At 39.5% G+C, this 144,179-nt stretch overlaps 8 protein-coding genes, 2 long non-coding RNA genes and 1 pseudogene across 13 annotated transcripts; 5 read left to right on the top strand and 6 right to left on the bottom strand.

The window, feature by feature from the left end:
• Positions 1 to 15,275: 15,275 nt before the first annotated feature.
• On the top strand, positions 15,276 to 21,325 carry LOC133720352 (NADH dehydrogenase [ubiquinone] iron-sulfur protein 1, mitochondrial). Its single transcript, XM_062146610.1, has 5 exons — positions 15,276 to 15,844; positions 15,988 to 16,234; positions 18,084 to 18,378; positions 19,516 to 19,890; positions 20,197 to 21,325. The coding sequence occupies exons 1-5, from the start codon at positions 15,403 to 15,405 to the stop codon at positions 21,094 to 21,096; spliced, it is 2,259 nt and encodes a 752-aa protein (XP_062002594.1). The 5' UTR covers positions 15,276 to 15,402; the 3' UTR covers positions 21,097 to 21,325.
• Positions 21,326 to 37,773: 16,448 nt separating this feature from the next.
• LOC133722246 (aldehyde dehydrogenase family 2 member C4-like) lies at positions 37,774 to 56,703 on the top strand. Its single transcript, XM_062149069.1, has 9 exons — positions 37,774 to 37,907; positions 38,165 to 38,307; positions 51,291 to 51,674; positions 51,924 to 52,013; positions 52,125 to 52,298; positions 52,401 to 52,538; positions 53,145 to 53,282; positions 56,112 to 56,173; positions 56,272 to 56,703. Exons 1-9 carry the CDS (start codon positions 37,793 to 37,795, stop codon positions 56,543 to 56,545), a joined length of 1,518 nt encoding a protein of 505 aa, XP_062005053.1. The 5' UTR covers positions 37,774 to 37,792; the 3' UTR covers positions 56,546 to 56,703.
• A 4,772-nt stretch (positions 56,704 to 61,475) lies between these two features.
• Positions 61,476 to 63,421, bottom strand: LOC133721100 (uncharacterized). Its single transcript, XR_009852063.1, has 2 exons — positions 63,283 to 63,421; positions 61,476 to 61,636 (listed from the first exon to the last, which is right to left on the bottom strand). It is a non-coding gene; the product is annotated as an uncharacterized LOC133721100 (long non-coding RNA).
• A 10,398-nt stretch (positions 63,422 to 73,819) lies between these two features.
• LOC133721090 (phosphoribosylaminoimidazole-succinocarboxamide synthase, chloroplastic-like) lies at positions 73,820 to 78,053 on the top strand (annotated as a pseudogene).
• A 374-nt stretch (positions 78,054 to 78,427) lies between these two features.
• LOC133721091 (uncharacterized) lies at positions 78,428 to 79,399 on the bottom strand. Its single transcript, XM_062147614.1, has 2 exons — positions 78,894 to 79,399; positions 78,428 to 78,711 (listed from the first exon to the last, which is right to left on the bottom strand). Exons 1-2 carry the CDS (start codon positions 79,262 to 79,264, stop codon positions 78,633 to 78,635), a joined length of 450 nt encoding a protein of 149 aa, XP_062003598.1. The 5' UTR covers positions 79,265 to 79,399; the 3' UTR covers positions 78,428 to 78,632.
• Positions 79,400 to 79,665: 266 nt separating this feature from the next.
• LOC133721092 (uncharacterized) lies at positions 79,666 to 85,088 on the bottom strand. Of its 3 annotated transcripts, none has more exons than XM_062147615.1 (2): positions 84,921 to 85,088; positions 79,666 to 80,482 (listed from the first exon to the last, which is right to left on the bottom strand). In XM_062147615.1, the coding sequence occupies exon 2, from the start codon at positions 80,423 to 80,425 to the stop codon at positions 80,006 to 80,008; it is 420 nt and encodes a 139-aa protein (XP_062003599.1). In that variant the 5' UTR covers positions 80,426 to 80,482; positions 84,921 to 85,088; the 3' UTR covers positions 79,666 to 80,005. The 3 variants fall into 3 exon arrangements, with proteins under 3 accessions (XP_062003599.1, XP_062003601.1, XP_062003600.1); XM_062147617.1 differs by having other exon boundaries at positions 84,819 to 84,936; XM_062147616.1 differs by lacking the exon at positions 84,921 to 85,088 and adding an exon at positions 81,588 to 81,854.
• Positions 85,089 to 98,692: 13,604 nt separating this feature from the next.
• LOC133721285 (sulfhydryl oxidase 2-like) lies at positions 98,693 to 101,374 on the top strand. Its single transcript, XM_062147855.1, has 5 exons — positions 98,693 to 99,131; positions 99,391 to 99,415; positions 99,497 to 99,589; positions 100,426 to 100,607; positions 101,075 to 101,374. Exons 1-5 carry the CDS (start codon positions 98,941 to 98,943, stop codon positions 101,136 to 101,138), a joined length of 555 nt encoding a protein of 184 aa, XP_062003839.1. The 5' UTR covers positions 98,693 to 98,940; the 3' UTR covers positions 101,139 to 101,374.
• Positions 101,375 to 101,963: 589 nt separating this feature from the next.
• LOC133722221 (uncharacterized) lies at positions 101,964 to 102,946 on the bottom strand. Its single transcript, XM_062149048.1, has 2 exons — positions 102,442 to 102,946; positions 101,964 to 102,259 (listed from the first exon to the last, which is right to left on the bottom strand). The coding sequence occupies exons 1-2, from the start codon at positions 102,810 to 102,812 to the stop codon at positions 102,181 to 102,183; spliced, it is 450 nt and encodes a 149-aa protein (XP_062005032.1). The 5' UTR covers positions 102,813 to 102,946; the 3' UTR covers positions 101,964 to 102,180.
• A 324-nt stretch (positions 102,947 to 103,270) lies between these two features.
• On the bottom strand, positions 103,271 to 105,342 carry LOC133722222 (uncharacterized). 2 transcript variants are annotated; one of them, XM_062149049.1, is made up of 2 exons: positions 105,185 to 105,342; positions 103,271 to 104,115 (listed from the first exon to the last, which is right to left on the bottom strand). In XM_062149049.1, exon 2 carries the CDS (start codon positions 104,056 to 104,058, stop codon positions 103,639 to 103,641), a length of 420 nt encoding a protein of 139 aa, XP_062005033.1. In that variant the 5' UTR covers positions 104,059 to 104,115; positions 105,185 to 105,342; the 3' UTR covers positions 103,271 to 103,638. The 2 variants fall into 2 exon arrangements, with proteins under 2 accessions (XP_062005033.1, XP_062005034.1); XM_062149050.1 differs by having other exon boundaries at positions 105,100 to 105,335.
• A 26,552-nt stretch (positions 105,343 to 131,894) lies between these two features.
• Positions 131,895 to 133,094, top strand: LOC133722291 (uncharacterized). Its single transcript, XR_009852609.1, has 2 exons — positions 131,895 to 132,478; positions 132,635 to 133,094. It is a non-coding gene; the product is annotated as an uncharacterized LOC133722291 (long non-coding RNA).
• A 6,956-nt stretch (positions 133,095 to 140,050) lies between these two features.
• On the bottom strand, positions 140,051 to 141,094 carry LOC133723183 (uncharacterized). The gene has a single exon (XM_062150003.1). It carries the CDS (start codon positions 141,092 to 141,094, stop codon positions 140,051 to 140,053), a length of 1,044 nt encoding a protein of 347 aa, XP_062005987.1.
• Positions 141,095 to 144,179: the final 3,085 nt, after the last annotated feature.

Below are 144,179 nucleotides of genomic sequence, written 5' to 3'. Positions count from 1 at the left end.
TGGAGTGCCATACCTTTGAAAAATGTTCTCCTTGAGGAACTTGAGAACAACATTGTGATCATTCTTGGCACTTGCAATTGCTTCTACCCACTTAGAAACATACTCAACTCCAACAAAGATGTATTGATTGCCATAAGAGCTTGGGAATGGTCCCATGAAGTCAATGCCCCAACAATCAAAAATTTTTACTTCCATGATGTTGGTGAGGGGCATTTGATTCCTTGAAGCAATGTTACCACTTCTTTGGCATCAATCACAAGTACTAACATAGGCATATGCATCTTTGAAAAGAGTAGGCCAATAAAAACCACAACTTAGTACCTTGAATGCCGTTTTCTTCCCTCGAAAATGACCTCCACAAGCAAGTGTATGACAGTGGTAAAGGATACTAGGAACCTCCTCTTGAGCTATGCATCTTCTCAACATTTGATCCTTGCCAAATTTGAACAAATATGGGTCATCCCACAAATAATGGCGTGCTTCCTTGAGGAACCGCTTCCTTCCTTGGTAATCAAGCTCACTTGTAATGTATTTCCCTTCACTTGCATGGTAGTTCACCAAATTATCAAACCATGGGAGCTCCTTGACATTGATGTTGAACAATTGCTCATCCGGAAAAGTGTCATTCAAAGGAATGGAAGAGTCGTCACCTCCTTTAACCAATCTTGACAAATGATCCGCCACTTGTTTGGGGATGGTAGGGAGTGCCAACTTTGTGCTTGATGTCATACTTCTTGCATAGAGCTTCAAAATGCTTGTTGAGAAAGTGGGATTCTCCATCACTTAAGATGGCTCTTGGAGTGCCATACCTTTGAAAAATGTTCTCCTTAAGGAACTTGAGAACAACATTGTGATCATTCTTGGCGCTTGCAATTGCTTCTACCCACTTAGAAACATACTCAACTCCAACAAAGATGTATTGATTGCCATAAGAGCTTAGGAATGGTCCCATGAAGTCAATGCCCCAACAATCAAAAATTTCTACTTCCATGATGTTGGTGAGGGGCATTTGATTCCTTGAAGCAATGTTACCACTTCTTTGGCATCGATCACAAGTACTAACATAGGCATATGCATCTTTGAAAAGAGTAGGCCAATAAAAACCACAACTTAGTACCTTGAATGCCGTTTTCTTCCCTCCAAAATGACCTCCACAAGCAAGTGTATGACAGTGGGAAAGGATACTAGGAGCCTCCTCTTGAGCTATGCATCTTCTCAACATTTGATCCTTGCCAAATTTGAACAAATATGGGTCATCCCACAAATAATGGCGTGCTTCCTTGAGGAACCGCTTCCTTCCTTGGTAATCAAGCTCACTTGTAATGTATTTCCCTTCACTTGCATGGTAGTTCACCAAATTATCAAACCATGGGAGCTCCTTGACATTGATGTTGAACAATTGCTCATCCGGAAAAGTGTCATTCAAAGGAATGGAAGAGTCGTCACCTCCTTTAACCAATCTTGACAAATGATCCGCCACTTGTTTGGGGATGGTAGGGAGTGCCAACCTTGTGCTTGATGTCACACTTCTTCCATAGAGCTTCAAAATGCTTGTTGAGAAAGTGAGATTCTCCATCACTTACGATGGCTCTTGGAGTGCCATACCTTTGAAAAATGTTCTCCTTGAGGAACTTGAGAACAACATTGTGATCATTCTTGGCGCTTGCAATTGCTTCTACCCACTTAGAAACATACTCAACTCCAACAAAGATGTATTGATTGCCATAAGAGCTTGGGAATGGTCCCATGAAGTCAATGCCCCAACAATCAAAAATTTCTACTCCATGATGTTGGTGAGGGGCATTTGATTCCTTGAAGCAATGTTACCACTTCTTTGGCATCGATCACAAGTACTAACATAGGCATATGCATCTTTGAAAAGAGTAGGCCAATAAAAACCACAACTTAGTACCTTGAATGCCGTTTTCTTCCCTCGAAAATGACCTCTACAAGCAAGTGTATGACAGTGGGAAAGGATACTAGGAACCTCCTCTTGAGCTATGCATCTTCTCAACATTTGATCCTTGCCAAATTTGAGCAAATATGGGTCATCCCACAAATAATGGCGTGCTTCCTTGAGGAACCGCTTCCTTCCTTGGTAATCAAGCTCACTTGGAATGTACTTCCCTTCACTTGCATGGTAGTTCACCAAATTATCAAACCATGGGAGCTCCTTGACATTGATGTTGAACAATTGCTCATCCGGAAAAGTGTCCTTCAAATGAATGGAAGAGTCGTCACCTCCTTTAACCAATCTTGACAAATGATCCGCCACTTGGTTTTCTTTCCCCGGTTTGTCTTTGATCTCAATATCAAACTCTTGCAACAACAAAATCCATCTTATCAATCTTGGCTTAGCCTCCTTCTTTGACAAAAGATATTTCAAGGTGTTAACGTTAGTGATCCGTGGGATCTCTAGTTAGCTTTAGAGAGAGAGAGAGAGTGACACAAGATGTATAGTGGTTCGCCTCCGCATGAGCGGGAGACTACGTCCACTTGAAAGCTATACTAGTGTGTCGAGCCTTGCGGCCTAACAAGATTACAAAGTATGTAATGGAATGTCTTGAGTTGTGGGAGGAGGGCATTCCTTTTATAGATGAAGGAATGCCCTTCCTCCACTTATTCTTCGATGTGGGACAAGTTTCCACATATTTCTAGTCTATTTAACATGTAGAAAGCCATGTTGTGGAGGCATCTTGGCAAGGGCGGGAATGTGGCTTCCCGGTGGCGGATTTGCGACTTCCGGATACCGCCGCGTAGCCTGAACATAGGGCTATACGATGGATGTCTCGGTTGAGCCTTTCCATGTCTCGTGGATGTCCCAAAGTAGGAGTTACTTATGCTTGGTGATGTAGTAAATACTCCATATTTATTGGAGGTATGTACAAGTCCCCGAAGTCCCCGAGTAAGAGTAGCTTCTTGGTTGGGGAGTTCAAATCATGAAGTCATCAAGCATAAGTAACCGGGCGGTACGGAGCCCCTACAAGTCCCCGAACTCCGTAAGCAAGAAGGGACTCGTTAACCTGCACAACAAAAACAAAAAGCAGGCATACGTAGAATGCCCGTTGCATGGAGCAACAAACGTGAATTGTATGGATATGCGTTGGCATATATAAACGTATGGGGTGCGTGATATATGTTGATGTATACACGCGAATGGCGTCGAGGACGATCGATTATGACGTACAAACGCGAGAGCGCGTATGGCCGTGTGAGCATATGGATTGCATATGAGAAATGGAAGTTGTATGAGCGCTGCGAAGGTAAGCGTTTGTTTGGTTGTCGCTTGTATTAATGGAACGCGAAAAGAATTCAATTTGTCGGAAGCGACAAATGGTAGAAGAATTCCATGTTCCATTAACGTGTGGTGTGTCGAGTAGAATGCCGGGAAGGCGTGAGTGGGAAGCTCAAGGGGGATGAGCGGAAGCTCAATGGGTTGCCGGGAAGGCATGAGCGGGAAGCTCGTGAGCGGAAGCTCAATGGGGCGCCGGGAAGGCATGAGCGGGAAGCTCGTGAGCGGAAGCTCAATGGGTTGCCGGGAAGGCATGAGCGTGAAGCTCAAGGGGGATGAGCGGAAGCTCAATGGGTTGCCGGGAAGGCATGAGCGGGAAGCTCGTGAGCGGAAGCTCAATGGGGCGGGCCCCTGGTAGGCCCCGCTAGAGAGTCCCCGACTCCCCAGCCATGGTTGTTGAGGGGGAGCTGCACGGAGCAGAGGGTGTTGGGAAGCGATCCTAATCTTTGGTACCCAAGCGTCGGGGTTAACTGCCGGATCAATGGCTGCCGTAGGCTGTGTTAACTAGTCCCTTGCTGCCGGATCAATGGCTATTATGAGGCGTTGCCTGACCGCTTGGCGGTTTTGGTCGTAGACCGTGGACTCGTACAGTGTATGTGCACGAAAAAATGACAAAACACACAGAGCAAGCATGTACAAGTAGTAAAGTGGCCAAGAACATGTCGGAGGCATGCTTAAGGGTCATGGAGACATGTATAGACATGGCAATAGCTCTAATTGCAAGAGCGTGAGAGATAAGATAAAGTGACTTATCTTATGCCGATTTGAAGCGAGTTGGAGTTGGGATTGATGTAAGTACCCCAAATCATGTTAGAGTTGTCCAAACATGACGCTCCATTGCTTTAGCGGATAAAGTGTTCCGGTAATTTACGTCAACTCGTAGTTGCGGTTGAATGCTTGGTAGAAATAGTTGAATTTCCTCGAAACAAAATAGGTGATTAGTACATGAGTATGTAAAATCAACACTAGTATTTTGCATATGTACTTTGATAAAATTGTAAACAAAGTGTATAAGCAAATTAATAATTGATGACAAATAACTTGCATATATACATATCTACTTTGAATGTCAAATGTGTGAGGAACGGGATTCCTTATGTGCGATGATGGAGCATAGCCGTGACGGCATCATTTATATGTAAATGCACTAGTCAAATGGCACAAATAATCACTTTAATTGACATATGCAAGTAGCAGCCTATACATGTGTGTACACGTTCCTGCCCATAAGATATATGTCTATAAGCATAGCTCAATTAATGGACCGATAAGTGTGTGACGTTGCACATATGTGGTACTATAGTAGAGCATGGCAGATCACTTAATTAGCAAAGCAGGCAGAGACTATTAAAGCATAGGAAATGATCTTGTAGGCCTTTTGACTATTATAAGCACGTAGTAGGCATATTACTCATGGAGAGTGACCGTGTAGCCGCTAACACGTAGGCCAAATGTATATAAAATGTACATGATTGCAGTTTTGACTTGTCACTATATGTGTGCTGTAGCAAGCAGAGTATGCCATGTGATGATTAATTGCAATTATGCATGCATCTCTGGAACGTGTAGATAAGAGCTAGCTAGCTTGGACAATTGATTAACTCATCAATTAAGAATGTGTGCTGTGGGTGCGCTATGGGCCATGCATATAGAAGACATAAATAGGCCATGCATTGGCAATACATAAATCAGTTATAATCATGCATGGTTATGCCATGGGTATAAATAATAATATGCCTCCATATATAGTATGGAGAACGTGCCTGTCATATGGCCTTAGAGATATGCATATATGCACAATGTGTCTGTCATATCACTCATATGGCATGCAGTGAGGTCAATTAAGTTAGCCATATAAGGAGTAATGCCATGCTGATAAGTTTGTGCGTGCATATCTTAGATATAACATGAGGGTACACATGTCAGTAGGCATCTGGATAATAGGAAAAGAAAAAATAACATGTGTATTGTGCTGTCCATGTATCAAGACTGACGAAAAGCATTGAGTAGGCACGTGGTGTCTACGCTTTCATGCATATTAATAAGATACGATGCAAGGGACAAGAGCTTAGCTTTTAGTGACTGCTGTCAGTGCTGTGGGTTGGCTCTCGAATAAAGAGCTCCAGAAGATGGTTTAAGAGGGAAAGAGGTGACCAAGTACCCATTTAGCACAGGCTCGTCAGGGAGTCTCGTCACCGCGGTGGGCAGCTCTCGGAACTGGACTTGCGTTGCTTGGTGGCAGGAAATCCGACAGGCAGATTCAGCAGGTTCCCAGGGATCGCCGATGCGATTGGATAAGGAGGGCCCAGCGGAGTACGGTTTGGTGGTGAGTGTTTGGCGGAAGTTTTTAGCGGAGCGGTGAAGTTGAGCGGATCTTTGGCCAGCGGAGGAGCTCGGCGGTGAGTTGGCCATAGTTGGCGGTGGAGAGTCGGAGTAACTGCAGGGAGCAGAGGTGCTCGACGGTGTTTCACTCAGCGGTGGAGGCTAGCGGTGCTCTTCTTGGGCGGATGTGTTTAAGAGTGAAGCATCATGTGGTGCACATGAAGGAAATGAGAACCGCTGCCGCTGACGTAGTTCGGCGGTGGAACCAAGTCCGGCGGAGGAAGTTCGTCGGCGGAGGAAAGTAACAGCAGAGTGCAGTGGGCGGTGAGTCCTCAGCGGTGGTAACGCAGCGGAGCGGTATGTGTGTTTCTGAGGCATGCCATGGCTGCTGGGTTGCAGCTGATGCTCGATGATAGTTCGGCGGTGCACAGTCCGGCGGAGGTGTGCCGCTGAAGGAGAGTTGGGCGGAGCAGTTCCCATCGGAGGAGCTGTGCCGAGCTGTTGTTGGCTCTTTTTACCGCGGAGCTGACGTTGGATTCCCAGAGCTGCAGCGGAGCCTTGCAGCGAGTGTGCAGCGGATCTCCGGAGCTGCCGAATGCAGGAGAGCTGCAGCCGATGGTGCGTCGTGGAAGAACACGTCGGTGTTGGCCGCTGATGAAGTTGGGCGGAGCGGTGTAGCTGACGGCGCTAGCTATCCTTGCTGCTGCCTGAAATTCGGTGGTGGTGCCTCAGCGGAAACAAGGAGCTCAGCGGTTGCCGGAGGAGTTTGCTGAATGAGCTCGGCGGAGGAATTGGTGGTCAGCGGTGAACGGAGCCCCGTGGGCAGCGTTGTGGCTGGGCAGCAGAAGTCCAGCTGAGAAGTCCGGCGGAGATGGAGGTTGCAGCTGATCGGAGCGACTGGGGGTCGGGCGGCGAAGTTGCAGCTGGCGGAGCAATTTGGCTGGCGGGAAATTTGAAAACTGGATGGGTGCCCAGAGAAGTTCTCTGGGTGTCCAGAGCAAATTTTGCCGCCCAAATTTTTTTTTTTTTTTTTTTTTGATGCCAGCGTTGACCTTCATGGGTTGGGCGTTGACCAACCTTGACTGGTGCTGACCGAAAGTGTGACCAAGCCTTGATGGGCGTTGACTGACCCCGCCGGGCGTTGACCAGCCCATACGTCGGTGTTTTGAGCAGTTTCTGCAAGTTTTGACAACTTCTTGGGCGTTGACTAACTCCGCTGGGCGTTGACCACGTGTTGACCAGCCCGCAAGGTGCAAATTTCTGCATACTCTGCTCTAGTTGCCGCCAAGAAACATTAATTCAAACATAAACTCAAAGAAGGAATTTCTTCAAGCTCCGCTAAGCAGACTTAGCTCACGGTAGGTGACGAAGCCAATTGTTGGCTTCCCACAGACGGCGCCAATGTTAACGTTAGTGATCCGTGGGATCTCTAGTTAGCTTTAGAGAGAGAGAGAGAGAGAGTGACACAAGATGTATAGTGGTTCGCCTCCGCATGAGCGGGAGACTACGTCCACTTGAAAGCTATACTAGTGTGTCGAGCCTTGCGGCCTAACAAGATTACAAAGTATGTAATGGAATGTCTTGAGTTGTGGGAGGAGGGCATTCCTTTTATAGATGAAGGAATGCCCTTCCTCCACTTATTCTTCGATGTGGGACAAGTTTCCACATATTTCTAGTCTATTTAACATGTAGAAAGCCATGTTGTGGAGGCATCTTGGCAAGGGCGGGAAGGTGGCTTCCCGGTGGCGGATTTGCGACTTCCGGATACCGCCGCGTAGCCTGAACATAGGGCTATACGATGGATGTCTCGGTTGAGCCTTGCCATGTCTCGTGGATGTCTCAAAGTAGGAGTTACTTATGCTTGGTGATGTAGTAAATACTCAATATTTATTGGAGGTATGTACACAAGGCACTATGATCCGTGTGCACAACAACTACTTTGGTACCAAGCAAATAGTTTCTAAACTTCTCAAGAGCAAAGAAAATTGTAAGAAGTTCTTTCTCCGTTGTGGTGTAATTAATTTGTGCATCATTCAAGGTACGACTAGCATAGTAAATAGCATGAAGTACCTTTTCCTTCTTTTGAGCCAAAACCGCTCCCGTAGCATAATCCGAAGCATCACACATTAATTCAAAAGGAGTATTATTGCTTTTACCATTGGCGTGCTCTCTGCTTTGATAATAGGCTCTGGTTCCTCTAAGGCTGCATCATACCACTGAAGTCCTAATGCAAAATCTACATATCCATTTTCGAGCTCTTGAAGTTGGTGCCAGTCAATTACTCAATCTGGGAAAGGCTAAAAGATGGGGCACCTACGGTACTAGTATTTATTTTTATTGCGTCTGGGCTTCTTTTGTCTTAGCATTAAAACTTTGCTACTCTACTTTCTTTCAGTTGGTGTTTTCAGTTGTATGCTCTTTGTCTCTGGGCTTTTAATGAATGATTTTCAGACTAAAAAAAAAAAAAGGACAAACTCCACCGCTGCTGCATGTTCCGGTGAAAGAAGTTGGGGTAAAATTTGCCCACAACCGGAATGAAACATTGATAGGAGCATTTTAATGTGATATTTTAGTAGTGAATTCCTCATATTTTGCTTAGTTAATTCCTTAACCGAATCGACTTTTAACTGAATTTCTATTTTTAGGTACATTGGAGTAGATGAAGAAGAAATGAGTGTTAGGTCCATAATTACCTAGAAATGATGGAGAAAAATGGAACTGTACTAAAAGGTCAATTTTACACATTTTCCTACTCCGGCTAGGGGAAACCGAGCTAAACAAGGAAGGAGGGGCGGCAGACTAACTAAACGAAATCCAAATGAGCTAAAACTCTCCAGATTAATTCTAGACATCCCAATGATCATTTTTTATGCAGAGTGCCAGAGCTAGTTTTGAGTGGAAAGCCTTCAAACAATCAGTCCAATTTTCTGCAGAAGCAAAACTGGAAAACTGGAACTGTAAGGAGTCCAGCAGTGTTTCTCGCCCAACCACATAGATTAAGCTCTGAAATTCCACCACAATGATCTACACTCATTATGGTTCATTTGATATGAAGAAGTCGAAGGCCCATTCTGATTTCTTGGTGGAGACATAACTGAAGGAATAAAGGAACAGAAAGTGACTCAAACCTAATTAACAAATTCCATTAGTGTTTAAGTGCTTAAACCTAACAATTCCATTAGTGTTTAAGTGCTCAAACCTAACCCATCATGATTTGTTTAAGGCCAACCACTATGGCTTGGTAGCCTATATATAGAGGCTACAACAAGTAACAGTTTACAACACAATTCTTCAATCAATCTCTATGACCACCAATTCCTAAATTCCACCCCATCTAGCTGCTTTCTCTCTTCATCTCCTTCACAAAACCTCCATATCCACCTCCCAAAATCCAAACCCACAATACCCAATCTACTCCATCATCACCACCACAATTGCCATCTTCCACCACCATAAACTTCATTACTACCACTCAAAGTTAGCCAAAGGAGCATCATATCTTCATCACCATTTCATTCATCATCACCATCAAGAAGTTCATTATCCATCCATTCCACCATCAAGGAGGATTCAAGGAGCATTGAAGGAGAAAAATGAAGGAGAAGCTACCCATTGATTTGTCAAGCTTCAACTAGTTCTTTCTTCCCTCAACTCTTTAATTTACCTTGATTTACTTTATAGATTTGATGCCAATTTGTATGACTATGAGTGAGTAGTTACTTTGTTGGGGTTAGGGTTGAAAGCCCTAGCCAAACTTGTATGAATTGATATTTTAATTTACATTTGAAGTTATTTGTTATTTTCATCTTCATATACTAATTCAAGAAGTGAGTGCATTCATTCAAACTTAACTACTTTGAATGTGTTGTGTTTGTCATCTCATGAAAAAAAGTGTAGGCAGTAGTTAACCTTGAGCATTGATAGCATGATAGCATCCTCTATGTGCATGTGAATGTTATGAGTTAAAATCACATAGATCTAGGATTGGTTTGCTTGCATGATTATCTAAACTCAAAGCTTTATGCATCTAGGAACAATGAATTGAGACTTAACCGGTAATAGGATTTGTTCTTAGGTAGTTAATTCTAGACTTATCCGGTTGGAATTGATAACATTAAAGGAGTTTAAGCCTTTGTAGTCTTATCCGGATGCAAAGAGGGTAATTGGAAAATTAGAATATCATCACTTGTATTTGAATTTCAATACTTGCAAGGGAGGTTAGTGGTAGACAATCCAACCGCTAACTTCATCCATTATATTACTAGTTTAGTTTAGAGTAATTTAGTTTACATTTGAGCATCTAGTTGTTTTCAATTCAAAACTATCTTCAAAAACCAAAATCAAATCACTACTCCATCTTGCACATACTCACCATGAACCTAGATTTCCTTGTGAATTTAGGTTTGTGATTGTATATTTGCATATTCTAGCTCTCCTTAGGTTCACACCCTAGCTAGTGAAAGGAATCCAATCCTCGTGGGTTCGACAACTTTTCTTAAATCCCTATACTATTACTTGTACCCCTTATACTTGAGGGTGACTATTTGGCTAACAAACATTCCAGAAGAGTCACAAACTAGAAAGCCCCAGCCATCCTGCTTTGAATTACCAAAAAAAACAATATATCTATTAATCTTGTACCAACCAACTGGAGGAACCTTCCATTTAGTTATATTAACTTGCCTAGAAGGACCAGATACCTTGGAGTTACTTTGGAATTATGGAAAAGAAAATCTTGAAGTCTGGTAGAAGTCCTAAGGACAACATCACAAGCAGAGATGATTTTGTTCTCCCAAACTCTAGTATTTCTTTCTTTCCAAATTCCCCAAATGAAACACAAAAGCTTTGCAAAAGAAATCTTTGAAAGCTTCAAAGTACACTAATTTAACCAACTTATTGTGTTAGCCTGAATGTGTTGTGTTTGTCATCTCATGAAAAAATGTTTAGGGAGTAGTTAACCTTGAGCATTGATAGCATGATAGTATCCTCTATGTGCATGTGAAGGTTGTGAGTTAAAATCACCTAGATCTAGGATTGGTTTGCTTGCATGATTATCTAAACTCAAAACTTTATGCATCTAGGAACAATGAATTGAGACTTAACCGGTAATAGGATTTGTTCTTAGGTAGTTAATTCTAGACTTATCCGGTTGGAATTGATAACATTAAAGGAGTTTAAACCTTTGTAGTCTTATCCGGTTGCAAAGAAGGTAATTGGAAAATTAGAATATCATCACTTGTATTTGAATTTCAATACTTGCAAGAGAGGTTAGTGGTAGACAATTCAACCCCTACATCCATTATATTACTAGTTTAGTTTAGAGTAGTTTAGTTTACATTTGAGCATTTAATTTAATTTGGTTCACCACTCTATCCAACAAACAATTTCACTACCACCACAATGCACATACTCACCATGAGCCTAGATTTCTTGTGAATTTAGGTTTGTGATTGTACATTTGCATATTCTAGCTCTCCTTAGGTTAACACCCTAGCTAGTGAAAGGAATCCAATCCTCGTGGGTTCGACAACCTTTCTTAAATCCCTATACTATTATTTGTACCCCTTATACTTGAGGGTGGCTATTTGGCTAACATGTATATATGATTCACCAAAGTCTAAAAAGAACCATGACAATAATATTAAGCCATACAGATTCTTGTAATGAGGGAAGAAGGATTGATGATAACTCGCCATTGTTGTTTAGCAAGCATAGAAAGATTAAACTCCAAGAGACTTCTGAAACCTAAACCTTCCATCTCCTTAGAATGACATAAATCATCTCATGCTTTCCAATGGATCTTGCACTGATCTTTAGTACTGCCCCACCAAAACCTAACACACATCTGCTCTAAATCATCACAAAAATTATGCATTGACTGAAACACACTCATTGCATAATTAGGAAGAGCCTGAGCAACCACTCGTATCAAAAATCATTCCTAGCTCCACTGAGAAGCTTACCTTGCCAACTCTCAATTTTTCAACTAGCTGTTCTTTAATATATTGAAAACTAGCAGTTTTCTTTCTTCCCACATAGGTTGGTATCCCCAAATATCGCTCATTGGATTCAACCATCTCCACACCAAGAGCAAAGGCAACAAAAGCCTGAACTTCTTCCTCTACATTTTAACTAAACACCACTGAGCACATATGGAAATTAATAACTTGACCATAAGCTTTTCCATAAACATCAATAACATCCTCAAGTTGTAAGAAAGCATTACTAGAAGCATTCGCATATGACATACTATCATCAACAAACAAAAGATGATTCACCGAAGAGGCATTACGACAAATAGCAATGCCTGGCAATAAACCCAAATTTTGCTTTTGTTGTAACAATGCAGAAAAACCCTCTGCTTCAATAAGAAAAAGATAAGGTGAAAGAGGGTTCATCTTGTCTTAATCCTCTTGTAGGGATCACGTACCCTCTAGGCTTGCCTCTGATAAAAAAAGAATATTTTACGTAACATACACACGGTATTGTTACATTGATCTAGCTCCTTGCAAATATGAACATCTCCATTAGTTTACGTAAAAATGACCACTACATCCAATCATAAGCTTTGAGAAAATCCAACTTTAATGCCATATAACCATTCTGACCCTCCCTTTTGTTATGAACAAAATAAGCGACTTCATTGGCAACTAAGATATTATATGTAAGTAATCTTCCTGGTTTGAATGCAGTCTAAAAAGGATAAATAATAATATGGGGAAGGATAACCTTCAACCGGTTAGCTATAACCTTACACTATGCAATGGGACGCAATTATTCACTTTCTGTATCAAACATACTTGAGTGAAATAAATCTGTTTCAATAAAATACCAGTATTTAGAAAGCTTTGCACTGCCAACATTACATCTGCTCCTATCTGATCTCAGTTAGAGGTGGCAAACGAGCCACTAAGCACGAGCACGAGCACGGCACGGGCCCGACACGCTTAAAAGAGGCCCGGCACGGCCCAAGCCCGTTAGTGGCCCGGCACGACCCGAGCACGTTAGAATAACGGGTCGGGCTGGGCCTAAGAATATTGGCCCATTGGCCCGGCCCGGCCCGAGCCCGTAATGGGCCCGGCACGGCCCGAGCACGACATATTATGGGCCAGCCCGTTACAAACACAAAATTTCATTTTGTTTTTAAAAATATTAAAAAACTACAATGATGAGATTTGAATATGAGACCTTTTTATTTAAAATCTCATGACAATTTCACCAATGCTTTCTTTTATATTGTCAAAATAATGAAACAAAACATTATATCCTTGTTTTGACATAAGTATTTTTTCTAAATATTAAATATATGTTTATTAATAAAGACTAATCTCATAATAATACAACTATAGAATGAAGGAAAAAATAATAGATACTAAATCTTCATTATATTAATAAAGATTAATCTCACAATAATATACTAAAAACAATATATTTTGAGTTTTTTTTTCTTTCTTTCTTTTCTTTCTTATCTTTCTTATAGTGGAATATAAAAAATTATTAGAAATCTAATTTTAAAAAGCTAAGATTAAGAAAAACGTTGTAGAACTTAATTTATTTTAATTTTTTAAATAGTTAAATAAAATTAATTTTTATTTTTCAAATTAAGATTTTAAAATCGTACTTTATAGTGGGTAGGCACGAGCACGGCCCGTTATTGACCCGGCACGAGCATGGCCCGGCATGATATGGGCTCGGACCATGGGCCGGGCCGGGCTTAATGTTTAAGTAAATGGGCCGGCACGAGCCCGGCACGATAATAAATGGGCCGGCCCAAGCACGGCACGAAGCACGACTAGGCCAACTTAAAATGGGCCGGGCCGGCCCGTTTGCCACCTCTAATCTCAGTAGTGTTGGAAAAACAGTGAGGACATCCCATTAGGTCCTGAGAACTTAGTAGGATACATTTGGAATAAAACAGTCCTAACTTTCCCTTCATTGTACTGAGTACATAGAGGCTGGTTCATCTCCTGCGTTATACAAGGCAGAATAGCAGCTAAAGTAGCATCAACACTTCGACATCAATAGCAGTAGCTGAAAATATTTTTGTAAAGTCAGATGTAACAACATACTCCATGCCATCATCATCATTACACCACTGCCCATTACTATCAAATAAACCCTAAATAGTATTATTTTGCTTTCGATTAGTAGCCTTCTTGTGAAAGATACCAGTGTTCTTGTCTCCCTCTTTGAGCAATGTTATTTTGGAATGTTGCTTCCAAAAAGCCTCATCCTGATACAGTAAAGCATGCAAGCCATCAATTAACAACTTCTTTTAAGCCTGAACAATCTCCGAGATAGGAACATGCATTAGAGCTTCCAACTTGCCTCTAACCTTCATCATCTCCTGTTGTCTAGCACAAAAAGTAGTTTTCTGCCACTTGTCTAAGGCCATACAAGTTTTTGTGATTTCTCTAGTTAGAGCATACATAGGAACACCAGCAAAATCAGCCTCCCAATTAGCAACAACTAGAGGATCACACTCCTGATGTTGCAGCCAAAATGATTCAAATTTGAATCGATGATTTCTGGGCCCTTTTGGGAATATCATCTGAGTCACTAGGAGGAAAGTGCTTCACCCGAGTAAATCCAAATATATCAGACCAAGAAGGAGTACCCACAGCCCTATCCAACTTCAATTGTGTATCATCATTCCACCACGTTGTTTTGGTTCCCTGAAACCCTCAGTCCAGTAAATCACCATAACCCAGAACTTCCCTAAACTCTCGCATCTGTTGCTCAGGCCGTAAATGACCATTGATCTTTTCACTATTGTTGAGAATGTCGTTGAAGTCTCCCACAATCACCCACGACAATGAATCCAGATCACTCAAATCATGCGCGTGACAATAAATAATTGAGAATCTTGTTGAAGTCTCCCACAATCACCCAAGGCAATGAATCCAGATCACTTAAATCACGTAACAATCAAAACGATGTATACTTAAAATAGGTATATGTATAATATGTAAGAGAACTTTAGATTAGTAGGGTGTTGTGCTAGAGTGCTTGCATTATTTTCTTCTCACGATATCCCTCATATGTATCTAACCATCTCGACATTCCATATCAAACTATAGGTGCATTCCAATCACACATGCCTTTTTATGATTTAAAATTAAAATATATTTTTTTTTATTTCTTTATTTATTGTGGGGGCTATTTTCAATATTATCTTCATTATCTTATTTATGATTTTAACTGTTTTCTATATTAATATGTAATTATTTGACCGTTAAATGGTTAATGAGGCAAAGGATGGTCATTAGTAAGTATGGCCTATATAAAGGAGGAATATATGCTAGAGTTGGAAGGCACATGGTTGGACATGTACTCAGATATGAAATGTCGAGATGGTCGGATACATATGAGGAATATCATGAAAAGAAAACAATCCACCATAGTGCAACCACTCTAGCAAAAAGACTTATAGAAAATTTAGCTGAAGAAAATGACTTTCACGGTGGGTTGGAGATGCTTTAACATGAGAGATCTCCAAACGGTCATAAAGAACATTAAAGAAGAAATTCCTATATTTCATCTTGGCCATTTTTATTTTGTACTCTAGCGCAAAAAAAAAAAAGAAAAAAAAAAAGGAAAAAGAACCGGGTCGGTACCATTTTGCGTTCCGAAGCCCTGTGACTTGTGCCCAATCGGGCCCATCCATCCATTTGTACCTGAAACGCAAGCACAGCTTGAGTCGGTAGCTCAGAGAGAGAGCAAAGGTCATAGATCTCCGCCACACTCCCTCATTTCACCTTCAAACACAGTGTGAGAGAGACACACCAATGGGGTTGGGATCGCTTGCTTCCAGGGCCCTCAGGCCCAGGGCCGCAAGGCGGCTCCTCCTCGGCTCCCAAAACCCTGGACCCTTCTTCTCCTTCCAGAGAACCATGGTCACATCCACCCCGGAGCTCAAGAATCCCGAGCAGTCCACGGCCGCCCAGCCCGAGCCCCCCGCCGCCGACCTCCCGCCCCGGACCCCGGTCGGTGGGGCCCGAATCCACTTCGCGAACCCGGACGATGCGATCGAGGTGTTCGTGGACGGATACCCTGTGAAAATCCCTAAGGGCATGTCCGTGTTGCAAGCCTGTGAGGTCGCCGGTGTTGACATCCCTAGGTTCTGCTATCACAGCAGATTGTCCATTGCCGGTAATTGCCGTATGTGCCTCGTCGAGGTTGAGAAGTCACCCAAGCCCGTCGCCTCTTGCGCCATGCCTGCTATGCCTGGTTTGTCTTTCCTCTTTTCACCTTTTATCTTCTTGCATTCTATTACTATTAGTTTTATGAGGCTCTATTTTTCGATTCTCTCGGCATTTGATGTTTACAATTTATCTTGTTTGAGTAAAGTTGTGATGAAATTTCGTTGTTAGGTATGAAAATTAAGACTGACACTCCAATAGCCAAGAAGGCTCGCGAAGGGGTGATGGAGTTTCTGTTGATGAATCATCCTTTGGATTGTCCAATTTGTGATCAGGGTGGAGAATGTGATCTCCAGGATCAGTCTATGGCATTCGGATCTGATCGTGGCCGATTCACTGAAATGAAGAGATCAGTTGTGGACAAGAATCTTGGTCCTTTGGTCAAGACTGTCATGACTCGCTGTATTCAATGTACAAGGTCAGAGTGGAATCTTACTTCTCATTCTCCCCTCATGTGTTTTTATGTATTCACTACAATTCTTGTGAGTTAGAAGACAAGGTGGATATGCTTTAATGCACATTTTATTATATCGTTTGGTTGGTTACAAATTGAGGGATTTACTTTCCTTCATGCCTTGTTTGAAACAGTGAAGAAATTGTTATTGGCTACTTAATTTGGACCTCTACATGCACGTGATCTCAAAAAGTTGTAAGCAAATCCTTGGTGTATTGCACTGAGTGCTGAGTTATGATTTGGCATGCCAAGTTCAGTTAGTTAATTACGCTTGCAAATTATACCTTGTACATCAAAGGTTTAATAAGGTTCATGTGGAGTTGAAAGAGAATGTAGAGTTTCTTGTGTCTTCTAGAGTTCTCTTGGGTTTCTGTTGTCTTATGTTATTTTTCCTAAGGCATTAGCTGCCATTCATTAACAACTGACTTTTAGGATTCTAGTGTTATCTGTACTGCTATTTATGGGCCACAATGAATTGCTTCAAATCATTGAATGAGATTGCTTAAGTTTTCTGTCAAACAATTTGCTTCTTTCGAGTGTTTCGTGAGATATCTTGGTGCCATTCCTAGAGCCTTTCTGGTGTAATTACATATTCTCTTCTTCCCCACTATCCAGTTATTTAACCACAACTTCTATTCCCCACAGAGCAGCAACCTAAATTCATCCTCTTAAGACCTTATACTACCTCGTTGTCCTACATCAGGAGTGAGCTGCGTCTATTACTTTTCTGCTTGCTTCTTGCATCAGAAATGAAATGAATGCATCGATGGGGTTATGCTATTCGGCTATTATTATTACTTGAAATATTATATGCTACTAATGTTGTCAGAACTAGTATATTATTTTATATGAGTTGGCTCCCAGAGTTCATATTTTTGAATCAATTGCTGGATCTATATGACAGATATCTCTTTGAACCGCTTTCACATCTTCTTTAAGTTAATTGTGTTACTAGGATAGATAGCAGATGCTTCATGTCGCATAATGCTAGATTGATGGGGATTGTGCAGGAAGATGATTCTGTTATTCCACTTCATCAATACGGCAATTTGTTAATATGTTGTCACTTTGTGATACTTAATTCTTTATATCCATCGTATTCTTGTCAATATGAGTGTTAAGGTTTTGTTTGATATGGCTCTTGCCCCTCTGCAGCATAATTACCATATGATCCTAGTTTAACATTTTTCTGTGAGTTTCTCTGAGAGGTGTCTGCTGTGTTTTAAGTAGCTTTTGAGAAGCACTCCTACCGGTGCTTCTTAGATTGATTGCTTTACAGGTCGAAGGAAACTTTCGCAATTTCTGATTTTCTGAAGACTGAAAAATGCATTCTTCCCAGCTACTCTACAGAAACTCTTTTATACAACATAAAAATCTAGTTGGCTTTGTGCATTCAAGTTCTCTTTTGTATTCTGTATTCTGTATGTGCTTAAGATGAGGTTATCTTTTAAACTTAGAACAGTGGAATCTCTTTAACTGGTGGGTTTTCATGTAGATGCTGTTTAGAAAGATTTGGACATGTCCATATTAAATTGCATTACCAACTCAACAAAAGCTTTAATACCTTTTTTGTTATCATGCCTCCTAAGTTATTCTAACTATTATGCAAGGGTTTGTTTTGAGTTGTTTTCTTTTGTTACTTTTTTAGAAAGGGGGTCACTGCTCCAAATATGCTTTTCTTGGCTTTTGAACACTTGTCAGTGGAATGTAAATATTAGTATGATATATCAGAAGACAGTTACCATTTCATCCTTTGACTTAGGCTGTGCTTATGTAAAAAGCTTCTGATGTAAAAACTTTTTTGGTTAAACAGGTGTGTTAGGTTTGCAACAGAGGTTGCTGGGGTTCAGGACCTTGGAATGTTAGGCCGTGGAAGTGGAGAGGAAATTGGGACTTACGTTGAAAAGCTTATGACAAGTGAACTTTCAGGAAATGTTATAGATATCTGTCCTGTAGGTGCGCTAACCTCAAAACCATTTGCATTTAAAGCTCGTAATTGGGAATTAAAGGGAACAGAAACCATTGATGTTACTGATGCTGTTGGATCCAACATTCGAATTGATAGCAGAGGTCCAGAAGTCATGCGCATTGTTCCACGCTTAAATGAGGTACGTGTATTAGCGTGTTTTGGTGTTCAACGCCTAGATGCTTGCTGTTGCATTTGTGGACACTGTCTGGGTCTATCATGATATAATATAACTTGTTAGACATGAGTTATTATTATTATGTGCCTTCAGCATGGTGTGATGGGTCTGTCATGATAAAAATCAACTTGTTCCATATGTGCTTTTCTTGTGTTGCATCTTCTATGTATGCTGCATTAAACGAAATGCTTATATGCCACAAAAAAAAAGTTCAACAACAAAATAAATTTACATGGTTTCGTAATTTTCCATCTTGTTCAAGCTGTATTTTTATGTTTTATAAGATGTTTAAAATCCCAAGGGAATCTTGTTTTATTTATATTATTTATTATAATAAAAGGGAGAAGATATTATGACTTCTCTTTAACTATCTTCTCCAGCTACCTTGCCACTTGATATCAAGACTATCATCCCAGTTTAGATAAATATTTGGCGTTTTGTTTTGTTTTGTTTTTTTTTTGTTGGTATCTTTTGCCTATATGTGGTTTATGTATGTGTGTTGCCTTTTCATTGAGAAATAAGATTAGCATACTATCTATGCTAAACAAAAATTATCGACCCCTTTGCTTAACGGAATCCAGTCTATCTTGCACATCCAGTTTTCTAACAAAATTACTTGAGGTGGATGTGGACACCTCAGCACTACTGCCTCTTTGATTTATTTATTTAATTTTTTTTTTTAATCTTTCCTTATTGGTCAGTCTGAAGCTAGTAATTTGCAGCATAAAACCTGATCATAAAAAAGTGAATGGTGATGTATATATGAGCTGCTGAAAACTCCTTCTAACTTTTGGGTTGAGGATGCTGACACAACATTGCGTTTGGATGCTTTAGAGTTCATATTAGGGTTTTGACTTGAGGATTTCTCCCCTTTTGGATGTCGCCTTTACTCTTTAGTTTTTTGTTGCTGTTTTAGTGATTTCTTCTTTGATGCACTAGTGGTATTCCAGTTTCAAATTCTGGATGTCATCATTTTTGCATGCAAGCCATGAAATCAATCAATCTAAATGAGTGTAAGAATAAGGTTTTCATTTTTTGGTTGTTCATACCATTTTTAAGTACTTTTCCTTTATTTACGTATTCGGTTACCACCTGTTGTAGGACATAAATGAGGAATGGATATCAGACAAGACTCGATTTTGTTATGACGGTTTGAAGAGGCAAAGGTTGAATGACCCTATGATTCGTGGTGCTGATGGACGCTTTAAGCCCGTGAGCTGGCGTGATGCCCTTGCTGTTGTTGCTGAGATGGCTCATAACGTTAAACCAGAAGAAATTGTTGGGGTTGCTGGTCAGCTGTCTGATGCTGAGTCCATGATGGCACTAAAAGACTTTTTAAATAAAATGGGGTCTAACAATGTGTGGTGTGAAGGAAATGGTTCCAATCGTGATGCTGATCTTCGATCTGGATATATAATGAACAGTAGCATTGCTGGACTTGAGAAGGCAGATGCTTTTCTATTGGTTGGCACCCAGGTATTATTCTGTGGTACAATAATTTTCCAGCTGCTATTTACATGCTTGTAAGTCATGCTGAAAATTTGAGGATGAATGGGTAATTGGGTAGTGGCCTAGTAGGTATTATTCTGCAATCTAACTTTAATGGTTTCTGTGGTACAATAATTTTCCACCTGCTATTTACATGCTTGTAAGTCATGCTGAAAATTTGAGGATGAATGGGTAATTGGGTAGTGGCCTAGTAGGTCTTATGTGGTGAGTGGATATATTGTGCTTTAAGTATGCTTCTGTTGCTGAACTCATGCTTTCATATTACATTACCAGCCAAGAGTAGAAGCTGCTATTGTAAATGCTAGAATCCGGAAGACAGTGTTATCTAACCAAGCCAAGGTTGGGTACGTTGGTCCTGAAGCTGATTTAAACTATGAACACCAGCATCTTGGAACAGGCCCCGATACACTTCTAGAACTTGCTGAGCGTCGCAACCCCTTTTCCTCAGTCCTCTTAAATGCCAAAAACCCTGCCATTATTGTTGGTGCTGGGCTGTTTGAGAGAAAAGACAAGGATGCAATTTTCTCAGCTCTTGAAACCATTGCCAAATATGCTGATGCTGTAAGGCCTGATTGGAATGGATTTAATGTACTGCTTCTCAAAGCCGCCCAGGCTGCAGCACTTGACCTTGGACTTGTGCCAGAATCTGAAAACAGCATTGAGTCTGCAAAATTTGTTTACCTGATGGGTGCTGATGATGTTAACTTAGACAAGGTTCCATCTGATGCATTTGTGGTTTATCAAGGGCATCATGGCGACCGGGGTGTGTATCGGGCTAATGTCATCCTCCCTGCAGCAGCGTTCAGTGAAAAGGAAGGAACATATGTAAATACTGAAGGGTGCTCTCAGCAAACATTGCCTGCAGTTCCAACCGTCGGTGATGCCAGGGACGACTGGAAGATACTCCGTGCTCTATCTGAGGTAGCAGGCGTGAAGCTGCCTTACGATACAGTTGGGACCCTCCGATCCCGGATAAAGACCGTGGCACCAAACATCTTAAACATAGACGAGAGAGAGCCAGCTACTTTTTCATTTTCGATTAAGCCTGAGACCACTCAGAAAATGGATTTGACTCCATTTGGTACTGCTGTTGATAATTTCTATATGACCGATTCCATCACCAGGGCATCAAAGATAATGGCACAATGCAGTGCGTTGCTATTGAAGAAGTGAGTGGCAACTTTTTGTTTTGTTTTTGTTGTAATAAAGTTATTCACTTGTTTCCTACTGTCAAAAGTTATTCACTGGGATTTTGTAAAGGCTCTGTTTGGCCAGAGCTTCTGGAACATTGGAAGTACTTCCAATAAAACTATTTTAGGTTTGGTCATTGTAATGCAATGTAAGAGCATTTTCTGTACAACTGGTTGTTGCAAATTGCAGTATAATCTTTGACATTATTCAATTGCTGTTGGATAAACATCTCTAAGTTCATGCTGCTCCTTGCCGTCTTAGTAACGGAGTATACGAAGTTGATGAAGAAATAGAAATAAAAAATCACGTCAAGTGGTATCTATGTCCCAGTGTCGTCTGTTTTTCACGCTAAATATGAGCCCTTCAAAGGTATGAAAGACGGGATCGGAAAACATAGACCGAAACCCACAACACCCCCAATACAACCGGTCCAATGCACCATTGATCCAAATACGTGTCATCTTCAGACCAATACTTGAGCACTCAGAAGGAATAACCAAAACAAAACTGCCTTTGCTTTGTAGAAAAAGTCGGAAAACTTGGTATAAAGACTAGAACCACGAGAGGTCCATCCATATCTTCACTTCAAACTCAATTTTCAGGTTTACAGATCTAAATGGCTTCTTCAGTTGTGACTTTAGAACTCTCTTGAAATGATGCCTTTGCTCTTTGTCTTCCTCCGTTGCCCTGGATTGCTCTACACCGTTTCTCGCTATTTCTATTTCTATTTCAAAGTTGGGCTCTGTTTGATGAGAAATTTTGCATGGGATTATGGGAACGTAAGTATATACAGTCGGTTTGAATTTGTGATAGGCTTCGATTAAATTACTTGCGCTGCAAGGCACTAACTAATTTGTTGTCTAATCGAAATTGGTCATTCAGTGCTTTAGGATCAGTCTTGATTGTGGCCGGGCTCCGTTCTGTTCTTTGGGGGAAGACCAAGGAGACTGCGAAGCTTGAGGGAATGAGGCCAAAGAAACAGACACAAGTACACAGCCAAATGCTTCTGCCACCAAAAACAGCAAGATTTTGTATGTGTCACTCTTAGGCTTCCGTCCTGCAACCATGCACTAACAGTGCTCTGTATCATATTCTGAACTGCTTCTTGCTCCTCAATCATTTCTCTTGTGCTCTTTCTTATTTTTTCCAACAAAATTTAGGTACAATATAGCCAACTTGGAAGTGATGCAGGCTGCAGCAAAGAGCAATCTAAAAGCAGTTTCACTTGAACTAGGGGGCAAGTCAACCCCTTTTAATTTTTAATGATGCTGATGTCGACAAGGCTGCTGACCTTGCTCTCTTGGGAATCCTCTACAACAAGGTCAGGTTATAACTTTGTTTCATCATTTTTTATAACAGAATTTCATTTATAACTTGGCTGGAATAGTAGCAGTAATTAACTGTTTTGTTATTCATATTTCCAGGGAGAAATTTGTGTGACCAGTTCTCGAGTCTTTGTTCAAGAAGGAATTTATGATGAACTTGTGAAGAAGTTGCAAGTGAAGGCAAAGGATTGGGTTGTTGGGGATCCTTTTGATCCTAATGTTCATCAAGGACCCCAGGTAACACAGGCGAAAAACTGATGATAGTATATGATCTTAATCAGTGTCCAGTGTCCTCTAGTATTTATAACCATCAACAACTGCAGTTTTATGATCGATGTATATATCAGAATAAGCTGTGAACTCCTAACGTTGTACAAAACATTCCCTATGTAAAAGTTCGCATTCATGACATTAACTTAAAATTTCAGGTCGATAAAAAGCAGTTTGAGAAAATTTTGACCTACATTGAGCATGGGAAAAGAGAAGGAGCAACTTTGTTAACAGGAGGAAAGCCTGTGGGGAAGAAGGGTTATTACATTGAGCCAACAGTATTCACTGATGTCAAGGTACACTTTCGAGTTCAACATAAAAATCTAACACAGTGAAGTGAATTCTGTTTTCTTTTATGTTCATCTCATAATTGCTATAACAACTAGCACAGGATGATATGCTTATTGCCAAGGATGACATATTCGGACCTGTAACAGCTAATGAAGTTCAAGTAAGCACAAGCCTGATTCCTTTTGTTTCATTTAGCCTATCTGATAAGCTAAAAATGGACATAAGTTTTGCTTATAACCCTGAGCAATTTTGCAGGACCATTGAGGAGGGAGTAGCGAGAGCCAACAACACCAAGTATGGCCTAGCTGCAGGCATTGTAACCAGGAACATCATGTGGCCAACACCGTCTCAAGATCAATCCGCGCAGGCATTATATGGATGAACAGCTACTTTGCCTTCGACCTCGACGTATAAGTCTCCTCGTAATGTCAGTCAATGATGTAGTCTTCCAATTGAAAGAGAGAGAGAGAGAGAGAGAGAGAGAGAGAGAGAATTTGCCATGTTATTGAAGATATAGCAATGCATGTGTCACCTTTGAGCTGCTGTAGAAATGATCATCCAGGTGATTAATGGTCTTCTCAAAGCCAACCAAAGCTTGAACCTAGTTGAACAACAAAGGTTTGGGAAATGAGCTCCACATCCAGTCAAGAACAAGAAACTCAGATTAAGGTCCTTATGCTAACAAAATCTTATTCCACAGAAAATAACAATACACAAGAACATTAACAAACCCAAAATCAAGTGGCATCCATGTCATACCACTGTGATGGTGAATTGGTGATAGTTGTGTGCAAGTCATTTTTGTTCCTTTCTGAACTGAGCATGAAGTGCTGTGCAGATACCAAGCTGCAGAAATGTGGAACATTATCAGGATGTGGTTCATGGATATTACAACTTACTAAACCAAGGCGGTAAGGTCAAAGAACTAACTTTTATTCACCTTCACATCGAAAAGCACCTCCTGCAATAAAGATAAGTAAATAGAGTTACAACTGAGAACAAACTCAACAAATGCATATATTTCAGAGAATATAGAATGATACGTTTAAGTTAGGCATTCAATGATTAAATCACCAACATGTAGAGAACTTAATGAGACAGAATAAAATACATGGAAACATAGGAAGATATGCCCATGCACAGGGAAGAAATATTGCTTGTTAACTAATATAACCAAATTCAAGGAAAGATCAATTCCAAATCTTGAAAACAAAGTATAAAAATGAAACCTTACTTTTCTATATTGCATCCCTTTCTCAATATCAACAGTGATGAATTATCCTTCTCTCTCATTCCCTCTGGGATTGTTACATTGTTTGCATACCTAAAGAGCATAATAGATCGTAGCATAAGTAAATGCTAACATGACAGACAAAACATTTGCTCCATGAGGAAGAGGTGACATTCTTATGAAAACATTTTTTTTTTTTGGACTAAATACTCGTTACTCCTCATACTTTTGCATGAAAAACAGTTTAGTCCAAAATTTTAAAATTAAACAGTTTAGTCCTTATTCTTTCTAATTTTCACACAACAGGTCCTAAAATGACTATTATACCCCTCACTTTTTATTTTTTTATTTTTTCTGCCTCTCTCTCTCTCTCTCTCTCTCTCTCTCTCTCTCTCTATATATATATATATATATATATATATACACACACACACACACATACACACACACACACACACACACACACACACACTATATATATATATATGTATGTGTGTGTGTGTGTGTGTGTGTGTATATAGAGAGAGAGAGAGAGGAGAGAGAAAAATAAAAAGTGAGGGGTATAATAGTCATTTTAGGACCTGTTGTGTGAGAATTAGAAAGAATAAGGACTAAACTGTTTAATTTTAAAATTTTGGACTAAACTGTTTTTCATGCAAAAGTATGAGGAGTAACGAGTATTTAATCCTTTTTTTTTTTTTTTCAAAGGCAACTTGCTGCCAAGAATGGAAAAACATATTTTCTAATATTGTCATCTCTCCAACCACTACCATGTGCTCCTATGATTTTAAGTAAAACATGTTCAGACAAGGCTGATGTGCATCGTCATTCACTGATTTAGAGGCTTAGCTCTTCCCTATCTATGCTTAACTTATGACCCATTATTTGGACACTTGAGATGCAGCAAGTAAATTTGCAGATATGATAACATGTGCACGTTGCAAGTGAGGAATCTCATGTTCAAATTGTGTAAAAGATTCTAAATATGGGATTCTGGAAGCCATCGGATTGAGAGACAGACAGCCAAAGATGACTCTTAGCTTCAATATAGAGGTCGTCCAATGTTATTGTTTGGCGCAAAAACCAGTTGGCTTGCAAACTGTCTCTTTTGAGCGTGTGCGCAGGCGTGCCAGCACCGTGGGGTGCAGTCGTCGGGGTAGTCCCTTGACCTGACTTCTTCTTCAAGCGTTTGTGGACGAGGAGAGCACCAACCTCGCCACAAGGTTCTTCTCTAGCCTTACGGATAAGGACTTTCTGCCTTACGGATAAGGACTTTGGGTGTGATCTCTTCGCGTCACCGAATCGATACTTAGTATTGCAGACTAAGCAGAGCAATCACTGGGAAGTTTGGAGAAAGCACGGGTTGCGCTAAAGCGTGACTTTAGCTTCGCTGGGTTGCGAGGGCGTTACCCTTGCTTCGCTGGTAGTAACAGTGGCGGTTGCGCTCGCAGTCGGCTCCTGGGGAGACTGGGACTGGAAGTACGGTCGCCGGGTTGATCTGGTGATGCTGACAGTCGGCTCTTGGAGAGACTAGGACTGGCGGGCGGTCACCGGGTTTCAACAAGGTTGAAGGTTTGCTCCGGGGAGGCTTTGTAATCGCTAGGATTGATTGATATGAGAGAGGTCTTTTCTTCGTCCTTGAAACCTGGTATATATACCTAGGGTTTCGACTGTTCCTTGTCATAGAAGGGATATTGATTGAAGTTTCCTATTCAATCCCCGCTACCCGACTCCAATAAGGTTTCGTTTTCCTCATGGATCACGGAATGGGTGAAGCTGTAACCCAAACCCGAGTAGGCTTATTTTTGGGCCGCAGGTATCGGCCCGCTATGCTAAATCCACTAAAGGATCTTGCCAAAATTACTTTTGGGCTCAAACATTGCCCCCCAGGCCCCGATATCAGGCCCATATTTGTAACTGATTGAAGGGGACTTAAAACGACATGTCTGATGATCGAAACGATGTAATTAATGAAGGTTGCGTCTATTCGCTTGGCAAAACGTCTTTTCGTCGCATCGTTTCCCTCACAAAATCTTTTATTTAAATACCGCAGCCACTCTAGGCCTGTCACATCAGAAACCCTTCCAGTCTCTTAAACCCAGAAAAACTCTTGCTCCATACCCACTTTGCAGAAACCCAGTAATGGCTCCGCCAAAGAAGGTGATCATCGATCAGGAAGAAGAACTCACTGATAACATCGCTCGCACCTGGGGAGTCAAAATCGGTGCCCGCTGTCGCGCTCATACTTCCGTCCAGAGACCTCTATGATGCCTGGAATTACAACACTTCTTGGCGCCGGATTGGTCCCTTAACTGGACCTCCGCCCGCACAAAGCATGCTTGCACTGGTCGATCTCCCTGACTGGGCGGATAATATCGTCCCCGTGGATGGGGCCGCTGAAGATTATGATCAATGGTGGAAAGAAGTCTCTGTTAACTGCTGGAGGCAAAGAGATGACGAACTCTTCGCGGCCATCTTCGAAGAACTGAGATATCCTTACGATGCTGATACTGAAGAACTTGCTCGCTTCCATGAAAATGAAGAAAGACCTCCACCACCTGAACCGGCTCCGCGACCCGCGCGAGCCCTACGCTTGGTTCAGGCTGGAATTGTAATTCGCGAGCATCCTCCAGAGGTAATTTTAGCATATTCGTTGTTTCCTTGATCGAATTCACCTTCAAACTCTTAACTCAAAGTTCATAGCAGGGGCGCGCATCGCCTTCAAGCAATCGCGCCGCAGATGTTCCTCCAGCCACTGGCCCGGCCGCTAAACAGAAAGCGAAAATGAGCGAACCTGAAGTAGAGGACTCTTCCTCTGATGATGATGACCCTCAAACTGTAAGGATTCTCTTCTTAGCACATGTATTTTGGTGACCCTCTCAAGTTCTAATTTGGCTTTGTTTAAATTCCGACAGATTGCTGTTGCTCTAGCACGCAAACGCAGCCGCACTGAATTCCGGACTGATCCTTGGGCAGCAGATGAACCAGTCGCTGATCGCCTGGTAATATTCCTTTTTAAAGTGAGCATTGACACTTTGCTTTGCTGTGTGCGATTTTATAACGTTTCTCCGCCTCAGGTTCATTGTAGATTTTCGAGGCAAGTTGGGGAAGGCTCCTCCGCTGCCGGCGAGGGTGTGTCTGGCACTCAAGCTCAAGAAACCAATGGTGATTCCCTTTCTGCTATCAATGCAGAAACCAATGCTGTAAACAACATGCAGTTGGTTGTGGTCCCGGCACAAGTCATAGATGACAGCTCGCCTGAGCTTGAAGAAAGTATGCCGCTTCTCGATACTTCCCGCGAGCAGCCAATTCTCCTTCTGGAATCAGCAGTGCCCGCCTCGGGTCCAACCTCTGGTGAGACTGCCCCAATACCAACAACAGATTCCCGCGAGCTACCGGTTGAAGAGGTACTTCTCTTAACAAAAGTTTTATCTTTACTCTTGACTTGGTCATTCTGAATATGTTCCTTTCTAGGGTCCAAATGTAGCGGATGAGGTTCCTGCTGAACCTGTTCCCAATGTGGTTGGTGAAGAACCTGCCCCTCATGCCCCCCAAGTCATCGAAGTCGAAGAAGTAGGAGCACTTCCTGAACCAGTGCCCGAAGCAATACCTGTCGCGGAGCCTCTTGAGGCCCTTATCGCTGAGCAACCTACTTCGTCCACCTTAGAACGGTTAGCTCGCGTACTCGAAGTGACCCCACCTGGGGTCGTAGATGATGCAAGGGAAGGCCTTCGTCGTCTCTTGGGCCCTGATATTCTAACCCCTGGCGCGCCCGCAAAAGTTTTGGAATATCTGAGAGTGCTTCTCCGCGAGGGCGCTGTCTCTGAAGATCAATTTTGCGAGGTTGACCAGCTGCTGCAGCAACTCCCGCAAGGGCTCAATGAGAGGGCGGTCGCGAGCGCTCAAGCCAGGCAGACCGAAGCACACTACCAGACCCTTACTCATCAAACAGACAATGCGCGCGATTTCTTGGGTGACCAAGCTGACCTCATCAGGGATCTGACGCTCGAGAGGAACCATTTGAGGTCCCAGATTCAGGCCCTTCAGGCCCGGTTGACTGATGTCACTGCTAGGCTCGCCCATGCGGAGCCCCAATTAGAACAACCCCTTGCTGCCTTCGAGATGTTGTCCCAAGAGCTGGCCCAAGCTCGCATAGCTGCCCAACAAGCCGCACAAGCCGCCGCTGATGCTAGTTTTCGCCTGGACGAGCTTTTTCTTCGCTTGACCCATGCAGGCCGAAGACTTTTGGGCCTCTGATATCTCAATATCAGGCCCATATTTGTACGAACAATATAATTATTAAATATTTAGCCCACATTGCTTGGCCCAAATATATGCTCAATTTATTTTTCAGGCAATTTAGCATTTAACTTGCTTTTATTGCTTTTGAAACTGTTTTGAAAAGATAATCTCGAAACAAAGCAGTTACCTCCTTGGAAACTGCCCCGCTTCCCACGCGCTTTCAATTATCTTCATTTCCGAGATCTTTGCATTCAATTCCAACGATACTCATATTGATGGCGTTGAACATATTCCAACTGCCCATCGCGCAGTTAAGACCACTGAGACTGGTTCTATAAATACCTGTGCTTCGAGAAGAAAAACTCAAGCAAATATGGTCTCGCTAGTAATAGTTTCACAAACCCTACTTCTCTTCCTTTTGTTTCTGAAATCTTCTCCTCACGTTCTCAGCCTCAACCTCAAATCCTTAGGTTTTATGGCTTAATCTCAATGCCTGGGTAGGTCTTATGGCCTAATCTCAGGTCCATCCGCATGTCTTTGGTCTCTGGAAATCCGGATGGGGTTCCCCGGTTTCCATTAGGCTGAAGAACACGCGGCGCTCCTAGCGCGGCAGAACCAGATTCTGAGGGATCCCTCTCCTCAGATTTCTCGCGTGGAGTAGGCGGAAGAAGGGAGGAAGGCCACTCGAGGCCGACTGTTCTTCTTTCGCAGCCTACCTCCGGGGACAGACTGTCAGACTTCTGTTTTTCCCCTAGAGGTAGATGTGGTTGTGAGTCGCGCTCTTCTGCAGACCATCTCCATCTCGGAGGGTAGTCCACTAGACGGGTTGGGATGGATTATTTCCTTCCCTCTATCTCCGGTACAAATGAGAGCAGCTGCGACTCAGATCAGATAAGGCATGTGGGTGAAGAGAGGGAGAGTATTCATGATCATACCTCAGCCACCCCCTTTGTCACCACAAGATCACAAGATCCAAGATCCAGAAATTTTCAGCAGACCTGCAACTCTTATGATTATTAAGCCACTTTTGGCCTTGTAAACCGCAAATGTAATTATTTCGGTTTGTATTGCTTCTGGCCGCAAAGCCACTTTATGAATGAAAGTGTCTGAGTATAATGAAAGTTTCTGAGTATTCTTCAAACAAACTGTTATAAAATAAGGCCTCATGCATAGGCCATTATATATATTCTTAACACATATTGTCAAGGATTCGAAAATGTAAACTGTTAGATAAGGCCTCATGCTTAGGCCATTACATGTAATTCTTAACACATGTTGTCAAGGAATTTGAAATAAATGTATAGAGTGTTGCCCCCCTAGTATTCGTAGGCGAAGCAAATCCATGAAACAAAGGCCACAGGAAAGGCCTGAATATGAAGGGATGATGGGAGCCGAGGAAGACTATGGTTGCCCCCTAGTCTGGGAAGAAGGAGGATCTGGAGGGTCCTCATATTCCCAAACACTAGGGTAATATTTCTTCAGGAAGCGCCCGTTGATGGAATTGCGATGGATGTCGTCGTCCAAATCTTTGAGGTGAAAAGCCCCGCGCTCCAGAATGCGGTGAACAACAAAGGGTCCTTCCCATCGTGGAGTCCATTTACCGTGACCGGTCAATTTCTCGCCAAAGGGCAGAACTGCTTTCCAAACAAGGTCACCTTCCTTGTAACTTCGGCCACGCGTCCTCTTATCATAGGCGCGAGCGATACGCTGTTTTTCCATCACTAAAGTATCCAAAGCCGCTAAGCGCTGCTCGCTCAAGTCCTCATGCTCTTTCCACATTGCTTGAACATAATCTTCGCCGATCAAGTGATGCTGATCCTGGACACGCAAGGATTGAACGTTGAGTTCTAAGGGTAAAACTGCGTCATGACCAAACATTAGTGCGTAGGGTGTTGTAGCAGTAGGGTTCCTCTTGGAGGTGCGATAAGCCCAAAGAGTCTCATACAACGTATTGTGCCACTGGCGAGGGTTTTCAGCAAGCATTTTTTTTATAATGGTGATAATAATCTTGTTACTGGCCTCTGCTTGACCGTTGGACTGAGCATAGTATGGTGTACTGTGGACAAACTGGATGCCCAAGTCATTGACAAGTTTCTCGACCTCTCCGCCCATGAATGCTGCCCCCCTGTCTGAGACAAGCACTTCAGGGATACCAAACCTGCAGATGATGTTCTGAAAAATAAATTGGCGAATAGTGGCACCGGAAGCCTCTTTTAAAGGCTCAGCTTCGACCCATTTGGTAAAGAAATCAGTGGCCACAATGATGAACTTGTGTTGGAGAGAAGAATGAGGGTGAATCATCCCAATTAAGTCCAATGCCCAGCCTCGTGCAGGCCAAGGCTTGATAATAGGCTGCATGGGAATGTTGGGAACGTGTTGCACTGGACCATGTGCCTGACACTCTTGGCATCCTTTCGCGAACGTGATACAGTCCTTCAAAATGCTGGGCCAATAATACCCATGTCTGCGGATAAGCCAGCGCATCTTAGGGCCCGCTTGATGAGCACCAAAGGAAACCAACCCTGGATTTGAATACAAAGGGGAAAGGAGAGCAATATGACAATGATAAGGCCCATACAAAGAAGAAGGCTGAACCAGCAGACCAAGCTTCATCCGTGGTCCTATGCTCGCGATGCAAAGAAGAGTGTGGTATCCAAGTGTCACACGAAGAGGTCGAGCAGACATTTCGTTTTGGCTCTCTCTCGCCCATCAAGTGGGCCTCGCCATCGCGAAACTATCAACCTGCTAGCCCAAGAGAAAAGGAGAAAGTGGAGTCACCGCCATCTCCAAAAGATTCTAACCTGTTCAAGAAGCTGAGAGCGGCCGCGGTTGATCGGACACAAGAGGAGAAGGCTAAGATCAAGCACCAAGACACTCTGACTAAGCCCTATATTCCACCTGCTTCAACCGCCACCATCAAAGAAGGTAAGTGGTACACACGGGAGAAGGGTAAGGCAGTAGAAATAAGTCCTTCCAGGAAGAGGAAACTGCAGCGCAGGTTTGGAGAAGCCAAGCGCGCGCTAGAGGCTCTAGACCAGGGCCTGATCAAACCTTCGCAGTTGGTCAAATCACCTGAGCAATATCAGAAAGAGATGGAGGCACTCGCTGCTAAGCCATTAATGACTCCCCGCAACTTCCAGAAGCAGGCAACAGGGGCATCTAGGCCTAGTGTCTTTTGCAGGATCACCGACGAAAGGAGACCTCCGCCAGCTTGAAAGGTGAGCTCGCCAACTAGACGACCACCTGTCAGACGCAAACTGTTTCGTGAAGACCCAGAGGCCAAAGCCTCAGTTTTTGAGAGACTGGGGGGCAAGGACAGGACTACCGATACTTTACAGTGGAAACCTAAACAGGTCCAGAGTGTAGTAGTCATCCCTTCTGAGGTAAATGTAGCCAGGGAACCAAAGTCAACCTCTCCTAAGCAGGTTACCGGAATGCAGGAACATGAGCAATGTGAGGTAAGAGGTCTCACTGAAGAATCATTGGTGGACCGGTTGGCTAAGCAGTTCAACACCGACACCCCTGTCAACGAACCCAAATTGAACCTGGATGAGGACATGGATGAGACAGTTATGACTGATACGTCCTGCAACATGGTCTACGTACTGCCCGCGAGGTATGCACTACCAGTCGCCGCGCAGGATTGTGTAGAAGTTGAGGAAAGTAATGCACAGCCCCTGCATATTACGTCAGCGGTCACAGCACCTGTGGAAGAGGCTGTCTTTCTCGAAACAGAGGATGCCAACAGCAGAGAATTCTTCATGAGTTTCACCAGGCCAACACCCGCTATGGTCCAACACATGCGACCTTTATACATCACAGCAGAAGTTGGCGGTACCAAGGTAAGCAAGATCATGGTTGATACCGGAGCTACCGTGAACGTCATCACTACCAGGACCATGCACTTGCTCGGGATCAAGAAAGAGAAAATCCAGTCTACGTCCCTTACACTCAAGAATTTCGCGGGGACTGTGACAAAGACTTTAGGGTTACTTTTCTTGCGCATCAAGGTTGGCCCTGCAGAGGGAGTTTATGCTTTCTTTGTGACAGATTGTTATGCAGCCTATAGCGCTATTCTGGGCAGAGATTGGATCCACCGGAGCTATTGTGTTCCGTCAACCCTCCATCAGGAACTCGTTATGTGGAACAGGGAAACAGATAAGGCTGAGGTGATCAAAGCGGACCCTCGTCCATTCCCAGTTTCCGCGAATTATGTAGATGCCAGGTATTACTTGGAGCCTATTACTCCATTGCAGGTAAGTGGCATCGATAACAAGGGCCGTCCCACAGGGGTGACGGCCTCTGATTTGGCACAGTGGGGGCTCACGCTCGCAAAAGAAGGCCTGGAAAGGCCTGGCCACGCTGTGCCCAAACCCTTGAACGATTAATGGATTACGACCTTCCGGAGGAAGGGATAGAGGCCCTCCACTCGTTGTATGAACGACTATCGTGATACTTAGTGGAAAGAGAGGCCTATGATCGAATCGCGACCTTAGAAACCGTCAATGAAGAACTCTCTGATCACGAACACGAAGATGAGGTCGAAATTCAGCTAGCTCCGGCAGCGCTGGACGATACACCCCCCAAGGTCAGAGACCCTACCGAGAAGGTCAATCTTGGAACAACAGCTGAGCCTATGGAAGTGGCTATCAGCGCTTACTTAGAGCCTAGCGAAAAGCAGAGGCTTATTGAGCTATTACTGGAGTTCAAAGACTGCTTTGCAGAGAAATATGCAGATATGCCCGTCCTGTCACAGGACTTGGTTTGCCATCAGCTGCAGATATTGGTGCTGCTTGGCCCAGTTCACGTCGACCATGTTGATCCCAGTGTCGGGAAAAGGGTTCAAGTCAACCAACACTGCGGCTATTACTGGAGTTTCCACCTACAAACTGCCATTATTAAGCCATACCTGAATCTGGTCTTTGAGCTTCACACAGTCGGCTGTATTATGATTCTACAAGTTGTGAAATTTGCAGTATTTCTTTCCTTTCAGCTGATCTGGTCGCGGAAAAGGTCCAAAGTCGGTCTTCACCATCTTCGCGGCGATCATCTCATCTAGAATCTCATGCGCTTTATTGGCATCATATGTATATGTCGCGAATTCAGGTTTAGTGAAGGCCATTGATTTGAGCTTGACAGGTTCCTTGGAGATTTTCAATTGTTTCAAGGCTGGATTCTTCCTCCCTGTCAGCTCATAAGCAGCGATGTCATTATCCTCTTCTTCATCTTCTTCCTGCAACAACTCTTCTTCATGATGATGGTAATAAAGGTCATAGGTAGCTGGCTGGTAGTGCAGGGCTGCAACTGTGCGATGCTTTCCTGGCACATATGTCCCTTTGGACGCATTCTTTCTTGCATCAGTTTCTCTAAGAAGATGTTCAAAGCTGCCCACTTCTGTGATAAGCTCTCCCATTGACTGGATCATGCTGCCATGTTGCTTCTTTAGCTGGCGAGGCTCCAGCCCCTTGATTGCCAACTTGATCAATTCTTTCTCAGGCAGGATCACGTTCAGTTTGGCCTTCTGAATCTAGAAGCGCTGAAGGTATGCGACGGCGGACTCAGTAGGTTGCTGGGCCATCTGAGTGAGAGAAGCCAAATCCACCTCAGGCTCAATGGCTCCAAAAGTTTCTCGAAAGAGCTTTTCCATTGCGGGCCAATCCGCCACTGTTCCTGGTCGGAGTTTGGAAAACCACCTAAAGGCAGCTCCCGAAAGAGAAGTGCCAAAGATCCTGCACTTGAGGATGTCATCATTCTGGTACTGGCCGCATTGCACCTTGAACCTGGCCAAGTGAGTTATTGCATTCTCGGTGTCTTCCCCTGAAAAAGTAGAAAATATGATATTTTTATAACCTCTAGGGAAAGGCGCGAGCATTATATGCGGCGGGAAAGGTCCCTCATAGACCCCATCCATCTGGGCCCTAGGGTTAGCCAGTCTGATCATCTCCTCTACCTCATCTCGTCTCACATATTCTGGACCCGGAGGAGGAGGAGGTGGTGCCGCCACCGTATGGCGAACAGCCTGCACAGGTATTGCTTGGTTTACAGCCGGTGTCCCTTCTCCTATCTGTACAACGCGGGTGGTAGCTGGTTGTTGAAGAGTCACTGCTGGCATAGGCATCTCTTTTGCCAAAGCTGTTATCTTGACCGGGTTACCAGCCTGGTCAATCCCATAATAGCTTCCTGGCAGCTCTTGATATACGTTCTCTGCCCCATCGCTGTCGTATTGAATGAACACGGCGGAGTCGGACGAAGTTTCAACACCTTTTGATGCCTGCTGCTTCTGCCTGGAGGTCTGTCCACCTGACAGCGTGCCCTTTTCTTTGCTGCTTCCAATAACCAGGGCCTGTTCTTTACCTCTCACTTGCGTGGCAGCAACAGTTGCGGAAGGCGTAGCGGTGTTGCTGCTAACCTTCTCTCGCTGATTTGGCGGCACATATTTGCCTGAACCAGATGGTTGGCCAAGGGAACCAAGGATAGCGTTAGGATCTCCTAATGTCTTATTCAACACTTCTCTGGTTTGGTTCAACTCAGCTCTTTGCATGGCCACCTCGGTTGCGAGAGTCGCTCCATCTTTGCGAAGACCTGCCATATCTGACGCTGTCTGCTTGGTATGGTTCGTAAGAGCCTCGATGATTCCTTTCTGCTGCCGACTCTGGGCATCTGCAATGCTTGTAGCATGATCCTTTAATGCACTTTCAGTTTGTGACACTAGTTGCTTAGTTTCCTCAGCTTGTCGGGAAATACGCTGGTTGATTTCGCGTATGATCTTATCTGTTTTCGCGTGTTCCCTTTTAAGATCAGCTGCCATCTTCTTGCGATGATTTTCAATATTTTCCAGGATGATCTCGCATGCGACCTCGACGGTCGCTCCCTCTGGAATAGGCTTCGCAACGAAAGCCTCTCCTTCTTCACTCCCCACTGTATTGGAGACCGCGGTAGTGACAGGCTCACTGGCCTAATTAGTAGTGACAGTTTGACCCTCAGCAGCGGTCTGGTGACTCTCTCCCTGTTCAGTTGACATATCGGAGAATTGGGGATGAAGAGAGAATCTTTGAGTCACTTGTTCTTCAGAAAGACCACGACAATCCGCGCGAGGATGCGGTTTGTAACTGGAGGTCTTATGCTTGGAGCAGTTAGCGTAGCCCTTTTGGTAAGGGTTTTCGCTTGACTTCCCAATGGCTAACGTTCACGAAGAGACACTTAGTTGGTCCCACTGGGCGTGCCAAAATGTTTGGCGCAAAAACCAGTTGGCTTGCAAACTGTCTCTTTTGAGCGTGTGCGCAGGCGTGCCAGCACCGTGGGGTGCAGTCGTCGGGGTAGTCCCTTGACCTGACTTCTTCTTCAAGCGTTTGTGGACGAGGAGAGCACCAACCTCGCCACAAGGTTCTTCTCTAGCCTTACGGATAAGGACTTTCTGCCTTACGGATAAGGACTTTGGGTGTGATCTCTTCGCGTCACCGAATCGATACTTAGTATTGCAGACTAAGCAGAGCAATCACTGGGAAGTTTGGAGAAAGCACGGGTTGCGCTAAAGCGTGACTTTAGCTTCGCTGGGTTGCGAGGGCGTTACCCTTGCTTCGCTGGTAGTAACAGTGGCGGTTGCGCTCGTAGTCGGCTCCTGGGGAGACTGGGACTGGAAGTACGGTCGCCAGGTTGATCTGGTGATGCTGACAGTCGGCTCTTGGAGAGACTAGGACTGGCGGGCGGTCATCGGGTTTCAACAAGGTTGAAGGTTTGCTCCGGGGAGGCTTTGTAATCGCTAGGATTGATTGATATGAGAGAGGTCTTTTCTTCGTCCTTGAAACCTGGTATATATACCTAGGGTTTCGACTGTTCCTTGTCATAGAAGGGATATTGATTGAAGTTTCCTATTCAATCCCCGCTACCCGACTCCAATAAGGTTTCGTTTTCCTCATGGATCACGGAATGGGTGAAGCTGTAACCCAAACCCGAGTAGGCTTATTTTTGGGCCGCAGGTATCGGCCCGCTATGCTAAATCCACTAAAGGATCTTGCCAAAATTACTTTTGGGCTCAAACAGTTATAACTACATCATCAACCTTGATGATTTTATCTTCCTATTCCGCAGAGCGTCTACAACCGAGAAAGCTAGAATATATAAAACCTGAAATTTTAGGTATCCAATCAAAATCAGAGAATCAGTAAGCTAGACTAGAGGCCTGCAACATCTTCAATTAAAAATGCAGATAGAGCCTAAATTAGAGACACCCAACACCAAAATCCTCCTAAATAAGAGATCACCAACGTATCACAATTCACACATAAAAATTTCACACAGCTTTAGCAATTTTTATTTCAATTGATCACCACTAGTGTAATTGTCTTCTCTCTTCCTATCATATACCAATTCTGTTGCAAGAGACAAGCTAGTGTACTGGTGGGTATGAGATATCCTCATTTACAACTATTTGAACAAAAATTTACAAGTATTTGAACCAAAATTACAACATTGAGAACAAAAGTTACCATATTCATTTACACTATTTACATATAGTTAAACAAAAATTACAACATTGACAACGAATTTGTTCAAAAGCTTGTAAAAATGTCGTAAGAGGTGTAATTACCATTATTAGAACTAAGATTACAACATTGACAAAGAATTTGTTCAAAAACTTGTAAAATGTCGTAAGAGGTGTAATTATCATTATTAGAACTAAGATTACACAAAGTAGGACTCAAATTACAATTTTGACAACAAAATTTGTTCTCACTTTTGTAAATGTGGGTATGAGATACCCACCAGTACACTAGAATTTCCCCTGTTGCAAACCATATTACAATTAGTTTGATTGGTTCGAGAATTGGTACAAAACTCAGGTGAAACAGATAAACTAATTAACATATATTCTCACATTTGCTTATCTATCTATATTCCTGAGAAGGGCCCTTAATGTTGAATTGCAAGTGAAATAAGTCCACGAGAATGTGAAACTAAAAGAGATTGCAGGGAATCAAAAATAAATTAAGAGGGGAAATTTTGAAGATGGCTTAGTTAACCATATACCAAAGCTTTCCATTCAATTTATATACGAAAGTTTTTGCTTCATTAATTCAGCGAGACGGAGGGTCAGCTCCTGGACCAGCGACTGCAAGATTTGTTTTGTTAGGTCATATTTCTGCTCATTTTGTTTCGTTTTGGTTCTGGTAAATTTTAGTTTTACTACATTTCACCTTTTTTGGTCTTGTTGACTAACCTCTCTAAGTTAACCTTTTGCCTTTTGCCTCTCTATATAAAGCTTCATGCTACACGAAACCAAGCAAGACCAAGTCTCTTGACAAAGAAACAGAGATCGATAATGGGTGGCCAAAGTAGTGGAAGCTCTGCATGTTCCGAGGAGTCTTTTGTGAAGATGGCAACGATAAAGTTCATCAAGCTCTTCATCAACGGAGAATTCATCGATTCCGTTTCAGGTACGGACGTTCTTCCTTGATTATTAACATGTCTCACAAGTCATCACAAGCTACTGCTAGCTAGCTTCTTGATGATGTTTAGTTTCTACATCGTTCAGAGATCCAAATTAACTTTCTCAAACATTTATTAATTTTAGCTACCAATTCTTGACTTATGCATGTCATTTTTCACGTATCATCATCTAAGATTTCCGAGAGGACAACATACACTTCATCTATGCATTCTGATTTATATATTGATGTTTTCCTTTTGCAAGGAAAAACATTCGAGACCATAGATCCAAGAACAGGGGAGGTGATAACCAGAGTGGCAGAAGGAGATAAGGAAGACGTGGATTTGGCCGTGAAAGCTGCACGCACCGCCTTTGACCATGGTCCCTGCCCTCGCTTACCCGGCGCTGTAAATGTATAGATTACTCCACTCTGTTCTTCGGTCTTACTGTTCAGTCCTTAATTTGACATGGTCCATGACTCCGATCCTCATCGATCGGCCATTTTTGTTTGGGGCATTTCATTTTACACCTAAATTTCATTACACCTATTAGATTAAATCCATTCTGTTGAAGGAAAATCGACTTAGTGTGCCTTATCAAACTAGGAGTAGTAATAGGAGAGACGGTTCTAGAATTCCTAATCATAGATGGATTAGTATTCCTTGTAACATTAGAATATGTACTTTGTAATCCCTATATATAGGGCTCCTATTCTCAATAATAGGTTGGACAATTCTCTCTACAATCTCTCTCAAAATCTCTTTTCCTTAAACACGTTATCAGCACGAGCTTTAACCACAAACCAAAAACCAAAAACCCAAAAATCTTCTTCATCACCGCAGCTCCTAGCCCACGCTAGCCTCACTTGTGCGCCTGCCCCTGCAGCACCTACGCGCCACTGCGCACGTATCCCTGATGCCCCTGCAGCACCACTGCACGTCTGCTGCCCCTGCATCACCAACGCACACCAACTGCATCCTTCTCCTTTCCTGTGCACGTCCGTCTGCTTGCAAGCCCCGAAACGTCTAGTTAGGAACCTCAGATCAAAATCCTTTATTTATAAAAGTTGTTCATCTATGTCTCTTCCATCTGACCTCCAAATTTCAGCCTTATCAGAGTTGTTTTGAGACTGGTACACCAATCGAAGTGCAAGCTGTTCAGAAGAGAATCTGTTCCGAATTTCATCAAGTAAGTTTTAAGTTAAAGTTGCCGCTTTTGAAATTTAATTTCCTCCTTCTTTTTCTTCGGGGACTTGCAACCTCCCTTCTTCTACATCCCACCTTTCTTATAACGTGGGTTCGATTCTTGAGAAAGCGGAATCGTGGGGATTCACGCAATTAACGAACTAAGAGCATTCGTAAGACTTCGGACTAAGAGCGTCCGTAAGCATCGATTTAACGAACTAAGAGCGTTCGTAAGCTACGGACTAAGAGCATTCGTGAGCATAGATTTTGACCATTTAAACATCATTGTTTCGGTCTAATCCAAATATTCTTGGAAATCGATTTCTTGGTAGCATTAAGGCTCAGAAATCTTATATTAGTTTTCGTGGAAGCATTGACTCCGAAACTAATACGTTCTTGCTTTCCTTTCAGGATGTAAGACTTGAACGAGCTCGATTTTACTCCATTGGATTCTACGGGCACGGGATATTTATTTGCCTACAATCCAAGAGCCCTGTTCTAAAGGAACCGCTCAAGACTCACAAACTGAGATAGAAAATTCCAGGGCATTTACCCTGATGAAGCGCCACATGAAGATGGCCCTCCAGTTTGAGTACATGAATGAGGATAACGCTAACAACCTTTGGGTTGCGCCTAGTGAACGTTTTAGTAACATTCACAACTTTCCGAACATAGAAGCACGATGGAATAATATCTGCTTCACTATAACTTTGAAAGAGTTATGAAATATTGTTCGGATGCTCTCTGCATCATATTATTTATGCATGCTTGTGGAAAAACACAAAATAACAAATTGATTGAGAAAACCCTAACATGACCATAGGAGTCATGACGTTGAGGGTATAGGGTTGGACACCATGGCACCATTTTTGGCCATGATTGCACTATTCCAACGCCATTGGTTCTAGGGACCATATGTATTGTGTCAATACACCTCAATCAAGAGAGCATCCTCTTCATGGTATTTTATGGAGTACCTGATCAATGGTAATATATCGAGCTATAAAAGACTTTAAATCTGGCGATGAAGATAGAATGCCGCAGATTTTTATTTAGAATAGTCTTTTAATTTCCAAGAATTATGTAATGGCAATTATGCCTTAATCAATAAAATGACTTATTGGATTATCTCTTTTCCTCTAGGCGTACTCAATTAAGTATGATGCCTAGGAAAGTAATTGAGATTAGTGGTACTTAAGAGAGCTTTGCTCCACCGACATCTCTCTCTACTTCCCTGGTCATATTTAATTGGAATTACCGAACGAATTGAGTGACTACAATTTGTCTAATGTTTGATTTTACTTTGGATTAGATTATGGTCACGAAACTTTGATGTAATCATTGGCTATTATTAATAAAGTATCGATTTATTTTATCTCATGTCATGGACATATTTTTCGAACTTTATTACTTCAAAGATATAAGAGCCAATGGTTTTCATGTGGAAACACATTGTGAGAATGGACAAGAGTTCCTTTGCATCACCTCTAATGACTATGGACATAAACGAGTATGAGAGAGACTTATGTGTCGATCTAGTGGGTTGTATGCAACCACTATTCGAGTAATTGAATCCAATCATGTTATATGATTTATGGGATTCTGACACATATAGGCTTTGGCATGACCGTCTGGGACACCCAGGTCGTGATATGATGATCCGTATATTAAAGACTTCACACGGACATCCATTCTTCAGAACGAAGAGAAGTAAAAACCAAAAATTGGTTCGAGGAGATGCACCTGCGCCTCACGGCGCCAAGACTGTGCAAGACCGGCCACTTAGGGCCGGCGCCGTCTACCCCCTACGGCAACAACATGGCATTGACGCCATGGATCATTGTTTGGCTCCTCCTTCTACTTCTAAAGTCAATTGTGACTTCATGGCTAAACCAAAATCCTCATTGGTTGTCTCTAAAGCCCATCATTCGTTCTGCAAAGCCTGCTCTTTAGCAAAATTAGGATCGATACCATCCTATGCAAAGGACACTAAAGAAAATATACCATTCTTGCAAAGAATTCAAGGTGATATTTGTGGACCTATTCAACCACCATGCGGACCATTTCGATATTTTATGGTGTTGGTTGATGCATCGACACGCTGGTCACATGTCATGCTATTGTCCACTAGGAACGCTGCATTTGCTAAACTCCTAGCACAGATTATTAAGTTAAGGGCTCACCACCCTGATCATCCTATTAAGTCTATAAGGTTAGACAATGCTAGGGAGTTTACATCAAAGACTTTTGATGATTATTGCATGTCCATTGGGATTGAAGTTGAACATCCAGTTCCTCATGTTCACACCCAAAATGGTCTCGCAGAAGCCGCCATTAAACGACTATAAATGGTCTCTAGGGCATTGGTAATGCGCACCAATCTCCCTATTTCTGCTTGGGGCTATGCAATATTGCATGCAGCTGTGCTTATTCGTCTGAGGCCTACTGCCACTCAACCCTTTTCTGCGTCCCAGATGGTGACTGGGTATGAGCCTAATGTCTCACACTTACACATATTTGGGTGTGCAGTTTATGTGCCAATTGCGCCGCCACAACGCACCAAAATGGGTCCTCAACGACGATTAGGCGTTTATGTTGGATATGACTCTCCAACTATTGTCCGCTACATAGAACCCTTGACAGGCGATCTCTTTACCGCAAGATTTGGGGATTGTCACTTCGATGAGACAGTCTTCCCGTCGTTAGGGGGAGATAAGAACATCAATGTTCAACAGGAACGACAGGAATTGTCGTGGTCTGTCCCCACTCTGTCTCATCTTGATCCCCGAACCGCACAGTCCGAAATTGAAGTGCGGAGAATTCTCGATCTTCAGAACGTAGCAGAATCGATGCCTGATGCGTTTTCTGATATCGCAAAAGTGACGAGATCACACATACCTGCTGCAAACGTGCCTGCAAGGATTGATGTCCCTAAAATCAGAGTGAGCATGGCGCCAACGTCCCCTCTCACAGTGATGGTGACGTTGTGGCTAGGCCCATGGCTCCTGCCAGGAAGCGCGGGAGGCCTATAGGTTCGATGGATTCTCGCCCAAGAAAGAAAACGAGTTTGGCACAAAATAATCCATTAATCATCGATGTGAATAATCCATCTCATGAGAATATTCCGGATTATGGTTATGTCTGAGAGACATCATTGGGGGACGCTCCAATGTCAGAACCAACTCCAGAGAATAGAGAGATCTCCATAAATTACACTAGTGTACATGAGATGATGGATAGAAATTCTATGGCAATTGATGATGCGTTTGCATATCATGTTGCAAAAGGAATCATAGAATATGATGATATCGAACCTCGCTCTGTTGAAGAATGTCAACGAAGAGCGGATTGGCCTAAATGGAAAGATGCGATTCAGGTTGAATTGGATTCACTAACAAAGAGACAGGTATTTGGGCCTATAACGCAGACACCCCCAGATGTAAAACCTGTTGGCCATAAATGGGTCTTTGTTAGAAAGCGTAATGAGAAAAATGAGGTGGTAAGATATAAAGCCCGCCTTGTGGCGCAATGTTTCTCACAACGCCCTGGAATCGACTACGAGGAGACATACTCTCCTGTAATGGACGTTATAACGTTCCGCTACCTTGTCAGTTTGGTAGTTTCCGAAAAACTTGACATGTAGCTTATGGATGTGGTTACAGCATATCTCTATGGGGATCTAGATTCAGAGATATATATGAAGGTTCCAGATGGACTTCAATTACCCAAATCAAGTGGCTCTAAACCACGGAGCGCGTTTTCAATAAGATTAAAACGCTCACTATATGGATTAAAACAATCCGGACGGATGTGGTATAACCGTCTAAGTGACTACTTGATTGGGAAGGGATATATTAACAATGAAATATGCCCATGCGTGTTCATTAAAAGAACAAGTTCCGGATTTGCAATCGTAGCAGTTTATGTCGATGACATGAACCTAATTGGAACTCTAGATGAGTTGAAGGAAACTGCTAAATAATTGAAATCCGAATTTGAGATGAAAGATCTTGGGAAAACACGGTTTTGTCTCGGTCTAGAACTCGAGCACCGTAGTGATGGGATTTTGATCCATCAGTCTGCATATACTCAGAAAATCCTAAGGCGCTTAAATGAAGATAAAGCAAAGCCTGTGAGTACTCCCATGATCGGTCGTCGTCTTGAGCCCGGAAAAGATCCGTTTCGTCCAAAGGATGAGGACGAAGAACCATTAGAGGCCGAAGTGCCCTATTTAAGTGCAATAGGCGCATTATTGTACTTAGCTCAATGCACAAAGACCAGACATCTCATTCGCAGTGAACTTGTTAGCTCGACATAGCTCTGCGCCAACACACCGCCATTGGATTGGTGTAAAGACAATCTTTCGATACCTAAGAGGTACGATTGATATCGGCCTATTTTATCCCTACAGAGAGAAGAGGAATGACGGAAGAATGGGATCGGACCCCATTAGGCATGGAGCCGCCGTCCACCATAACATTGTGACCGGCCATGTTGCCGCCAACGCCGCCACCACCATCAAGGCTGGCCGGCCTCACCCTATCCCCCTCCATCAAAACGACAATGATGTTTTGATGGGTTTTGCTGATGCAGGGTACCTCTCTGACCCTCACAAAGGTCGCTCCCAAACGGGTTATGTCTTTACCATGGGAAGCACTGCGATATCTTGGAGGTCTACAAAGCAGACCCTTGTTGCTACTTCCTCAAATCATGCAGAGATTATTGCTCTACATGAAGCCGTACGAGAATGTATATGGCTAAGGTCTATAATAAGACATATTCAAGGAAGTTGTGGTTTGAAGTCTACCACGGATGAACCTACATGTATTTATGAGGATAATGCAGCTTGTATTGAGAAAATGAAGTTAGGTTTCATCAAGGGCGACAACACCAAGCACATATCGCCTAAGTTCTTTTATAATCAGCAACAACAAACACTTCTAAAGATTGAAGTGAATCAAATCCGATCAGAGGATACTGTAGCAGACTTATTCACTAAGTCGTTACCTAAATCCACATTCGAGAAACATGTGAAGAGCATCGGATTGATAAAGTTATCTGAACTCCCACGATTGTAGCAATCAGGGGGAGATATCGACATCAGGGGGAGTTATGATGTCTACATGTTCGATCTCGAAGAGTGAAGGACGTGTTGTGCTCTTTTTGTCCTTCGACCAGGGTTATTTTTATCCCACAGGGTTTTTGTTACCTGGCAAGGTTTTTAACGAGGCAACGAATGAAGCGTCACCACCAAGTTTGAAGCGGCACAAGGGGGAGTGTTGAAGGAAAATCGACTTAGTGTGCCTTATCAAACTAGGAGTAGTAATAGGAGAGAAGGTTCTAGAATTCCTAATCATAGATGGATTAGTATTCCTTGTAACATTAGAATATGTACTTTGTAATCCCTATATATAGGGCTCCTATTCTCAATAATAGGTTGGACAATTCTCTCTACAATCTCTCTCAAAATCTCTTTTCCTTAAACACATTCATGATTTTTTTTTTAATATACACCAAAATCTGTTGATTAGGTTGATTACATAAATAAATTCTCATTAATTGACATAGAAAATAAAACATGTTTTTGTCAAAAATTACTAAATATGCCACAAGCTCTAAATAAATACACTTGATGAACTAGACCCTTGATTGAAGCTCTCGTAATCAATATCTAGTTCGAGGTTTATATCTGATTTTCTCTAGTGGTTTGTTTTTTCTATATAAAAGGTATGTTATCTGTTTCATATAAACACTTGGAATGGAAAGCAGACATAGGCTAATAACATATTATACAGTTGTTCTATTTGTAAGGTATGTATGCTATTTCCAATTTCAATCTCTAAAAAAGGTACCTGATCATTAGAATTTTTTTTTTCTAGATAATTTGATTTCAGATATGTATCTAACATATAGGAGGTTTACTTTTTATTTCTATATATTCGATTACAGCCTAAATGTTGATAGTTTTTGTATAACATCTCTGTATTAGATTTTTTTTTTTTTTTTTGTATCATACCTCTTTGTTAGGTTTTCTATTATATTATACCTATGATTGTATAAACAAAAGTATTATACCTATGATTGTGGTATACATCATTGCGTGTCGACCTCTATTAAGCTTGAACATTTCTTCTATTTAAGCCCTACCTACACATACATATTTAATAGGTACATTAGACATGTATTACTTGAGAGAATGTAAAAGGGCAAATTAGACATATATGAAAATAAGAAAAAATATTAATTATAGGCATACACTCTATATGGAAGGTTTATTAATGTGACTTGGGTGTAAATTAAAAGAAAAGTATGTATGAGTTTTTTCTAATAAAAGGTTAATTTTTTTGAGTTTTATATCTAATTTTCTCTTTTTGTCTTCTACCATGTTTTCTTGAATCTTGACTATCCTATAAAGAGATTACTGAGCTAGGTGGTCTATCTTGTTGGCGTGAGTCATACTTACCTTATTTATGTAGATATTCTGTAATATTATGTGATCTGTAATATTCTGTAATATATGTAGTATTATTAGATTTACTACTTGCCTTAGGAGTAGTACTTGTCTTATTAGGCACAATTGTAATTTGTATATAATTCCTTCTTGTAAGGTGAATGAAATATCAAAAAGTAATTCAGCCAAAATTGTCTCTAGCTTGTTTCTTGTTATATTTTGACTTGGTATCAAAGCAGAGATCTGATCCTGGACTCTGACTCATTGTCCTTTGATCCTTGACTCTTGTTCTTTGTGCTTGGATTTGTTTGTTGTCCTTTGATCCTTTCATCACCGTTGCCTTCTTATATTTCCAAGTACTTTGTTGTTTTTCCTTCCGCTGCATATTCACCATGGTGAAAGCTCCTTCTTCCCCCGTGTTCTCCTCAAGTCTGACTTGTAACTACTGCAAGAATCCAGGCCACATCAAAGCAAACTGTTACAGGTTGGTTGGTTTTCCAGCAGGCTACTTTGATAGGCCACGACCTCAGGACAACAAACCTAAGGGAAAGGCTGCTGGTCGTCTTGTTCAAGACCAAGATTACTATGCGGTGACAATATCAGATCACACCAACTTTGCTGGTAAGGATACCACATCCGTAAGTTGCGGTGGTAATGGTAAGATTGGAGTTGCTTTAAAAATTTCTGGCTTTACTGGTGGCAATACTTGGATAATTGATTCTGGAGCATCTGACCATATGACCTATGATCGTAGTTTCTTTCTTTTTCTCAATCCACCCTCTATTTCCTCTGTTGTCAATGCCAATGGTGATTCTTTTCCTGTTTTAGGAATAGGGTCTGTTCGTCTCACCCCTTCTTTGACACTACATGATGTTCTTTATGTCCCTGATCTCTCTCATCATCTTATATCTGTGCCTCAGCTTAATACTCAATCTCGGTGTTTTGTAACATTTTTTCCTTTGTATGTGATTTTTCAGGACCTCCTCACCAGGGAAATAATCGGCAGGGGTTATCTGAGGGGTCGACTATTCCATCTGGATTGCATGTTTGTCGGAATGAAGCCGGAGAAGGCAGTCCAAGCAGCTTTGATTTCGACTGGGGTTACTAATCAAGTTGAAGATTTATGGCTATGGCATCGGAGATTGGGACATCCTTCCTTTAGTGTCATGAAGAAATCTATGCCATCCTTGTTTCTGGGCATTGATGAGTCTAAGTTGCATTGTGAGTCATGTGTCTTAGCTAAAAGTCATCGTACTAGTTATCCTTTGAGTACTACTAGGAGTTCTTTTCCTTTTGAGCTTATTCATTCTGATGTCTGGGGACCTTCCCGTGAGTCAACCTTGTCTGGCAAACATTGGTTTGTTTTGTTTATTGATGATTATACCCGTCTTACTTGGGTCGCTTTGTTGAAACACAAATATGAAGTCTTCTCTGCTTTCCAAGAATTTTTTGCTCTTGTTCAAAATCAATTTGGAGCCAATATTAAAGTCTTTCGTTCTGATAATGGGGGGGAGTTTGTCAATTCTCAATTTCACCAATTCTTTCATTCTCATGGGATTATTCATCAAACTACTTGCCCTCAAACCCCTGAACAAAATGGGGTGTCAGAAAGAAAGAATCGTCATGTTCTTGACATAGCTCGGTCTCTTCTATTTAGTGCTCATATGCCTAAGTATCTTTGGGGAGATGCAATTCTTACTGCTTGTCATCTCATCAATAGGCTACCTTCCTCTGTTCTCAATGGTCAAACCCCCTATGCTGCCCTTTCAAATCATGTGTCTGTCCCTTCATTTTCTAATCTCCCTGCTCGTGTCTTTGGGTGTGTTGTGTTCGTCCATGTTCCTAAGAATCAACGGTCCAAACTCGATGCCAGGGCATTAAAGTGTGTATTTGTGGGCTATGGTGTTCATCAGAAGGGCTACAAGTGTTTTCATCCTCCTACACAGAAAGTTTTTGTTACCATGGATGTCACCTTTTATGAGGATGCATGTTATTTTTCTCCCATCAATCCTTCACTTCAAGGGGAGAAACACACTTTTTTGGAAGAGAAGTCTTGTGGGATTAAAATTCAGCCAATTGAAGCCAATGACACTCCTGCAGAAACAGAAAAGGCAATTACTGAATCGTCTACCCTTCATCATGCAACTGCCGAACAGAGCGTTGCAAGTTCCGAACCAAAAAATACAATTGTCGAATCGTCTACCCTTCAAGAAGAAAATATGTGCTTGATTTGTTGACAGATCACTCAGTCTCTCCCTCTCCATCAGTGGTCTCCCCTATTCAATCTTCATCTGAGAATGCCAGCGAACACGACGTCCAAAATTTAGCAGTTCAAGAAGGCCAAGCTCCTCCACCCCTCTTAGATACAGATAACCCTTGTCAACCAATCCCTGAGGAGCGTCCCAATCTTGAGGTTAGTGGTGTTTCTTCTAACTCTGATAATTGTGATAGTGTGTATGTTTTGCCTCCTAGGTCCACCCGTGGTAAACCACCTCGTCAATATGAGCCAAGTTTAGATGTTAAGTCTAAGTATGCCATAGCTAACTTTGTATCCACCCACCGGTTATCCAAATCCCATGCTTCTTTTGTGAATCAAATATCCTCTGTATGTGTTCCCAGTAAAGTGCAGGATGCTCTCAAGGATCCCAAATGGTCTCAAGCGATGAATGAAGAGATGGAGGCATTGGAGAAGAATAATACTTGGGAGTTGGTGCCACCTCCACAAGGAAAGAGAGTTGTTGGAAGTAGATGGGTGTTTACTATCAAACACAATGCAGATGGTTCAGTGAACAGGTATAAGGCAAGACTTGTTGCAAAGGGATATACTCAAACATATGGCGTGGATTATGAGGAGACCTTTGCTCCAGTAGCAAAGATTAATACTGTTCGAGTGTTGATGTCTCTAGCAACTAATCTAGATTGGCCTTTGCAACAGTTTGATGTAAAGAATGCCTTTCTTCATGGAGAGCTATCTGAAGAAGTCTATATGGATCTACCACCAGGATATGAGGCAAGCACAAGAGGTAGATTTGTGTGTAAGTTAAATAAGTCCTTGTATGGACTCAAACAATCACCACGAGCTTGGTTTGGAAGATTCTCTCAAGCTATGCGTCGGTTTGGGTACAAGCAGAGCAACTCTGACCATACATTGTTTCTGAAACGCAGTGAAGGTAAATTAACTGCCTTGATTATTTATGTTGATGATATGATAATTACTGGTGATAATTCAGAGGAGGTTGAAAGATTAAAAGATCTGCTTGCATCAGAGTTTGAGATGAAAGATCTTGGTTTTCTTAAATATTTTTTGGGGATTGAGGTCGCCAGGGGGAGTTCAGGAATTTTCTTGTGCCAGAGAAAATATGTGCTTGATTTGTTGACAGAGACAGGAATGCTAGGGTGTAGACCTGCTGATACTCCTATTGAGCAGAATCATAAACTGGCTGAGTACCCTAATCAAACTCTTACAGAGAAAGCTCGCTATCAAAGATTAGTTGGCAGATTAATTTATCTCTCACATACTCGGCCAGACATTGCATATGCAGTTAGTGTTGTGAGTCAATTCATGCATAATCCAAGTGAAACTCATATGGAAGCTGTGATCCGTATTCTGAGGTATTTAAAGTCTGCGCCTGGAAAAGGCTTGATGTTTTCAAAGCATAATCATCTGGATGTTAGTGGTTATACAGATGCAGATTGGGCAGGTTGTGTTACAGATAGAAAATCCACTTCTGGTTACTTCACTTTTGTAGGTGGTAATCTTGTTACTTGGAGAAGTAAGAAACAAAAGGTTGTGGCAAGGTCAAGTGCTGAAGCAGAGTATAGAGGTATGGCTCATGGAGTTTGTGAATTACTTTGGTTGAGAAATTTACTTCGTGATTTGGGATTTAAACCCAAACGAGCCATGGATTTGTATTGTGATAATAAGGCAGCGGTGGATATTGCTCACAACCCAGTTCAACATGACAGAACTAAGCATGTTGAGGTTGACAGACATTTCATTAAAGAGAAGCTTGATGCTAAGCTTATCTCTTTTCCGTTTGTCCACTCAGAAGAACAGTTAGCTGATGTTCTCACGAAAGCAGTATCGAGCAAGGCATTTCATGACTCACTTGGCAAGTTGGGCATTCGTGATCTGTATGCGCCAACTTGAGGGGGAGTGTTGACGTGAGTCATACTTACCTTATTTATGTAGATATTCTGTAATATTATGTGATCTGTAATATTCTGTAATATATGTAGTATTATTAGATTTACTACTTGCCTTAGGAGTAGTACTTGTCTTATTAGGCACAATTGTAATTTGTATATAATTCCTTCTTGTAAGGTGAATGAAATATCAAAAAGTAATTCAGCCAAAATTGTCTCTTGTTTCTTGTTATATTTTGACTTATCTTCTTCGTTTTCATCTTCATCGATCTTATTGATTGCTTCTCTTGGAGGAGATTATTTCGATTAGTCAACTAATTAGTCATCATATGACAGTGATATGACCATAGGCAGTCGGTCAAACCGATAGTGCTTTTAGCGGCCAGATTTAGTGGGAGACCTTGTGGCTAGCATTAGTGCCGGACGCAGCTGAGGCCCAGTGAGGGCCACTGCCCCCAGTCATTTTCTTGATTTTGTTTGATTTGCTTCAAAGTTTTTACATAATGGAACTGTTTCAGCAAGGCTGCCCCCATTGAAAAGCAATAGGCGAAGTCTCCACTTCTAGAGCAATATATACAAGATCTTTTATATGTATTATTAGTAAAAAACTGTGTCGCTAGCCCACAAACATAAAAGAAATGGGTAAAAAATTCTTATCTAGTTCTTATAGATGTATTGTTAATACATGTGCTTTGCGGGTTGTTAATTGGCATTCTTGCTAATTAACTAGAGTTGTATTAGTTGATAATTGTTATGTTTTGCTCAGAAATACATTTTTGTTTTCCTTCTTTCTTTCTCACAGAAAAATTTATGAATTAGAATTTTTTTTTTCCTTCACCGTGAAGTTGTGAAAGTATTATTAGCAAGTATTAACCTAGCTCCTTCGTTGAGGTTCATTCTATTTCTTTCAAAAAAATTTTGCCCCCATATAAATATAATCCTGCATCCGCCACTGGCTAGCATTATGATTCGTAAACATGGTATATATTAAACGCATAGCAGCCTCGGTTAATCGTGGCAAAAGCTATTACTGAAGTTTTTTTTTCGATGACAAGCTATTACTGAAGTTGGCTTATCAAGTTTGCTTCCATTTTTTCATTCTATATATCAATAGTGTTCCAATAATAAACGAGGTCCCAAATTATTTGAGGTCCATATATAGTGTGAAAATTTCAAAGTAAGACTTTCTATTTTTAATTAGTTGCTTGTGTCATACGTAGTATGTACAACTACGTACGTTCATTAGTTTAGAAAAGAAAACGTTCAATTTAAAGCTATATATGTATCTTATATTCCTATATTTAGCAGACCAAATAAAATCTTATCTGGTTTGTTTTATAATTTGGTACAGACCATTGTTCTTCTGGTCAACTATATGATTTTTTTTTTTTCATTTTACCATTTGACGAGTCCTTGATAATTTCTCTAGTCCTTTCCTGGACCACAACCAAATTAGTGAATGAAAATCATGCATGGTTATAATGACCGAGTACCATAGCGAAAAATTGTCATCTAATTATTAATTAAGTTAATTTAGCTTTTAATTACTTTACTTTAGCGTGAATAATTAAGAGTCTGAAATTGATGCAATGCCTTGAATTTTGTTCAGGAGAGGGGAGCGATTATGTTGAAGTTCGCAGACTTGATTGATGAACACACCGAAGAACTAGCCAAGTTGGATACAGTTGATGCTGGGAAGTTGTTCAGTTTTGGCAAAGCCGTAGACATACCTCAGGTAGCACAAACTCTACGTTACTATGCTGGTGCAGCTGATAAAATTCACGGAGAGGTGCTCAAAATGTCGCGCGAGCTTCAAGCTTATACATTACTTGAACCCGTTGGAGTTGTCGGACACATCATTCCATGGAATTTTCCCAGCACCCTGTTATTTGCTAAGATTGCTCCTTCCTTGGCAGCTGGTTGCACAATGGTTGTCAAACCTGCTGAGCAATCACCTCTTTCGGCTCTGTATTATGCTCATCTAGCTAAGTTGGTAAACTTGGAAAATCCTTTTCACAGTTGCTTAAAATGTTATATGTGTTGACCAGAAAGTTGATATATTATGTTATCCAGCCTATGGACAACAGCGTTGTCATTCTGACAATTTTGATCATTGAGTATGTGAAATCTCCATTTGAATGTACTGCATAGCACGCATATTTAAGAGGGGAATTAGCTTGTATGTATACGTACATTAGTATTGCTAGTGGTAACTTTGGCTAATTGTGAGTTATTTATGAAGGCTGGTGTTCCTGATGGAGTGCTCAATGTCATCACTGGGTATGGAGAGACTGCTGGTGCTGCCATCACCTATCATATGGACATTGACAAAGTACAATCTAGCCAGCTCTTTTCCTAGAAGCTTTGGTCATTAAACTTTCAGGATAGTTTAATAGCTTACTGTAATACATACTGATACTTGGTTAATTTCGTAACATTTTAGGTCAGTTTTACTGGTTCCTCTGAGGTTGGCCGTGAAGTAATGCAGGCTGCAGCAAAGAGTAATTTAAAAGAAGTTTCACTTGAACTAGGGGGCAAGTCACCCCTATTGATTTTTGATGATGATGATGTAGACATGGCTGCTGACCTTGCTCTCCTGGGGATTCTCTTCAACAAAGTCAGATTTTGTGATTTCTAGTTTTCATAATTTTTAGACTCAGGAGTTTCATTGATAGCTCTATATGTAGCAGGGCTAACTTTGGGTCATTCACATTTTCAGGGAGAAATTTGCGTGGCAAGTTCCCGTGTTTTTGTTCAAGAAGGGATTTATGATGAACTTGTCAAGAAGTTGACAGAGAAGGCAAAAGATTGGGTTGTTGGAGATCCTTTTGATCCTAATGTTCGTCAAGGACCCCAGGTAACACAGGCTTAATTGAAACTAGTAAATGATGATGATCATACTGCCTTGTAGATTTTTTTCTCAATATATATATATATATATATATATATATATATATATATATATATATATAGAGAGAGAGAGAGAGGCCCGATCACAGGCGGACGTCCGCACTATCGCTAAAGTGCGGACGTCGACGCTGCAACAGTTTTCAGGGCGGCAATGGCGGTGCGGGGCTTGCCGGATGGAGGCCTGAGGCATCCCAGACCGCTTATGGGCAGCAATCGAGGTCGGAGGAGATCGAGGTTGAAGGTTCTGGGCAGCGCTGCAACCTGGTCGCCGGCTACTCCACCCGATTGTAGACTGGTCCGTCCGACCCCTAGCCTCCTTCCGGCAAGCGGCGCGACGCCTTCGCGCCCTCAGCAGAGCAAAAGCATCGACGTCAGCACTATCGCTATAGTGCGGACGTCCGCTTCCGAACGGCTTCCTATATATATATAGCCATTGACAAGCCAGATTTTGATTTATCGACACTATGTACAATCATAGCAAATTCGTAAAGTTATACAGATGATATAATATAATCTATAATTTTGGATCCATGACATTCAATTAAAATTACAGGTAGATAAAACGCAGTATGAGAAAATCTTGACCTACATTGAGCATGGCAAAAGACAAGGAGCAACTTTGTTAACAGGGGGCAAGCCTGTGGGGAAGAAGGGTTATTTCATTGAGCCAACAATATTCACTGATGTCAAGGTATACTTTCATGTTTCGTCTTCAGATAAAAAATTTGATATGGTTAATGTTAATTTTGTAGAATCGCTGTAAATCTGTATGTAATTAGGATTTTATTTAATTAGGATATCCTGTAATTATGGAAAGATTGTTTCCTATTAGAGTTAGACTACTCATTTGTACTTGTATATATACCCTCATTGTGGGATGAATAGAATAATCGAATTAACCCTGAATTGAAGTATTCTTTTCTACTTGGTATCAAAGCAGGTTCAATCCTTTGAACTTGCGCTGCATCCTTTGAATCCTAAATCCTAAATCCCGAAGAACACCACAAACCGCTGCGTACCACCACCGTTGAAATCAAACCATCCTGAATTTCAAACCACCATCACCCTACCTTTTTTTTCGAAAAAAAAAAAAAAAAAAACTTTTTTTTCAAAAACATTCATATCCATCTTGAAACCCTTGAAAATCCAATCCTGCGAAAATCATGAATTCCTCAATGATGCAATCAGAGAAACAGGCTATGGAGCATTCGGTGACTACTAAATTTTCTGTTATGGCTCAACGCAAACAGGGTCCTCCAGGCTTCTCAGGACCTTCTCTACATCGTCCTCTAGGTAAACCAAATCCATATGCAAACAAAAGGTGCATTATCTGTGGGGAATTAGGTCATAGCAAGGAGCGGTGCTATGAAGTGATTGGTTACCCTGATTGGTGGGGCTTCACCAAGAAACCGCGAAAGAATCTGGGCAAGGCCGCTGTTGCTACTAAAGAGGAAGTTTACCTAGACAATGCCTCCGCTAATGTAGCGCAGTCAGGTATGAAGGGTAAGGTTACTTTTAATAGTACATGGATAATTGATACAGGTGCATCTGACCATATGACCAATGACCCAACTCTTCATAAAAGGAACAGGACTTTTATTAAGACTTGGGAATTCCTAAGAAACAATATGAACCAGATATCAAAGCCAAAGCTAAATACCCTATAGCTAATTTTATGTCTAACCATAGGATTTCTGGGTCACATGCACTTGTTGTTGATCAATTATCTACTGTATCTATTCCTAGTAACGTGCAGGATGCATTGACGGATCCAAAATGGACAAAGGCGATGAATGAAGAATTGGAAGCTCTTCAAAAGAATGCAACATGGGAGCTAGTACCTATGCCGGTTGGAAAGAAGACTGTAGGGTGTCGTTGGGTATTTACTGTGAAGCTTAATGCAGATGGAACTATTAATAGATACAAGGTGAGGTTGGTTGCCAAAGGATATACACAACGCTATGGGATTGATTATGAGGAGACTTTTGCACCTGTGGCAAAAATTAATACTGTCCGGATTCTAATCTCACTTGCAGCAAACAAAGATTGGCCCTTGCACCAGTTTGATGTGAAGAATACGTTTCTTAATGGGAATTTGGAGGAAGAAGTGTACATGGATGTGCCCCCAGGTGTTAAGAATTACCCAAGTGACGTTGGCAAGGTGTGTAAATTGAAGAAGTCTTTGTATGGCCTGAAGCAGTCTCCAAGAGCTTGGTTTGGAAGATTTTCAAAGTCCATGAAAGCCTTTGGGTACAAACAGAGCAATTCTGACCATACCTTGTTTATCAAACGCAAGAATGGTAAGATTACAGCTCTTATTGTGTATGTTGATGACATGATTGTTACAGGGGATGATCCGAAAGAGATGAATGAATTGCAAAAGTATTTATCAAAGGAGTTTGAAATGAAGGATCTGGGACAACTGAAGTATTTTTTGGGTATTGAAGTTGCAAGGTCTAAGAAGGGGATTTTGCTTTCACAAAGGAAGTATGTCCTTGATTTACTTGCTGAAACAGGGATGCTGGACTGCAGACCAATGGAGACACCCATTGAGATGAATCACAGACTTGCTATTTATCCTGACCAAGTTCCAACTGACAAAGGGAGGTATCAACGTCTTGTAGGAAGGTTGATTTATCTTTCACATACTAGACCTGATATTGCTTATGCTGTGAGTGTTGTTAGTCAATTTATGCATTGTCCTAGTGAAGAGCATATGGATGCAGTCTTTCGTATTTTGAAGTACTTGAAGATGGCGCCAGGTAAAGGGTTACTGTTTCAGAAAAAAGATGAATTGGAAGTTGTTGGGTACACAGATGCAGATTGGGCTGGTGATAAAACTGACGGACGTTCTACATCTGGGTACTTCACTTTTGTTGGAGGGAACCTTGTCACTTGGCGTAGCAAAAAGCAGAAAGTTGTTGCCAGATCAAGTGCAGAAGCTGAGTTCCGAGGTATGGCACACGGAGTCTGTGAAATGTTGTGGATTCGTAATGTCTTGAAAGACCTGGGTTACAAGCTTAAAAAGCCTATGGATTTGCATTGTGATAATACAGCTGCCATTGAGATTGCACATAATCCAGTTCAGCATGATAGAACAAAGCATGTGGAGGTTGACCGTCATTTTATTAAAGAAAATCTCAACAGAAAGGTTATTCGCTTTCCATTTGTAAACTCAGAGGAGCAATTAGCTGATGTTCTTACTAAAGGAGTGTCCAGGAAGGTATTTGACAGCTCAGTTGACAAGTTGGGCATGATAGACATCTATGCACCAACTTGAAGGGGAGTGTAGAATCGCTGTAAATCTGTATGTAATTAGGATTTTATTTAATTAGGATATCCTGTAATTATGGAAAGATTGTTTCCTATTAGAGTTAGACTACTCATTTGTACTTGTATATATACCCTCATTGTGGGATGAATAGAATAATCGAATTAACCCTGAATTGAAGTATTCTTTTCTACTAATTTTGTTGAATGTTGCATGTTCATTTCATTAATGTTATAACAACTTCCTCAGGATGACATGCTTATAGCCACGGATGAAATATTCGGACCTGTCATGTCGCTAATGAAGTTCAAGTAAGCACAACCGTGATTCCTATTCTTCCATTTAGCTCTTCTGATCGATAATCACAAAATAGATATAAGTTTGCTTACAACTACGAGCAATTTTGCAGGACAATTGAGGAGGGAATAGAGAGAGCCAACAAAACCAAATATGGCCTAGCAGCCGGCATTGTAACCAAGAACATCGATGTGGCCAACACCGTCTCAAGATCTATCCGCGCGGGCACTATATGGATCAACTGCTACTTTGCCTTCGGCAACGATGTCCCTTTTGGAGGATACAAGATGAGTGGCTTTGGAAAAGACTATGGTATGCAAGGCCTCCACAAGTATCTGCATACTAAATCTGTGGTCACTCCCATTTATAACTCTCCCTGGCTCTGAATCCAATACCAAAATAATGTTAGCAGCACTGCAAGTGCAGAATAAATTATTGAGTTGAAGTTCTCTATTTATGTGGGAAATGTCAAAAACATTGTATATGTATATCATCTATTTGCATGTGTTTCCTCTGTTGATGTTGCAATATACAAGAAGTCTCTGTTTGATTTAAAATCTGCAAATGAAACGCTACAACTGGTAATTTCTAATACAACGTACCACTATTCAGTTGAAGAGAATGACCAATGTTCACAACTGCATCTGCCACAAAATTTACTTCACGTAGAACATGTCGGAAACAAACTCGCACGAACTTGGACGCCATCCAATGAATATCATCTACCAGCACGGCAGCACCTTAAGGCGCCAAGGAATACTAATATTTCCTTTAATACTGTCAATTAAGACTTTTGCGTCACTCTCAACTTGGATATGAGAGTAAGACACCATGCTTGTCTAACACCTTCTCTAAGAGCAAGCGCCTCTGCCACTAAAACTGAAGTTCTGCCAACATTTTTGAGGAAGCCAGCAAGGGATTACCAAAGAAAAATATAAAGGATGTGTAAGGAAATTATACATCCACTTCGATCTTCATTGCTCAAGTGCTTCTGTACAATTTCTATTATTTGATCAGCATGTGAGCACAGCTCTTCCTGCACTTTGAATGTTTTCAATCAGACACCTCAACTCATTGAACTTTCTTCTTCAGCATGCTCTTGGAAAAAGGATACCTTTCCATCTACTGCAGGAAATATGACATTGTCCTCGGAAATACTGAAATAAGTAAATAAGTAACATTCAAATGAAAACTAAAGGAAATAAGAAATACACTACTCTACCATAACTATTGTTACAGTCAGTCCTATTTAGATGAAATTATTTCAAAACAAGAATTTTCTTTTGTTCTGAAACACTTCTCTCCTAGCCTTTCTCTACAAGCCTTGGTAGGTGGTTTAACAATTGAAGTCTCCATTTCTCATTCCCCTCCAGATCTCTCTCCCCCTCTTCAATATATACATCTCTCTGTTTCCCTTTCTGGCTTTCTCACTAATCTCTTGGATGTCTACAACATTCATGCTATATGCCTTATTGTTGCAAACCCCAGTCTAAATTCATTAAGGGTCAGACAGGTATTCATTTCACTAATTCGGTTTCACATGTTATATGAGGCCTATTGAACCAAGAGTTCCCAGATTACATGTAAATTCAAAGGTTGAATGATCAGGATCCCCTTCTTAATCAATGTATCATACAGTAGCACATTTGCAGGAACTCTGATAATTTGACCGAAAAATGAACACCAGATACTCGATCCATCCTAATCAACACTTCCTGCAGGGATCTCAGTAGAAGTTTTACTCACAATGAGAGCAGGTGGAATGCAAAAAGAGTGCGATGATTGAAATAGGCATACAAATCGGTACGTATGATATCAGTCTGCAAAAATCAATTAAAAAAGGGGTTATTAGCAATGCCTATTGTCCTATTCAAATGCTAACAAAAGTTTCAGTGAGGCTAAGCTCACCATGGCTTTCTTCAAAAACATACTCCTGTAGGTGAGGAGATATTTGAAATTATTGCACCAATTAAGCCCAGCCAGTTGAATGACAACTCAATCAGTGATGCCATTGACATAATGCATAATGTTCTGATGATTAACATATAGAGAAATTCTACGATACATGTATGTATGTGATACACTCATTTACAGATCTGACAACAATTTTGTTGTCGTTGTGGTAAATAGAGTTATTTTTTGGGTAATTTTAGTTTTATTACAAATAATTACTCCACCTACGATATTTTTACAAGTTTATGAATAAATTGTTGTCGATATAGTAACTTGGTTCAATTATATGTAAATGTGTAAAACAAATGTGATAACTTTGTTGTTAATGTTGTAAATTTGGTTCAACTAAATTGTAATTTTGGTTCAATTAGATGTAAATGAGTGTATGATAAACATCCAAGTACTCTAGACAACCCCTTAACATATATACCCAGATTAGAAAAAAGATAGTGTGAATAAATTTTGCACTATTCTAAAAGAAGATAATTTACAATTTTGGTTACTATAAAGTCAAAAAATTGAAGCATGTTTTAGAATGAGAGATTTGAGAGAGATTGATGAGAGAATTGTATATTCAATATTGAGAATAGGAGCCCTATATATAGAGATTACAAAGTACATGTTCTAATGTTGCAAGGAAAACTATTCCGATTAGGACTAGGAATTCTAGAACATTCTCTCCTATTACATTAATCATGGAACTAATCCTAGTTTGAATAGGCGCACATAAGTCGATTTCCTTCAACATTCCCCCTTGTGCCGCTCAAACTTGGTGGTGACGCTTCATCCGTTGCCTCGTTAAAAACCTTGCTCGAGTGAAAAACCCTGTGGGACAAAAACAAGCTCGAGGAGGAGAAAAAGAGTACAACACGTCCTTCACTCTTCGAGATCGAACATGTAGACATCATAACTCCCCATGATATCGATATCTCCCCCTGATTGCTACAATCGTGGAAGTTCGGATAACTTTCTCAATCCGATGCTCTTCACATGTTTCTCGAAGGTGGATTTAGGTAACGACTTAGTGAATAAGTCTGCTACATTATCCTCTGATCGGATTTGATTCACTTCAATCTTTAGAAGTGATTGTTGTTGCTGATTATAAAAGAATTTAGGCGATATATGCTTGGTGTTGTCACCCTTGATGAAACCTAGCTTCATTTGCTCAATACAAGCCGCATTATCTTCATAAATGCATGTAGGCTCATCCGTGGTAGACTTCAAACCACAACTTCCTCGAATATGTCTAATTACAGAACTTAGCCATATGCATTCACGCACAGCTTCATGTAGAGCAATAATCTCTACATGATTTGAGGAAGTAGTAACAAGGGTCTGCTTTGTAAACCTCCAAGATATCGTAGTGCTTCTCATGGTAAAGACATAACCCGTTTGGGAGCGACCTTTGTGAGGGTCAGAGAGGTACCCTGCATCAACAAAACCCATCAAAACATCATTGTCGTTTTGATGAAGGGAAGTAGGGGGATGCCGGCCACCATGGACGGTGGAGGCCCCGGCGGCGACAACATAGCCGGCGGCAAAGTCTTGGATGGCGGCGTTTTGCCTCTTGGGGTCCGATCCCAAATTTCCGTCATTCCTTTTCTCTCTGTAGGGATAAAATAGGCCCATATCAATCGTACCTCTTAAGTATCGAAAGATTGTCTTTACACCAATCCAATGGCGGCGTGTTGGCGCAGAGCTATGTCGAGCTAACAAGTTCACTGCGAATAAGATGTCCGGTCTTGTGCATTGAGTTAAGTACAATAATGCGCCTATTGCACTAAGATAGGGCACTTCGGCCTCTAATAATTCTTCGTCCTCATCCTTTGGACAAAACGGATCTTTTCCGAGCTCAAGACTACGACCAATCATGGGAGTACTCACAGGCTTTGCTTTATCTTCATTAAAGCGCCTTAGAATTTTATGAGTATATGCAGACTGATAGATCAAAATCCCATCACTACGGTGCTCGAGTTCTAAACCGAGACAAAACCATGTTTTCCCAAGATCTTTCATCTCAAATTCGGATTTCAAGTATTTAGCAGTTTCCTTTAACTCATCTAGAGTTCCAATTAGGTTCATGTCATCGACATAAAATGCTACGATTGCAAATCCGGAACTTGTTATTTTAATGAACACGCATAAGCATATTTCATTGTTAATATATCCCTTCCCAATTAAGTAGTCACTTAGACGGTTATACCACATCAGTCCGGATTGTTTTAATCCATATAGTGAGCGTTTTAATCTTATTGAAAACGCGCTCTGTGGTTTAGAGCCACTTGATTTGGGTAATTGAAGTCCATCTGGAACCTTTATATATATCTCTGAATCTAGATCCCCATAGAGATATGTTGTAACCACATCCATAAGCTGCATGTCAAGTTTTTCGGAATCTACCAAACTGACAAGGTAGCGGAACGTTATAACGTCCATTACGAGAGAGTACGTCTCCTCGTAGTCGATTCCAGGGCGTTGTGAGAATCCTTGCACCACGAGGCGGGCTTTATATCTAACCACCTCATTTTTTCTCATTACGCTTTCTAACAAAGACCCATTTATGGCCAACAGGCTTTACATCTGGGGATGTCTGCGTTATAGGCTCAAATACCTGTCTCTTTGCTAGTGAATCCAATTCAGCCTAGATTGCATCTTTCCATTTAGGCAAATCCGCTCTTCGTTGACATTCTTCAACAGAGCGAGGTTCGATATCATCATATTCTATAATTCCTTTTGCAACATAATATGCAAATGCATCATCAATAGCAATAGAATTTATATTCATCATCTCATGTACACCAGTGTAATTCATGGAGATCTCTCTATTCTTTAGAATTGGTTCTGACATTGGAGCCTCCCCCAATGATGTCTCTTGGACATAACCATAATCCGAAATATTCTCATGAGATGGATTATTTACGTCGATGATTAATGGATTATTTTGTGCCAAACTCGCTTTCTTTCTTGGGCGAGAATCCATCGAATCTATGGGCCTCCCGTGCTTCCTTGCTGGAGCCGTGGGCCTAGCCACAATGTCACCAAGGGAGGGGACGTTGGCGCCATTCTCAAGTACTCTTGAGGTGGCGTCATGTCCTCTAGTTTTAGGGACATCAATCCTTGCAGGCACGTTTGCAGCAGGTATGTGTGATCTCGTCACTTTAGCGATATTAGAAAACGCATCAGGCATCGATTCTGCTACATTCTGAAGATCGAGAATTCTTCCCACTTCAATTTCGGACTGTGCGTGTCACACCCCAAACCCGAGACCAATATTATACTGAAATATGGTACCCGAATTCGTGATGTGGGTTATTACAAATAAAACTTCCTCAATGGATAAATTAAAGTAAAAGAATTTGCAAATAAGTCTGAATAATACTTTTATTAGAAATTGAAATTATTATTTTTACAATACTAAAGCTGAACAAAATATATTACATTATTTCTTTTGAGAAAGCGGTAGAAAATAAAACATTCATTTATTTAGAGAATCGCCCCATTTTCCCCAAGCGTCTAATCGCTACCTGAAAACAAGAAGGTGTAGCATCATGAGCAACACAAGCCCAGTAAGTACACAACATACATTCTTATATTAATGTGTCTTATAGGAAATCAAAGTGAATAACCAAGTAAAAATGTACCGGGAACCATTTATATGTTCATACGAATTCTTAAATATGTATATGTATACGCACAATACACACACACATATATACAAATATATTCATCCGTGTGAATGGTTTATAATAAATCATATAGTCACATCTCCTTATTGAACCAACAATATATTGCAGCATTAATATGTGAAATAACCTCAAAGAAATGCATGCTCAATTCTCTTTTTCACTTATCATCGTAACATATTAATAATATATCGCAGACAGATATTTGATCGAAATAATATAAGTACACTTCTCTTCTTAGTGAATTTTCGGATTAACTGGCAACGAATCATAAATCCACGTACTAGGGTATGTCTACTATACCCAAAGCACGGGTAAGCCGTAGCATACTGAGGACACTACCAAAGTATGTATACCCAAGGTCGGCTACTTCCTTCCTATGAGTATAATAGTGCACTATCTATAGGGACTAGGGCCCAGGCTTAACGTCTCATAACACCAAAACACATTTACTTAAGCACGGGGTAATACTAATCACCCAGCTTCACAATTGTACTTCTCAAACATAATCAAATCCACAAAATACAATCTTTATGAATTATAGATCGTAATATATATGTATATGTACACACACATATAGAGACATATACTTAGGAATAATTTCATATGAAAACATATGTAACATAATTGTATAACACAAATAAGTAAATTCACTAGCAAACAACATAATAAAATAAATAAGCTTATACATAATTGAAATCAAGTAAAATAATAAAGCACAAGCATTAAATGAGTAACTATACACAATTAATAAGCTTGTAAATAACTGAAATAAAGTAAAATAATAAAGTACAAGCATTAAATAAGTAAATATACAGAATTTAACAAAATTATATTATAGTTAGTATTTCAGTCCTTATGTCCAAATCCATTGAAGTTCATCGAACTTCAAAATGTGTTATGATGTCCATCACAAGTCCGAATTAGTCAAATGAGTACACCATGTCAAAGGGTTTTTCACAAGGAATTCAATGGAATAAGTCAGGTAGTCCAGATCAGAGGGATATAGTCCAGAAATGGTGAAGAACCATAACAATGCAGAAACCGATATTTTTGTTACTGACCTTTGGTGTTTAAGTCTTTACGTTCTGTGTATTTTACCATTAATTCTCAAACTCTCCAGATCACAAGTAGAGGTCCTAAGCTTCAAATTGATATAAAGTTTGTAGAAAACGGATAAGAAATGAGGGAGATATGAATTTTTGAAGTTGTGATGGCTGTATGAGATTTCCAGCGAGTTTAAAAGTTGAAAACTTTGATTAGCCATAACTTCTTCATTTCTTAACCTTTTTTAGTGATTCAAAAGCCTAAACTGAAGAACTTTTGATGAGGAATTTAATACTGTAAATATTTTTAACAAAACAGACTTTGTTATATACGAAAATACAGGTTTGCAGCAAAGCAGATCCTTTTCCATTTTATCATTGATTATGTAGTTTGATAAATCTTAAAGACAAAAGAATATAGAAATGTATTCATGTACTTACTTAAGGAACTCAGAAGGTCTTGTGATCAAACTTTGGACTTCTTTCACAAAAGGAAACTTCTTAAGGGAAATAGGATGAAGGATTTGTGTGAGGAACTTTTAGTTGGGTTTTCTCTTCAACTAAGGGAGTTTTTGATCAAATTTTGCATTTGATCTTCAAGTTGAGTATGATCAGATCATAATGATATATATAGGCTAGAATTAAGCACTAAGATAAGTGAGTGACTAATATTGTAATGCAAGTGGCTAATCCACTAGTTAGGTTAAATGATTAAAAGGAAGAGTAAAATTAAAAGAGTAGTAAAAGAAAGAAAACATAAAGCAGCTTTGCCAATTTTATATATATATATATATATATACATGCACACATCCATAAATATATAGATACACATTTACCTAATTGATAAGTAAAGAACTTTAGTGCTTTCTTAAGGTAAAAAGAAAATATCAATAATTAGTACTAAAATGACATGCATCATAAAAATAATATGGATGAGAGTCTTGAGCTTAATAACAAAGTAAGACATTTCGAATATAACTAATAATATAGTACTCTATAGTTGACACTAATTTTCGGGTTATTATAGTGCGGTTCGGGGATTAAGATGAGACATAGTGGGGACAGACCTCGACAATTCCTGTCGTTCCTGTTGAACATTTACGTTCTTCTCTCCCCCTAACGACGGGAAGACTGTCTCATCAAAGTGACAATCCGCAAATCTAGCGGTAAAGAGATCGATCGCCTGTCAAGGGTTCTAAGTAGCGGACAATGGTTGAAGAATCATATCCAACATAAATGTCTAATCGTCTTTGAGGACCCATTTTGGTGCGCTGTGGCGGCGCAATTGGCACATAAACTGCACATCCAAATATGCGTAAGTGTGAGACATCAGGCTCATACCCAGTCACCATCTGGGACGCAGAAAAAGGTTGAGTGGCAGTAGGCCTCAGACGAATAAGCACAGCTGCATGCAATATTGCATAACCCCAAGAAGAAATAGGGATATTGGTGCGCATAACCAATGCTCTGGCGACCATTTGTAGTCTTTTAATGGCAGCTTCTGCGAGACCATTTTGGGTGTGAACATGAGGAACAGGATGTTCAACTTCAATCCCAATAGACATGCAATATTCATCAAAAGTTTTTGATGTAAACTCCCCAGCATTGTCTAGTCTTATAGACGTAATAGGATGATCAGGGTGGTGAGCCCTTAACTTAATAATCTGGGCTAGGAGTTTAGCAAAGGCAGCGTTCCTAGTGGACAATAACATGACATGTGACCAGCGTGTCAATGCATCAACCAACACCATAAAATATCTAAATAGTCCGCAAGGTGGTTGAATAGGTCTACAAATATCACCTTGGATTCTTTGCGAGAATGGTGTATTTTCTTTAGTGTCCTTTGCATAGGATGGTCTCGATCCTAATTTTGCTAAAGAGCAGGCTTTGCAGAACGAATGATGGGCTTTAGAAACAACCAAGAAGGATTTTGGTTGAGCCATGAAGTCACAATTGACTTTAGAAGTAGAATTTGGATTCAAGGGGGCATGTATGGCGTCAAAGCCTTTCTTGGGCTGCAGGGGGACGGCGCCATGAGGCGCAGATGACCCTCCTTGGTCCAAAATTTGAGTTTTACTTCTTTTCGTTCTGAAAAATGGATGTCTGTGTGAAGTCTTTAATATACGGATCATCATATCACGACCTGGATGTCCCAAACGGTCATGCCAAAGCCTATATGTGTCGGAATCCCATAAACCATCTCTCATAACATGATTGGATTCAATTATTCGAATAGTGGTTGCATACAACCCACTAGAACGACACATAAGTTTCTCTAAGACTTTTTTATGTCCGTAGTCATTAGAGGTGATGCAAATGAACTCTTGTCCATTCTCACAATGTGTTTCATTGGCTCTTATATCTTGGTGTAATAAAGTTCAAAAAATATGTCCAAGATATGAGATAAAATAAATCGACACTTTATTAATAATAGTCAATGATTACATCAAAGTTTCTTGACCAAAATCTAATCCAAAATAAAAATCAAACTTTAGACAAATTGTAGTCACTCAATCCGTTGGGTAACTCCAATTAAATATGACCAGGTAAGTAGGAAGAGATGTCGGTGGAGCGAGGCTCACTTAAGTACCACTAATCTCAAGCTACTTTCCTAGACATCATACTTAATTAGATGAGCCTGGTAAGAAAGAGTTAATCCAATAAGTCATTTTATTGATTAAGGCATAATTGCCATTACATAATTCTTGGAAATATTAAAGACTATACTAATAAAATCTGCGGCATTTTGTCTATCGCCAGATTTAAAGTCTTCCATAGCTCGATATCTTGATCACCATTGATCAAGTACTCCTTAAAATACCATGAAGAGGATGCTCTCTTGATTGAGATGTATTGACGCAATACATATGGTCCCTAGGACCAATGGCGTTGGAATAGTGCTACCATGGCCAAAAGTGGCGCCATGGTGTCCAATCTTATACCCTCAACGTCATGACTCCTATGGTCACATTAGGGTTTTCTCAATCAATTTGTTCTTTTGTGATTTTCCACAATATCCTACATCAATGATCTGATGCGGAGAGCTTCCGAACAATATTTCATAACTCTTTCAAAATTTAGAGAAGCGGATATTATTCCATCATGCTTCTAAGTTCGGAAAATCGTGAATGTTACTAAAACGTTCATGAGGCGCAACCCAAAGGTTCTTAGCAGTATCCTCATTCATGTACTCAAACTGGAGGATCATCTTCATGTGGCGCTTCATCAGGGTAAATGCCCTGGAATTATCTATCTAAGTTTGAGAGCCTTGAGTGGTTCCTTTAGAACAAGACTCCTGGATTGTAGGCAATAAATAAAGGGCAATTAGGTGTAGCTCAACATTATGAGCCCACATGAAAATATTCCGTGCCCGTAGAATCCAATGGAGTAAAATCGAGCTCGTTCAAGTCTGACATCCTGGAAAGGAAAGCTAGAACGTATTTAGTTTCGGAGTCAATGCTTCCACGAAAACTAATATAAGATTTCTGAGCCTTAATGCTACCAAGAAATCGATTTCCAAGAATATTTGGATTAGACCGAAACAATGATGTTTATATGGTCATAAATCGATGCTTACGGACGCTCTTAGTCCGAAGCTTACGAACACTCTTAGTCTGTAATATTTTGATGCTCACGAACGCTCTTAGTTCGTGGTTTACGAACGCTCTTAGTTCGTATAGCGTGAATCCCCATGATTCCGCTTTTCAAATAATCGAACCCACGTTATAAGAAAGGTGGGATGTAGAAGAAGGGAGGTTGCAAGTCCCCGAGAAAAAGAAAGGAGAAATTTAAATTTTGGAAAGCAGGAACTTTAATTTAAAACTTACTTGTTGAAATTCGGAGCAGATTCTCTTCTGAACAGCTTCCACTTCGATTGGTGTACAGGTCTCAAAACAACTCCAATAGGGCTGAAATTTGGAGATCAGATAGAAGAGACAGAGATGAACAACTTTGATGAAGAAAGTAGTTTGATCAGAGGTTCTGAACTATAAGTTTTGGGGATTGCAAACGGACTGATATGCACAGGAACGAGAGGGGAAGGATGCAACGGGCGTGCGGCGGTGCTGCAGCGGAGACGCAGGGGCGTGCGGCACGGCAAGTGGAGGCAGCGGCGACTTGAAGGATTTTTTGTTTTGGTTTTTTTTTTTTCTTGTGGTTAGGGCTCGTGCTGATAGCGTGTTTTAGAATGAGAGATTTGAGAGAGATTGATGAGAGAATTGTATATTCAATATTAAGAATAGGAGCCCTATATATAGGGATTACAAAGTACATGTTCTAATGTTACAAGGAAAACTATTCCGATTAGGACTGGGAATTCTAGAACATTCTCTCCTATTACAATTAATCATAGAACTAATCCTAGTTTGAATAGGCACACATAAGTCGATTTCCTTCAACAAAGCATACATATTTCAACTAAACAGGAAAACAAAACTGCAGTCACTTAGTTTCAAACTGAAAATCTGTTGCACTAATATCTCAACTAAATACATATTCTTCAAGATATCCACATTTCTAAAAGACCTGCTGAATAAAAGCTCATAAAATTATCCTGAGCACCTTAAGAACACCTGTGTCAAGCGAAACAACAAGTTAGTCAGAGAAAACTGAAAACTCACACCAGTTCACACTGGTAAGCACAGCAGATGAGCTTACACTTTACACGGATATCATTACACATAATATTGGTGCAAATTATTCCAGGATGAAGAAAATTAGTAGTTATCTCAACCATTTCTTCCTTTTTAGTTGATGTTTCAAAAATAAGTTGCCAATTCAACTAAGAAGTTCATAATTGAGATCATTTATAAATCTAGAGGCACTTGATGACTACCTTGAGGTGCCTTGTAAGCTCATTAGTGTGCAATATGTTAGCAAGCTTGGATTCTGCATAAGCAACATATTGTTGTATATGTAAATTAGCAAGTAAAACACATTTTAATTTATAATCTTAACCCAAAGCCTAAAGACGATTCATCAAAGACATGCTGTCAAGCATAGTGTTACCTTGATTCGTCATTAATACTATCAAAATGAATTCCTTTACAGTGTATATATGTATGGCTATGTGATGATACATTAATAATTCTCCCCTCTATGCTGCGTTCTCCAACAAAAGATATGTGAGAAGAAAATGACCTGCATATTGCAATTGGATGGTTAAACTAACAAATGTATAGATTCATAATAGCAGCTTCTAGAAAATAACCTTGCAAAAATTTGTAGGCAACAGACCTGAATTTTTAGTTGCTAAATCGAGTTCTATGTTGTCTTGAGATAGTTTGAATTTATCTTCCATAACCCCTGCAATGAGTAGAAAATAAGAATTCGATATGTTTGGAATGCTTTTAATATTATTCATCTCCAAATAGGAGGGTTATAAAGAGATACAAGTGTAATCCTAATAGGAAAAAAATCTCCTACAATTATACAGAATATATAATCTACATGTACAAAGAAAGTAAATATTTACAGAATATTCTACACTCCCCCTCAAGTTGGTGCATAGATGTCAATCATGCCCAACTTGCCAATTGAGTTGTCAAACACTTTCCTTGACACTCCTTTCGTAAGAATATCAGCTAACTGATCTTCTGTATAGACGAAAGGGAAACAGACAATCTTCCTGTCCAGGTTTTCCTTAATGAAATGTCGATCTACTTCCACATGCTTAGTCCGGTCATGTTGTACAGGATTACGAGCAATTTCAATGGCAGACTTGCTATCACAATGCAAGTCCATAGGCTTCTTAAGTTTAAAACCCAAATCTTTCAACACATTACGAATCCACAACATCTCACAAACTCCATGTGCCATACCTCGAAACTCAGCTTCCGCACTTGATCTAGCAACAACCTTCTGTTTCTTGCTGCGCTAAGTCACAAGGTTTCCTCCAACAAATGTAAAATACCCAGATGTAGACCGTCTGTCCGTCTTATCACCAGCCCAGTCTGCATCCGTGTACCCCAACTTCCAACTCACCCTTCTTTTCAAACAACAAACCTCTACCAGGTGCCATCTTAAGATATCTCAGAATGCGATACACTGCATCCATATGCTCTTCACTGGGACAATGCATAAATTGACTAACCACACTTACCGCATAAGCAATATCAGGTCTAGTATGAGAAAGATAAATAAGTCTCCCTACTAGGCGTTGGTACCTTCCTTTATCCGTTGGAACCTGATCCGGATAGATGGCGAGGTTGTGGTTCATCTCGATTGGTGTCTCAATGGGGTTGCAATCAAGCATCCCGGTCTCAGCTAACAAGTCAAGCACATACTTACGTTGAGACAAAGAAATTCCCTTTTTAGACCTTGCAACTTCAATTCCAAGAAAGGACTTCAACTGCCCAAGGTCCTTCATCTCAAACTCTTTAAAAAGATACTTTTGTAGAGCCTCCATCTCTTTTAGATCATCCCCTGTGACAATCATATCATCAACATATACTATCAGTGCGGTAATCTTACCCCGACTACGCTTGATGAACAAGGTATGATCAGAGTTGCTTTGTCTATATCCGAACATCCTCATAGACTTGGAGAATCTTCCAAACCAAGCTCTAGGAGACTGCTTCAAACCATATAGAGACTTCTTCAACTTACAAACTTTGCCAGTATCACAAGGCATATTTTTGACCCCTGGCGGCATGTCCATATACACTTCTTCCTCCAAGTTTCCATTGAGGAAATCATTCTTCACATCAAACTGATGTAGAGGCCGATCTTTACTTGCTGCAAGTGAAATCAAGATTCGAACAGTATTGATCTTTGCCACAGGGGAAAATGTCTCTTCATAATCAATTCCATAGCGTTGGGTATACCCTTTGGCAATTAATCGTGCTTTGTACCTGTCAATACTTCCATCAGCTTTAAGTTTTACAGTAAACACCCATCAACATCCAAAAGTCTTCTTTCCGGCTGGCATAGTTACAATATCCCAAGTCAAGTTTTTCTGCAAAGCCTCTAGTTCTTCATTCATCGCTTGAGTCCACTTAGGGTCCGCCAAAGCATCCTGTACACTACTAGGAATAGATACAGTGGATAATTGATCAACAACAAGTGCATGTGACCCAGACAACCTATGGTTAGACATGTAATTAGCTATAGGATATTTAGCTTTGGTTTTGATGTCTGGTTCATATTGTTTCTTAGGAATGCCCTTGGTAACCCTCTGTGATTTCCTAGGCTCAATATTATCTACCCCAGATGATTCATTCGAAATTAAAGGTATCTGAGGAGGAACATTCGCAGCTGATTCTTTAGTTGACGGTGTAGAGAGGGGGAAGAACTCTGATAGATGAGCACTCATTGAAGCGTTGTTGTCACCTTCAAGACGTGTGCCAATTTTCTGGTGCATAATTTCCTGGTGTGTAGCGTCTTCACTTTGAGAATACTCACTGATGACTTGGCTTGCTACATCTGTCATATTTGACGAATTATGATGTTGGCTAGAGGACCCCACGGTATCACCATCTATTCTGGAGGACCCCACGGCATCACCATCTATTCCTTTTCCACTTTGTCCTTTTTCTTGTGGCAATTTCTCTTCGTACGGCAATTTCATTGTTTCTTTGGCAGATGGAGAGCCCCACGGCATCACCATCTATTCCTTTTCCACTTTCTCCTTTTTCTTGTCCAATTTCTCTTCCCACGGCAGTTTCATTGTTTCTTTGGCAGATGGAGGGCCCCACGGCAGCAAAGTCTCTTTGGCAGGTGGAGGGACCCACGGCAGCAGTTCCCTTTTCTTTTTCTTTTTCGTTTCTCACGGAAGCAGTTTCTGTTTCTTCAGTTGGAGAATTCTCAACTCCAAACCTTGATTCCAAAACTTCTAATTCTTCAAATGCAAATAAATCTTGAGGATTTCCTTCACAACCTCTCTCCCCCTAAAGGGAAGACTCCAAACCTCCCTCTGAATAATAAAGCTCGGATTCACGAAACGCAACATCAAGAGAGACATGTATAGTGCCAGTAAGCGGATCATAACAACGATAACCCTTTTGGAATTCAGCATAACCAACAAGTATACACTTACGAGCACGGGGATCAAGCTTGCTACGTTGAGGCTTGGGAATATGAACATAGACTACGCAGCCAAACACGCGAGGCTCAAGATTTGGTAACGATGGAAGTGAAAGAAGTTTCTGAAGTTGCTGCTGAGGATTTTGAAATTCAATCACCCGAGAAGGAGTACGATTAATGAGGTAGGCAGCGGACTTCACAACTTCTCCCCAATATTCACGAGGCACATGCATGACAAACAAAGAGGCACGAACAACTTCAAGTAACTGCCGATTCTTTCTTTCTGCCAATCCATTCTGTTGAGGAGTATACGAATTCGATGTCTGATGTCGAATTCCATGAGATTGCATAAACTCCTGCATAGGGCCATTAACATATTCTCCGCCATTATCAGATTGGAAAACTCGGATAGTCTGTTGGTACTGTGTAGACACCATCTTGTGAAACTCTTTGAACCTGGAACACACATCGCTCTTGTTCTTCAATAACGACACCCAAGTCATACGGCTACAATCATCAATAAAAGTCACATAATATCGAGCTCCAGAAAGAGAAGGGATCTTGGCAGGACCCCAAACATCAGAATGAATTTTCATAAACGGAATGGGACTTTTATGAAGACTGGGTGAATATGAAATTCGATGACTTTTAGCCAGTTCACATATATCACAATGAAAATCTGAATCACTAACAACCGAAAACAAATGAGGTTGCAGTTTCTTAAGATAATGAAACGACAGATGACCCAAACGACGATGCCACAGCCACACTGTTTCCTTAGCATTCTCTACTCCATTGACCTGATTCACTTGTCCTAACAGCTGTTGCTCTCCACTTTCTGTCAAATCCAAGTAGTAAAGTTTCCCCCTTCTAACACCATAACCAAGAATCCGCCGAGTCAGAATGTCCTGAAACACACAGAAAGAGGGATAAAAAGTCACAATACATGCTAGTGCTAGAATGATCTGGCCAACAGATAGGAGATTATATGCTAATGAAGGGACAACTAATACAGAGTCGAGGGTTAATGTGTCGGATAAGATAACAGAGCCTTCTCCGGTAACCGGAGTTGGAGTACCATCAGCAGTAGAAACAATATTTTGAGAGGAGGGTTTCAGCTTTTTCAAGAGGCTAGGACCATTAGTCATATGGTCAGATGCACCTGTATCAATTATCCAATAACTATTCATAGATACCTTACCCTTCATACCTGACTGTGCTACGTTAACGGAGGCATTAGATGGTTGCTCTTCCTCTGTAGTAGCCACAGCAGTTTTTTCAAGGTTCTTTCGCTGTTTCTTGGTGAAATCCCACCAATCAGGGTAGCCAATTACTTCATAGCATCGTTGCTTGCTATGACCCAAATTTCCACAGACTGGACACTTTGTATTTGCATATGAATTTGTTTTACCGGAAGGGCGGCGTGGTGGAGGAGTTAAGAAGCCTGGGGGAGGACCCTGTTTGTGTTTGGTATGATAATGGTTGATGATTGGAGGCATGTTGTGGAGTGCAAGGGTTGCTGGGTCGTCCATTGAGCAGAAAATAACAATCTGCACGTAACCAAACAAGGGTGCAGGAGGCTGCTTTTTTTTTTTTTTTTTTTTTGCAGGAGGCTTGTCAGTTTGACTTAATCAAACTAAGGTGTGCTGCTAGACTTAATTAAACTGCAGGAGAAGGTTTTGTCGGCTAGACTTAATAAAAAATTGCAGGGAGGTCTTGTCGGGTTGTAGGCTAGGCTTTTGTAAGCTGCAGGAGAGTCTTGTTGACTAGGCTTAACTAACAAAGTCTTGTTGACTAGGCTTAATTAACAAAGGTGTGCGGCAGTTTCAATGCAATGATGATGGCTTACAAGAATTCAATGCGGTGATGATGACTTCCAAGAATTATTTCGAACTTCAAGACCTACGTATTCGGGAATGGCTTGACTTCAGTTTGTGATGTTTTTCAGTATTCAGGTTTCGGGTTTCGGGATAGAATACAGTGCAAGTTCAAAGGATTGAACCTGCTCTGATACCAAGTAGAAAATAAGAATTCGATATGTTTGGAATGCTTTTAATATTATTCATCTCCAAATAGGAGGGTTATAAAGAGATACAAGTGTAATCCTAATAGGAAAAAAATCTCCTACAATTATACAGAATATATAATCTACATGTACAAGAAAAATAAATATTTACAGAATATTCTACACAATGTAGATAGTTTGAATTTATCTTCCATAACCCCTGCAATGTTAATGGCAAACAAAGGAAGAAGTGTAAATTTGTTCTACACGAGCTTTTCACTGCAATGAGTACATATAAGAGAATCAATGTAAGAATAAGATCAGAACATGATTTCTTATCTTACACAACATGATAGAAAATCTTGCTAGGCCATTCTGTTTTTTACAAAAGCTCAATGTATTCAACCACACATCATCTGATCATTGAGGAAAAACCAATGCATACATAGGTGCACCCTTGAGTATAACCTTAGACAACACTTACCAAGTTCTATGCCCTCATTTCTTCAATAATTTCAGCTGTGTAGACCCATCTTCTGTAGCTAAGATTAAACATCCATTCATGCTGCCAGTTCCAGATGCCTCATGTCGCGCGGTGCTGTACAGGAATCATCGATCAGTAAGCCTAGTGTAACATGAAATAACAATTAACTAATATCAATCATGAAGAAAGGACCTTTTCTCAGTACATAAGTACCCATAAGACCTACAAAAACTCAAGAAAATAATATTGGCAAAAGCAGATAGTGTTGCTAACAACGGATAAGTACCCACACGTACTAACCAATACACCACACAACTGGAATTTTTTAGCTGTATTAACTTTAATAGAAGATCACCTCACTTTAGTTAATTGTTTAAAGTTCTTGGTTTGGTTGGTAGTCATGGTTATAGTTTAATAAACTGTACTTTTCTTGTCTATTTGACATTTACTTTCTTTGGTTACTGGTTCAGTAGTCGCAACTCGCAAGTATAGTACTTTTCAGTGAAACTCCAAAACCAAATGGCTCAGTATACCCAAACCTTAAACCCTCCCAAAACCCTCATCCCCAAGCTCCCAAATCCCAACCCCTCTTTCTCCTCCTTCAAAACCACAAAACCCAAATCCAAAAGCTTCCCAACACTCTCTGTCTCGGCCCAAAATCAACGGCCCCTGGATGCCCTGCTCAACGGTTCTCGCAAACAAGAGGTGCTTGGCGCCATTGGGAGTTCCTTGTCAAACTGTCTTTCTGAAATCAATCTCCACCTCACAGTTGGTGGCCTCAAATCCAAAAGCAGAGGCAAGGTGTATATCTAAATCTTTCTTTTTGTTCATTCTTGTTATGATTTTTCAATGCATATAGTTAATAAACAACTTGGGTTTTAATTATATGGATTAGATAGAGTTCTCATTCGGGCAATCCATTTATGGGTTTGTAATTCTCTTTATTTAGAGAAAGACTCTTACTTCTATGTTTTCCAGGTTATAGATGTTGCTTTCCTTGATCACACTACAGTCTTTGGTTGTTATGAAATTGTAATGCATTTATTTAATTAGAGAAAGGCTCTTAATTTTCTGCTTTCCAGGTTAGGGATGTTTATGACAATTTTCTGCTTTCCAGGTTAGGGATGTTTATGACAGTGGTGATTATCTAGTTATGGTCACCACAGACAGGCAGAGTTCATTTGATAGAATTCTTGCTTCCATTTCCCTTTAAAGGCCAGGTCAGTTCTCAGATACCATCTCAAAGAAATGAATAAATGTTAGTTCTCATTATTGGATTTAGTTTGATTTGTTATGAAAAAAGAAAAAGGAATGGTCACAAAGCTTGTCTTATTAATATACTCACTACATTGGTTTTAGATAATTAGTATCGATATTTGAATTTCTTTGGTTCTATCTTTTTAGGTCCTTAATGAAACAACTTTATGGGGGTTTCACAAAACTTGACATATAACATCAAATGCAGTTGTATCGGTCCCAGACGAAAATGTAACTTTGCAAAGAAATGTTCTGTTTTTCCGGTGGAGGTTGTGGGTACGATATTATTATCATAATATGTTGAAAATAAAATTGCGAGTACAGTAAGATGCTGACTCTTAGTAAAAGCAATAGTTTTCATAAATGCATTGTTTCAAGTTTTCATAAATTACCAGATAAGAATGAAAGTGCGAGTTTTGACAGGAAACAACAGTAAAGAGATTATTATAGCGGTAGTTTAGGGTACTTGCAAACAAATCGTGAAGAGATCTTATAATAAACCACATATTTCAGATAGCCCTGGAATTCCCATTATAAGCTTATTGCATAATGTCAGTGGATATTAATTGTTATTGAATCCACATTTTGCATAGTCAATGATATCCATGTCAGATGTAGTTTCTGCTGCATCTTACAATCTGATGCAGTTTCTGCTCCCCCATGAGAGCATGTTTCATGGGTTTTCCCTTTCTGTTTTTTCTGTTTCTTTGTTGTTTCTGTTGCTTTCTTTGTAATATTACTTTCAATGTCAAAAAAAAAAAAAAAAATGATATCCATGTCAGAGGTTTTGGCTTATTCGAAGATGAGGGTACTTGCAGTCTTTGTAAATTCATTACTCTATAAGTCTTTAAAATAATTTTACTTCTAATTTGTAGTCAGAGGTTTTGTGACGAGAAGTACTGATACATCATTATGGATAGTCTATAGAAGTGGCAGTTGAAATTACTGTGGCAATGTACTTCCAGACGTTGCGCTTTGTAAAGAATCTCTTGTTATCTTTCTACTCCTAAAGTTTTTGTCTGATGGTCTGTTGATGTTATAGGCTTGGTAAAGAGCCAAAAGCTTCCTGCTAACATACTCACACCAACAACTAAGGCTGCAGATCATGACATTCCTGTTACTCCAGATGAGGTTGGTCTCTTTAATATTTTTTTTGTCACTTTAAGGGGAAAGGGAAGAAGAAGAGAGACGCATGTTAGTTAGGGCCATTAGGCTGACAGGCTTGTTAGTGAAGATGTTAAGTGAAGTGAAAATGGGAGAGAAGTTCATGCTGGAGATGAAACCAAGTTAGCATGGAGTGATAGATTTTCTATCCAATTGGGAAGTATGACATGTGCCATGTTTTTCTCTTCTCCATACATTCAGATTACTTAATATGTGTGGTGCAATTTTCTTGTAGATAATTGAACGTGGACTGATGAGTCAAGCGGATTATGATGAAGTAAGTAGGAAAGCATTAAGCTTGTTCTAGTATGGACAGGTAATTTTCTTTTCTTGATATCTTCTTGAGTTATGGGCCTCTGAAAATGAAGTTATCTGAAAACACAATAAAACTACCTCAATAAAAGCAAACAGGATCTGGATGGAATCGTATAGACTTGCTATGTAGCATAAAACATGGAGTAGAATAAAGGCTACAATGAGGAATAGTCAGAAGATGAAGCATGAACAACACATCTTTTGAGTAGTTCTACAGCTTTTTGTTCATTCTTGTTCTTCTTCTTTTTTTTTGTGTTTATTTTTTCTCAGAAGTATGTCATATGATTTGATGTTGGACCATAAAAATTACATGCATTGTGGTGTCAAATGCACTGCTTCGTTTATACCTAGACACGTGGACTAAACTTTTTTGGCTTTGTGGTATAGTTTTGTTATAGTTCATATACGATCAAATCCAAATAATAATACTGGCTGAGTTAATCATACACACATGTAGGCAACTATCATAGTTGAATTTATATTGATCTATCAGCTTCTATGAATAATAAACTCAGCCAAGGTAACTAATTTTATCATTTCTCTATTGGTGCAGCGTGTGGCTTTGGAGCATGGGTTGATATTGGTAGACACAAAGTACGAATTTGGAAAGGGACACGATGGTTCCATACATTTGATTGATGAGGTAATACGTTGTCTTGTAAAGTATTTATCATGCTTCCTCACTCATGATACACATTTCAGTTTAAATAATGACATTGGAGGTGATTTTTGTGTTTCATTCCTATTCTAGGTGCATACAACAATAACCAAAGCTTTTTGTCAATGCTTCTTTCAACAAGATCATGCCAAACAACTAAATAGTATTGTTGAGATTTCATCCACAGATGCAACAATATGTTGATTATGTGCTCGTTAGTGTAGTGTACGCCTGTGTCGGGTATATGCTGATTATCTGTAATCAGGTACACAGTGACAATGCATGTGTCATAGGTGATTAGTTTCAAAACTCTTCCTTAGTTGATAGAAAACTTCTGATTGACTTGCTAGAAGCTGCACTTGATAATCCATTTTTAATGGAAAACCAACTGAATTGTAAGATATAATGCCCATCCGCACAGTTCTCCCCGTCTTGTGTGATGAGGAGTTTGTTAGGCCATCCTTTTTGAATAAATCACAGTAACGGATACTGAAGTACCACTGCGGGATATGTTGTTTATCTTTCCGTTCATCTGCCAACATTGTGGCCTTAAGAAAGTTTCACGGGCATGTCAATAGTCTCTTTCACTGGTTCTGCATGTCTTCCATTACAATGCTAGTTGATTATCATGATTCTGATTGTCCATAGGAAGTCCATTTAAACTTGATAAAATGCTCATTAAGCCTCGTTTCTGGTTATCCCCTCTCCCTCTTCCCTTCTGATGTGTAATTGAGCTATGGTCTGATCAACACCATAAAAGTGTGTGCAAGTTTCAATATTTTGTATCCACCAGTATATGTTTTAATTACTCGTGTAATTCGCTGTTGTTTCTTTTACAATGGCAGATATATTTTCTTGTACGAGACGATCACAAAATCAAAATTCAAGATGCCTTCGACAGAGGTAAAGACCTTGTTTTGATTGATATTCTATTTTTGTGTACAAATAATAGTGACATAATCTGAGCTTCTTCCATTCAGGAGCCAATACATGATCGAATATCTCGCAATGTGGCACAAGCACTGTCATCTCTGAAGTAATTTCATAGTATGGAGCACAAGAGTTTTAGTGGAACTACCTTAAACCCTAAGAAAAATGCTACTGTTATTTATATCCAGAACTCAAGTTCAAGTCAGCTTGTAGACCGGCAAGTGTGCTCCTGCTTTAATTTTTGATTTCTTGGATTTTGCAGCCCAAGAGGCTTCTCAAAGTATTTATGTTTTCTCAAAGAAAAAAAGAAAAAAAAAAATTCAGGTTGTTTACAAATTGCAGACTCGAATTATACTTTTGCAGTGTATTCAAATATCTAAAATTGGTTCTCTCTTCTTGTTTGCAGGTATTGCCTGTTTTGGCCTTGGTTTTGTACTTGCGCTTTTCCCTTGCTCAATTTCATCTTCCAAACGAGAAGCAAACAAGGAAGACACCAAATTCCATCTTGCCAACGAAATAAACAAAGAAAGATTCACTTGGTAGTCCGAGTTTTCAAGAAAGATGCACTTGGCCTATTTTGAATCAACCTGTTTGGATTTGCAAGGGCAATAGCTTACTACTTTTGAGAAAATTTTCAATTAGATGCCTTTCGTTTTCATCGCCCAAATAGGCAAATAGATACAAACCTAAAAACTTTGAAAAGTTGTTATGAGAATCATTATGCACTGATTTATATAGTAACTCTAACAAATGGGAACAAACAGCAGAAGTAGTTTGATTGCTATTTCACATAACTGATAACTCCAACTAGTACATAGACATGAAAGCCTACAAAATACAGACACTAGAGACTAGACACACTCTTCTCTATCTCCTGCACTTTTCTTATTAACTGTGACACCAAATACGAGATAGATAGCACAGACAAAGCCCCCTCACGATCATGATGGTTTAGTTTATGCTCGCAGAAGAAGAGTGACCCCGAAGGAACTTGTGCACACTATAAGCCCCATCAAAGCCAAGAACCCGTACCCCCTGTAATTTCCAAACAAACAGTCAATCAAAAATTCATAGTGCATTGACAATTTGACATACATCCTAAATGTAAAATGGTGTCACATGCAACTATGTTGATGCTGTGACACCATACATTGGTAGACTAGCTCGATTCTACCTACAACACAAGATCCATTAAAAAGGGGAGAAAAGAAACAAACCCGATAGGGAGACGCTTTTGGGGGTCGCCGGTGGAGTAGCCTTTGAAATAGAAATAGCGAGAAACGGTGTAGAGCAATCCGAGGCCGGCAGAAATGCAAGGATGCCTGAGACCACCCAAAAGGAGGAAGACAAAGAACAAAGGCATCATTTCAAGGGAGTTCTGGTGACCTCTCTGAACACAGTTGAACACCTTGGCGTCTTTGTTGTCGGACTCCGATGCATACATGGTCGGGTAAAACACCTTGTACTTCTTCCTGGCCTTACCCACTTGGAACGCCATGAAGAAATTCAGAAAGCTGTAGAGGACAGCCACCAGAACCACATACCCGTAATCTTTAGGAAGCAATTCCACAACTGAAGAAGAACCCATTTGAAGATCTCTGTAAAAAGCTTATGAATTGAGATGAGAGTTGAACAGGTGAGTGAAGATATGGATGGACCTCTTTACGTGGTTCTGGTCTTTATACCAAGTTTCCGACTTTTTCTACAAGGCAGTTTTGTACATTTTCAATGGATTAATAATAAGGATGTGTGAGTTTTTAATGTTACCGGCTCTCCAAGTATTCCAGAACCTTCAGGTTGGGACAAATGAAATTTTTTGTAATTTGCTTAGAATTTCATTTGCACACATGGAAAACCATTGACCAAATTGATAAAGATGGCAATTTTGCTCACCCCATACCTCATCATTTTTTTTTTTTTTTTCAGTGCAGAGGATTACAATTTGCTTCAAAAACCGTGAGCTGAGTCAATGATCTGGGAAACAGTAATTTTGAAAAGAACCAACTCTAGGGGTTGAGAGCATTTGACCACTAATTACCAAAGAAAAATACAGATTAACAGTATCCAAAGCTTCTGCATTGTCACCGCTGCAAGGCCAAAGGCAAAGTAACAAAAACAAATAGAACAAAACGAAACAAGAGGAAAAGCACTACTGTTAGATAGGAATCATCATACATTCCGGATGAAGATTATTAATTTCTCAAAGGCCAAGACAATGATGTACTTCAACCTCCAAACTCCAAGCAATATATACAAGTTTTATGCATATTTGCTGACAATATTATTTGTTGAAATGAAAAGATTTCAACATTTATCATTCTTCAGCCCTTTAGTTTCCAGAGTCTACCTTTGACAGCGAAGCAATGTTCGACTGGTTGTAGGAGTTTTCCCAATTTTGGCCATCAAAATACTTGACCTCAACATAGGTTAGTGTTCCAGGATCAACACACCTATATGTGATGGCAACCCCATCAGGGTTTGAGCGTGGATAAAAAAACGAAGTTATCCCACAGACCTTACAGAAAGTATGCTTTGCCGTGTGAGAACCAAAGCTATAAGTTGTGAGAAACTGTTCAGAATTACCCAAGAGTTCAAATCTTTCAGAAGGGACAATGAAATTCGTGTTACCCCTCATAGAGCAATTCGAACAGTTGCAACTCCAAGCCACAACCTTAGTAGGCGCTTGCACTCGCCATCTTACATTCTTGCAGTGGCACCCACCATCATGTACTGTCATCTCAGACTCCATGCTTATGATTATAATTCTTCAACTGTGCTAATGCACACAATATGCAGTTTGCTTCCCCTGTGAATAAATAAGCAGCATAGCATAAGAGTTTGCTTTGAATGGAATCTAGATCTGTATTTGTAATTTCCTTAGTATCCTCCATTTCCATTCAGAAACAGAAGACTGTTGATACTGAATACATAAAAGTAATAAAATGGATCCATAACAGATAAACAAAACACGATACTACACCTTTCTAGCCAATGGAGATAATATACATGCTTTGAGGCAATAGTACCTATAGATAGCTGTAATACTTTGAGATATAATATTGCTATGACAGACCACAGGAAGTTAAACAAATTACCCTATTCTTCACTTAGTAAATGAGTAATTCGAAATATGCATAGTTGCATACAAAAAGAAATATATCCAAAAACCTTGGCGCAGAGATTATAGAATACAAAGATCTGCACTATTATTATTGAAAACTAACCGTACTACAAGTTTCTCTAAATGAGGTCACTCAAATTGTGAAAGCCTGGGTCCAGGATGAATGCATGTATCTAACATCCAATCATGAAACTTCTATAGACAACAAGAACAGGACACATGGTTCTCATTTTATTCCTTCAGCATGGTGGAGAAGAAATTCTACATGAAAGGTGCAACAGGAAATCCAACTTATAAAACAATTACTTTGCATATATAGATGCAGTGTTCATACCTAAGAACTCAGCTACACGCAAGAGTTCAACTAATTAGTTGACAGGATAACGAGGATATGGTGAATCCTACTCTGGACTTGTAATGGGTTTTGAAGAAAACAATCATTACAAAGTTACAGCTCCCATGACTACTCCTACCATGCCCAAACTGTCTTATACCGGAAGAAAAATTGTAAAGAATAATTTCCAGACCTCTATGGCTAAAGAACAGCTTCCCGGAACCGAACCATTTCCCACAAATAATCCAACCCTTCCCCCCTTGCGTCCTCATTCTCTCCACTCTTCTTCTTTTCTCTTTAAGGAATTAGACGAAAAATAATTGGAGCATCATTGCAAATTGAAATCAGTAGCCAGAATTTAGCAAACAATAAAAAATTAAAAAAAGGCCAAAAATTTTCAATGAACCACAAATTTAGCAAGGAAAAACAAAAGGGCCAAATTAAGCTCTACTTTACCTTCTCACCACAAATTTTCAATGAACTAGTTGTTCGTCCCTGACCTGAGATGAACAAGCAGCAGCGACTTTGTCATAGGAAATGGGGTAAGGACTGGAAAGTGATCTAGCTTCCTAGGTGTGCAGGACGATATTGTAGTTTAACTATCCAAACTCTAGCAACACTAGTGATGTTTATGGAGATCACTAGATAATGAAATGAAAACAAAACCACCTCCAAGGAAGATGAATATCAAGGGAACAGATGTACATAAAACATCTTATGTCCATCAACACTGACTGTTATAATGTGGCTAAAAAAAGAAGTAAATATCTACTTACCATGCTTTCCAATAAAGATTTCTCCTAATGTCAGGTCCTAAAAAGAAACAAGGCAAATGGAGGGGAACGCATTAAAAATGAGCTTAAAACCATCAAACCACAATTGTACCATACGTGTATTAAAGATATAATATTTTGGTTGAAGTTTAAGAACATGACAATTATTCTGCGTGGACAAGGCTGTGTGTGTTTATATCTAAGAACTTAGCCACAAGACTTGAACTAATTATGTTGACAAAGGATATGATGAAATCTACTCTGGAGGCTGGACTTCTGCTGGGTTTGACTAAACAGAAGAAAACTAGCATTACAAAAATACATCTCCCAGGACAATTCCTAACATGCCCAAACTGTTAATAATGTCAATTAATCATTATTCGGTTATTCATGCAACTATTGTACATTCTAAAAAGTTGGAATTTCTTCTTTGTAGTTAGGAACTTTTAATGCTAGTCTAACGGGAGATTATCTGGTCATGTATATAAATACATATAAGTGCTTGAAGGCATATGAACTGATGAGAACCATTTGCTAAGAGAAAATTTCTGGTCTCCAACTTTCCAGCAACGGGAAGCTTAGGTGACTGAAACGCCCAGAATGAAGCCCCTAGAATTTTCCTCAATTTAATGTAAGGCCCCTGCAATAGCTTCTTTTGGTGGTGATCTTCTTACTGAAATGTTTAGCAATTCTTTCTTTTATCTCTAATCCTAAGTTTGAGTTTGAGATCCTACACATTGCTAATCACCTATCTGTTTGATAGTCTCAATGAACACTCCACAATGATCTATCAGTCTTCTATTGAAATTTGAACAAACCGTAAACCTGAGAAGTCTGCAGTCACCGAAACCAACTTACATGTGATTTCCAAGTTATTGCAGGGCCTTGCATTAAATTGATTGATGCTCATTTCAAACTATAAACTTCCTAATATGTGGAAGCGTGTCCATGCTTTCTTGAATCTGGTGCTGACTGGTTTAATTCATATAATGAAGCACACCCTACAAAGATCACCCAAATAACATACTAACCTAAAGACAAAATTCACCATTGACGAAGTCCATGTGATTGCACTCTACCTTGAAACCTACAGCCAAATACCCCATCCACTTGAGCCGGCCAATTGGATGTTGGAAATTCAACCAACCACATACACAAAACTCGAAAGAGGGACATACAATAGAAAACAGGAAGAAGGAAACTTAGAAGATGAAGAGGAAAGTGTTGAGAATATATACATCCCACATGGGAAAAATGGGGCCTTGCCTATGGGTTTATAAGGGTTTGGGCCACTCCATCCATTGCCAATTGGTTTTGGATGTGAACCCCAGATTACTTTATTATAGTATCAGAGCGGGTTACTCACGTGTGCATGCCTCACGGCCACACGGACTCCACGTCACCCAAAGTTGGTTTATAAGGGTTTGGACCACTCTATCCATTGCCAATTGGTTTTGGATGTGAACCCCAGATTACTTTATCAGAAAGTTTTGGTTAACTAATTTTGGTTAACTAAAAAATCCAGTCTACCAAACAGTGATGCTAAACCTTGTTTGGAAGACCCAGTAGGGAAATAAAAATAAGAACACATCCAAGCAAAACACAAACATAGAATAGAATACACATGAAACGAAACTATACATAAATTGTCCGTCTTATAGGCGTAGAGTGTCACAATGTCTGTCGAAAAAGACAAAATAATTGATAAACTATGCTTTCCCTAATGACTGATGCTAATATCAGGAAGCAAAATGGAGGGGAATATTTTATTTTCCCTTGAAAAGTAACAACTTTTATTGATCAAATGAAATGTCAGATTAAAAGTGGACAGAAAGCCAACCATAGAGACAAACAGCAGAAAATTCATAAATTTTTAACAGCAGCGGTAAATGGAAACCAGCCTATGTAAAACAGTAACCTATACTATTGCTGCCTGGCCAATCTAGCACAATATAAGAGAAGCTATAGTTTTTGAAACTCATGGGAATCAGAAGGCTACTGAAACAAAAGCCAACTGAGCTGACCAGAATCTTACTCTCTCTTATAGTTCCTCTACCATTGCACCTGTGTAGAGGAAACAAAATACAACCAACACACTGCAACACCAAATAACTTTCACCGCCTTCCCTTCTTACCAAATGCAAAATGGTTAGACAAAAAGAGCAGGGAGTGTGGTCTCCCAATACATTCCAGCCTCCCTAAATTATTTCTGCCAAAAAATAGAAGCAACTTTACAATGCACAAAAACATGATTGATACTCTGTCCCTCTAATTTGCATACGGCACACCTTCAGGACAAAAGCAACAGTTTGACCTCCTACATTGAAACATATCGCAAATATTCATCCTCCCATGAGTGGACCCACCAGCGTGAAACCTTGACCTTGGCTGGAACTTTATGTTTCCAGGTAAGACTTGCCGGAGAAAATTTGAGTTCCAGTCTATCATCAATCAGAAATTTGTGAAAGGACTTGCAAGAAAAGCACCAGAAGCTTACAGCTCCCATTTCTCATCCATTCTCGAAGCCACCAAACCGACTCTTTCTAACGACGGTTAGATTTGCATCTCGAAGACAAACATGATGCTTGCCTCTTCATTGTATAAAATTGTTCTAAAACCAGAATTCCAACTCACTGGGATACATACTGCTTGGTGTAGCAGTATTTCCAATTGTAGTGTTATGGAACCCTTGATAATCTATATAGTGTTGAGAAAGCTCAATTCGAAGGTTTATCCTGAACCAAAATTCTTCCTAAAATCTCACTACTCCCAACATATACAGGTCTACGCTTTTCTTCTTTGATATCCAATCAGAACAAGTCCAAGACAGCAAAGTAAAGCAAAGAAGTTAACTAAGAGCTGCATTTGGAGCTAAAAAGCAAACCACAGAAGGCAAATGAATAGAATTACCCACCCAGATTTTAGCAAAAGAATTGACTGTAGAAAAGGAATCTGCGAATCTGAAATTAGAATTGAAATTGAAATTGAAAGATAGAGTAGAGGAGCCGGAAATTACCAAAGTGAGAGATTGCGAGATGAAGATGGACTCCACTTTCTTCTTTGCGTTTTCCTTTTTGACCCCCCAACTCCCACTTCCTATTCATCCTTGGAAATTATGCCTTCCAACTTCCAAATTGCTACACGGAGCTACTCCGTCCGACACTTATATAATATAATACTTGTTATAAAGTAGAGAAAATATGAGGAGAGAATAGTTGGGAGGAAGTAGAAGTGTTATCATTCAGTCTCATTAGCCTCCTTTATATAGAGGTAGGGTTTACATCAAAGTACATAACTAATGAGTATTTACATGGACATCCACATAGATAATAATATTTACAACACTCCCCCTTGGATGTCCACCAATGAATGATGGTATTGGACGCGCTTATTGTTGCCTCGTTAAAAACCTTGCCAGGTAACAAAAACCCAGTGGGACAAAAATAACCCTGGTCGAAGGACAAAAAGAGCACAACGCGCATATGTCCTAGGTAGCATGCTTCTGGATGCTCCCCCTGATGAGAATCTCCCCTTGATTGTTGCAAGCCTCATTCATGTATGCGATAAGCTACATGTACCATGTATAGTAGTTTGATGTGTCTATCACTGAAGTGAGACCATGTGTGCTTTGCATATAGGGGCTCATCACAAAATTTCATACCTGCAAAGTTAAAGCAATACTAACAAAGCTAGATGATTTTCAATAAGCCTTACCTCATATGATAAGGTTAGAAAACAATCTCATATGCTCAAAATCATACACAAAGTAATAGCTAAACAATATAAAGAAATTGACACATTTAACTTCGTATAGTTTAAAACATTGAAAAATCATCATGGCATACCTAGCCATACACATCAATATCTTTGTGTATTGATACGTCTCATCTAAGCTCTTCAAGAGCTCTAAATAATTCATAACTTTGCGAAAGTTAGAATATATTGCAACATTATAATCATAATTCGAATTCGATAGTAGTCTTGTCATAGTACTCATTAAGGCAATTTAGATCTCGTTGACTAGAACGAAATGAGTACATATGAGCTAGCTTTAGACTCTTTGATTCCATGAGTGAGCTTCAGGATCTTTCAACCATTCATGGTCTTGCATTTTGAATCCTTCAAGGATTTGATAAGCAAAACGCTTATAATGACACTTTACTTTTGAGATTTTGCTTTTAGCAATGTGTCTTTAAGATCTTCATAATATACGGTGACAACATGCCATAAATCTCTCGTCAATATAACAGCTATATGTAACACTGTACTTATAGAAAATTGTCATTCGTATGAGGGAAGATATTCATAATCTCATGTCTCGATAAATAGACATTGTGTCATAGTGATTTATCTTCACTTTTGATAAATACCCTTTTGTGCCATGCAGGGTTAAAGGTCCAAGTATTTCATCACGTTTCAAATATTCAATTTCATTGGAATTGCCTCTTTCCAATTTGGCCAATAATATACTTTGTCGACATTCATGGTGAAACGTGGTATAGCATCAGTACAGCCCTTAATGATTTTTGGTAGCTATCAAATATAAATTATCATCGATGATCAATAATCATAGATCCCACACATTCTTATATGCATGCATGCTATAATAAGCTTATTGATATTGGGTACCCATGCCACTTCTGGGGCATACATTGTCGCTTCTAGGAAAATCATCTCTCATAGATGAATCATGTAGAGAATGTGGATCATTTTACTTATAATCTCCTGTAGAGCATTATAGGGCTTGTATGAACTTTCCTCTTTGGAAGCTTATAACTTTAGACCTGGTGGATACATTCCACACAAATTCACGCCGTTATTTAAATGACAGTAGTCTTTCCTCCCCCTAACGGCGGGAAGACTGTCTTATTTTGACCATGCTCAAGAGATGTGTTCAGAAATCTATCACTTTCTTTGGAGTGAAGATGCTCATTGGTTGGTGGCGAACCCAAACCAAGATTTAGGTCAAAACATGCTTTGTTTATTAGCATCAACCATGTTGATTTATTATTGTATCTCCAAGATATCATTTCCTAATGGCGTACCTACACCCTTTGTATGTGTAGCCATATTATGAGCTGTGATATTGTTTAATGACATTCTCTTCAGGAGAACCATGTCGATTGGATACACTTGCATCCCACAAATCAATGGAGTCTACATTGTTTGTATTAATATGGTTGGTCTCAAGGACTTTAACCCAAGCGGATGACTTTGCATTTAGCATATAAATTTGTCACTTTCTTTTATCAAATCACTAGCTTAGATATTTCTCAAAATAAAAATGAGACAGTGGATAAATATTTCACACTAATTCATGTCGTTCTTCAGAAACAATCTTTCTCCCCCTCATGGCAGGAGGATAGTCTCATTAAAGTGACAACTCACAAATATGCGGTAAATAAACAATTTGCATGTGAGTAAGATTAGTAGTCATCAAAACTTGTAAGTGATTCTACGCAACATGGTAGACAAAAGATGACATAATCAATCATGCCAAATAGTGTATTTGGTTCAAGGAACTTCTGGTTCATAACATTAGATGCCTCAATTTACTGTAGAAATTTGACACAGTATATATGAGATAGTAAAAAGTCTTCTCCAACTATATAGAAGGTACTTAATACGTCAATATTTCAAATTTGGTACCATGATAGTAGCTCATTCGGAGCGATAAATCAAGAATTAAGATCTACAACTCTTGATATAAATGTTACCTTACCTTTAGTAAACATCAATTGTCAAATATTGATAATTGCAATGGACCAAATTCATTTTGAACTGCTGGCCAAAATGATGTACTCGAAATTTCGAGTTAAAGACTACAATCCATAAAAAGTAATTTTATCACATGGAGAACCTCAAGTTCTGTGTCACATATAAATGTGTAGTCATAAAGAGGAGGGACTTCAGGCCCTCATATAATTGGAGATCCAAGAAACTTGAGATTTCGATTTTTTTTTTCATTTATAACAACCTCTTAAAGAACATCAGGTTCCTCGATATATAATCGGATTAAGAAACATTTAGTTTCAATGGGAACTCAAGAGGTTACAATAAATCTGAGGAATAACTTAATAGTGCTTTCAACTTTGCTTATTGTAAGCAAAAGACATCAGGGATGTGTGATAATCTCAATGTTCTTATTAGTCAATGCTTTAATTTGACTAATGCCATTTTGAAAATGGTGTGATAACATCTATCGATCATATAGTGTACCATAGGTGACACACGCCCAATTTAAAATTTCCTCACATGTGTGGATGGTAGGGCAATATTTACATTGACTCCTGATTTCTCTCTTGCCATGATCCACTTCTGGTGACATTTCATGGTATAGCCATGTCAATCGGCTTGCTTACTTTTAAATTGGTGTCAAAATAATCCCCTCAAAGCTTCAGGTTTGAGGTTGAACCAGATTAAAACTTTATGATAAATTGTCTATATATTCACTCGAGACTTATGGCTCGAGTCTGCACAATTAGAACTTCAGGTTCTAAGGTGGAATGCTTTAAGCAGGCATAAAGAAGAATGTATCAATCGACATATGAAAATTTACTCAAAACTGCTAGTTCGAGTTGACATAAAGTCAAATAAACTATGAATGAAATATATGTGTAATCGAAGCTTCAGGTTCAAATTTTTTTCTATGAACTGCAAGTTCTAAGATTTCGTAATTTGAACTTCGGGTTCAAATAAATTTGGTGCTCGAAACTTCAGGCTCGAGGTGACTAAAGTGAATCTTCAAGTTCACTTTTAACTAATTTATATTTTATACTCAAAGCTTCGGGTTTGAGTTTTACTGTTAGAACTTCAGGTTCTATTATGAAATTTTGAACTTCTGGTTCAAAAATATTACATTCAATAGTCATATGTTTGAGATATAGGGCTGCTGGCCCATGTGAATATCAAAAAAAATTTAAAAGATAAGTACTGTAATGAAAGTACATAACATAATAGGAATATTGCAGGGAAGAAAAATAAATAGATAAATTATGCAATAAAATTAACTATGGAAACTTCTGGTTCCATTAATGAAGAAAATACACAGAACTTCTGGTCTGCCCAACTTCACAAAATGATAATCTTTCTTCGCTCCTCTAATCACACAAGGACATAATTTTATCTTGTGGAGAACGTAGCCTCTAGCTTTGGCCAAGTGTTCAAAATTGAACTTCAAATTCACATTATCATACAGAGGAGGGAACCCCAATACCAAAAAATATGACGAACTTCCGGCCTCTTATAATTATTGGGGATAAAAAAATATGTGATTTCATATATTACGTCGAGGATCTTCTGGCCCTTGTTATTGCATAAGTTCTGAAGAGGTTTACATTTTATGACCCTTGAGGAACTTCAGGTCCCCATATGACCAGGGATCACAACATGTGGTTTCGATCATTGTATAACTCTGAGGAACTTCTGGCCCTCGTTAATTGTATAGGCTCTGAGAAACTTTATGCAATTATAAAATAAGATGGTCAGATAAAAAAAAATAAAAAATAAAGCAACCGATCAATATAACGTATACCTGGATTGCAGGCCGAAGAAAAACCGTTCTCCATATTATCTTTGAATGCTCATTTATTTTTTTATTTATTGTTTTTATATCCCCAAAATTAGATTCCTATCCTCACATGACGGACGAAGCACTATGTTCTATCAACCAATTTGGTTAATAACTCCATCGTGTTCAACTGAACCTTGCAGATGTAAAAGATCATCAGTAACATATATAGCATAAATTCAGATTGATATGCTGTAGTATTGAAAGATATATATGTGATAGAGAAAGAACATGCAAGTCTGTTTTGCACGATTATCAAGTTATATATTATGTAAAGATAAACATGATAATACTCATAGAAGAAGTATCAGACTTGAAAACAAAAACAGAAGAAACGAATGTCATTGTGCTATAGCTAGATAAACATATATCTATAATAAATAAACATATGTATATCAATATATGAAGCAGGAATCGATGGCACATATGTTATGATTAGAACTTCAGGTTCTAAAATTCCGTATTTTTGAACTTCGGGTTCAAATGGATATGTACTCAAAACTTTTGGCTCGAGTAACAGTAGTGAAACTTCAGGTTCACTATTATGAATATTAAGTATGCTTGATAAAACATATAAGGTAAATTTAATTAAATAAATATTAAATATATGATGAATAATGAAATAGCAGACACATATCCGTTATGTTAACAACATATATCTTAGATATATATATATATATAAGGAACGTGTTAAAGCATACTTATTGTTCCGATCTTTGTGAAAACAATATAGGAAACATGTTATTAAGTTATGAACCCAGAAATCCTTTTATGAAACTATTCCTATTTAATTGGCACTGATGGTGATATAATGCTCACCAAAAGCTTAAGAATAAAAACAAATAAGAAGTTCTGTGTTGATATCGTATTGGCAGACCAACATCAGTGCCTTATATCACCATCAATGAAGAACAGAGATCGTATTAAACTATAAATATATAGTGACAACATTGAGACAAGCATGCAATAGAGATAATCATGCACATGTATCACAGCAAACATATATATCAATGAATACAAGGATACATAGGTTATCAGAAGATATGTTGATCAATTGAATCAAGATTGCATGGCATCAGTATGGCGATGACGTGAAAGATATTGGCAAAACTTGGTTCACCAATAAAGTAAACAAACGGGAATTCTAAAGAGAATGAACTCATAGATCACGTTTTATAGTCCAAGGCAACGACGTTGCACCATAAAACATCAGGATCATCATTGAGTAAAAATAGAGGAGCTCATCGTGCTGATAACGTGTTATAAAGTAGAGAAAATATGAGGAGAGAATAGTTGGGAGGAAGTAGAAGTGTTATCATTTAGTCTCATTAGCCTCCTTTATATAGAGGTAGGGTTTACATCAAAGTACATAACTAATGAGTATTTACATGGACATCCACATAGATAATAATATTTACAACAATACTACCATTATGTGGTGGTCTTTTTGAAGCCCAAAACTGCACCCCATCAAATTAAAGCCTTTATAGCAAACAGACCACAGCTCACCATGACATATGCATTGCATTTTGATTTATATATCAAAATGGGAAAATCGTCCAAACAGTGTCTGAACTTTTCCAGACTATTAATTTTCATACCTATACTTTAAAAAACCTCAAAATGGTACCTGAAATTTTAGCCCCGACCCAATTTCCGTACCTAGTAACAGTAAAATCGTTAACAGAGTTAACTTTTGAAGGGTATTTTTGTCCTTTCACTATTCATCTTCTTCCTGGTTCGTGCTCTTCCTCTTCGACCTCAAATCCTCCTCATCTTTCTACCACCACAACCCGAATCGAAACCCCTCTTCTTCTTCTTACTAAGCTCCTTACTGAACTCCTCCTTCCGTGAAAATACAGTGACTCTCTCTCTCTCCATCTTTTCTTTGTCCTCTGTTCTCTCTGCCATCTCTCTCGTCTTCATTCAACGTTCATCAACAACTCCTCCCAATTGGAAACAACAATTGGAAACAACGAAAATCAATTTGGCTCTATATCTTTATGATATGACACAAGACAACGATAAATTGGAAACAAAAAACAAACAATTTTAAACCCAATTTCCTTCTCTTTTGCTCTATTCCCAGAAAATCTGCACAATTTCCTGCATTTTGGGTTTATGCAAGAAGATTATAGTAAAGGCTAAAGCTACCCAATTTCTTTACCATACTACTGCACAAAAAGAGATAAGATCAGATTGGTAAAGGACTGTAATGGAGTGGACTGGGAGTGAGATTAAGAAAGAACTCAAAGACTCTTGCTTTCCTTCTTCGCCCTCATTCTCATGCTCCACATTTCCCAAAGCTCTCAACTTTCAGACCACAAACCCATCTGATCAGACCCAGAAGATTGCGTGCTTCAGTAGTCACATTTTCTTCGAGTCAAAACAAGCCCAACAAAGCAATGGAGGATCCCCACAAACCCATAGAGACCAGCTTGAAGAAGGCTCGACCCAGCGCAACAAATCGAATCCGACCCACAACGTTGGAGAAGGAGTCGTCGGCGGCGACGGTGGTGATTCTGGAGGCAGAGACGAAGCGGCGCTCGTCGAGGCCGGCGCTCCAGCCGACCAGAAAATCAGAGATTATTCTCGTCGAGGCTGTCTCTCCAGCCGCCCTAGATCGGAGATCTTTCTCGTTGAGGCCGGCGCTCAGAAACTTGCCGCCTTGTCGGTGAACTGAAGAAGAAGGCATGATTTGCCAACTCCTGCAAAAACAAATCAGAATCGAAATCGAAATCATAGAAAGGGTTGAATCAAATTCAGGGGCGCAGAGACACCTCCGTGGGCGGGCGCATCTGGAGAGGGTTGTGGCCGGGTTTGGGTTCACCGGTGGCGTGAGGCACGAAGTCGAGAGAGAGAGAGAGAGAGAGCTTTGTCCTTGGTTCGATGCAGCAGCAGTTCGAAGAAGAAGAAGAAGAAGAAAGAAAGAAAGAAAGACATGGCAATTGCAAATCGCGAGTTAGGCTGCTCAGTTCGAGCCATGGGCAGTTTTTTTTTTTTGGCGATAATACCTGAAGTTCCAGATTTACCCCCCAAAAGTTAACTCTGTTAACGATTTTACTGTTGCTAGGTACGGAAATTGGGTCGGGGCTAAAACTTCAGGTACCATTTTGAGGTTTTTTAAAGTATAGGTATGAAAATTAATAGTCTGGAAAAGTTCAGACACTGTTTGGACGATTTTCCCTATCAAAATACGTAACTATTACGATGTGGTTTTACTACGATACTGAAAATTTCTCCTCTTTGGACAATAGCAATAAATGCAGATAAAGCTATCAAATGGGATAATTTCTCATTCAGATTTTGCTTGCTTTCATAGACCTCTACTAAGGGGGGTGTATTGTATTTGGATTTGTGCTGATTTTTTTTAAATGACAGACTTTTTGAAAAGTCCACAGACTCTTTAAAAAGTTGATAGACTGTTATGGATTTCTTAAAACCATTAATTTTAGCAACAGACTTTTATTGATTCATGAAAATCTATATACTTTATTATGAATGACTTCTACAGATTTCCTAGGATGTACAAAAAAAAAAAAAAAAAAAACAAATGCAGCCCAAACACAAAACAAAATAATAATTTGTTGTCTCGTCAATGCTCCAGTATATTCTAATAGAAATTGACTCAAATAAATGATTGTTAATCTGTCTAGCGAGTTTGTTCTCATTCCTAATCTCCCATTCTCCCAACAACATAAATATACAATATAGATCACTTGATGTTTATGGTTAATTATTCTCATCAATTTTGTTTTCACCGATTAACATATATTGTAGCAATATTGGTCAATGTCTTGATCTATAATCAATCAATTGAAATTCAATTGTTCTACCTTTTTTTGAACCATAATATAAATTCAAATTAATGAGAATAATTAATTAATAAGATAAAATTTAGTATGGTTCAAGGTCTTAGGGTTAGACCACAATAATTAAGTTTTAGGGTTTCATAAATCATTTTTATTGCTATTAGGGTTCGAAGTATCACAATTGAAAAAAAATAAAAAATAAAAAAAAAAATCACATTCAACAACTACAATGAATATGTTGGGTATCAAAAAAGGTTGATATCATAAAAGATTAAGAGAGATGATGAAGGACAAACTTGTTCGTGCGTAGAGAGAAGAACTTTGATAGACCATTTTTTTTTTTTTTAAGAGGAAACTTTGATAGACTTTTTGAAATCTTTGGTCTGGAGGCTGGAAAATTATTGGAGTTTGGTATGTATAGTTAACACTACAAAGTCCATGATTATCCATGATTTTCTAATTCCATAAGTATGAATGATATTTTGAATACCTCTGTACTTTTATTCATTTTTAAAAGTCCTAATTGAATACCCCTAGATTTTGGTGGAATTCATGAAGTCTTTAAAAATCCTAATTGAATACCTCAAGACTTTCATGGACTGTTAAAAGTCTATATTGAATACACCCAGACTTTTAAATTCCATAAATTTCTTTAAATGTTCCTCTAATTCCATATACAATACACCCCCCTAAGTCATTATCACAAAAACATACAATCTATGTTTTTTCTCAATTGAAAATTGAGTGAAGACCTTAGTTTGCATGTTGCTCTGTATTACACCCACGTACCCAAATTTACCAGTTTACTAGTCATTTGGACAGTAAACGAATAGAAGTTTCACTTCTTACCTTAATTTTGACCTTTTAGTGGGTCGACTTTTTCTTCAGCTCAGTATTCGAGGATACTTCCTTCTGGAAAGTTGTAGAGGGCGTTAAATCGAGTTCGTGGACACACGGTACGCGAAAATCGGAGTTCGTATGAAGAAGTTACGGTTTGAAAAGTCAAAGTTACTATTTCAAAAAGTTTATATAAATAGCAAGTTTGCATTTTGAAACCTTCCATTTCGGGAATTTTCCGTTTTGGATGGAAATCCCTAATCCCAAACTCTCTCTCCCAAACCCAGTTTACAACCCGACCCGGATTCGGAAACCCGACGAGTTCTCCGTCGTTCCAGCGACCCAAACCGCTGGACCACCGCTATTTGCCATCTCCTCCTCTTGCCATCCTTGGAATCAAATCAAGCTTTGGAACCCAAAAAGAAGAGAAATCGAGGTCGAAATCATTCTCGATGTCAAACCGGATAACCCGGTTCGATCTAGCCGTTCCTACGACTTCCGGCCGGGAATTTTGGTAGGTTTTGAAGCTCGAGTTTCAAGGATCACTTTGCTACGCACCTTGCTTGCCAATTCGATCGGGGGAAGGAGAATCGAAAATCGGAAAATCTAGGGATTTTTTTTGGAGCTTTTGAGGTGAATTCCCAATCCCTCGTTCATTTTCTAGCTTTGTTGTAGTTATGAAAGATGTTGGGAATGTTGATGTGAATCTTTTGGCATTGGGTTTTGCAACCCAATTTGGGGGTCGGAATGGTGGATGTGGGGCCCACGCTGCCAGCGTTGCGTAGGAGCGCTTGCCAACGGTTCTGGCCATAGTTGTTGGGTTGTTAGGTAGAGTTTTGTGTTAGGAACACATTGGTATGATTTTCATAGCCATTGGAGTACTTTTGGTAAGCAATTAGGAATTTCCAAAACTTCGTGAAATTCGGATTTCTATTCAGGAAGATCCGACCATTGGATCGATTCCAATTTTTGATAGGTAGTTATAGTTATCGAGTTAACATAATCTTTGGAATTTGAGATTGTTCTGATGAAAATTTGGGCGTTTGACGATTATTGTTGAGAGGTTTCGATATCGTTTTATTTTCAAGTTTAACCTTCGATACTCAAATTAATGGTTATAAATTATCATATTGCTCAAGACGACACGTAGATCAAGCTCGAGGAGAAATTTGTTAGACGGCCATCATAGCCGCAAACCAGTGAGTAGACATTTGTTTTTAAATTAAATATGCATATATGCAATATTATTCTTATTTTCCGATTGAGATTTAATATATGATTTTACAATTTAGAGATTCTTTAAATCGATGGTTTATCGAAACTTTATAAATTATATTTTCAACAGCATGGTGATAATATCCGAGTATCTGGTTTATGCTTTTATTATTGAGATTTTGTAATGCTTTTAATCGAGTATTTCGAATTTTGAGTTATTGAGAGAAAAATGGAGATGATAATTTCATGAGTTTAATATTTGAGTATAAACGATTTATCGAGATTTCTTGTGTTTAATATTTTAAGAGAATTACTGAGTTCAGTTTCTTCGAGAAGGTAAATATGAGAGGTGATAATTATGTTAGCGCATGCATGCATTACCTGGTCACCAGTACCCTCCAGGTAATAGTCTAGACGACAATACCCTCCAGACAATATTTTGGTCGGCAGTACCCTCTAGGTGGCATGAAGCACGCTAATCAACCCAGTTTCAATGTACCAACCGAGAAAAATCCAATTGCTTATGCTTCTTAAGAAGAAAACATATCAGTTTTGACCTACCAACCCAATACCACCAGCCAAGCCGTTGTGTTGTGAAAACCATTACCCTCTACCTCTATTATAAAAAGACCCAAATCTAATAGAATTATCATCTACAAAAATTTGCTCAATACTATAGTTAGGTTCCTTCTTCATAGAGAGGATGGCAATGGTGTGTGAGGCTACTGAAGGCCCAGAAGAGGAGGAAAATGGTGCTATCAAAGTGCCGGATCGACCGTGGGTACTATAACCAATAAAATCGATGATTTACCAGAGGTATATTTCTCAATTCACCAATATATCATTGACAGCTATCAGGGCTAGTTAAGTTGATAACAAACGTTCAATATAATAACTTTTTATCTGTTTGCACTTGATAATATTTTGCTTTCCTGATTCGTTCATGTTACACTTACTCAGATGGACTAAGCCATACGCAATCTTGATGACCATGGACTTGAGATGGGAGAAGGACATGGTTTCAGAGGACTCAGCATCAATGAGGTTGTATGGATAAGAAGAATAGTTTCTAAAGAGGAAAGAGACCATGGTGAGATTTGGGTCTCTGGGTAATACCAGAGGTGGTTTGAGTGACCTGAAAACTCCATCATGGTCATACCCATATTTCCCCATTGCAAATTAAGCAAGAGAAGAGTGATGGGTAATTGGGTAGGTGTTTTTGATGGAAAGATAACAATTTATTCAGATTTGGGGCAAATGGGTAACACTATATGTTTGTCTCTAGTTTTTCGTTATATTTTGACTTCAAGTTCAAGTCAGTTTGTTGACCGCCAAGTGTGCTTCCTGCTTTTAGTTTTGATTTCTTGAATTTTGCAGCCCTAGAGGCTTCTCTAAGTATGTATGTTTTCTAGCTCAAAGAAAGAAAAATTCAGGTTGTTGACAAATTGCAGACTCGAATTATACTTCTGCAATGCATCACAAGAGCATAACCAAGAAGGAAATCAGTAGTGAAAATACAAATTAACACCCAACTTTTTACAAACCACAGCCCTGCATTAGTAATTTTTCAATGAATATGTGCACGGAGATGAAGTGCGGTTTCTAAGAAGGGAAAAATTCATGAATAGTACCCGAAGTAAGGCCTCCTACGAATTTCAGTACATCAATTTCCAAAACATAAACTTTGGTACATGAGATTTCAAAAACGACCCAATATACATACACGACGTCAATGACGCCGTTAGTTTCGTGCCAGCTGTCGTATTTCAAGGGATAAAATGGTCTCTTCAAATTTTTTACTCAGAGCACCCAACTGTCTCTCTTCTTTTATTCTGGGCACCCAGCTCTCTTACCCTCACTCTTTTTTTTGTTTAATTATTTTTTTAGTTTTTCTTTTTATCTCTTCTTCTTCTACATCGCTCTCCTTCTCTCATTGAACTCTCAAAAACGACGATCTTGGTTCCTTGCTTTCTTTGAAGATTGAAACAAATTGATGAATGATTTCCAGCACTTCCTGTTCCTACAAAAACTTAACAAATGCACCAAATTTCCAATCAATAAGTAATCCAACAAATTATACTACTCCTCAAACCTTAAATTAAATATATCGCAAGGTGAAAAAAAAAAAAAGAGAAGAAGACTAGGATTGATCTGAGCTAAGCGACTCACCACTATACCTTTGAATTAGAAGCCGCTAGTTTTCTTATCTGGGTTGCTTCATATCTCTCTCTCATTGTGGTCCAAAAAAATATACACCCTCTCATCACCATCCCGTCAAACAACAACAAGAAGAAGACCCATTGCCCTCATCCCTTACAGACTTTCCTCTATAATTCAGGTCTTCGATTTCCCATACCTTAGGTACAATTACACGAACCAAAAATTCCCAATTCATTGGATTCATGAATCCCTATTCTTCTGGGTTTGATTCTTCACCCAGATTTCAGCCCAGACCTCTGACACATTGATTGGAGCCCTCACTCTCTTATTCTCTGCTCCAATCTGCACAGTTCTTCTTCTCTATCTCTCTGATTACCCGAAACCCAGCCCAGAACCAAATCCATTCTATTTTTTGTTTTTACCTCCGCCTTCTGCTTCTGCTAGATCACTGTCAACACCTGAGCAATCCCAAGCCTCACAACCTTACTGCAAAACACATCAAACCCACCTGATTCACAAAAACAAAGAAACCAAAACCGAAAACAAACATAATTAGGGTCTTACATCTTGGAGAGCTTGTTGGGTGCTCAACTGGTGACCTTGGTGACATGAAGGAGGGCTTGAATTGAGGCCGGGCTGGACTCAGTGAGAGCCTAGGCACAGTGAAGATCGGCCCTCGAGGCCGCTGAAGGGGTTGTGGATGTTGAGGTGAGGGGCTGTAATCGGAGGTGGTGAAAGGCGGTGCAGAGGCGTGGTTATCGATGACAACGAAAAGAAGAAGGAAAAGAGATCCCAGATTTGCAATTCGAGAGAGAGAGAGAGTGAGAGAAAGGAAACCGTTGACAAATGAAAACCTATTCTGCCCTTCATTATGTGCGTAATGGCACGACGTCTAACAGAGTCATTGACGTCGTGTACGTATATTGGGTCGTTTTTGAAATCTCATGTACCAAAGTTTATGTTTTGGAAATTGATGTATTGAAATTCGTAGGGAGCCTTACTTCGGGTACTATTCATTAATTTTTCCCTTCTAAAAACGGGTGCCAACTTCACCCCCTTAGATAAATTCGAATTGGGGTATTCAAATATCTAAAATTTGTTTTCTCTTCTTGTTTGCAGGTATCGCCTGTTTTGGCCTTAGTTACAATTTTCCCTTCCTCAATTTCATCCTTTCAAACGAAGCAAACAAGGAAGACACCAAATTTCATTTTGCGAACGAAATAAACAAAGAAAGATACCTTCGAGTTTTCAAGAAACATCCACTTGGCTTATTTTGAATCAACCTGTTTAGTATTAGCTTACTAATACTTTTGAGAAATCTAATTGAAAATTGCCTTTTGTCTCTTTGAGAAATCAAACAGTTAGAAGGATCAAGCTTATAGTATAGTGTCTCTTTGAGAAGACTAGAAGAGTAAAAGGGCTTTACCTCAAAATCCAATTTCATGTCTTCTACGCTCTGCCTTCTTGTGATTCTGAGCCTGCTCACCGTCACAATCTCGTCGCCGGGATCGCCGTCGATCCTCCGCGCCGTTAACACCGGCACCGCCGCCGTGGATTTGAACGTCACCAATTTCGATGCGGTGCTCCGTGACACTCCCGCCACCTACGCACTAGTTGAATTCTTCGCTCACTGGTCAGCTATTCCCAATTCTCACCACTCATTTTCGTTTTCGTCTCTTCAAGATTGATTCTTTTTCCGTTTTCAGCTCTCGTGAAAATTTCTGAGAGCTAATTTGGACTCTGGCTTAGTAGACAAAGTATTATGTTGGTTGGATCTTAAATTTTGAGTCTTTCTACTTAATTTGACTAGTTCTGCCTTAACATGTTACCCTGTTTTTTTCGTTTTGGTATTGCAATTGTTGATTGATTTTTTGTTAATGTTGACCTTGCAGGTCTCCGGCTTGCCGAAATTTGAAGGTAAAATGTTACATCGCATCAGAGTTTTGTGTTTAACAATATATAGTGATTGTTGTCTTATTGTTAAGTTTAAATTTGCAGCCGCATTATGAAAAGGTTGCGAGGCTGTTCAATGGGCCTGATGCTGTGTATCCGGGGATGGTATTGATGACAAGGGTTGACTGTGCGTCAAAGGTATGAATCTGTTTTGTGTGTGTGTGTGTGTGTCTGTTTCGTTTCCTTGCTGTGACTGTGAGGATAACCTATTGTCTGAGATGAGTTTTTCTTCTCGTTGAAAAAGTCTCCATTTTTTTGCTACAATGTCATGCATAAAATTTTAGATGTTGTACACCGGGCAAGGATCTGAAGTGTCTGTTAGTGTGTATCTTTGTTAATCTTGACATACCACTCATCAAGTCATCGTTCCTGCATAGATTCTAGCCAAACACATTTTTCTTTATAAGCGAGCCTAATCAACTGTTGACTCACTGATAGAATGTTATAGTTAACCTTGTCCCCAGTAAGTGTTCCATTTGCTACTTCACAGTGGTAAACTGTTCAAACTAGGATTTTTGTATTACGGGATCATTATCTCTTGGTATGTCTTGAGCTGTCCATAAGTTATTTCTAATCCTAAGTTTTCTACCTATTTAAGATCACTTGTGAAGGCTGCGGTACCCTTTTTGTAGGATGGGTTGTGGCGGACATGATTGATACTGTTCTGTTTTGTAACGGCTGTTAGAATTCCAGGTTAAGAGAAAAATAAATAGATTCTAGTGGAGCATCTAGTAATATGAATATTGAATTCATTAAAAGAGATGGTTGATGTTAAACCTGAATCTGCATTCTTGAGCTTTATCCTGTTAATTTTCTAGACCATTATTCTGTCATCGTGCTGAGTTTGACAGTAGTCAGTAGTGTCTTCTGAATTAGCATATTCACTTACTGCTTCCTTTATGTTTGATTAAGTTTTTATCAAAAAACATGGCTTGGTTGTTAAACCCTATCCTTAAACTTGTTTGGCAACACAGATAAATACCAAACTCTGTAATAACTTCTCTGTAAGCCATTATCCTATGCTCTTTTGGGGCCCTCCATCTAAATTTGTATCTGCTGGTTGGGAGCCTAAACAAGAGAAGAGTGATATACAAGTCATTGGTAATGGGCGTACAGCTGACCTGCTACTTAGTTGGATCAACAAGCAAATGGGCAGGTATGATGTATTTATATCTTTTGTTTTATTTAAATGAATTCTACATTTATGCAAGGAAAGGGTAATGATCTGATAGACACTACAAATACCGGGGATGATTTCTCATTCCAGATGGGTAATTGATGCATGCATTATTGTTGATATAAGTGAAAAAATTTCTGTAATTAATTAACTACAGGGTGCGGCTATTTTATGGTAAACTTGAGCTGTGTAGAAATTTCTTGACCTTATAATTTCTATGGTCTGTTTCAAACTCTCTGTCAATACAAATTTCTTGACCTTAAGCACTCTTTGACTCTCCAAATTGGTGGTTGATCCTGTACATTAACCGGAGTGAGGAATGATTGCGTATTAAGGTGTTTCCGAGGATGATTACTGGCATTTTGCATTTTATTTTATTACTTGTACTTCAAGTTTCAGCTGCACGAAATATTGCTAACGCTTCCTAATGATCTATAATGTCTCAGCTCATTTGGATTGGAGGATCGAATATCTCACAATGTGGCACAAGCACTGTCATCTCTGAAGTAATTTCATAGTATGGAGCACAAGAGTTTTAGTGGAACTACCTTAAACCCTAAGAAAAATGCTACTGTTATTTATATCCAGAACTCAAGTTCAAGTCAGTTTGTTGACCGGCGAGTGTGCTTCTGCTTTAATTTTTGATTTCTTGGATTTTGCAGCCCTAGTGGCTTCTCTAAGTATTTATGTTTTCTCAAAGATAAAAAAATAATAATAATAATAAAAAAATTCAGGTTGTTTACAAATTGCAGACTCGAATTATACTTTTGCAATTCCATCACAAGAACAGAACCAAGAAGCATTTGGTAGGAAATCAGTAGTGAAAATACAAATAAACGCCCAACTTTTTACAAACCACAGCCCTCCATTAGTAATTTTTCAATGAATATGTGCACGGAGATGAAGTGCAGTTTCTAAAAACGGGTGCCAACTTCACCCCCCTTAGAAGAATTCGAATTGGGGTATTCAAATATCTAAAATTGGTTCTCTTCTTGTTTGCAGGTATCGCCTGTTTTGGCCTTAGTTTTGTACGTACTTGCCCTTGTCCCTAGCTCAATTTCATCTTCCAAACGAAGCAAACAAGGAAGACACCAACTTTCATCTTGTGAATGAAATAAACAAAGAAAGATCCACTTGGTAGTCCGAGGTTTCAAGAAAGATGCACTAGGCCTATTTTGAATCATCCTGTTTGGATTTGCAAGGGCAATAGCTTACTAATACTATTGAGAAATCTAATTGAAAATTGCCTTTCGTTTTCATCCCCCAAATAGGCAAATAGATACAAACCTAAAAACTTTGGGTTAGTCCTTTGATTTATATAGTAACTCTAACAAATGGGAACAAACAGCAGAAGTAGTTTGATTGCTAATAGCAAGTGTAATTCACATAACTGATAACTCCAACTAGTACATAGACATGAAAGCCTACAAAATACAGACACTAGAGACTAGACACACTCTTCTCTATCTCCTGCACTTTTCTTATTAACTGTGACACCAAATACGAGATAGATAGCACAGACAAAGCCCCCTCACGATCATGATGGTTTAGTTTATGCTCGCAGAAGAAGAGTGACCCCGAAGGAACTTGTGCACACTATAAGCCCCATCAAAGCCAAGAACCCGTACCCCCTGTAATTTCCAAACAAACAGTCAATCAAAAATTCATAGTGCATTGACAATTTGACATACATCCTAAATGTAAAATGGTGTCACATGCAACTATGTTGATGCTGTGACACCATACATTGGTAGACTAGCTCGATTCTACCTACAACACAAGATCCATTAAAAAGGGGAGAAAAGAAACAAACCCGATAGGGAGACGCTTTTGGGGGTCGCCGGTGGAGTAGCCTTTGAAATAGAAATAGCGAGAAACGGTGTAGAGCAATCCGAGGCCGGCAGAAATGCAAGGATGCCTGAGACCACCCAAAAGGAGGAAGACAAAGAACAAAGGCATCATTTCAAGGGAGTTCTGGTGACCTCTCTGAACACAGTTGAACACCTTGGCGTCTTTGTTGTCGGACTCCGATGCATACATGGTCGGGTAAAACACCTTGTACTTCTTCCTGGCCTTACCCACTTGGAACGCCATGAAGAAATTCAGAAAGCTGTAGAGGACAGCCACCAGAACCACATACCCGTAATCTTTAGGAAGCAATTCCACAACTGAAGAAGAACCCATTTGAAGATCTCTGTAAAAAGCTTATGAATTGAGATGAGAGTTGAACAGGTGAGTGAAGATATGGATGGACCTCTTTACGTGGTTCTGGTCTTTATACCAAGTTTCCGACTTTTTCTACAAGGCAGTTTTGTACATTTTCAATGGATTAATAATAAGGATGTGCGAGTTGGTGCTTTAGATTAGGCTTCCATTTTGTCTTCTTGTTTTTAATGTTACCGACTCTCCAAGTATTCCAGAACCTTCAGGGTCGGGACAAATGAATGAAATGATAGTTTATAAGTTGTAATTTCAATAGAATCTCAGTTGCACACATGGAAAACCATTGACCAAATTGATGAAAGGGGCAATTTTGCTCACCCCATACCTCATCATTTTTATTTTTCTTTTATTTCAGTGCAAAGGAATGCAATATGCTTCAAAAACCGTGAGCTGAGTCAATGATCTGGGAAACAGTAATATGAAAAGAACCAACTCTAGTGGTCGAGAGCATTTGACGACTAATTACCAAAAAATAATACTAACAGTATCCAAAGCTTCTGCATTGTCACCGCTACAAGGCCAAAGGGAAAGTAATAAAAACAGAAGGAACAGAAGAAGGAAACAACAGGAAAAGCACTACTGTTGCATAGGAATCATCATACATTCGGGATGAAGATTATTAATTTCTCAAAGGCCCCCCTTTCCCGATCTCTAATCAGTTACAAACGACAAGACGATGTACTTCAACCTTTAAACTCCAAGCAATATATACAAGTTTTATTCCTGTTAGCTGACAATATTTTTTGTTGAAATGAAAAGATTTCAACGTGCATCATTCTTCAGCCCTTTAGTTTCCAGAGTCTACCTTTGACTGCGAAGCAATGTTCGACTGGTTGTAGGAGTTTTCCCAATTTTGGCCATCAAAATACTTGACCTCAACATAGGTTAGTGTTCCAGGATCAACACACCTATATGTGATGGCAACCCCATCAGGGTTTGAGCGTGGATAATAAAATGAAGTTATCCCACAGACCTTACAGAAAGTATGCTTTGCCGTGTGAGAACCAAAGCTATAAGTTGTGAGAAACTGTTCAGAATTACCCAAGAGTTCAAATCTTTCAGAAGGGACAATGAAATGCGTGTTACCCCTCATAGAGCAATTTGAACAGTTGCAACTCCAAGCCACAACCTTAGTAGGCGCTTGCACTCGCCATCTTACATTCTTGCAGTGGCACCCACCATCATGTACTGTCGTCTCAGACTCCATGCTGATGATTATAATTCTTCAACTGTGCTAATGCACACAATATGCAGTTTGCTTCCCCTGTGAATAAATAAGCAGCATAGCATAAGAGTTTGCTTTGAATGGAATCTAGATCTGTATTTGCAATTTCCTTAGTATCCTCCATTTCCATTCAGAAACAGAAGACTGTTGATACTGAATACATAAAAGTAATAAAATGGATCCATAACAGATAAACAAAACACGATACTACACCTTTCTAGCCAATGGAGATAATATACATGCTTTGAGGCAATAGTACCTATAGATAGCTGTAATACTTTGAGATATAATATTGCTATGACAGACCACAGGAAGTTAAACAAATTACCCTATTTTTCACTTAGTAAATGAGTAATTCGAAATATGCATAGTTGCATACAAAAAGAAATATATCCAAAAACCTTGGCGCAGAGATTATAGAATACAAAGATCTGCACTATTATTATTGAAAACTAACCGTACTACAAGTTTCTCTAAATGAGGTCACTCAAATTGTGAAAGCCTCGGTCCAGGATGAATGCATGTATCTAACATCCAATCAAGAAACTTCTATAGATAACAAGAACAGGACACATGGTTCTTATTTTATTCCTTCAGCAAGGTGGAGAAGAAATGGTACAACAGGAAATCCAACTTATAAAACAATTACTTTGCATATATAAGATGCAGTGTTCATACCTAAGAACTCAGCTACAAGCAAGAGTTGAAACTAATTAGTTGACAGCATAACGAGGATATGGTTTTTGAAACAGCCTATGTAAAACAGTAACCTACACTATTGCTGCCTGGCCAATATAGCACAACATAAGAGAAGTTATAGTTTTTGAAAGTCATGGAAATCAGAAGGCTACTGAAACAAAAGCCCACTGAGCTGACCTGAAACAAGGCTACTTAAAAAGGAAATGCACAAGGTATCCATTCAGAACAAGTCCAAGACAGAAAAGTAAAGCAAAGAAGTTAACTAAGAGCTGCATTTGGAGCTAAAAAGCAAATCACAGAAGGCAAATGAATAGAATTACCCACCCAGATTTTAGCAAAAAAATTGACTGTAGAAAAGGAATTTGCGAATCTGAAATTGAAATTGAAAGATAGAGGAGCCGGAAATTACCAAAGTGAGAGATTGCGAGATGAAAATGGACTCCCCCAACTCCACTTTCTTCTTTGCGTTTTCCTTTTTGACCCCCCAACTCCACTTCCTATTGGAAATTATGTTTATGATATCTTGGAAATTATGCCTTCCAACTTCCAAATTGCTACACGGAGCTACTCCGCAACTTGTATTATATAATACTACCATTATGTGGTGGTCTTTTAGAAGCCCAAAACTGCACCCCATCAAATTAAAACCGACAAGTTCAGTATCATTTGGTCTATTTTTTTAGTGGCTGTAAGTTCGACTTATAAAAAATTAATTATTACATACGAGTTGTTTATCTAATAAAAAAATTAAAACCGATAAAAATTTGTCGAAATTTAATCAAACCGACACTTGCGGTGTAGGTTTCGGTTTATGTTTATGATAAACTAATAAAAACCAAACCGAATTGATATATTTATATTTGTATTATAGGAGATTAATTCCTGAGAAATTTTATATAACTACTTAATAAACATCAAAAAAGATAAGATTCCTCTTTTCCTTGAGAAACCCTAAAACCCTATGTCCAGTTTTTTTTGCTTGAGTATTCGATCTCGTCCGGCAGCACCCCGACCGGTGCTAGCCCCCAACCTCGCCGTCGTCTTGGGTTTTCTTGCCGGACGGCGTGAGCTGCGGCGGCGTATTTCAGGCGTGAGCTGTGGCAACGTGGGGTGCGGCGATTTGGGTCAAAGCGGTGAGTGGTCACAGCGGCGTAGATCGGAGCGGTATGGGTCGTGGCAGAGCGGATCGAGTAGTGCGGCTGGGCTTGTGGCGTACGACATGTCGTCAGGAGCGCTGGGCTTATGGCGTATGGCATGTTGTCGTGGATGATGATGGGCTGGGGCCAGGCCAGCTTGATGGACTCTAGAGTTGGACTATTTCTTTGGATGCTCTTGGGCCTGCTATTTTGGGCTGGGGTTTTTGCCCTAGGTCTTTGGTATGTTTTACCTTGTCTTTTACAATAAATTCCTTGTATTTAGGAACCTAAGAACTAAGATGCACCCAATGTCTCTCTAGGGCCTCTAGAGTAGTACCGAAGGAGGATATCCGCTATCTCTACGTATTTGAATGTATAATGAGTAGGACTATATGTATGTACCAATACCACTAGCTTCTTGTCTGTCTATGCCCTTAAATGACAGCGGAAGGGTATGTAACGACATATTCTGACTTGTGATGAATATACTATTTCTTTAACTAAAAAAAAAAAAACTATTTAATAAACATCCCAATTATTTTACAGGTAGGTTAAATGACCAAAATAGACATTTATTTATGGGATAATATCACAAATGGTCACTCAACTTTTACATGTTTGACACTTTGGTCACTCATTTTTTAAATATATCACTTTGGTCACTCAACTTTAACTCTATTATTTACTTTAGTCATTCTGTTAATTTTTTTCATTAAAAAAAAAAAAAACTTAATTTGCGACCATATCAATGATATTTTCATCCGACTAATTGTGCAAAATTGAAAAGTCTGAATTGGAATTAATGATTGGGAGAAGTGATTAAAGTGAGACAAAATGTCCACTCGGTGACTAAAGTGATTCACAGAATAATTGTTGAGTGACCAAAGTGATATATTTGAGAATTGAGTGACCAAAGTGTCAAATGAGTCATAGTTTGTTAATGTCTAAAGTTTAGCGGTAGCTAAACCTTGGTTAACGCTGGTCCGATGGGCTGACCGCTACTTGCGATATGATCGATACTCCCGCTACCTGTCAAGTAAAATACAAAGAGGCGTCAAAGGGAGACCGCGCTGGGCGGTCTTCTCTTCTCCAATGCCTAAGTTAGTCAATGTATTTGTTTGGACCCAAAATGAACATTTTGGCCTGACAAGGCACGTCTTGGAGAAATTGAGCCAATGTCAGTGGCTCAAGCTATATATTGTCGACAAGTTCGAAATATATATTTAGAGGCTAAATAAAGCCTACTATGGAAGCATGGAAGCATGGAAACATGACAAGTCAACTTTAGCATATTTTCCTACTTCGGCTAGGAAAAACCGAGCTAGACAAGGAAGGAGGGGTGGCAGACTAACCAAATGAAATCGAAATGTGCTGAAACTTTCCAGATCCATTGTAGACAGCCCAAGGATCATTTCTTATGAAGAGTGCCAGAGCTTTGTTTGAGTGGAAGGACTTCAAACAATCAGCCCAATTTTCTACAGAAGCAAAACTGGAAAACTGGACCTGTAAGAGGTCCAGCAGCATTTTCGGCCCAACCACATGGAATAAAAATCTGAAAATTTGTCAGGATGATCTACACTCATAGTGGAACATTTCATATGAAGAAGTCGAAGGAATATAATGAAGTCTTGTTAGAGAAATAATTGAAGGAATAAAGGGGCAGAAACTGACCTAAAACCAGCTCAATATTCACATGTTCATGTTTCCTACCCACATGAAGAAAGCTAGATGCTTTTCTCTTTTTCCTTGGATATATTTTTCTTCTACAATCTCTTTAATAGATCATCACCACTTCCATGTTGCTGCACCTTCATGCTTTGCTTTCATTTCATCTTTTCTCTATCTTTTCCATATTTTACAAGTGAACTTAGATCTACTTTCATTATTTTTCTTCCACTCATCATTTCACTCTTCTTTTTCTTCCCTATATAAACACCTTCTCCTCTCATTCTAAGACACACATTCACATTCAACAACAACATCTCTAAGATGATCTAAGTTCTCTCTAGAGCAAACCTCTCTAAGAGCAACTCATCTCCCTCTCTTTCTCTTTCTCTTAGCGGTGATCACACTCCTAGTCCTAGTCTTCTCAGAAGCCGACTTTCAGTGCCACCAAACCCTCTGTCAACGTGCTTCGGTCCTAGTCTCCTCGGGAGCCGACGGTAGTGCCGCGACCACAACGGTTACAGAACCAGCCAAGCAAGGGTAACGCCCTAGCAACCCAGCCAAGCTAAAGTCACGCTTTAGCAAGTTCTCAACACTTCCCGGTGATTTCGCTCTGCTCGATCTGCAATATTGAGTATCGATTGTGTTAACAAGAAGAAACTTCAGCAAAGTCCTCACCACGAGGCAGAAAGAATCCCCACGACGAGGTTGGTGCTCTCCTCGTCTACAATCGCTTGAAAGAAGTCAGGTTAAGGGACACCCCCAACGACCGCACCCGAACTGTGCTGGCACGCCCGCGCAGAAAAGAGACTGTTGACCAGCTGCAGCAAAATTGGAGCCAAACATTTTGGCACGCCCAGTGGGACTTACTGTAGAAGTTTTTCTCCTGAAGCACATTCAACCACCGGGCTTCAAAACAAACATTTTGGCACGCCCAGTGGGACCAGGTTAGATTTTTTTTTTTTCTTGAAGACATTCAACCACCGGGCTTCAAAACAAACATTTTGGCACACCCACTGGGACTATATTAGAAGTTTTTCTCTTGATGACATTCAACCACCGGGCTTCAAAACAAACATTTTGGCACACCCAGTGGGACAACATCAGAGTCTTTTCTCTTGAAGACATTCAACCACCGGGCTTCAAAACAAACATTTTGGCACGCCCAGTGGGACTACACCAGAGTCTTTTTATGTTCACCATCATTGGGATGCCAGAGGAAATTCTTTACCAAAAGAAATTCCTGAAGTCATGGCGACGATAGAAGGCTATGTGCCCATTCCCATTCCAGAGAATGCGAGCATAGAAGAGCGGCTTGATATCCTTCAAAAGAATTCTACCGCATACCATGAGAATCTGAGTAAAGCTCTCGCGGAGGACCGTCGACGGCTCGATGAGTTCACGATTCCAGAACCTGCTCGCGAAGAGGTCATTTCTGAGACTAACTTGCCTATAGGTGGCAATCAACGTAAGGGTTTCACTGGTGAGTCACAGCCTTACACAGAGGTTGTGCATGGAAAATGTCATCAACAAGATTGTTCTTCTGACAATACAATTGTCTCTGAACAAATATGTGATTTCTCCACTAATCAAGCCAAATACGTGGCCACTGATCAGATGCATGGGGGGCAAGATATGACCCATGATCATCCCTTTGATCAAAAGAAGCAAGTTCATGATCATTTTAATTGTGACTCTGCTACTGGACGTCTTGGTGAAGGTGATCAAAATCAGAGCCAACTTAATTATCAATTAAGTTGTGGTCTACAGAAGCCAATCTGTGGCTTTATTAATCAATTCAACTTGAAGTTCTTCATATATTCTTCAAGGCCAAGTGGTGGCTTTGATATATGTGGAGGGCACATCTATAACCCACGTTGCATGAATGGCCAGAACAATTATTCTAGTGGCCAAGTTGTCCTTCGCAACTGTAAATTTGAGTATCATCAATACAAGTTAACTCTTGTTTATAATTATCCAACAAGTGAAGCTCCTGATGTGGAGAATTCAGACCAGCAAGTGGTCGTCTATAATGGCCAATCTGTGGCTAATCCTGAAGACACCAAGTTCTATGACATGGTAGTTGGCAACAAAGCCGATCTTGGAACATCTTCATCGCCAAAGGTGCAATTGAAGATCATGTTTCGCCAACCAACAAAGATACTTGGGGGGCAAGATTACTCCTCCTATGAGCCAAATTTTTCCCAAGTTTTCGATGAGAAGTATCTTTGTTCTTTTCCTACAAGCTCTCACAGGAGGGATTTTTACCGTACAAATTTTGATACATCGGAGCTTGGAATGAAGCATAGATGGCCTCCCCCGTGGTCTTCTAGAGGTTAGCCAAACGTGTCGCTGCTAGCTCCTTGTTTTGTTGTTAATTTTCTGTTAGTTTTTAGTTTTTTACCTTTATTTTCATAGTAAAAAAAAAAAAAAAAATTGAATTTGGTAAGGGGTTGTGAATCATAACGGAATAGGTGAAGTCTCTTTTGTTAATATTGGCCTAAACTCCTTATTGGTGCCTAGTTCAGGTCCCTTAAGGTTAAGGGCGGCTTTTATTAACACTTGTTGAACTGTCTTCACACTTATGACCTTTCACATCTTAGTAAGTATAGCCTATGTGAAATGGTGTCTAGAAAGGGGACAACGTTCATGACAGGTTCTTGAATCCAGAAGTGCGTGCAAATGGGCCTAAACCACTATGTGGGAGTAGCTCATGCCAAAATGGATTCTGCCTCTCTTGTTCGCCCTCCCCCATCTGGCCATTTCAGTAAGGTTGCCCAAAGGATTTGAAAGAAAATTTGTGTCTAGACGACTATACTTGGGCCGCATGTCTAAACCTTGATTCACATTGTCTTATTTTAAAAAAAAAAAAAAAAAAAAATACAAAAATACAAAAAGAGTTTCAAATTTGTGCGTCGCGGAGGATGCAAAAAATTGTGTTCTTGCCTAATAGTGGCTGGAACTTGCTAATATACTTAAGAGGCCATTGGTATTGGTCTGGGCACATATACAAGAGGCATTTAATATGCCTAGTATGGTATTAGCAGTGGAGGAGGTCAAATCAATATTTTTGCCAATAATTGTGGCGAAAGCTGGGTTGCGAATTGTTGGCAGCGAAGTGGTTTTAATTACATGGCCTCGCAAAGGATGGTTCGCGAAGGAAGACTGACGATTAATATATGTATGCTCACTATGTATAATTAAGAGGGAGAGAGGCTACTGTTCAAGTAATTTTAGTCAAGCCAATACAAGTGGCTTTGGAGCAACGACATTATAAGAGGAGTGCTGATTCAAGACCTCTTCAGTCAAGACGAAGACCTTTGACTTCGAGGTCTGGGGGGCAATGTTTGGACCCAAAATGAACATTTTGGCCTGACAAGGCACGTCTTGGAGAAATTGAGCCAATGTCAGTGGCTCAAGCTATATATTGTCGACAAGTTCGAAATATATATTTAGAGGCTAAATAAAGCCTACTATGGAAGCATGGAAGCATGGAAACATGACAAGTCAACTTTAGCATATTTTCCTACTTCGGCTAGGAAAAACCGAGCTAGACAAGGAAGAAGGGGTGGCAGACTAACCAAATGAAATCGAAATGTGCTGAAACTTTTCAGATCCATTCTAGACAGCCCAAGGATCATTTCTTATGAAGAGTGCCAGAGCTTTGTTTGAGTGGAAGGCCTTCAAACAATCAGCCCAATTTTCTACAGAAGTAAAACTGGAAAACTGGACCTGTAAGAGGTCCAGCAGCATTTTCGGCCCAACCACATGGAATAAAAATCTGAACATTTTTCAGGATGATCTACACTCATAGTGGAAAATTTCATATGAAGAAGTCGAAGGCATATAATGAAGTCTTGTTGGAGAAATAATTGAAGGAATAAAGGGGCAGAAACTGACCTAAAACCAGCTCAATATTCACATGTTCATGTTTCCTACCCACATGAAGAAAGCTAGATGCTTTTCTCTTTTTCCTTGGATATATTTTTCTTCTACAATCTCTTTAATAGATCATCACCACTTCCATGTTGCTGCACCTTCATGCTTTGCTTTCATTTCATCTTTTCTCTATCTTTTCCATATTTTACAAGTGAACTTAGATCTACTTTCATTATTTTTCTTCCACTCATCATTTCACTCTTCTTTTTCTTCCCTATATAAACACCTTCTCCTCTCATTCTAAGACACACATTCACATTCAACAACAACATCTCTAAGATGATCTAAGTTCTCTCTATAGCAAACCTCTCTAAGAGCAACTCCTCTCCCTCTCTTTCTCTTTCTCTTAGCGGTGATCACACTCCTAGTCCTAGTCTTCTCAGTAGCCGACTTTCAGTGCCACCAAACCCTCTGTCAACGTGCTTCGGTCCTAGTCTCCTCGGGAGCCGACGGTAGTGCCGCAACCACAACGGTTACAGAACCAGCCAAGCAAGGGTAACGCCCTAGCAACCCAGCCAAGCTAAAGTCACGCTTTAGCAAGTTCTCAACACTTCCCGGTGATTTCGCTCTGCTCGATCTGCAATATTGAGTATCGATTGTGTTAACAAGAAGAAACTTCAGCAAAGTCCTCACCACGAGGCAGAAAGAATCCCCACGACGAGGTTGGTGCTCTCCTCGTCTACAATCGCTTGAAAGAAGTCAGGTTAAGGGACACCCCCGACGACCGCACCCGAACGGTGCTGGCACGCCCGCGCAGAAAATAGATTGTTGACCAGCTGCAGCAAAATTGGAGCCAAACAGTATTTATGTTGACAACGTAACAGTAGGTAAGTAGTAAATGTGTAATTAATGAGGAGAGAGGAGTGGACCTTTGATACGCTCAAAGCAAGCGCATAATTTAACCCTGAAAATATCGTTAGTAGTATAAGCAAATAGGGATCGTTCTATTCCGGGGATAGAGGGTACACCTGTCATTGTCAAACAATTAAACAATTAAAATTAAAACAAAGTATAATATTCACAAGTATAAACATTATTTACGAAAAGGGGGGATTTTGTTTTTGGTTTTTCGAAAATAAAACTAAGTTAACAAAACAATTAAAATGCAAAAACATAAAAACACAAATGGAATGAGAGAACAAAGATCAAAAACCGAAACATATGATTAAATTCGATTCAAACCCTAATATTGTTCATCTAAGTCATGAGAAAGGAGTTGATCATGTGAAACATTCGAAAGCAAATGATTTCCCATATTTTACTTTTCAATGCTAATTAACCTAAGCGAAAGCACCTAGATCAATCCTATTAAACATGCAATCAAGCCCTAGAAAGCTAGTCAATCATGACATGTTCAACGCATAAAGCACATAGAAAGGCTATCAACTCAAGTGTACAACTTAGTATGGAAAAGTCCACCTAATTGCAATTCTCTTTAATTAAATTCTATCTTTGTACAAAACCTTTACTACTTTGATTCAAGTTTACACAAAACGAAAAGTCGATTTCATGTTCTTAAACCTAGCACCAATTATATCGAAACCCTAAGTGTTTGCAACCACATAAGATTAAAATACAAAAGTTATCTATAACGCAAATTTAATTAAACAAACCCACATAAGCAACTCTCGAAGAACAATAATATGAATCTGAAAATTTCATTCAATCATATAAAATTCCAGAATTTAATAATCATTCAAACACATATGTCAACTAGAACAAAACCAACGAAATTCAAAACAAAGGTTACAAAGTAGAGGTCGAATTACACCGTGGATGGAAGATGATGATGGGTGAATAAAGATGAATTCTTTGAACTCGAAAGCAAGCTTCAAAGGTGGATGGTGGAGGAATAGGTCACGGCTTCTTCTTCTCTTCCTTGGCCTTGCTTGAACTCGTGGCTTGCTCTAGAGGATGGAAGAACTCACGGCTATGCTAAAGGGATTTTCTGATTTTTCTAAGTTGTAAATTGTATGGAGAGGCCCTTTGACGTTGAGAAGAGGTGAGTATATATAGGGGACGGCAATGCTTGCTCTCCGAGCCGTAATATTCTTCTTAATATCCCATGGAATTAATCTGAAAATGCCACATAATTTCCTCCAATAATAGCTTGCCAAATAAGCCCTATGACATGGTTCAACCAATCACAAAATTCCATTTTAATTCCCTAATAATCTTGGCCGAAATACCTTGAGATATTTTCTTATTTTTGTAGTTCAATTTCGGCCAAACTACCTTTAGAGAAAATAGGGAACGAATCTAGACACCTTTTGAGAGCTCTTTGTGTTCAACACATATTCTCTTCCCTTAAAAGTCTCCCAATAAAATCTCCACGAAATCTTCTTATTATTTTCTGATTTTTCACGGCAAAACTCCTTGTTTCTCTCTTGATTTTCACGGAAAACTCTTCTAGGGTTTGGGTTTTGCGTCATAAACCCTAATTTCATGGGCCTTGATGGGCCTTGATCCATTTTGCCGAAAATCCAATTCAATCTTTGAGTTCTTGGGCCTTGTTGCTTCAACTTCAAGCTTTGTCACCCTCCAACGTCAAAACACATTATTTTTCCATTTCTTTTTCATGGTTGCGTTGGAAACTTCATTGGTAAGCTCTCCTCCTTTTCGCAGGGTTTCCTGGTTGAAGCAGGAAAACTTCTTTCTTCATTTCTGCTCATTTCTGTGGCTCATTGTTCCTCATTTTTGCTCCCCTTGGTGTTTGCAAGCTCCTCTTTCCATTTGTGAGTTCATTTCCACTTTTTAGCTCGGAGGTCCTGAAAATAGAAACGAGTAAGAAAAAATAGAAACTTTCCTAAAATGAAAAATGGCAACTGAAAATGGGAAACTTTCTAAAAATGAAAAATAGAAACTACCGAAAATGGAAACTTACTAAAAATGAAAAATAGAAACTACAAAAATAGAAACTTTCTACAAATAGGAACTTTCCCATTCAAAGAATGGAAACTTTCCTAAACAGAGTTTTAATAAGGAAATAACGCAAGAAATGTAGGGAAAAGCAAGTAAAACGTCGCATTAAAATGCTCCTATCAACCTTTTATAGGTGGGGAAGAGGCTAGCCTCTTCCTTGTTTTCAATGTGGGACTGATACGCTTCAGTTCCCAGCTACTGGAGCTTCTGATGCTATCTAGGCGCGGCACGTCAGCAATGATCTGGGGGTGAACCGGGGCTCAGGCGATAACCTGCTTGGCTGTGTTTCCGTAGGTCACACCGTTGGTGGTAGTTGGTACCGCTGGCGGTAGCATGAGCGTGACTCATTCTAGCTAATTATGCTTGGCAAATGCTTATGTAAGTACATAGTTGAGTGACCATTTGTGAAATTCTCCCATTCTTTATTAGAAGAATAAAAAAAATTTGAAACGTGCATTTGGTCTCTTCTTCTAAATGACTAAATCTTAAACGCTACGAAACATCTTTCCTTCTCTACAATTCATCTTAATTTCAACGATTGACATGAATTCTCAAGACGTCGATCAACAATCTTCAATTGAGATATGTGTTCTTCATGTTGTTTCTCATTCTCATGTTGTTGTGTTGTAGTTGGAACATTGAGCTATAAATGAATTTTATAAATATAATATACATACTTTTAGAGAAATTGTTTGTAATAAAATAGAAGATTTCTTAGTTCAATGCTCACTTTTTGTCTTAATTATCATTGGTTAGTCCATTTCTTAATTCAAGACATAAAAGTGTATAGAATGAGATTAACATATTAGGCAAAGTGATCATCTTCTTAAATATAGATCATCATAGTTTGTTAATATTTGGATTTGAATTCCTAAATGATCTTTGAATGGAATCTGCGTGAAGAAAATATTTGGTGATTATATCAAATAATTAATACTATTAAATACTAAATAATTTCATATAGTCAAAAAATACTACGATCATTAATGGGAGATTAATTAAGAGTATTTTAGATATTTTGAGTTGTGTATTTTGTAAAATATTAGAATGAAAAATTAAATGTTTGGTGTATTGAGTATGATATGTGTATTAAGTTGTTAGGTGTATGCATTTAACACGCTGGTCACATGTCGATTTATTGTCCACAAGAATGCTGCATTTGTAAAACTCCTAGCACAAATTATACACTTAAGGGCTCACCAACTGATCACCATATCAAGTCTATCAGGCTTGATAACGCTGGAGAGTTTACATCAAAAGCATTTGATGATTATTGCATGTCTATTGGGATCGATGTAGAGCATCCTGTACCCCATGTGCATACACAAAATAGTCTCGCAGAAACCACCATCAAAAGGCTACATATGGTGGCTAGGGACTGGTTATGCGCACCAACCTGCCTATATATGTCTGGGGTTACGCAATATTGCACACAGCTTTACTTATTCGTTTCAAACCCACTGCTAGCCAACCATTTTCTGCGTACCAGTTGGTAACTAGATATGAGCATGACATTTCACACTTACGCATATTTGGTTGCGCAGTATATGTGCCTATTGCACCTCCACAGCGCACCAAAATGGGTCTTCAGAGACAATTAAGTATTTATGTTGGATACGAATCTCCAACAATTATCCGCTACTTGGAACCCTTGACAAGCCATCTCTTTATCACTAGATTTGTGGATTGTCACTTTGATAAGACAGTCTTCCCGTCGTTAGGGGGAGATAGGAAAAATGATTTTCCAAGGGAAGGACAGGAATTGTCGTGGTTTGTCCCCACTCTGTCTCATTTTGATCCCCGCACTTCACAATGTGAAAGTGAAGTGAAAAGAATAATCGATCTTCAGAACATAGCAGATTCGATGCCTGATGCGTTTACTGATATCGTAAAAGTGACGAGATCACATATACCAGCTGCAAATGTGCCTGCTGTTTGGCTCTAATTTTGTTGCAGCTGGTCAACAGTTTCTTTTCTGCGCGGGCGTGCCAGCACCGTTCGGGTGCGGTCGTCGGGGGTGTCCCTTGACCTGACTTCTTTCAAGCAATTGTGGACGAGGAGAGCACCAACCTCGTCGTGGGATTCTTTGTGCCTCGTGGTGAGGACTTTTGCTAATCTTCTTGCGTCACCAAATCGATACTCGATGTTGTAGATCGAGCAGAGCGAGAACCACCGGGAAGTAGAGAGAACTTGCTAAAGCGTGACTTTAGCTTGGCTGGGTTGCTAGGGCGTTACCCTTGCTTGGCTGGTTCTGTAACCGTTGTGGTCGCGGCACTACCGTCGGCTCCCGAGGAGACTAGGACCGAAGCACGTTGACAGAGGGTTTGGTGGCACTGAAAGTCGGCTTCTGAGAAGACTAGGACTAGGAGTATGATCACCGGTAAGAGAAAGAGAAGGAGAGGAGTTGCTCTTAGAGAGGTTTGCTCTAGAGAGAACTTAGATCATCTTAGAGATGTTGTTGTTGAATGTGAATGTGTCAATTGTGTTTCAATGTAACCTCTATTTATAGGCTACCATGCCAACTACTTTGGCATTAAACAAATGAAAGTGGAGCACTAATTGGAGATAAGGGAGGTGGAGGTGTAGGTGGAGCACTAATAGGAATGATGAATTTGGGAGATAAGGGAGGTGGAGATGGAGGTGGAGCACTAATAGGAATGATGAATTTGGGAGATAAGGAAGCACTTTCGGCTCCTTTATTCCTTCATGTATATCTCCATCAAAAATTCAGATTCTGGCCATGATGTCTTCATAAAAAATGTTCCACTATGAATCTAGATCATGCGGACCAAATTTCAGAGCTTTCTTCCATGTGGTTGGGCCGAAAATGCTGCTGGACCTCTTACAGGTCCAGTTTTCCAGTTTTGCTTCTATAGAAAATTGGGCTGATTGTTTGAAGGCCTTCCACTCAAAAAAAGCTCTTGCACTCTTCATAAGAAATGATCCTTGGGCTGTCTAGAATGGATCTGGAAAGTTTCAGCACATTTCGATTTCATTTGGTTAGTCTGCCACCCCTCCTTCCTTGTCTAGCTCGGTTTTTCCTAGCCGAAGTAGGAAAATATGCTAAAGTTGACTTGTCATACTTCCATAGTAGGCTTTATTTAGCCTCTAAATATATATTTCGAGCTTGTCGACAATATATAGCTTGAGCCACTGACATTGGCTCAATTTCTCCAAGACACGCCTTGTCAGGCCAAAACTTGTCAGGCCAAAACTTGTCAGGCCAAAATGCTTATTTTGGGTCCAAACATTGCCCCCCAGACCTCGAAGTCAAAGGTCTTCGTCTTGACTGAAGAGGTCTTGAATCAGCACTCCTCTTATAATGTCGTTGCTCCAAAGCCACTTGTATTGGCTTGACTAAAATTACTTGAACAGTAGCCTCTCTCCCTCTTAATTATACATAGTGAGCATACATATATTAATCGCCAGTCTTCCTTCGCGAACCATCCTTTGCGAGGCCATGTAATTAAAACCACTTCGCTGCCAACAATTCTCAACCCAGCTTTCGCCACAATTATTGGCAAAAATATTGATTTGACCTCCTCCACTGCTAATACCATACTAGGCATATTAAATGCCTCTTGTATATGTGCCCAGACCAATACCAATGGCCTCTTATGTATATTAGCAAGTTCCAGCCACTATTAGGCAAGAACACAATTTTTTGCATCCTCCGCGACGCACAAATTTGAAACTCTTTTTGTATTTTTGTATTTTTTTTTTTATTTTTTTTTTTTTATAAGACATTGTGAATCAAGGTTTAGACATGCGGCCCAAGTATAGTCGTCTAGACACAAATTTTCTTTCAAATCCTTTGGGCAACCTTACTGAAATGGCCAGGTGGGGGAGGGCGAACAAGAGAGGCAGAATCCATTTTGGCATGAGCTACTCCCACATAGTGGTTTAGGCCCATTTGCACGCACTTCTGGATTCAAGAACCTGTCATGAACGTTGTCCCCTTTCTAGACACCATTTCACATAGGCTATACTTACTAAGATGAGAAAGGTCATAAGTGTGAAGACAGTTCAACAAGTGTTAATAAAAGCCGCCCTTAACCTTAAGGGACCTGAACTAGGCACCAATAAGGAGTTTAGGCCAATATTAACAAAAGAGACTTCACCTATTCCGTTATGATTCACAAATGATGAAAATAAAAATGAAAACTGAAAATTGACAGGAAATTTAAAAACAAAGAAAGAAGTTAGCAGCACTATATTTGGCTAACCTCCAGAAGTCTACGGGGGAGGCCATCTATGCTTCACTCCAAGCTCCGATGTATCAAAATTTGTAGGGTAAAAATCCCTCCTATGAGAGCTTGTAGAAAAAGAACAAAGATACTTCTCGTTGAAGAATTTGGAGGAATTTGGCTCGTGAGAGGGGTATTCTTGCCCCCCAAGTATCTTTGTTGGTTGACGAGACATGATCTCCAATTGTAATTTGGAAGATGACGGTGTCCCAAGATCGGCTTTGTCGCCAACTGTCGCCAACTTCTCTTGATCAAAGGGATGATCATGGGTCATATCTTGCCCCCCATGCATCTGATCAGTAGCCACATATTTGGCTTGATCAGTGGAGACATCAGATATTTGTTCAGAGACAATTTTCTTGTCTGAAGAACAATCTTGTTGATGACGTTCTCCATAAGTAGCCTCTATGTAAGGCTGTGATTCACCAGTGAGGCCATTAGGTTGATTGCCACCTATAGGCAAATCAGCCTCATAAATGACCTCTTCTCGAGCGTTCTGCTCAATTTCTAGGTCCCAATCGCGAAACCTCTGCTTTGTTTTTTCGATCAAAATGGCCATGTCCCTGGCTTGCTTTTCTTTATTCCTCTCGATGTTGGCCATGATGATCGCGAGCTGTTCATCAATGCTTGCCCCCTCTGGGATGGGAATAGGCATAAACTCATCATTAATGGCAGTATCGCCAGTGGTGGCAACATTGACCATCTATTTACTTTAGGAATTTCTTTTGGTAAAGATTTTCCCCTAGCATCTCAATGATGGCGAACAAATGCAAAAAGACTCTAGTGTAGTCCCACTGGGCGTGCCAAAATGTTTGTTTTGAAGGCCGGTGGTTGAATGTCTGCAAGAGAGAAAAAATTCTAACCTTGTCCCACTGGGCGTGCCAAAATGTTTGGCTCCAATTTTGTTGCAGCTGGTCAACAGTCTCTTTTCTGCGCGGGCGTGCCAGCACCGTTCGGGTGCGGTCGTCGGGGGTGTCCCTTGACCTGACTTCTTTCAAGCAATTGTGGACGAGGAGAGCACCAACCTCGTTTTGGGATTCTTTGTGCCTCGTGGTGAGGACTTTTGCTAATCTTCTTGCGTCACCAAATCGATACTCGATGTTGTAGATCGAGCAGAGCGAGAACCACCGGGAAGTAGAGAGAACTTGCTAAAGCGTGACTTTAGCTTGGCTGGGTTGCTAGGGCGTTACCCTTGCTTGGCTGGTTCTGTAACCGTTGTGGTCGCGGCACTACCGTCGGCTCCCGAGGAGACTAGGACCGAAGCACGTTGACAGAGGGTTTGGTGGCACTGAAAGTCGGCTTCTGAGAAGACTAGGACTAGGAGTATGATCACCGGTAAGAGAAAGAGAAGGAGAGGAGTTGCTCTTAGAGAGGTTTGCTCTAGAGAGAACTTAGATCATCTTAGAGATGTTGTTGTTGAATGTGAATGTGTCAATTGTGTTTCAATGTAACCTCTATTTATAGGCTACCATGCCAACTACTTTGGCATTAAACAAATGAAAGTGGAGCACTAATTGGAGATAAGGGAGGTGGAGGTGTAGGTGGAGCACTAATAGGAATGATGAATTTGGGAGATAAGGGAGGTGGAGATGGAGGTGGAGCACTAATAGGAATGATGAATTTGGGAGATAAGGAAGCACTTTCGGCTCCTTTATTCCTTCATGTATATCTCCATCAAAAATTCAGATTCTGGCCATGATGTCTTCATAAAAAATGTTCCACTATGAATCTAGATCATGCGGACCAAATTTCAGAGCTTTCTTCCATGTGGTTGGGCCGAAAATGCTGCTGGACCTCTTACAGGTCCAGTTTTCCAGTTTTGCTTCTATAGAAAATTGGGCTGATTGTTTGAAGGCCTTCCACTCAAAAAAAGCTCTTGCACTCTTCATAAGAAATGATCCTTGGGCTGTCTAGAATGGATCTGGAAAGTTTCAGCACATTTCGATTTCATTTGGTTAGTCTGCCACCCCTCCTTCCTTGTCTAGCTCGGTTTTTCCTAGCCGAAGTAGGAAAATATGCTAAAGTTGACTTGTCATACTTCCATAGTAGGCTTTATTTAGCCTCTAAATATATATTTCGAGCTTGTCGACAATATATAGCTTGAGCCACCGACATTGGTTCAATTTCTTCAAGACACGCCTTGTCAGGCCAAAATGCTTATTTTGGGTCCAAACACCTGCAAGGTTAGAAGTCTCCAACAAGGGGCACAGCGCCGCAGATAGAGGCGCTACAACCACACTTAGTGGAGGTGTGGTTGAGGCCACTTTGTTGTAGTTATGAAAGATGTTGGGAATGTTGATGTGAATCTTTTGGCACTGGGTTTTGTAGCCCAATTTGGGGGTCATAATGGTGGACGTGGGGCCCACGCGTCGCCATTGTCGGTGGTGCGTAGGAGTGCTTGCCTGCGGTTCTGGCCATATTTGTTGGGTTGTTAGGTAGAGTTCTGTGTTAGGAACACGTTGGTATGATTTTCATAGCCATTGGAGTACTTTTGGTGAGCAATTAAGAATTTCCGAAACTTCGTGAAATTCAAATTTATATTCAGGAAGATCCGACCGTTGGATCGATTCCAATTTTCATTAGGTAGTTATAGTTATCGAGTTAACGTAATCTTTGGAATTTGATATTGTTCTGATAAAAATTTGGGCGTTTGGCAATTATTGTTGAGAGGTTTCGATATCGTTTTATTTTCAAGTTTAACCTTCGATACTGTAATAACCCGAAACTTAGTATCACTGTAGAGCACTCTAAGATACCTTAAACTTAGAAATAATCCATGTATCTTCTAAGCATTTATTTTCTCGATTAGAAACCGATGATACCACATGCTATACTTACAAGTTATAATAGAGTTCTAGGAACTTACTAAAATACCTTAGTTCGTATTTCTTGTGTATACTCATATTTGTTATTGAGCCCAATACTATTACCTATATTATTTTTGTGATGCATGTCATTTTAGTACTAGTTATTGCTAACACATATTTTGAATATTACGAAATGACATATCAATCTTCGTATTAGTTTGAGAAAATGTGTATCTATGTGTATATATGTATACATGATTCAAATGCCAATACATCTAGAAGAACTAATCTGATTTTTCTTTCTAACAACCATAACATTCCTTGGAAATTTCTTGGAAATTTCCTTGTAAATGCTTTGTAGACTTTCAACTCACTTTTGACTTACAAGTAAGATGCTAAAGATTAATTTTTAATGCATCTTTCTAGTCTTTATAAACATGAAGCTGAATCATTTTTCCTTCAAGCCTTAAGATCAAGTGCAAAACTGATTTGGAAGTCTTAGTTGTAGAGAAAACTCACCTCACAAATCCTTCATCCTTTTCTTTCAAGAAACTCCCTTTGTTTTTCTCAAAGAAGTCCAAGCTTGGATCCAAGACCAAAATCTTCACTTCACTTCTGAGTTTCTTAAGTAAGTACATGAATACATTCCTATATTCTTTTGCCTTTAAGATTTATCAAAGTGCATAACCGATGATAAAATGGAAAAGAATCTGTTTTGCTGCAGTCATATATTTTCGTGTTTGATAAAAGTTAATCTTGTCAAAAATAATTATATTTTCAGTTTCTTCATGAAAAATCCTTCAGTTTAGGCTTTTGAATCACTAAAAAAGGTTAAGAAATGAAGAAGTTATGGCTAATCAAAGTTTTCAACTTTTAAACTAGCTGGAAATCTCATACCGCCATCACAACTTCAAAAATTCATATCTCCCTCATTTCTTATCCATTTTCTACAAACTTTATATCAATTTGAAGCTTAGGACCTCTACTTTTATTCTGGAAAGTTTGAGAAGTAATGGTAAAATACACAGTACGTAAAGACTTAAACATCAAAGGTCAGTTTCAAAAATATCGGTTTCAGCACTGTTATGGTTCTTTTACCATTTATGGACTATATCACTCTGATCTGGACTACATGACTTATTCCATTGAATTCCTTATGAAAAATCCTATGACTTGGTGTCCTCACTTGACTATTTCGGACATGAATTGAACAAGTTAATTGACAGTACTTGGTACTATTATTTTGATTGACGAATGGACACTTCGGACTAAGATTTCTAATACTATGAAAAGAGGACTACTAACTCTTTGACTACTAACTAATATTCTTTTACTACTTCTAATTTACAGTACCTTTATTTTATTGCACATTTATTTTCAAGTTTAATTTGCAGTACCTTTATTTTATTGCACATTTACTTTCAAGTTTAATTTACAGTACCTTTATTTTATTGCACATTTACTTTCAAGTTTAATTTGCAGTACCTTTATTTTATTGCACATTTACTTTCAAGTTTAATTTGCAGTACCTTTATTGCACAATTACTTTCAAGTTTAATTATAGATATATATATATATATATATATATTTATATTAATTTGTCCACACAATTTCAGTTATATTTACTTATTTGTGTTATATAATTATGCTACATATGTTTTCAGATGAGGTTATTCCTGAATATATGTATGTCTCTATATGTGTGTGTACATATACATATATTATGATCTATAATTTATAAAGATTGTATTTTGTGAATTTGATTATGTCTGAGAAGTACAATTGTGAAGCCGGATGTTATCTACATCCCCGTGCTTAAGTGAATTACTGGTAAATGTGTTTTGGTGTTATGAGACGTTAAGCCTGGGCCCTAGTCCCTTCAGATAGTACTATTATACTCTTAGGAAGGTTGCTTACTTTGAGTATACATACTTGGGTATAGTACGTTGGACCCTGGTATGCTGCGGCTTACCCATGCTTTGGTATTATGGACCCTAGCATGTGGTTTCCCGTGCTTTGGTATTATGGACCCTAGCACGTGGATTTATGAATTGTTACAGTCAATCTGGCTTTCCCGTGTTTTGGTATTATGGACCCTAACACGTGGATTTATGATTTGTTACCAGTTAATCCGAAAATTCACTAAAATGAAAAGTGTACTTATATTGTTTTGATCAAATATCTATCTGTGATATATTGTTAATATGTTATGGTGTTAAGTGAAAAGAGAATCGAGCATGCATTGTTTTGAGGTTATTTGCACCTATTATTGCTACAGTATTTGTTGATTCGATAAAGAGATGTGACTATGTGATTTATTACCAGTTTTATAATCGTTTATATATATATGTGTCTGTTGTGTGTATACAAATACATATTTAAGATTTGGTGTGAACATATAAATGGTTCTCGGTACATTTTTACTTGGTTGTTCAGTTTTGATTTCTTATAAGACACATTAGTATAAGAATGTAAGCTGTACTTACTGGGTCTGTGTTACTCATGATGCTACACCTTCATGTTTTCAGGTAACAAGTAGATGCATGGGGAAAAAGGGGATGAACCTACTAAATAAAAGAAAGTTTTTCCTACTACTATTTCAAGAGAATGAGTACTGTAATAAATTTTGCTAAACTTTGGTATTGTACAAATAATGATGTCGTTTTCTAATAGAAGTACTATTCAGATATATCTATATATAGTCTTTTACTTTCTTTCAAAAAGGAAGTTTTATTTAGTTTGGCTCACATCCCAAATTCGGGTACCATATTTCAGTACAATATTGGTCTCAAGTTTGGGGGTGTGACAGATACTCAAATTAATGGTTATAAATTATCATATTGCTCAAGACGACACGTAGATTGAGCTCGAGGAGAAATTTGTCGGACAGCCATCATAGCCGCAAACTAGTGAGTGGACATTTGTTTTTAAATTAAATCGGCATATATGCAATATTATTCTTATTTTCCGATTGAGATTTAATATATGATTTTACAATTTAGAGATTCTTTAAATTGATGATTTATCAAAACTTTATAATTATATTTTCAATAGCATGGTGATAATATCTGAGTATCTGGTTTATGCTTTTATTATTGAGATTTTTTGAAAGAAGGCGATAGCCAATATATTGATCAAAAGCGAGAATGGCCCTTACATACCCTTCTGCTACCATCTATAGACAGACAAGAAGATGTGTTAGTACCCATAGTGGTACATACAACTAGGTCACTCATTTGACATTAAATACATCGAAATAGCATGAAACTTCCATCGGTACTGCTCCGGAAGATTCGCTAGAGGCACAAAAGTGCGTAGCTCCCTAAAAAATTAGGAACTTATTGAAAGTAAAAAAATTACTATCCTAGAGTTCCTTAAAAAATGAAAATAAAAACCAGCTATTAAATGGCCCAAAGAAAAAACAGAAACCCTAGGCCCAAATCGCTGATCCAGCCCTGTTCCACCTCCACCTCCCTACGCTGAGGAGGACGCACGCTGCAACCAGAGCCCTGCCTCGACTGCACCGTATCGTCACCGCCCACTTCAAGGACCGCCGCATACCACACCGCCACCACCGCAAAGGCAACATCGAATCGAGAAAGCACCAGACCCGATCCAAAATAAAAGGATCCCTTGTGCCCCTAGAACGCCGACTGCACCACGACAATGAAGCTGCATTGCCGCCGATGCCTGGAGCCAAACACCAGCCCGCGCCGCCCCTTGACCCTGACGCCATGACTCCCCACCACGGAGAAGATTCGAACCAAACAAAGCAAAATCTTGCTATCAGACTTAGAGCCACTGCAGATCCTAGAAGCCAGAGGACCCTAGACCATCAACACCCGTCCGGCAGCCTCACAGCGACGCCGAGGCAAGCCCCACCGACGTGGAGTGCCGCCGGACGAGAGAACCTTGGCTAAACCTCGATCAAAATCCGAGCACGTGCGGCGCGTTCCTATCTCTCATAGAGAAGAGAAGTCCTGCCTATATATGATAGTATTAAAGGTCAAATAATTATTATTGAGATTTTGTAAAGCTTTCAATCGAGTATTTTGAATATTGAGTTATTGAGAGAAAAATGGAGATGATAATTATCGAGATTTCATGAGTTTAATATTTGAGTATAAATGATTTATCGAGATTTCTTGTGTTTAATATTTTAAGAGAATTATTGAGTTCAGTTTCTTCGAGAAGGTAAATATGAGAGGTGATAATTATGTTAGCGCATGCATGCATCACCAATTGCTTATGCTTCTTAGGAAGAAAACATATCAGTTTTGACCTACCAACCCAATACCACCAGCCAAGCCGTTGTTTTGTGAAAACCATTACCCTCTACCTCTACTATAAAAAGACCCAAATCTAATAAAATTATCATCTGCAAAAATTTGCTCAATACTATATTTATAGAATAGGTTCCTTCTTCATAGAGAGGATGGCAATGGTGTCTGAGGCTACTGAAGGCCCAGAAGAGGAGGAAAATGGTGTTATCAAAGTGTCAGATCGACCGTGCGTACTATAACCAATAGAATCGATGACTTACTAGAGGTATATTTCTCAATTCATCAATATATCATTGACAGCTTTAGGGCTAGTTAAGTTGATAACAAACGTTCAATATAATAACTTTTTATCTGTTTTCACTTGATCATATTTTGCTTTCCTGATTCGTTCATGTTACACTTACTTAGATGGACTAAGCCATGAGCAATCTTGATGACCATGGACTTGAGATGGGAGAGGGACATGGTTTCAGAGGACTCGGCATCAATGAGGGCAAGTTTGTATGGATAAGAAGAATAGTTTCTGAAGAGGAAAGAGACCATGGTGAGATTTGGGTCTCTGGGTAATACCAGAGGTGGTTTGAGTGACCTGAAAACTCCATCATGGTCATACCCATATTTCTCCATTGCGAATTAAGCAAGAGAAGAGTGATGGGTAATTGGGTAGGTGTTTTTGATGGAAAGATAACAATTTATTCAGATTTGGGGCAAATGGGTAACACTATATGTTTGTGGGACTACAAGTAAAATGGTAGGCTCCGATAGAACAGGGGTCGCTTCTCAACTCAAAATCATTACTTTTCTGGGTCATCATCAATCATTGGCTGAATCAGACCAGAACGCACCCGATTCCTTATAAAGAGTCACCAAAACTGGGTCAATCCAACTCAGTTTCTTGGACTCAACTGAACCCTTTTCACCAAAACATACCCATGCCTCCCTCGATTCTCCAACGAGAAATAATCAGATCTGCCGCCGAGCTCTTCCTCCGCCACTACCCTAGAAAACAAATTAAACTATTTAATTGTTGATTCATGATTCTGGCTGGTTCAAGCTTTGAGCATTATGACTTGAAAATGGACAAGTGAGCAATCATGGATACTAGAATAAGCTAATTCAACATCAACTGATTCCTCATTTTGATTTTGGCCCGGTTCAATGAAGTAGAGATTATGTAAAGAAATGAACTTAATTAATAAAAGGCTAAAGATTCAAAGAAAAAGAAGAACACCATAATCAAAGCATTCATATACGCACACCAAACAATATAAGAAAGTAGTGCCCATAATTTTTTACAAACCAACTTGATCAAATTCGATCCCTAAAATGAACTAGGAACTAAACCAATTCTAAAATTGGTTGCACTGATTCGAAGAGCAGCGATGCGTTGAGGAGGAAGAGGAGAGAAGAGAAGAGATATAGGCGGAGTGGAAAATGTGATTGAAATGACCATTTTAGTCTCTAATGTGGGCCTTATCGCAATAGTTGACATCCAATTTCGACGAGTGAATAACATTGGAGACGGTTGATGAAATTAGAAAAATTAGGGGTGTTATTAATTAAATTGAAACCACAGGAATTAACATGAAGTTGGACCTAAACCTCAGGGGGGCTAAATTGAATTTAGTCCATCAATTTATTACTGAATACTAATAATCTATCTTCTTGTTCATTAGTTATACTGATAATCAATTTATTACTTATATAAACTTGAGTTTATTACTGCTCCTAAATTCTAATAATCATTGAGTTGATTGGAAATTTGTAAAGCTGCAAACTTCTATTTCTGCTGAAAATTTGGCCATTTTCGATCTGACTTTCTGTTGTTGAATGCTATCGTTTCTGTTGTTGACTTGTTCGATTGTTGAATATGAAAATTTTGGACTTGTTCTGTTTTAATAAGGACCGTAGGTTAGATTATTATGTTAATGCCAGATTGCTATAACATCTGTTAATGCTAGTTTGAGATGCATTTTGTTAATCATTATATCCTATAGCTCATCTAGAGATCCTTTGTAAACTACTAAATTGTGTATGTTTTATTGTTTGTTTAGCTTGATGGCATCTTTCGGAGGATCTAATGCTATGAGTGAAATTGATAAATCATTGAGGTGTTCGTCAAATGATGTTGGATGGGAGTTTGCGATGTTGGTGGATCACACAACTTAGATAAGTTGAAACATAAGTTGTGTGGAGAAGTAGTAAGTGGTGGAATACATATAATGAAGCAACACATTGCTTATAACATGAAGGGAAACGTAACCTCATGCAAGAATTCTACGGATGCTGATAAAGCCAAATGTATGACCGCAATAGAATGAGCAAAATCTAAGAGGAAACAAAAGGATGTGCAAGAGAAGGAAGTGAGAGAAGCAATTGAAGTTTCACATGATAAAGAAGAAGATGAAGAAATTGAAAGTCCAAGAAAACGACCACACTTTCTTGGCCCTATTGATAAGTATGCATCCACAATCAATCATGATTCTTCATTAGATGAAAGCAAGAGGATGCGACAGCAAAACATTAGTGATGCCATTTGGAAGGGAAGAACATATAGTGTGCATCAATGGTTGGCTCGGTGGGTTTATGAAACCGGCATTCCTTTATTCATGTCATTGATAATGATAGCTTTAAGAGATTTGTGGAAGCAGTTGATCAATTTGGCCCGGGTTACCGACCACCAATCCAATACCAACTAAGGGAACCATTGTTGAAGGAAAATGTTGAGAGGACTAAAAACTCACTCAAGAAGCAAGAAGATGAGTGGGCAAAGAATGATTGCTCAATCATGACCAATGCTTGGAGCGACCGAAAAGAAGAAGCATTATGAACTTATGTGTCAATTGCAAGGAAGACACCACTTTTCTTTCTTCAAGGGAAGACTCGACGCAATCACACACCGATGCCTATATATTTGAATATGTTGACAAGTGCTTTGAAGAAGTTGGGCAAGTTTGGCCACAAAATGTATTTCAAGTAGTGACAGATAATGCTACTAACAATATGGCGGCAGGGAATTTGTTGAAGTTGAAGAGGTCAAATATCTTTCGGACTTCATGTGCCACTCATACATTGAATCTTATGCTTGAAGGAATTGGTAACCAACCTGGATCAAAGGAGTGATTGAGAAGGTAAAGACATTCACTATATTTGTTTATGCACATCACAAGCCATTGGAAGTGATGAGGAAATTTACAAAGAAAAGAGACATATTGAGGCTGAAAGTCACACTAGACTTGCAACTTCTTTCCTAACTTTACAAAGCTTGATGGAGAAGAAGAGTGAGTTAAGGTGTATGGTTACTTGTGATGAATAGACCGCTTGCAAACATTCTAAAAGTGCAAAGGGGAAAGTGGCATATAATACCGTATTGAGTGCCTCATTTTGGAATGGGGTAACACTTTACTTGAAAGTGTTTGCTCCTTTAATGAAGGTGCTTCGCCTTGTGGATGGGGATAAAAATTCATCACTGGGCTTTCTGTATGGAGAATTACTTAAGATAAAGGAAGAGATTAAAGAGGCATTCCAACATCAAGAGGCCAACTATCGTCCGATCTTAGAAATTATTAATGACAAAGCTCATGGTCATCTTGATAGTCCATTACATTTAGCAGCTTACCTCTTGAATCCTTATTACTTCTACAAGGATGAAGTTATACAATATGATCAAGTTGTCATAGATGGATTCTTTGTTTGTGTTGAGAAGTTCTTTCCTGATGACCTTGAGACCCAAAGTGTTGTGGAAAATGAAGAGTTGTTGAAGTATAAGAACAAAGAGAGTGGATTTGGAAGAGCTTCGGCTACATTGGGATGTGTTAACAATGATAACAAGTATGATCTGGGTAAGAAACTAAAAATATTTTGTGGAAATTACTAGGCATGATATGTTCACTAATTGTCTAATTGATAGTGTCTTGTTTGTGCATATATAGTTGGATGGTGGTCCAATTATGGAAATGATGTTCCCAAATTGCAAAGAATGGCTAGAAGAATACTCTCATTAACTACAAGTTCATCCGGGTGTGAGAGAAATTGGAGCACTTTTGAGGGAGTAAGTGTTTTCTTTATTAAAAACATAATAAGTAATTGATTGAATTAAACTCAAATACTCAATTATATACTAATATTTCTATATTTGTTTCATGTAGATCCACACAAAGAAAAAGAATAGACTACATGCTTCAAGGTTGAACAATTTAGTCTATGTCCAATTCAATGCCAAGCTCATCAACAAAAAGAAAAAGGGAGAAAGAGTTGGGATTAGATGTGTTACTTGATAATGAAGCTAGTAAGCCTCAAAGGTGGATTATTGATGGTGGTGATGAAGAACATGGTCGGATGTCACTTGTGAAGTGATTGAAGAGGCTTCGGGAGTGGATAGTAGGTCTAAGAGAAGTTCTAGAAATGTCGAGGTTAGAGAGCTTCATGATGAAGATTTTGTATCGGATGTGGACATGGAAGAGGAAGGAGATGAGGAGGACTATGACTTTGAGTCCGATACGAAAGGAGTCTTGTGTAAGACTTGATATGAACATCTAATGAATTCATATCAAGTGTAATAACTATCGTTACCTAAAGAGAAAGTAATCTGAGATAATATGAGAAAACCTATTCCATGATATTTGTATTTATTTGTGAATCTAATATTTACAATTGGGAATCTAAATGGCTTGGTAACCAAGCAAGAATATATCAGATATATTTTGTTAAATACAGTAATAATGATATTAAGCAACCTGTTATGGGCAGGTATTCATTGTTCTGTACAATATAAATACAAGGTCCATGTGACCTCTCCTAGACACACAAGCATATAGTTCCAGCCCCATAGATAGTAGCTTCTAAGTGGAGAGGATCACAGAAGAGCTTGCTGCAAAATTGATGGCTTTCTCGGCCACTGCTGGTATGATTCATGTTCATAACCAATTCTATTATTATCTTATCGTGCTATATATGTTCTTCATCTTGTGTTTATTATTCGTGCAATTTCATGTGTAGTTTGATTTTCCGCTAACAATTGGTATTAGAGCTTTAGTTGCATGGTTGTTGAGTAAAAATTGCACACAGTGAGCATAAATGTCACCCAACATAATTTCACTCATATTCATTTAGTGAATAGAGTTTTTATTATTTTGGGTTCGACCCATTCAAGACAGAATGTGTCTCTTAATTACAATCCTTTGTTACAGGGAAACACCCTTTGATTCCATTTATGAAGAAACCAATTGATGGGATGTGTGTTTGTTTGTTTTTGCGGCTACACCCGAATATTTGAATGGGTTGCCTACGTACCATTGGAGAGGGATCAAGCCACTCGTAGTTCAAGAGTTCCAATGAGTGGATGACTCATTTGAGGGTTTTGATTTTGGAATTAGAGTAGTGTTTGGGACGAATTTGGTTTAAGTGGACCAGGGATTCAATTTTGTGTTTAGGACGCGGTTGTATCTAGATTAGTTTGTTTCTAGATTGCCTACATACCCTTTGCGGGATCAAACCACATGTAGTTCCGGCTTTTGAGATTTAAATGGGTAGATGGCCTATTTATTTTGAATTTGTGTTTGGGGAAGGGTTTAAAGCCCTTGAATTTGGTTTGGACTTTATTTGTGTGATTTGGAATGGATTTGATTTTTGTGGTGTTGGGAGAATTTGACTGGAGTTAGTGATTCATTTGGGACTGGTTGAATTTGACTGGTGGAGTCAGATATTTTGTTTGTAGTTGCGGTTGCATCTAGTGGGTCGCTAGACTGTCTACATACCCTGTGAAGGGATCAAACCATTGTAGTTCATCAGATTTGGTATTTCTGGTTTTGTACCCACTTTTTGTTTGACGGATGTGTATATATTTTTTGAACCCGCCAATGTATTTCTTATTGGACACCAAATTTTGTAGCATCCGCTTATTTGATTTGGGCACCCATAAAGCCGAATTATGCAAATGGGCTTTGTGCTGCTTTTCCACTTGTCATTGAAATTACGGAACCATAGTGATCTGCTTCAAGTGATTTGGACACCCATCTTGACTAGCTTTGAAATGGGCTTGCTTCCCAATTTTTGTAGGAGGCCCGGCTGAGATCTGTCAACTAATCCACTCCTGTTTGATTTTCTTGCCGCACCAATTTTCAGGAGAGGACCAACTCTTTTTTTTTTTTTTGAAGCCAACTATCCATTGTCTTGCTTTTTTGTTTCTTTGACTTTTATCCTTTGGAAGAGACCTGAAACATAAATATGAGCAACATGCTACTCATTTCGTTGGTTCCACTTTGTGAACCACATATCTAATCAAACTTTCATTAGCTAATTGTCCTTTGCTATCAATACAAGTAGAAGTGGTCATCTGCTATAAGTTCTTTGATATTTTACTTGGCTGGCTCGGTGGCTCTTTTGAGTGCTACCATGTATCAATTGCTCTTCCCATCTTTTTTTTTTTTTTTTTAACTTTTCAAGTGGATAAAGACTGATGGCGTATAGGAAATTGAACTGGACTCTTTGGTGCTTCTCTTGATGACTCATAGGGATTCACTTGCTCTCTTTGCATTGTTGTTTAAGCAGCAGATAAGACGCCCACCACCTGTTCGATGGAAGTCCTGTGTACGTGTACCAATGTGTCGCTGCCTCTCCTTTCTTTCTTCATCAATTGGTGATGGAAATTTGGGCGAGCTTTGGAGCTTTCACTGGTTTGCTGACCTCTCCCTTGTACACGAAAGGTAACAGAACTCAGCTCATTTTTGTTTTCTTCCTCCACTTGGTGTGCTCCTGCAGCAGAGGCGTCCTCTGCATGTGGTGCGGGTATGAGTGCAGGTAAGAGCTTTGATGGAGCTTGTTTTCATTAAAGCTCTGATGACACTGTTTGCTGCTGCAAGGCACTTGTGGGTACTCAACAAGGCTTAAGAAAAATTCCACCGGATTGGTCATACACCCGTTGATACGTACACATGTATCATAAACGAGATTGCGACCGCTCCGAGGACCTCCATGGCTCCGTGGTGAGTGGTGACACAAGTAAAAGAGATGCTGCACAGAAAAAAGGAAGTAGCTAGCATTGGTGGATCAGAGAGGCCCCAACCTTTGTGTTGTCTGCTTGTTGGCTCCTTGCTTCGATCCAAATTGCCGAACACTTCTTCTCTCCTCTGCAGCAAGGCTTCGCCTCTTTCTTGATGTATTTCCTGTGTCTCTTTTGTTGTAGAGAGTGTGCCTTTTTATAGGCAACAATGGATCAACTTGAGATAGGATAGTTATCAATTCAAATTCAAATCAAATTGTAGTTATAATCACATTTGTCAATTTGAAATGAATATAGCAGCAACCAACTTTCACGTTGAAGCTTCTGGTGGCTTTTGTGAATTTCAAACTTCCTTTATCTTGACCTGATCTTCCATTTGTAGGAGGTGAAGATTATCTTATCTTGAAATTTGAATGTTCACGTGAAGCAAGAAGTAGAGCTGATCATCTTAGGGATAGGTTAACATCTTTTGAAACATTTGAATGACTTGATCAACTTTGAATTACATAGTCAGTAAGAAGGATTTTATCCAAGCTTGGGGTCTTATTCTTTTAACCAACGCAGCAATATCCCTCTTTTTTTTTTTTTCCACAAGTCTTGTACCTTCGTGGATGAAGGTTATGCCTTCAAGATGAAATATCTTGCAAGGGACTAAAAAAAAGTCTGAATTTTTATGCTTTAACAATGGTAATAAACCGGATTAGGATTTTTACAATATTAGGGTTTGTGTTGCAAAATTTTCAAAAAAAAAAAAAAAAATTCAGAATTGGCCCAAGACCTTTTTGTGGCCTGCTCCTTTTATTCTTTAAGGGGGTGTTTGTTACATGGGATTGGATGGGATTGGACATCATTATCAGCTTATGTTATACTAATTCCATGTTTGGCAATAAGCGGGACTATTTTAAATGAGACTCTAGAGTCCCAAATTCTCCCTAACACCTTCTTCCATAGACACCCCAAAAACCATGGGATTGTGGAAGCCCGAAGCCCTCATTCTCTCTACTCTTTGCTTCAGTGATTGACGAACTCTCTCATCGGTCTCACCTCCTCAAACCATGCCCGATGAACTCTCTTGAAAGCTTCTACAAATCTCACCTCCTCAAACCATGTCCGACGAACTTCCTCGAAAGCTTCTGCAAATTGAAAGCTGAGAAGAAACCAAACTGAATGATTGGGAATCAGATAATTGCTAAGGTAATGAATCAATGAAAGATCGTATTTTGAGAATTGGGTATTGGATGTTTTGTTGTTTGCTTAGATGGGTATTGATTGGAATTGCATAATTTTGGATTTGGGTGAAGGATTTCGATTCTGGTAGAAGAATTTGTTTGGGAAGAATTGCAGGCACCTTGGCTTGACTGGAAACCCATATCCCTTGACCAAGAACACGGGCACCTTGGCTTGACTGGAAGAGATCATTGGGTATGGCTTTGATCTGAGAAGTCTGAGAGAAATTGTTGATGATGTTGATGGTGTTGCAGGTCTGTGGTGTTGATGGAGTCTGGGTCTTCATGTTTCTTGTAAACTAGAAGTCTGGAACTTCTAACAATTCGTTGGCATGCTTGTATAATTGAAAGCATGTAGATACTTGAGATAGTCATTTAACTTTTCTGTTTATTGTGGTTGGGTGCTTGCGCGTTACTCCCATGTGCCCAGATTAGCTTTCTTCTGCAGAAGTAATCGTTAAGAACAACGACCAGATGTTGAATTGTTGACTGGGGGCTGTAGTTATTAGTCCCTCCAACACCAAACATGGGTCAGGACATAGTAAACATAAGCCCAGCTTGAGGAGTCCGGGACAATTATAAAAATTAATGCGGGGTATGACAATCCCAGGAAACAAACATCACCTAAGTCTCCTCACCATTAGACTACAACGGTATCTCCTCTTCAGTTTTCAGATTTGGGGTTTTAGGTTTTGTGAGAGAAAATTCCAATTTTGAGAATCCAATGCTTCTGTTTGAAAATTCCTTCAAGTTTTGCTATGGTTATGCCTTGATATGATTATGTGAATGTGTATTTGTTTCGAATAACCCTCTTTGCAGCGCAAGAGCATACCAGTAAGCGTTCATTTCAAAAACTTGGAATTTTACATATATGCATAATTCTGATGTTGAATGAGAACCTTAGAAGCATTCCCGCCCAGATGAAATTTGAATTTTGTTTTACTTGATCATGAATTTTTTACCGTATTGTTGAAATTGTCTTGCTATTGAGTGATGAGTTTTGTGTTTTCATTATTCTGTATCTTATGAATTATGTATGTATGTTGTTATGATTGAATCGCTTTTGACAAGATTGTCTCCCTTAAGTGTTCAGTATCTTATTGATTAGTGATTTGATAACAAACTGATCGTAAAGTTCAATCTTTACAATGCCAAGTTCTAAGTTTTCAGAATAGTTTTTGGTATATGTTGTAATATCAATCTGCCATACGATTATTTTGAGAACCATTCAGTTATAGACTTGCAACTTCTGTCTTTGATTTTTAGAATATAATTGTATCTTCAACAGAAGAATCAGACTTTTGTGTTCTTGAAATTAAAACAGTGTAATATGAAATTTTAGAAACTAGATTCAGTGAACTGTACTTTTCTTCTTGGTAATATGTGTTGAAAGTTCAGGGATATTTTAGCTTCTAATTTTTAAGTTTTACAATTAAGAAAAACAGTATATTGTTATAAAATATTGACTTACGTTGTAGAGAGTAAGGAATGTATAAAGAGAGATGAGGGAAAGAAGATAAGTGTATTATTCAGTCTCAGAGGCCTCCCTTATATAGAGGTAGGGTTTACATGATAAGTGTTCACACTATTGAGATATTACATGTAGGTCCCTAACTAATAACGTGGACAGCCACATAAGAAATAATATTTACAACACTCCCCCTTGGATGTCCACCAATTGATGATGGCTTTGGACGCGCTTATTGTTGCCTCACTAAAAACCTTGCCAGGTAACAAAAACCCAGTGGGATAAAAATAACCCTGGTCAAAAGACAAAAAGAGCACAACGCGCATATGTCCTAGGTAGCATGTTTCTTAACGCTCCCCCTGATTGAAATCTCCCCCTGATCTTTGCATGCGTCGCTTGATAGCTTCGAGAGTCGTCTCAATCCAATCCCTTCCACTAACTTCTGGAAAGTATACTTAGGTAGAGATTTGGTGAATAAATCAGCTAAGTTTTCATCGGATCGAATTTGCTTTACTGCAGTTTCTTGATTCTTTTGAAGCTCATGGGTGTGGAAGAACTTTGGTGCGATATGCTTAGTCTTGTCGCCTTTGATGAATCCTTCTTTAATCTGAGCAATACAAGCAGCATTGTCTTCATACATGACTGTTGGATTGTCAATTACTGAAGGTAAATCACACGTGCTTCGAATATGGCGAATCATGGATCTTAACCAAAAACATTCTCGGCCAGCTTCATATAATGCAATTATTTCTGAATGATTAGAGGAAGTTGCCACAAGAGTTTGCTTAGATGATCGCCATGAAATTGCAGTGTCTCCACAAGTAAAAACATATCCTGTTTGAGAGCGACCTCTATGCGGATCAGAGAGATATCCTGCATCAGCATATCCAACAATCGTGGGATTATCAATAGATTTATTTGTATAAAATAAACCCATATCTGTTGTACCACGAAGGTAGCGTAAAATGTCTTTTACGCCTTTCCAATGGCGTGATGTTGGAGCAGAGCTATATCTTGCCAACACACTAACTGCAAATGCAATGTCCGGTCTTGTACATTGTGCCAAATAAAGTAGGGCACCAATAGCACTAAGATATGGTACTTCTGGACCGAGGATAATTTCGTCATCTTGTCTGGGACGAAATGGATCTTTCATAGTGTCAAGACTCCGAACAACCATTGGGGTACTAAGTGGGTGAGCTTTGTCCATACCGAATCTCTTCAGAATTTTTTCAGTATAAGCAGATTGATGGACAAGAACCCCACTATCCAAATGCTCAATCTGCAGCCTAAGGCAATACCTTGTTTTTCCAAGGTCTTTCATTTCAAATTCATTCTTTAAATATTCAGCAGTTTTTCCAAGTTCTGAAGAACTTCCAATCAGATTCATGTCATCGACATAGACTGCGACTATTGCAAAACCAGAATTTGATTTCTTAATGAACACGCAAGGACATATAGGATCATTGACATATCCTTCCTTAAGTAGATACTCACTGAGGCGGTTGTACCACATTCGTCCAGATTGCTTCAATCCATATAAGGATCGTCTCAGTTTGATTGAGTACATATTGCGTGGTTTTGCAGTTGCTTCAGGCAACCTAAGTCCTTCTGGGACTTTCATGTAGATATCAGTATCTAAATCACCATATAGGTATGCAGTAACAACATCCATAAGTCGCATATCAAGTTTATCCGAAACTACTAAACTTATTAGATAGCGGAATGTGATAGCATCCATTACGGGAGAATATGTTTCCTCATAATCTATCCCAGGCCTTTGTGAAAAACCTTGCGCGACAAGTCGCGCCTTATATCTTGCAATCTCATTTCTCTCATTACGCTTTCTTACAAAAACCCATTTATATCCAACCGGTTTGACATTGGGTGGTGTCTGGACAACAGGTCCGAAAACACTGCGTTTTTCTAGAGAATTTAATTCAGTTTGGATTGCATCTTTCCATTTGAGCCAGTCATGTCTCTGTCTACATTCATTAACAGAGCGAGGTTCAGTGTCATCGCCTTTTATTATTTCAGTAGCTACTGCGAATGAGAATATATTGTCTATGATCATATCTCTACGATCCCACAACTCATTGGTGTACACGTAGTTTACGGAAATTTCCTTATTTTCAGGTACTTGAGCCTCTTCATAGGCTGGTGTCTCACCGATGTCATTTTCCTCTTCTGTAGTCACAGAATCATGAATTGTGGATCGGACATTAATGTCTTGCCCAATATTCTCTTCAGGGGCGATTTCATTAGGATTCAGATGTGCCTTTGTTTTCCTCTTTCTAGGAACTGAATCTTTTGAACCTACAGGTCTGCCACGCTTCAGGCGTGCAGCAGATGGCTCATTGGCCGCCACATTATTTTGTCCAATTTGGACATTAATTCTTGCCGGTGCATTTATTGCTGGGATATGTGATCTTGTCACTTTTGCTGTGTCAGTGAATGCATCAGGCATTGTGTTAGCAATATTTTGAAGGTGCAGGATCCTTCGTACTTCAATTTCACTTTCTTTAGTACGCGGATCAAGATGAGATATAGTGGGTACAGTCCACATTAATTCACGACGTTCATTTGGAACAGTCTTATCTCCCCCTAACGGCGGGAATATTGTCTCATCAAAATGGCAATCTGCAAACCGTGCGGTGAAGGTATCACCCGTCATGGGTTCTAAATACCGAATAATGGATGGTGAATCAAAACCAATGTAGATTCCCAATCGACGTTGAGGGCCCATTTTTGTTCGTTGTGGCGGTGCAATAGGCACATAAACAGCACAACCAAATGTTCGAAGATGGGAGATATTGGGCTGGCTCCCAGAAACAAGTTGTAATGGGGAATATTGATGGTTGGATATGGGCCTCAACCGAATTAAAGCTGCTGCATGCAAAATTGCATGCCCCCAAGCAGAAACTGGCATCTTTGTTTTCATTAGCAAAGTGCGAGCTATTATTTGAAGTCTCTTAATAAGAGCTTCTGCCAAACCATTTTGTGTATGAACATGAGGAAACTGAATGTTCAATTTCAATTCCCATAGACATGGAGTAATCATCAAAGGTTTGAGATGTAAATTCACCAGCATTGTCTAGACGAATGGACTTGATGGTGTAGTCCGGGAATCGAGCTCGTAATTTAATTATCTGAGCAAGTAGTTTGGCAAATGCCACATTACGGGTAGACAAGAGGCAAACGTGTGACCATCTTGTAGAGGCATCAACTAGGACCATAAAATATCGGAATGGTCCACAAGATGGGTCAATCGGGCCACAAATGTCCCCTTGAATTCTTTGTAGAAAAGATGGGGATTCGATATCTATCTTTGCATAAGATGGTTTAACCACCAATTTCCCTTGTGAGCAAGCTTTGCAAGGGTTGCTTGGCAAAACAATATGTTTAGTCATCAATGGATGTCCATTGGAATTTGTAATGATCCTACGCATCATGGTGGATCCGGGGAGACCCAAACGGTCATGCCAAAGCATAAATGTATGTTGATTTTTGAACTGCTGGTTCACAACATGGTATGTCTCAATTGGTTGAATGGTTGTGTAATACAACCCAGATGATAGGGCAACCAATTTTTCCAATATCTGCTTCTGGCAGTTTTTATCGGACGTAATGCAAAGATATTCCACATGATTATCATTTGTGGTCTCAATGTGGTATCCATTTAAACGGATATCTCTAAAACTGAGGAGATTTCTTCTGGATCTCGAAGAGTATAAAGCCTCTTGAATGGACAATCGAGTTCCATTGGGTAGCCTAATGTGGGCTCTTCCGGAGCCTTCAATCAGGTCTGCAGAACCTGAGATAGTAGTCACATTGGCTTTAGAAGGTGTTAAAGTGGAGAAATAAACCCGATCGCGAAGTATCGTATGTGTAGTGGCACTGTCAGCAAGACATATTTCTTCTCCATCCTTCCTAAGTTGAGAGCATCCAAAATCCATTTTCATGCCTTCATAAAAAATAATAATAATTAATTAGTCTGACTAAGGCAGTAAGACATGATATTATAGATCATTTATAGATAACACAATTTAGTCATTAATTTGGATACGAAAAAAATATATATATATTTCTCCTTTTTTCAAACTGACGTCAAAAAAAAAATAATAAGGAGACTAGTTATAAGTAGTTTCGTATATAAATTCCTACTAATAGAAAGTATAGTCTCAAAAGTCAAAGTTAACTTGAAGTAATCCAAATATATAGTTTGATAACTAATCATGATCATCATGGATAAAGACCACATTGAGATGTTTATCCGTGTAGGTATAATAAGAGAGCATATCATATTGAATAACTAGTTATATACCCATCATAATTACGAATGAGTAATTATCCGTGAAGTAATTAAGTTACTTAGACACGTGAGTTATATACGTGAGTAATTAAATCATATGCAATCATAGACCACATGATATAGCAAAAAAATATCCAGAAAGAAAAAAAACTTCTTTTTTATTGCCTTTCAAACTAGCTAGGAACAAACCAAACTAAAAAAAACAATTCAGAGGCCTAAACAAAAGGTGACTAATGTAGAGAAAAAAAATGCCTAAACATAGGCTGACAACTAGTTGTCGTCAAGAATTCCACCACTGGTCATATCATCAAAATTGCTTCCATTGTTCGCAAAAAAATCTGAGACATCAAGCGGAGTAATGTGCATAGGCTCAGATGAATCCCAAGGGTCAGAGTGGTCAATGTAGTTTGTCTCCACATTTTTCTTTTTCAAGGAAGCTTTGTAGAGTGCCACCAAATGGTCTTCTGCACGACAGGTGCGAGCCCAATGACCTTTACCACCACATCTAAGACAAACACTGTCTTCATTTTTATGAGGTTTGATCATCTGACCATTTCCTTTAGTAATCTTGGCATTGTTCCTTGGGCCCAACTGCTGGTTGTAGCCCCCACGAGCTTGACCATTTTGTCGACCCTGACCACATTTATGACCACGGTTACGGGCTTTGCCATGCCTTCCACCACGTCTATTGCCATGACCACTAGTAAAAGTAGCATTCGCTTCAAGGAATGGTTGTGATCCTGTAGGGCGAGACTGATGGTTCTTCATTAAAAGCTCATTGTTTTGCTCAGCCACCAGAAGACAAGAGATGAGATCAGAATATTTGGTGAATCCTCTTTCTCGGTATTGCTGCTGTAAGACCATATTGGAGGCATGAAAAGTGGAGAAGGTCTTTTCAAGCATCATGGCCTGAGTTACAGTTTCTCCACAAAGATTCATTTGGGAGGTGATCCTGAACATGGCGGAATTATAATCTATCACAGAACTGTAATCTTGAAGGCGCAGATGCGTCCATTCATAACGGGCCCTAGGGAGCACAACAGTATTTTGGTGAGCGAACCTATCTGCCAAACTTGTCCATAGCTCAAGTGGGTCTTTGACAGTTAAGTACTCGTCCTTCAATCCCTGATGGAGATGGTGGCGCAGAAAAATCATAGCCTTAGCTTTATTCTGCGGGGACGCTGAGTTTCCTTCCTTGATTGTAGGCCCAAGGTTTTGGGCTTCGAGATGAATCTTGGCATCAAGGGCCCAAGACAGGTAATTCTTGCCAGAGATGTCAAGGGCGACAAAATCCAATTTTGCCAAATTCGTCATCTTCCTGCCACAATGAAGATGAGGTATGTTAGGATCCATATATAGTGTTAGAACCACAGGTTCTTAACAAATAAGTAATCAATATCGAAACTTCAGGTTCGAAAAAAAAAATGTGAACATTGGATCGCAATTATATGCACAAAGCTTCAGGTTCGTGTTCTTATGATTAGAACTTCAGGTTCTAAAATTCCGTATTTTTGAACTTCGGGTTCAAACGGATATGTACTCGAAACTTCTGGCTCGAGTAGCAGTAGTGAAACTTCAGGCTCACTTGTATTATGAATAGTAAGTATGCTTGATAAAACATATAAGATAAATTTATTTAAATAAATATTAAATATGCGATAAGTAATGAAACGGCAAATATATATCCATTATGTTAGCAACATATACCTTATATATATATATATATATATATATATATATATATGTATAAAGGAACGTGTTAAAAGCAAAGTGCAGAACGTGTTTCAAAGTATAAGACATCATATGAAGGCATCATATGAAACCATATCTATATATATATATGTAGAACTAAAGTGCGATTAGAGATCGTTGCCCATAATTAGCAAACAGAAGAGAAAACATTGACGTATGCGTGCCAATAAATATTATACAGTAAATGTAAATCAAAGTATAAGACTCATAGATCTTGAGTAATGGTTAGAAGCAACAGAGTTGCACCATAAGGACTCATGGATCATCATAGAGTTTTAAAGAAAAGAAAAGAATAGAGCGTGCTGATAACGTGTTATAAAATATTGACTTACGTTGTAGAGAGTAAGGAATGTATAAAGAGAGATGAGGGAAAACAGAGAAGTGTATTATTCAGTCTCAGAGGCCTCCCTTATATAGAGGTAGGGTTTACATGATAAGTGTTCACACTATTGAGATATTACATGTAGGTCCCTAACTAATAACGTAGACAGCCACATAAGAAATAATATTTACAACATATATTGAATTGTTTTTGCCGCAACATGTAAAGCGTTTCAATTGAATGTGCATTTTGGGGATCTTTTCTACTTTCTATATGTGAAATCTCTCACTCATTTGCTTGTTTGAATTTTATGTGGATTGCTATAAATTTTGCATTCAAGTCGTTTTCAAACAGAGCCCTTAAAGTCTTGAATAGAAAACTGAATTTTTTTGTTCTTTTTTTTTTTTTTTTTCAGCTATGAACTCTGATTTTTCTTTGCACAATATTGAGCCTCTCAATGGATCAAATTTTAAGATATGGAAGGATCGAATTTTAAGATATGGAAGGAAGGAGTTGGACTCTACCTAGGCCTCCAGGGAATTGATATCTGTTTGAGGGAACCTCAACCCGTTTTGAATGATGCTAGCAATGATTTGATGATCGCAAAACATAGAGAATGGGATGGGGCCAATAGAATGGCCAAACTGATCCTGAAACAAACCATGTCACCTATTGTGAGGGATAGTATCGCAAAACCTGACACGCCTTTGGAGTTTTTAACTGCCATTGACTTGAAGTTTAAGGAGAATGAGAAGGCTAAGATTTTCTCCCTACGGGACCAGCTTTTGGGTACCAAATATGACAACGCAGGGAGTATTAGAGAACATATATATCATGAAAATTATCCAACTGACCACTAGACTTGGTGATCTGCATATTGTTTTTCCTAATGCTTTTATAGTGCACTTGGCACTTAGAAACTTACCTGCTAGTTTTGGCCCATTGAAGATTGCTTATTTTTCACAGAAAGAAACCTGGGACTTGAATGAACTCATAGCTATCTGTGTGCAGGAAGAAGAGTTAATTAAGAGTAATGAGACTGAATCTGTGAATCTAATCAATGAACAAAAATGGAAGGGTAAGGGAAAGGCTGAAGGGTCTAGTGTTGCAGCTTTTGGTGAGGGCACAAGTGGGACTAAGCCCTTCAAACTTGGTCCTAAGAAGGCTGGAAACAAGGGAAAGAAACCTAGGAATTTCAAATGCTTCCTCTTAAGAAGGACGGGCATATTAAGAAGAATTGTAAAGGTTTCAAGGATTGGCTTGTGAAAAAGGATAAGTCTTGGTTTTCAGTGTTTTCTATTGAAGTAAATTTAGTAAATTTTTCCCCCATTTCCTAGTTTCTTGACACAGACTCACCTATACACATTTCAAACAATTTGCAGGGCCTCATAACAAGGAGGGCACCAAGGAAAAATGAAGTCAACATTTCTGTGGGAAATGGAATTGGAGTAGCAGTTAAAGCTATAGGAACAGTTGGGCTAGTATTAGGCTCTGGAGCCATTTTTGTTTTAGAAAATGTTTTTTATATCCCTTCTATGAAGATGAATCTTATTTCAGTTTAATGTTTAGTCAAGAAAAGATGTACGTTTTTCATCGACTTATCAGGAACAAAAGTTTCTTTTTGGTTCGAATTCTCTTGCCTTTGCTCCTTTCATTAATGATTATTGGTTGCTTGATTGATCTCTGCCTAAAGATGTGATGTTGATTGAAAATGGTGAATTAGACTTGCGTAAGAAAAGAAAGTTTAGTGAAAATTCTGCATATTTATGGCATAAAAGGCTTGCTCATATTTCCAAAGAAAGATTGCAGAGAATGGAAAGGGAAAATTTGTTGCCTAAGCTTGACTGGTCAGATTTTGATACTTGCATAGAATGCCCTAAGGGGAAATTTACTAAATCCAGGAATAAAACTTCAAATAGAAACACTGAACCACTTCAATTGATCCACATTGATACTTGTGGACCATTTGCAAACACCACCATCTGTGAAAATAGATACTTCATCACTTTCATAAATGACTTTACCTGATTTTTTCATGTTTTCTTGTTGTCTTAAAAATCTCAAGCTTTAGAGAAATTCATTATCTACATTGTAAGTGGCTACCTTGTAAGTGGTGTTGAGCATTTATACATTTGGATGACAAGAGAAGTCACTGCTTAAGTTTGGATTCAAAATAATTTTTGAGAATAACACTCTTAATTAAGCAGAGGAAGTTAACAAGAAATTGTAATTTTATTGTAATTTCACCAACTTGAAGTATTGGAAAGAAGATAAAAAGAAACAAGACTAGACCCATTGTTGATCATATCAAGACATTTTTCTTAC

This window comes from Rosa rugosa, chromosome 7 (genome assembly GCF_958449725.1).
Source record: "Rosa rugosa chromosome 7, drRosRugo1.1, whole genome shotgun sequence".
In the NCBI taxonomy this organism is placed as follows: domain Eukaryota; kingdom Viridiplantae; phylum Streptophyta; class Magnoliopsida; order Rosales; family Rosaceae; genus Rosa; species Rosa rugosa.
The sequence above is the reverse complement of the archived record's forward strand: the minus strand, read 5'-3'. Positions and strand labels throughout refer to the sequence as shown.

What these genes read in the sequence shown, in the direction of transcription:
- LOC133720352 (XM_062146610.1), top strand. Translation starts at nt 15,403, where the DNA reads ATGGGGTTGGGATCGCTTGCTTCCAGGGCCCTCAGGCCCAGGGCCGCA. An exon ending in CGCCATGCCTGCTATGCCTG is followed by an intron (nt 15,845 to 15,987) that starts GTTTGTCTTTCC and finishes TTTCGTTGTTAG; the next exon opens with GTATGAAAATTAAGACTGAC. An exon ending in CGCTGTATTCAATGTACAAG is followed by an intron (nt 16,235 to 18,083) that starts GTCAGAGTGGAA and finishes TTGGTTAAACAG; the next exon opens with GTGTGTTAGGTTTGCAACAG.
- LOC133722246 (XM_062149069.1), top strand. Translation starts at nt 37,793, where the DNA reads ATGGGTGGCCAAAGTAGTGGAAGCTCTGCATGTTCCGAGGAGTCTTTT. An exon ending in ATGCTCATCTAGCTAAGTTG is followed by an intron (nt 51,675 to 51,923) that starts GTAAACTTGGAA and finishes TTATTTATGAAG; the next exon opens with GCTGGTGTTCCTGATGGAGT. An exon ending in TGGGGATTCTCTTCAACAAA is followed by an intron (nt 52,299 to 52,400) that starts GTCAGATTTTGT and finishes TCACATTTTCAG; the next exon opens with GGAGAAATTTGCGTGGCAAG.
- LOC133721091 (XM_062147614.1), bottom strand. Translation starts at nt 79,264, where the DNA reads ATGGGTTCTTCTTCAGTTGTGGAATTGCTTCCTAAAGATTACGGGTAT. An exon ending in CAAAAGCGTCTCCCTATCGG is followed by an intron (nt 78,712 to 78,893) that starts GTTTGTTTCTTT and finishes TGGAAATTACAG; the next exon opens with GGGGTACGGGTTCTTGGCTT.
- LOC133721092 (XM_062147615.1), bottom strand. Translation starts at nt 80,425, where the DNA reads ATGGAGTCTGAGATGACAGTACATGATGGTGGGTGCCACTGCAAGAAT.
- LOC133721285 (XM_062147855.1), top strand. Translation starts at nt 98,941, where the DNA reads ATGTCTTCTACGCTCTGCCTTCTTGTGATTCTGAGCCTGCTCACCGTC. An exon ending in CGGCTTGCCGAAATTTGAAG is followed by an intron (nt 99,416 to 99,496) that starts GTAAAATGTTAC and finishes TTAAATTTGCAG; the next exon opens with CCGCATTATGAAAAGGTTGC. An exon ending in GGGTTGACTGTGCGTCAAAG is followed by an intron (nt 99,590 to 100,425) that starts GTATGAATCTGT and finishes TTGGCAACACAG; the next exon opens with ATAAATACCAAACTCTGTAA.
- LOC133722221 (XM_062149048.1), bottom strand. Translation starts at nt 102,812, where the DNA reads ATGGGTTCTTCTTCAGTTGTGGAATTGCTTCCTAAAGATTACGGGTAT. An exon ending in CAAAAGCGTCTCCCTATCGG is followed by an intron (nt 102,260 to 102,441) that starts GTTTGTTTCTTT and finishes TGGAAATTACAG; the next exon opens with GGGGTACGGGTTCTTGGCTT.
- LOC133722222 (XM_062149049.1), bottom strand. Translation starts at nt 104,058, where the DNA reads ATGGAGTCTGAGACGACAGTACATGATGGTGGGTGCCACTGCAAGAAT.
- LOC133723183 (XM_062150003.1), bottom strand. Translation starts at nt 141,094, where the DNA reads ATGACGAATTTGGCAAAATTGGATTTTGTCGCCCTTGACATCTCTGGC.